Source organism: Carcharodon carcharias, chromosome 6 (assembly GCF_017639515.1).
Source record: "Carcharodon carcharias isolate sCarCar2 chromosome 6, sCarCar2.pri, whole genome shotgun sequence".
Classification (NCBI taxonomy): Eukaryota; Metazoa; Chordata; class Chondrichthyes; order Lamniformes; family Lamnidae; genus Carcharodon; species Carcharodon carcharias.
In genome coordinates this window covers 184,269,630-184,413,808 of record NC_054472.1, presented here as the reverse complement: position 1 = coordinate 184,413,808, position 144,179 = coordinate 184,269,630, and the positions used below count along the sequence as shown (strand labels likewise).

Below are 144,179 nucleotides of genomic sequence, written 5' to 3'. Positions count from 1 at the left end.
ATCAACTTTTGTTGCCTTACAGTCCATTTCCAAACCAATATAATTTAGTACAAAGCTGTGTTAAAATATACACACGCTGTTTCAAAGCCTTAAGTGTCTGTTTAGTACCATGAAATTCTGTTAACACTAAGTATTTTACTGCCTGTGGAGTCTTAAACAAAACCGTGGCTGAAGTCAAGAAGATTGTAACGATGGTTTCATGTTTGTCGCCATATTTGAGTTAACTATGTTTGTTGTTTTGGTCTAAAATATTTTAAGATCAAATATACTCTTACTGGGAAATGATGAGACCAAAAGAGAGTCAGTTAGATTTCTAACTAATTTAGGATATTAAGGCTTATGGAACCAAGGCACAGAGACAAAGGGCTGAATGGCCTGCTTCTGTATCTTTCTATAAGGTGGGTAGATGGAGTGAAGAGACAGATCAGCAATGACCTAATTGAAAGCCAGAACAGGCTAGAGGGGCTAAGTGACCTACTTCTGTTCCTATGTAATTCTTTGTACCTTCAATAAGCTTTGGTCCTTTGCAATTCACAAGAAAAGGAGGTGTCACAGATGTTTAAATGAGATTGCTGAGTGGTTTTGAATTATAATTGCATTGCAATGCAAAAGATATAATTGCATTGGAAGCAGTTCAGAGAAGGTTCACTCGACAGATTGTTGGGATGAAGGGATTATTTTATGAGAGAAGGTTGAGCAGGTAGGGGTTATACTCATTGAAGTTTAGAAGAATGAGAGATGATCATATTGAAATAAATAAGATACTCTGAGGGGGCTTGACATGGTGGATGCCAAGAGAATGTTTCCCCTTGTGGATGAGTCTAGAACTAAGGGACACAGTTTAAAAATTACAGGTCTCCCATTTAAGAAAGATGAAGGGAATTTTTTTCTCTCAGACATTCATTAGTCTGTGGAATTCTCTTCCGCAAAAAGCAGCGGTTGAAGAATCCTGCTTCAGACACCATGAAGTAGACTTCCAGCTTGGAGTATGTTAACAACAGGTCTTAGTTAACAACTCATAACTATGAACATATTTACAGGAGAAGTTACAGATATGAAGCTGACCCCATTCTAGGTCTTAACTCAACTGTGTCCATCTCCAGACTGACTCTAGCTCTGAGTCATGTGCCTTCTTTGTGGGTGGTACTGTACTCAGTCCCACGTTAACCCCTTAAGTACCAGACCCTTCTACTACACCAACCCCAAGTCTTTATCCCATGGATATAGAGTTATTTTAGGCTACTTCTAAGTCTTACATTGTTATATTTCTTGTGCATTAACCTTATTGTTACAATCTTAATGCTATTCTAAGATTATTGCTATTACAGTATTAATGTTAGCAACATTCTCACTGCCCCATCTCCAACCCTGCAAGTCCTTGAAATTAAAGTTCTGGTGGTCTGGAAGCTTTATAGCCCTTCCACATCTTGTTTGCTGTTCTGTCAGGAGAATGGTATGCTCTGGTGTTGCTTGTTCTTGTTGTTGGCTTGGAGGTTGGACTGGTGTTTAGCTACAGTTTCTTCCATTGCTTGAGGTTAAACCACACCTGGTTGGTCTGGCTGGTTTGGTGGTGTAAGGCTGTTGCTACTCTTGACCACTTCTTGTGGGGTCAATGAAAGTGGTATTTGTCTACTTGGCTGTGTATTTTCTTCTTCCTTCTCCATTTAGGCCATCTAGATGCTCCTTGAGGCTGAGGAAGCGCATTCCTGTAGCAAGAAGATTGAGTAGCATGCTCACCTCTGCTTTTTTTGTTGATGGTACGCAACTGCTTCCAGGTTCCTGCTTCCTTTGTGGTTTTGGCACACTAGCTAGAAGTTGCTGTGTGTGCACAGTGGATGGTGTGTCTACCGACTGTACCATCATCGTTATTGTGGGTAGAGGTTCCTCAGACTGTTGATGCATCTGTGGTAACACTGCCACCAGAGGTGCAATGGTAATCTCATGTGCGGCAGGTTGGTCTAACCACTGGGGACTTTCCAGAACCTGGAACGATGATGGGAAAACCTGGTCCGCAAAAAGAAAGATCACAGGTGCAATCAGAGTCTGAATACACTTTAACATTTGAGGATTCAGGGCTGTGCTGTTCTTGCCAACTAATGACTATGGTAGTCTTGACATTTTCTGCTGGCTAGATAAGATCGAAGGCTATGCAGGCATCTCTGCTCAGATAAAAGAAAGGCAGATTATGGGTGACATACGTCATCTCAAAGATTTCTTGTCACCATACTTCAGTGGTTCAAGAATCATGCCGAGGACCAGGAATCGGACTCCCCCAGCTCCATGCAGTGGGGTGTCTGTTGTTCGAATCCAATGACCTTGAAGCCATGGTTCCTCGTCTGACAGGACTGTCACACTGGCACCCGAATCTAATTTAAAATTGGTTAGATAACCATTTACTAAGATATCAGCATTCCAGAACAAACAGCCGCATTCTCTGATGTCCCCCAAGAAGAGTGGCTGTGTGTCTTCTGGGTCTTCGGTCTCAACCTCGTGGATTACCTTTGGGATGTTTGTGCGGGGGTTGGGGTTTCGACTTGCAGAGTTTACCAAAGTATCCCTGTCTGTTGCAGTGGAAGCCTTGGGCAGCACCCACAGGACGCATCTTTCTTGTGAGGATGCTTTGTACCGCAGCACTGGCATTGGGTGGTTCAGGGGTTGCTTTCCCTGAATTGGGTCGTTCTTGCATTTTTGTGACCTGATATGGTGGACTGAGGCAAAACAGAAAAGGCTGGAAAAACTCAACAGGTCTGACAGCTTGCTGCTTCCGTACCTGAACGACTGTGAAGTACCCGGAGAGGACAAAACGAATTAGTAATGGTTTTCTTTTTCTTGTCAGATTCAGGAGCCACGCTCCAAGACTTGGAGTCTGAAATTGTTTTTTTTTTATTCATTCATGCGATGTGGGCATCGCTGTCTGGGCCAGCATTTATTGACCATCCCTAATTACCCTTGTTCAGGGGGCACTTTAAGAGCCAACCACATTGCTGATGATCTGGAGCCACATATAGGCCAGACCAGGTAAGGACAGCAGATTTCCTTCCCTAAAGGACATTAGTGAACCAGGTGAGTTTTTATGACAATCGGGCAATGGTTTCGTGGTCACCATCAGACTTTCAATTCTAGATTTTTTAGTGAATTCAAATTTCACCATCTGCCGTGGTGGGATTCGAACCCGAGTCCCCAGAGCACTTTGGGTCTCTAGAATACCTGACCCTGGCTCTGGGTCATATGCCTTCTTACATTACTGTGTGGGCAGTACTCAGTCTCACATTAACCCTTTATGTACCAAACCGTTCTACTGCTGTGACTGAGATCTTTGATCAGCAATGGAGTCAAGGGTTATGGGGAGCAGGCAGGAAAGTGGAGTTGAGGCTACAGTCAGATCAGCCACAATCTTATCAAATGGCAGGGCAGACTTGAGGGGTTGAATGGTCTAAGCCAGCTCCTAATTCTTGTGTTCTTGTGAATTTGCACAAAAGCCAATTTTAGCTCTTGCAATTAAAGAATATAGATTTGGAGATAATTCATTGTTCATGTAACAAGATTTTCAGTTGGGACCATCGTTTTGTTTGTGGCTTATTTTTTGGCTAACCTGAGTTTTAGAAATGTTCCAAACACTGGTTTTAATGAGGAGTTTAGTTGTTAGCTCCTGCAATGGAGTGCATCTTTAAATGAATTATTAAATTTTCTTGCTCAATTTTGCTCGTCATTTTTTCCACCCTATCCTGCACTATACAACGTACTTTAATAGGCCTGGTAGATAAGCCATTCTGGGGTGTCTGCCAATGTTGCTTGTTACCAGCTACTAGATAGTACACAAGTGATAAAGGTCAAATCAGGTTAATTTTCCTTCTCATATAGCAAGGAAGTGCTTCATCTTTATTTGATACCTCTCTTTGACAGCCAGTTTCAAAGCAGGAACTGCCTCTGTGAGGAATCTACAGCACACAGCCGCATCCTATCATGCAGTAACGCATCTGAAATATTTATCATCTATGCTACCAGGCTGCTTCTTCTATCCACTCATTCCACCTCTTTTGGTCAAGATTCTTATTCAATCTAATAAACACTCTCTATGCAGCCTGGCTGCCAGTTGAATGGTATTGAACCATCTTAAAGACACTCCACATTTACAAGATATTTTGGTGATGAAGAGAATACATCATCTGTAAAATATTGATGACTGGGAACTGGAACAGTTATTTCTATTGCGCCTTTTAAATGTATAATTAATGTGGCAAGTTTTGCCTCAGTGACTTGCACACAGGAAACAAACGGTTTATTTTCCATTGGGTTTGAAGCTGGCTTACGTTTGGACTGGTAGAGAGCAGGACTGGATCAAAAAATGTGCTTTTAGTTCAGCTTGTGTCTTGTTTCCATCAAAACAACTGAAATGTGATGAGAAGCCTATTAAGGGCTGGACATGATTTTTTTTTTCTTTATTCATTCACAGGATATGAGCATCGTTGGCAAGGCCAACATTTGTTGCCTGTTCCTAATTGCCTTGAACTGAATGAGGGACATAGATGACGTAGATGGCATAGATGACATAGATGGCAAGGGAGGAGATTGCAGGGACTCTGACCCAAATTTTTAATTCCTCTCTGGCCACGGGGAAGGTGCCAGAGGGCTGGAGAACAGCTAATGTGGTTCCGCTATTTAAGAAGGGTTGTAGAGATAAGCCAGGGAACTACAGACCAGTGAGTCTCACGTCAGTGGTAGGGAAACTATTGGAGAAAATTCTGAAGGAGAAAATCTATCTCCACATGGAGAGGCAAGGTTTGATCAGGGATAGTCAGCATGGCTTTATCCGTGGGAGGTCATGCCTAACAAATTTGATTGAATTTTTTGAGGAGGTGACCAGGTGTGTAGATGAGAGTAGTGTAGTTGATGTAGTTTATATGGATTTCAGCAAAGCCTTTGACAAGGTCCCACATGGGAGACTTATAAAGAAGGCAAATGCACATGGGATACAGGGTAATTTGATAAGGTGGATTCAAAATTGGCTTAGTTGTAGGAGACAGAGGATGATGACAGAAGGAAGCTTTAGTGACTGGAAGCCAGTGTCCAGTGGCGTACCACAGGGATCTGTGCTGGGTCCCTTATTATTAGTCATTTATATAAACAACATAGATGACTATGTGGGGGGGTAGGATTGGTAAGTTTGCAGATGACACAAAGATTGGCCAGGTGGTTATCAGTGTGGTTGAGTGTCTTGGGCTACAGGAAGATATAGACGAGATGGTCAAATGGGCAGATAAGCGGCAGATGGAATTTAACCCTGAAAATTGTGAGTGATATACTTAGGAAGCAGTAATTTGACAAGGAAGTATTCAATGAACGGCATGGCTCTAGGAAGTTCTGAGGAGCAAAGGGACCTTGGCGTTTGTGTCCATAGATCTCTGAAGGCGGAGGGGCATGTTAGTGGAGTGGTGAAAAAGGCATATGGGACACTTGCCTTTATCAATCGAGGCATAGATTACAAAAGTAGGGAGGTCATGTTAGAGTTGTATAGAATTTTGGTGAGGCCACAGCTGGAATACTGTGTGCAGTTCTGGTCGCCACATTACAGGCAGGATGTGATTGCAATGGAGGAGGTGCAGAGGAGATTCACCAAGATGTTGCCTGGGATGAAACATTTAAGTTATGAGGAGAGATTGGATAGACTTGGGTTGTTTTCATTGAAGCAGAGAAGACTGAGGGGTGACCTGATCGAGGTGTACAAGATTATGAGGGGCATTGACAGGGTGGATTGGGAGTAGCTGCTCCCCTTAGTTGAAGTGTCAGTCATGAGGGGGCACAAGGTCAAGGTGAGGGGCAGGATGTTTAAGGGGAATGTGAGGAAAAACCTTTTTACCCAGAGAGTGGTGAAGGTCTGGAATGCGCTGCCTGGGAGGGTGGTGGAGGCGGGTTGCCTCACATCCTTTAAAAAGTACCTGGACGAGCACTTGGGACATCCTGACATTCAAGGCTATGGGCCAAGTGCTGGTAAATGGGATTAGGTGGGTAGATCAGGTGTTTCTCACATGTCGGTTCAGACACGATGGGCCGAAGGGCCTCTTCTGCACTGTATGGTTCTATGATTCTGTGAGTGGCTTGCTAGGCCATTTCAGAGGGCAGTTAAGAGTCAATCACATTGCTGTGGGTCTGAAATCAAATGTAGGCCAGACCAGGTAAGGACATAAGTGCAGCAACATGGCGAGAGGCATCCTTTGCAACACCGAGGACAGGTAGAACCTCAGCATGGAGTGACGTTTGGGCCAGAATTTTACATCTCACGGCTGGGCAAGCGCCCGACCTGGACGGAGGTAAAATAGTGAGAGATGACATCCCAACGTCATCGTGCACTCGTGCGATATTTCACTCAATAGGTGCGCGCAAAAGATGGAAGAGCACCCGCCGGCAATTAAGTGGGCAATTAAACTCATTAACAGCCCAATTGTAAGCGATTTTTCGTGGCCCGTCCAACCTTACATTTGGCAGGCGTGCCAATTGGCCAGGTGGGCTTTACATTTTTGATGAAACCGCATCCAAGGGCAGGAAGAAATCTCCGTTAGGATTTAAAATAAAAATAATTGGGAACTCTCTTTTTCATGAGGTACGTTTTCAGGAGCTTGATTGTGCTGCATGGACATTTTTTGCAGCATTTTTATGCTTTCTTTTATTATTTAGAGTGACTCCCTGAGGCATCTGTCTGCCTTCAGGGAGCTCAGTGGAAGCATTCACCAGCATCCACAGTGTTTTACCATAGCTACATGCTCTTTGGGGGCAAACCCTGGCCCCGCTGAACTATGTCCCTGGTAAGAAGGTTTGGTTGGCCCAGTTTTCAGAGAACACGACCTCACTCTTGTCATCATTTACTTCGGTTCCTGGCGCCAGTTTGAACTGGTCCATAAGACCATAAGACATAGGAGCAGAAAGTAGGCCATTCGGCCCATTGAGTCTGCTCCGCTATTCAATCATGGCTGATGAGTTTCTCAACCCCATTCTCCCGCCTTCTCCCCGTAACCTTTGATCCCCCTACCAATCAAGAACCTATCTATCTCGGTCTTAAATACACTCAATGACCTGGCCTCCACAGCCTTCTGTGGCAATGAATTCCATAGATTCACCACTCTCTGGCTAAAGAAGTTTCTCCTCATCTCTGTTCTAAAAGGTCTTCCCTTTATTCTGAGACAGTGCCCTAGGGTCCTAGTCTCTCCTACGAATGGAAACATCTTCCCCACATCCACTCTATCCAGGCCTTTCAGTATTCTGGAAGTTTCAATCAGATCCCCCCTCATTCTTCTAAACTCCATCGAGTATAGACCCAGAGTCCTCAAACGTTCCTCATATGTTAAGCCTTTCATTCCTGGGATCATTCTCCTGAACCTCCTCTGGACCCTCTCCAGGGCCAGCACATCCTTCCTGAGGTACAGGGCCCAAAATTACTCACAATATTCTAAATGTGGTCTGACCAGAGTCTTATAAAGCCTCAGGAGCACATCCCTGCTTTTATATTCTAGTCCTCTCGAAATAAATGCCAACATTGCATTTGCCTTCCTAACTACCGACTCAACCTGCAAGTTAGCCTTAAGAGAATCCTGGACTAGGACTCCCAAGTCCCTTTGCACTCCAGATTTCTGAATTCTCTCCCTATTTAGAAAATAGTCCATGCCTCTATTCTTCCTACCAAAGTGCATGACCTCACACTTCCTCACGTTGTATTCCATCTGCCACTTCTTTGCCCATTCTCCTAACCTGTCGAAATCCTTCTGCAGCCTCCCTGCCTCCTCAATACTCCCTGTCCCTCCACCTATCTTCCTGGTCACAGATGTTCATGAGTCTGCGAAGAGACAGTAGAAAAAGAACAGAAGATGTTCCATGTTCAGACATTGCTGACCTAACCCAAATCCTGCTAGTAAAATTCAACTGACACAATCCTCAACAGCACCTCACATATAGGGATGAATTTTATGGCCCTCCGTCGGTGTATTTGAAGGCGGAGGATGGTATAAAATAAAACGGGTTGCCAGCCCACCACCATCCCATTCACGCCGGCACCATCCTGCCCACCCCTCACCTGTCTCCCATATTACAGAAGGTGGGTCAGGGGTCAGGCAGCCCGCCTGTTTTGAGGCCCTTAAGTAGACAGTTAAGGGCCTCATATGCAGTCTCTGCTACTGACCACTACTGTCTTTGGAGCTGCTGGGACTTGGGCAGGATTTCCTGCCCCTGAGGGGTAGATTTCACATTGGCAAGGTGCCGACTGACTTTTAGGTTAGGGGAGGGGGCTAATTCATCCTCCTGTAAAATCCACCCATAAAGTACTTACAGGTGACAATGCCAGTCTTAATATCAATTTGATCAACATATATGGAACCTAAATTTTAGGTGTGTTTTTTTAAATAATGTAAGTGAAATAAAAAATACTCGTCAGAAATTATTTAATTTACAGCTCAAGTCTGCAGTTACATCAATATAAGTTTACTTGGCAACGAGCTCCTGTGCCTTTTACTATAGGCATGGAAATTTATAGCACAGAAGGGGGCCATTCGACTCATCGTGTCTGTGCAGGCTAAAATAGAGCTTTCCGGTCTAATCCCACCTTCCAGCTCTTGGTCCATAGTCCTTTAGGTTAGGACACTTCAAGTCCGAGTGTTTTTACATGCAATGAGGATTTTCCACCCTTAAATTTTCCTCAAATCTCCATAATCCTTCTGCCAATTACTGTACATTCATGCCCCCGGTTATTGACTCCTCTGCTAACGGAAATAGTTCCTTCTGATCTACCCTATCTCAGTCTCATATAGTTTTATATACCTCAATTAAATCTCCTACAGCCTCCTCGGTTCCAAAGTCTACCCAATCTTGTGCCTACAATTCTCATGTTCTAGCAAGCATCCTCATAAATTTCCTCTGTACTTTCTTGAGTGCAATCATATCTTTCCTATAATGCAGTAACCAGAACTGTTCACAGTATTCTGGCCTCGGCTAATAAAAAAAAGTATCCGTATGCCACCTTAACAACCTGATCGACCTGTCCAGCCACATTCAGGGACATACACTCCAAGGTCCCTCTCTTCCTCTACACTTCTCAGTATCTGACCATTTATTGTGTATTCCAAAGTCTTGTTTCCCTCCACAAACACATTACCTCAAACTTCTCCACATTAAATTACGTTTGCCACTTTTCTGTCCACTTGACCGGTCCATTGATATAATCCTGCAGTCTACAACTTTCTTCCTGAAATGCACACTGCTAATTAGTGTATCATCTGCAAATTTCTTTATCATACCCCATACAGTTAATTTTAAATCATTCATATATAGCACAAAAAGCAAATGCACCAGCAACCCAATGAAAACAACCTTCCAGTCACAAAAATATCCACTGATCATTAACCCTTTGCTTTCCTATCACTAAGCTGAGGATGTGGGCATCACTGGCTAGGCCAGCATTTATTGCCCATGCCATGTTCAAGAGGCAAGAACACCAGATTCCCTTCCCTAAAGGATATTAGTGAACCAGATGGGTTTTTACAACAATTGGCAACGGTTTCATGGTCCAGGTTAATATTGGATTCAACTTTCACCATCTACTGTGGTGGGATTTGAGCATTACCCTGGATCACTGGCATACCTGTCCAATGATGGCACCACTATGCTATTCCCTCCCCTGCTCTACTTGTGGATCCACTTGCCTCATGTGGGACCTTATCAAAAGTCTTGCTGGTGGATCAAATGCCGATCAAGTGGTTTGTTTTGTCTTGAATGGTATCAAACCTGTGTTGTTGCTGTTCTACCTCAATATGCCACACTTTACATTGTCCCGTACATGCTTCTGTTCACTGAGAAAGATCCCAACCCAAAGGACAGTTTTTTGATGAAGGCTAATGTTGAGTGTATTCAATTTACTATAAATTATATCGAAGCAAAAGCAAGCCACAAATAATCAGTTTAATATTTGACTTGCATAACATAAACTGCCAAGAAAACAAAAAGAGCAAAATATTAAAAATTTTTCTCTGATCCACCGGCCTTTTTTTTTAAATTCACGGGATGTGGGCTTCGCTGGTTGGATCGGCATTTATTGCCCATCCCTGTGCTGGTGAGCTGCCTTCTTGAACCGCTGTCGTCCACGTGATGTAGGTACACCCATGGTGCTGTTAGGGAGCAAGTTCCAGAACTTTGACCCAGCGACAGTGAAGGAACGTTGATGCATTTCCAAGTCAGGATGGTGAGGGGAACTTCCAGGTAGTGGTGTTCCCATCTATCTGCTGCCCTTGTCCTTCTAGGTGGTAGTGGTTGGGGGTTTGGAATGTGCTGTCTGAGGAGGCTTGGTGAATTCCTGCAGTGCATCTTGTACTGTGTGTCAGTGGTGGAGAGAGTGAATGTTTGTGGATGTAGAGCCAATCAAGCGGACTGCTTTGTCTGGACTGTGTCCAGCTTCTTCAATGTTCTGGGAACTGCATTCATCCAGGCAAGTGCAGAGTATTCCACCACACTCCTGACTTGTGCCTTGTAGGTGGTGGACAGGCTTTGAGGAGTCAGGAGGTGAGTTACCCGTCACATGATTCCTAGCCTCTGACCTGCTCCTGTAGCCACAGTATTTATATGGCTGGTCCAGTTCAGTTTCTGGTCAATGGTGAACCCTAGGATGTTGATAGTGGGGGATTCATGATGGTAATGCCATTGAACATCAAGGGGTGATGGTTGGATTCTCTCTTGTTGGAGATGGTCATTGCCATGCCACTTGTGAGCCCAAGCTTGTATATTGTCCAGGTCTTGTTGCATTTGGACATGGACCGCTTCAGTATCTGAGGAGTTGCGAATGGTGCTGAACATTGTGCAATCATCAGCAAATATCCCCACTTCTGACATTATGATGGAAGGAAGGTCATTGATGAAGCATCTGAAAGTGGTTGGGCCGAGGATACTATGCTGCGGAAATTCTGCAGTGATCTCCTTGAGCTGAGATGACTGACTTCCAACAACCACAACCATCGTCCTTTGAGCTAGTTATGCCTCCAACCAGTAGAAAGTTTTCCCCTTGATTCCCATTGACTCTAGTTTTGCTCGGGCTCTTTGATGTCATACTCGGTCAAATGCTGCCTTGATGCCAAGGGTAGTCAGTCTCACATCACCACGGGAGTTCAACTCTTTTGTCCATGTTTGAACCAAGGCTGTAATGAGGTCAGGAGCTGAGTGGCCCTGGCGGAATCCAAACTGGGCATCAGTGAGCTGGTTATTGCTAAGCAAGTGCCGCTTGATAGCACTGTTGATGACTCCTGCCATTACTTTACTGATGATCAAGAGTAGATTGATGGGGCGGTAATTGGCCGGGTTGGATTTGTCCTGCTTTTTTGTGTACAGAACATACCTGGGAAATTTTCCACATAGCTGAGTAGATGCCAGTGGTGTAGCTCACTGGAACAGCTTGACTAAGGGCGTGGCAAGTTCTGGAGCACAAGCCTTCAGTATTATTGCCGGAATATTGTCAGGGCCCATATCCTTTGCAGTATCTAGTGCCTTCAGCCGTTTTTTGATATCATGTGGAGTGAATCGAATTGGCTGAAGACTGGCAACTGTGATGCTGGGGACCTCCGGAGGAGGCCGAGATGGATCATCCACTTGGCACTTCTGGCTGAAGATTGTTGCGAATGCTTCAGCCTTATTTTTTGACTACTGTGCTGGGGTCCTCCATCATTGAGGATGGGGACAAAAACAAAAATTGCTGGAAAAACTCAGCAGGTCTGGCAGCATCTGTGGAGAGAAAGACAGAGTTAACGTTTCAAGTCCGTATGACTCTGCTTCAGAACTACCGAGCCACCCTTGCTGATGGACATTGAAGTCCCCCCATTCTGAAGAAGAGTCAAACGGACTGGAAACATTAACTCTGTTTTACTCTCCACAGATGCTGTCAGACCTACTGAGTTTTTCCAGCAATTTTTATTTTGTTTCAGATTTCCAGCATCCACAGTATTTTGCTTTTATATTATTGAGGATGGGGATATTTGTGGAGCCTCCTCCTCCAGTCAGTTGTTTAATTGTCCACCACCATTCATGACTGGATGTGGCAGGACTACAGATCTGACCCATTGGTTGTGGGATCGTTTAGTTCTATCACTTACTGCTTATGCTGTTTGGCATGCAAGTAGTCCTGTGTTATAGCTTCACCAGGTTGACACCTCATTTTTAAATATGCCAAGTGCTGCTCCTGGCATGACCTCATGCACTCTTCATTGAACCAGGGTTGATCCCCTGGCTTGATGGTAATGGTAGAGTGGGGGATATGCTGAGCCATGAGGTTACAGATTGTGTTCGAGTACAATTGTGCTGCTGCTGATGGCCCACAGTGTCTCATGGATGCCCAGTCTTTAATTGCTAGATCTGTTCAAAATCTATGCCAACTGGCACAGTGGTAGTGCCACACAACATGACAGAGGGTATCCTCAATGTGAAGGCAAGACTTTGTCTCCACAATGACTGTGTTGTGGTCGCTCCTTCCGATACTGTCCAGATGCATCTGAGGCAGGTAGGTTGGTGAGGATGAGGTCAAGTTTGTTTTTCCCTCTTGTTGGTTCCCTCACCACCTGCCATTGACCCAGTCTAGCAGCTATATCATTTAGGACTCGGCCAGCTCTGTCAGTATTGGCGCTACCAAGCCACTCTTGCTGATGTACATTGAAGTCCCCCACCCAGCATATATTCTACGCCCTTGTCACCCTCAGTACTTCCTCAAAGCGATGTTCAACATGGAGGGGCACTGATTCATCAGCTGAGGGAGGGTGGTACGTGGTAATCAGCAGGAGGTTTCCTTGCCCATGTTTGACCTGATGCCATGAGACTTCATGGGGTCCGGAGTCGATGTTTAGGACACCCAGGGCAACTCCCTCCCGTCTGAATAACACTGTGCCACCATGTAGGATATTTGACCATAGAAAGTCCTTCCAACAGTGGTGAAATAGACAGGTGAACCAGAACAGGAATTGGAGATACAGCGAAGATATATATTTCTTCTACAATTCTTCTGGAAGTGCAAAGGCAAATTTCAAGAGGAAAGATCAAAGAACAATTTCCCAGTGAACAGCCGTCTTACTGGAATTCTGTGGTCTTGTTTGAAGTTTATGTCAGACATTCAAATTTTTTTAAAAAAAAACCTTGCCCACTGTAGCCTATATTTTTGCTTCAAGAAGGGTCCATTTATGCCACAGGAAGTTGCAAGCTTATCTGAATTGACCAACTAATTACCTGGAAAAACTCAGCAGGTCTGGCAGCATCGGCGGAGAAGAAAAGAGTTGACGTTTCGAGTCCTCATGACCCTTCGACAGAACTTGAGTTCGAGTCCAAGAATGAGTTGAAATATAAGCTGGTTTGTGTGGGGGGCGGAGAGAGAGAGAGAGAGAGAGAGAGAGGTGGGGGGGGGTGTGGCTGTAGGGACAAACAAGCAGTGATAGAAGCAGATCATCAAAAGATGTCAACAACAATAATACAAAAGAACACATAGGTGTTAAAGTTAAAGTTGGTGATATTATCTAAATGAATGTGCTAATTAAGAATGGATGGTAGGACACTCAAGGTATAGCTCTAGTGGGGGTGGGGAGAGCATAAAAGAAGTAAAAAAATAAATAAATAAAATAAATAAATATTTTTTTTTCCTTTTTTCTCTTTTTATGATGGAAATAGGTGGGAAAAGGAAAATCTATATAATTTATTGGATAAAAAAGAAAAGGAAGGAGGAAACAGAAAGGGGGTGGGGTGGGGGAGGGAGCTCACGACCTAAAGTTGTTGAATTCAATATTCAGTCCGGATGGCTGTAAAGTGCCTAGTTGGAAGATGAGGTGTTGTTCCTCCAGTTTGCATTGGGCTTCACTGGAACAATGCAGCAAGCCAAGGACAGACATGTGGGCAAGAGGGCAGGGTGGAGTGTTAAAATGGCAAGCGACAGGGAGGTTTGGGTCATTCTTGCGGACAGACCGCAGGTGTTCTGCAAAGCGGTCGCCCAGTTTACGTTTGGTCTCTCCAATGTAGAGGAGACCACATTGGGAGCAACGAATGCAGTAGACTAAGTTGGGGGAAATGCAAGTGAAATGCTGCTTCACTTGAAAGGAGTGCCCCACAGCTTCCAACCTGATAGTCGCCCAACCTCGGACGGCCCGCTTCTATCTCCTACCCAAAATCCACAAACAGAACTGCCCCGGTAGATCGTCTCAGCTTGCTCCTGCCCCACAGAACTCATTTCTCGTTATCTTGACTCCCTTCTCTCTCCCCTTGTCCAGTCCCTTCCCACCTACATCCGTGATTCCGCTGACACCTTACGTCACATCAACAATTTCCAGTTCCCTGGCCCCAACCGCTTCCTCTTCACCATGGACGTCCAATCCCTCTACACCTCCATCCCCCACCAGGATGGTCTGAGGGCCCTTAGCTTCTTCCTCGAACAGAGGCCCGAACAATCCCCATCCACCACTACTTTCCTCCGTCTGGCTGAACTTGTTCTCACGCTGAACAATTTCTCCTTCAACTCCTCTCACTTCCTCCAAATAAAAGGTGTGGCTATGGGTACCCGCATGGGCCCCAGCTATGCCTGTCTCTTTATGGGGTATGTGGAACATTCCTTGTTCCAGTCCTACTCCGGCCCCCTTCCACAACTCTTTCTCCAGTACATCGATGATTACTTCGGTGCCGCTTCATGCTCTCGTCGGGACTTGGAAAAATTTATTAATTTTGCTTCCAATCTCCACCCCTCCATCATTTTCACATGGTCCATCTCTGACACTTCCCTTCCCTTCCTTGACCTCTCTGTCTCAATTTCTGGTGATAGACTGTCCACCAATATCCATTACAAACCCACCGATCCCACAGCTATCTCGACTACAGCTCCTCACACCCCACTTCCTGTAAGGACTCCATCCCATTCTCTCAGTTCCTTCGCCTCCGTCGCATCTGTTCCGATGATGCTACCTTCAAAAACAGTTCCTCTGACATGTCCTCCTTCTTCCTTAACTGAGGTTTTCCACCACGGTCGTCGACAGGGCCCTCAACCGTGTCCGGCCCATCTCCCGCGCATCCACCCTCACGCCTTCTCCTCCCTCCCAGAAACATGATAGGGCCCCCCTTGTCCTCACTTATCAACCCACCAGCCTCCGCATTCAAAGGATCATCCTCCGCCATTTCCGCCAACTCCAGCATGATGCCACCACCAAACACATCTTCCCTTCACCCCCCCTATCGGCATTCCATAGGGATCGCTCCCTCCGGGACACCCTGGTCCACTCCTCCATCACCCCCTACTCCTCAACCCCCTCCTATGGCACCACCACATGCCCACGCAAAAGATGCAATACCTGCCCCTTCACTTCCTCTCTCCTCACCGTCCAAGGACCCAAACACTCCTTTCAAGTGAAGCAGCATTTCACTTGCATTTCCCCCAACTTAGTCTACTGCATTCGTTGCTCCCAATGTGGTCTCCTCTACATTGGAGAGACCAAACGTAAACTAGGCGACCGCTTTGCAGAACACCTGCGGTCTGTCCGCAAGAATGACCCAAACCTCCCTGTCGCTTGCCATTTTAACACTCCACCCTGCCCTCTTGCCCACATGTCTGTCCTTGGCTTGCTGCATTGTTCCAGTGAAGCCCAACTCAAACTGGAGGAACAACACCTCATCTTCCGACTAGGCACTTTACAGCCATCCGGACTGAATATTGAATTCAACAACTTTAGGTCGTGAGCTCCCTCCCCCACCCCACCCCCTTTCTGTTTCCCCCTTCTTTTTCTTTTTTATCCAATAAATTATATAGATTTTCCTTTTCCCATCTATTTCCATTATAAAAAGAGAAAAAAGGAAAAAAAAAATATTTATTTATTTTATTTATATATTTTTACATCTTTTATGCTCTCCCCACCCCCACTAGAGCTATACCTTGAGTGCCCTACCATCCATTCTTAATTAGCACATTCGTTTAGATAATATCACCAACTTTAACCTTAACACCTATGTGTTCTTTTGTATTATTGTTGTTGACATCTTTTGATGATCTGCTTCTATCACTGCTTGTTTGTCCCTACAACCACACCCCCCCCACCTCTCCCTCTCTCTCTCTCTCTCCGCCCCCCACACACACACCTTAAACCAGCTTATATTTCAACTCTTTCTTGGACTCGAACTCAAGTTCTGTCGAAGGGTCATGAGGACTCGAAACGTCAACTCTTTTCTTCTCCGCCGATGCTGCCAGACCCGCTGAGTTTTTCCAGGTAATTCTGTTTTTGTTTTTGTTTTGGATTTCCAGCATCCGCAATTTTTTTGTTTTTATTTATGTTTTGACCAACTAATTGTTTTTCTGTGGTGACAATGCTGCCATGACAACAATAATCACTTGCAATAATGTGGTAAAATGTCCCAAGGTGTTTCACTGGCACATTATCAAACAGGGTTTGACACTGGGCCACATTGGCAAATATTAGGATATGACCACAAGCTTGGTTAAAAAGGTAATAGGTTTTAAGGAGCATCTTAAAGGGGAAGAAGTATTAGGGAGCAGGCAGTTGCTGACATGACTACCAAGCCAGAATTGGAGGAGCACAGAGATCTTGGAGGGTTGTGGGGTTGGAGGAGATTACTGAGATAAGGTGGGGGAGGCCATGGAGGGATTTGAAAACAGGGGTGAAAATTTTAAAATGGAGGCGTTTCCAGACCAGAAGCTAATGTAGGTCAGTGGGCACAAGGGCGATGAATGAATGGGATTTGGTGTAATTTAAAAATAAGGGAAGCAGAATTTTGGATGAGCTCAAGTTTATGGAGGGTGGAAGGTGTGAGGCCAGCTGGGAAAGTATTAGAATAGTCAAGAGGTAATAAAAGGTGTGCAGGAGGGTTTCTGCAGTGGATGAGCTGAGGCCAGGGCAGAGATGGCTGTGGTTAGATCAATCCAGTTAAATGGAGAGTATTCCATCATTTGCCTGACTTGTATTTTGTAGTTAGCTTTGGAGAATCAAGTGACCACATGCCTCAGAATGGCCAGCTTTTGACCTACCCCAATAGCCACAGATTTTTATGACTGGTCCAATTGAGTTCATAATCAATGATGATCCCCTCAAAATGTTGGGTAATGCTATTGAACAAGTGGAGTTGATTAGGCTCTCTCTTCTTGAAATTGGTCATTGCCTAGCACTTATGTGGCACAAATGTTACTTGTTGTCCAGGTTTTAGTACTTGTGGTATGGACGCTGGACTCCTTCAATACTTCCACCACTAGTGTATTGTGGCTGCAGTTTCCACATCTACAGATTGTATTTCAGCAGTTCCCCCGGCTCACTTGGACAACACCTTTGACCTCTACCACAGAAGAAGAAGAGTAGCAATGTCGTGGAAGCACCGTAACCTCCAATTTCCCCTCATTCACAAACCATCCTAATTTGGACATATACTGCCGTTCCCTCGATGCCATTGGATTAATATACTGGAATTAGCTTTCTTACACAGTCGTTGGAGCACAGGAACAGCAGTGGTTTAACAAGAATGCCCCACCACCACTACCACCACCACCTCAGAGCAACTGCGGACATTGGTAATTATTAAAATCACTGCTATTTTATTCTCTTTAACCAAAACTTCTAATGAGGTTTTAATGAAAACAAAGAAAAACAAAAAATAAATTCATGATAAGAGGATTACATTTGCTCATTTTATTCTTGCCTTTTGTATCTATCATTAATTCCATTAATGTTTCTACATCAAAGCCTCAGCCTGTCTAAAAAGACTTTGACTACATATTTACTATCCCACACTTTGGCAGAACTCACATCTGTGCATTCTGAACATATGCCATGTGCAGAATTTCTCAGCATGCAGTCTATGTAACAATAAAAGTTAACAAGTAAATTATGTAGCCCATTGACCTGTGAGGATCTGGGAGTCTCTTTGCTCAGCTTCTTTTTCCTGCAGCTTTCCTAATGCTGTTTGGCAGAGTCACTGCCTTAGGTTTGTGTTATGATCCCAACTGAGGTTACCACCAGACAAGCCTGATCCCAGGGTGGAGCCTGACTTGATAGATCCTAACTTTTATTTGTTTGTTTAGATATGTGGAGAGTTGCTACTGAACAGAGTCACAGGAGTCGGCTGATGAACTTTTAACAAAAGAATAAAACATTTATTCAACGAAAAGATTAACTATATTACAATACTCCTTCACCAACAACTATATCGTTTACAGATATATATATAGATTTGTAAGGATAACATAAGTTACAAAGTTATCTTATACTCTAATGTTCACAGTAAGTACATAGTCTTTGTAAACCAATAGGCACCCTATGGTCAAACACACCACACTCCGAAACCAAGTGACAGATGCTACCTCAACCAGATACTATGGATCACTCCTCAACTCCTTGCCAGACACTTGTCATACATGAGCCAACCAGTCTCACTGAACTCTGTCTTTCACCTGAGGGTTTCCAATCCACACTCTCCAAGAATTCACTTTGGAATCTTCTCCTAAACTGACGCTTTCTCTCAGATGCCTTCTGGAAGGGTTCACCTCCAGGGTTTCGAACTCTCCTTCTGATGTGACTCCTGGGTCACCACATGCATTCAAGCTGTCGTCCATGCTCTCTCTCACTGACTAACCCGTCAACAGTACCATTGCTTCATATGCCTATAGCAAAGAGTTACAGACCTCCAGCCATCTCTTTGAACTTTCTTGCCTTTTGCAGGCTGTTCTAGCTTTAAATCTGCTTTCTGCAGCTTTTGTCTCTTTAAATCTGAAGCTTGGAGCCTTTCTCTCTACCCCTCAATCTTAACTTCATTAACAGGACCTTTTCCAGGTTCCTGTCCTTCCTTTGACTAGAAGGTCTGCATGGGACTTTCCCCTGTTTCTACCTCACTCCTTTGCCCTTGGAGCCTTTTGGTTCTTTTGGGAAATCTGCAGCTCCCTGTCCTAGTGTCTAGTCTCTCTGGAGTCCTGGCTTCAAACTGCTTAAAACTACTGTTTCTTTAGTTTTTGTGTGTGTGTCTGTGGGAGGGACCTGCCTCTAACAGCACTTTTTTTCTACTCTTGTGTTTGCTTAACTTCTTAAGTCGTAGAACTCTCATTAGAAATGCAAGCACTTTTTAAAGTGAAACTAAAACTCAATTTAACCTTAACACATAGATACAGAAATACAAATCAAACTTAAACTTAAAAGCTATAACATTCTTAACACCCACAAGTACCCATAAAACTTAAATTATATCTATTTCCTAACAGTTTGTTACTGCCTTTTTAACTATTATTTGCTCCACTCTTTCCCAGTCAGAATAAAGAGGGTGTAAACAGATTACCAGGATATTAAATAAAGGGAACTATAATATCATAGAAACTTACTGCACAGTTCATTTGGTCTATCATGGAAGATGGTTGCATTCCTAAGGACCTTCTCTGTAGTGAGGTTGCCGGTGCCAGACGTCCAGCCCAAGGATCTGCTTCAAGGATGTTTGCGTGACATGAGGGCCCTAAATATTGACCATTGTAGCTGGGAGTCACCAGCTGGTGAAGGAATTGGTAACACCTCCTGTTGGCTGGCATGCACCACCACCATGACCAGTGGCTACAGCAGCTTAGCAATAGGTGCCAATGTTGAAAACAACAACCCACAATGTCACTTGGCAGCTTCATGTGCTTCACTTGTGGCAGAACCTGCCCCTCAAGGATTGGCCCTCACAGCCATCAGCAAATGTGCACCAAAATGAAGATTGTTTGCTGTGTGTTCATCATCTCTCGTAGATGGATAGTGCTGGGCTACTGATCTGGAGATACAAACTCAAATCCCATTATAGCAGCTTTGTAAGTTAAAGTTAAAATTCTGGAATTATAAAAAATGCTAGTATCGGTAATGATGACCATGAAACTACTGGATTCATGCAAAAAAAAATTGGCTTACTAATGCCCCTTAGGGAAGGAAATCAGCCGTCCTTACCTGGTCTGGCCTAAATGCAACTCCTTACTACAGCAATGTAGTTGACTCTTACCTGCTCTCTGAACAAGGGCATGGCAAGCCACTCAATTGTATTCAATATAGGTAGCTCATCACCACCTTCTCAAGGGTAATCAGGGATGGGCAATAAATGCTGGCCTCGTCAGTGACACTTAAATCCCATGAATGCATAAAACTGCCTTACTCCAGCTGAGGCCTAACCAGTGATTTATAAAGTTCTAGCATGCTTTTGCTTTCATACTCTGTGGACGGAATTTTTCATTCCAGGACTAAGTCCCATGCTGGGGGTGGGAACTGGGAGTGTTTCTCACCGGGAAGGCTGGTGGGAATTTGCCCCATTTTGCAAGACACTGGCTGAATTAATTATGCAGTTGAGGGCTTCCTGACGTTTCACGCAGTGGGGTGGGCTGGATGATGCACTCCCCACCGTCATATCAGGGCGCCAATTTTAAAAGGCACTCGGACATCAACTTACCTACCATTGAAGGAGGAGATGGCCTGCCGATCACAGGCGGTCCCCAGATTCATGATGCTTCCTTGGAAGTCCTGCTCAATGCAATGGAAGCCAGAAGTAGCATCCTCTGTCAGCGATGGAAGGAGGAGGCCGAGCCATCAGACAAACCCTGCATGGCAGGAAGTCTCCAGGGAAGTCAGCGCCCACGGCCTCCACCAGAGGACTGCCCAATAATGCCGCAAATGCATGAATGACCTCACCCACTCTGCCAGGGTAAGAGTCAACTACATTGCTGTGGTAAGGAGTTACATTTAGGCCAGACCAGGTAAGGATGGCTGATTTCCTTCCCTAAAGGGCATTAGTAAGCCAAATGTTTTTTTGCATGAATCCAGTAGTTTCATGGTCATCATTACCGATACTAGCATTTTTTATAATTCCAGAATTTTAAGTTTAACTTACAAAGCTGCTATAATGGGATTTGAGTTTGTATCTCCAGATCAGTAGCCCAGCACTATCCATCTACGAGAGATGATGGACACGCAGCAAACAATCTTCATTTTTTGCTCACACTCACCTAGCTGAATGGTGCAGGGGACATGGGCCCCTGTGGCAAAGGCACCGTCCATGCGGCCTATGCATAAAAGAGCTACTCAACATGATAAGGTTATGCCTCATAGCCCATCTAGTCTGAGGTGGAGAGGCCACTGTGGGTCCCTGACCTTTCCACACAGAGAGCTCAGGTGCTGCCTGGGAGGTGGGGATGGGGGTGGTGGTGTTAGGCATTGAGGGCACCAGCAAGCATCGCTAATGACAAGCCTCTGTCAACCTTATCCTTCAATCTGCATGCCCCCACTGCACTGGAGGGTGTTGCCCCAAAACCCTTCTGGACAACCTGCAGTGCATCAATCACATGGTACACAATCCAGTGGGTTATTTGTAAGACAGGTAGCAGGAGAAAGAAACATGATACCCAATTGCTCTCAACCCCATCTACTCTCTTCACGCAGGAAAAGTTGAGGCGCAACAGGAGAGGGAGAGAGAGAGAGAAGACAGGAGGGAGGTGGCCTGACCTCAAGAACCTCACTGACTTTGAGGAGCGGGCAGCCCAGCTGGCTGGGGAGGAACCAAACTGAGCCTGCGGAGATGGAGAAGTCGGTGGACGGCCTTCATTGTGTAAGGATCCATGCATTTCACATAAAAACCTAAGGGTTCTGCGTTCCTTCATGTTGGAGACAGCTCATGCAGTCACTCACTCTCTCCTCTGTCACTTACAGTTGCCAGCAGGAAGAGAGCAAAGGAACAAGACAAGACCCTGTCCAGCATTTCATTAGGCCCACAGAGGACCGAGAACATTGGGGAGGAGGAAGAAAATGCACCTGTAGAGGCGTCACAGCAGTCACCTGCACCCTCCACCACCGCAGAGACACATACCTCGGTGGGTACTAGGTGTAGTTCAGGCCGGGTCTCACATTCTGGTGGTCAACGCATGGACACATGTCCACAGCAGAAAGAGGCAGGGTCAGCCAAGCTCACTAGCACTCGGAGGACTGCTGAGGAAGAGGCATCTGCGATGTCCAAGTTGGATGACAAGCCTCTGGGATGGACCCTGCATGAGATGCTGGGGATACTGCGAGAGGCAGGGGAACATCAGGCAGAGGTGTTGGAGGCCCTCATTAAAGTGGCACGTGAGGCGGAGGAGTCTGTCAGCTTGCTGTCTGATGAAGTGGTGCCGACATGAATGCATCGAGGTGTCCACAGGAAGGGTGGCAGACGCAATGGAGAACTTTGTCCAGTAGAACGTCCAGTTTCTGCCAGAGATGCACTCAGACCTGCACTCCCCGTTGCTGTAGTCATGGGTGAGCTTTTGCAGTGGCTGCACAAGAGAGGGTCAGGGCACCTTGACCTCCCTCCAGCTGCCCTTTGTCCTTAAGGAGTCAGGCAGGGACCCTTGGGCACACAAAATGAGGAGCAGCTGTTGGAAACCCCTGGGACCCCCACTCAGGACTCTCTGGCCCTTCCAAATCCTCCTTGTCTATGACCCCTTTAGCTTCACCTCTGTGACCACAGAGGGAGCAGCTGCCCCATAGCAGGACAGTCAAAGTAAGCTGGGGCCCTCCAGCTTTCGGGTCTTCAGAGGATGGCTGCCAAGGTCATCCAAGACAACAGGGAAAACAGGGTCAGCAAGCCGCCTCCACCCCTGCTGCAGATGTCAGGGAGCACCTAGAAGAAGTGGTAGGTAAAGAAGTTTTGACTTCACGTGGGTTGCACGGGTGCACTATGATTGTTAATCTTAAGACACTCTGGTAAATATAGTACACTTGCACTTAAATAAGGTCTGATATGGTTTATTTGACATTTGTAGTCCTTAAGCCTGTGTGCACCCACCCCTGCCCACCCTCCCCACCCCCTCCCACCACCATCTTCAGAGGGATACCCCAGGCTGGGTCTATGTTCCCTGGAATTATGCATGTGCAGGGAGATAAAGGTATTTGCCAAGATCCTGGTGAGCCATGTCTCAGAGCCATGTGGGTCTGGAGTCACATGTAGGCCAGGCCAGGTTAAGATGGCAGATTTCCTTCCCTTAAGGACTTAGTGAACTTCATATGAGTTTTTATGACAATCCAGTACTTTCATGATCATTATTAATTAGACTATTATTTTATTCCAGATTTATTAACTAATTGAATTTAAATTCACCTAGTTGTTGTGGTGGGATTTAAACTCTTATCTCTCGAGCATTAGTCCAGGCCTATCGTTTACTAGCCCAGTAACATTATCACTATGCGACTGTCCCCATTGCCAAGGTTTCTTTGGCACTGCCTCCTAAGCCCGTGATCTCCACCACCCAGAAGGACAAATACAGCAGGTGTACAGTAACACCATCACCTCTAAGTCACACACCATCCTGACTTGGAATTATATCACTGTTCCTTCATTGTCACTGGGTCAAAGCCCTGGAACACCTTACCGAACAGCACTGTGGGAGTGTCTTCACCACATGGATCTCTAAGACACCCCAAAATGATCCTTAGATGTTAAGAAGTCCAATCCTTCTACACCTCTATATCTCACTAGGCCGGTGTGACAGTTCTCTGCTTCTTCCTTGATGGAGGCCGCCTGGTTGCACTGTTCTCACACTGAACAACTTCTCAAAGGTGTTGCTCTGGATACCCACATGGGTCGTAGCTACGCCTGCCTTTTTTGGGATTTGTGACTCTGACTCTCCCCTTCCTTGACTTCTTTGTCTCCATTTCTGGGGAGGGGTTTCAACCAATGTACACTATAGGCCCAATGACACACTTCAGTAAGGGAATCAAGGTAATGGGGAAAAGAGAGGAAGGTGGAGTTGAGGATTATTGGATCACGCATGATCTCATAGAATAGCGGAGCAGACTTGATAGGCTGAATGGCTTACTTCTGCACTTATGTCCTATGGTCTCCTTCAACTCCACTCACTTCCTCCAAATATAAGGTGTTGCTCTGGATACCTACATGAGTTCTAGCTACGTCTGCCTTTTTGCGGGATTTGTGACTCTGGCTCTCCCCTTCCTTGACTTCTTCATCTCCACTTCTGGGGAGAGATTTCAACCAATATACACTATTGGCCCAATGACACACTCAGCTACCATGACTACACTTCCTCACACTCGGCTTTATATTAAGACTTCATCCCATTTTCCCAGTTTCTCTATCTGCGTTGCACCTGTACTGACGATGCAACCTTCCATTCCAGCTCTTTCAAAATGTCTTCCTTTTTCTTCAACCAAGGACTTCCCCCCACTGTAGTTTACAGGGCCCTCGTCCATTCTATTTCCTAAAAATCCTGCTCTTATCCTTTCCCCTCCCGCCCAGAAGCATAATAAGTTTCCCCTTATCCTCATCTTCCACACCACCAGCCCCTGTATTCAACAGATCATCCTCCAACATTTCCGCAACCTCTGGCATGATGCCACCAACAAACACATTTTCCCTCTCCTTTCCTTTCAGCATTCCCCCTGCGATACCCTGGTCCGGTCCTCAATTAACCCTTCCCATTCCCACAGCACCTTTCAATGCAAGTACAGGACGTGTAACACTTGCCCTTTACCTCCTTGCTTCTCACCATCCAAGGCCCCAAACGTTAGTTCCTGTTGAAACAACAATTTACTTGCAACCCTTTTGTGGGGAGACCAAATATTGACTGGGTGACCATTTGTGGAACACCTCCATTCAGTCCACAAACGTGACCCTGAGCTTCCAGCCTCCATCTTGCTCCTCGGCCTCCTGCAATTTTCCAATGAAACCCAATACAAGCTTGAGGAACAACACATCATCTTTTGACTGGGCACTTTAAGCCTTCTGGGCTCCACACTGAGTTTAACAATCTTAGGTCATTTGTTAAAAATTCTTTCATTGGATGTGGGCTTTGGTGGCAAGGTCAGCATTTGTTGCTCATCGCTAATTGCCCTCAAACCGAGTGGCTTGCTAGGCTACTTCAGAAGGGCAGTTAAGAGTCAACCATGTTGTGCAGATCTGGAATCACATATAGGCCAGGCCAGGTAAGGACAGCAGATTTCCTTCCCTAAAGGACATCAGTGAACCAGGTGGGTTTTTGCAACAATCAATGATAATTTTATGGTCACCATTACTGAAACTAGTTTTATGATTCCAGATTTTATTAATTGACTTCAACTTCTAACAGCTGATATGGTCGGATTTGAGCCCATGTCCCCCATAACCTCTGCCCCATTTTGATTCCTTTCTCTTGGCCGATTTGTCTTTTTCTCTCTTGTGACCTTCTATTTTCTTTGCTTTCATGATAATGACCTTGCCATTCCCACCCACTCTAGATGCATTTTTTAATTGTCCTAGTCCTCCAGCCCTTTGGAACTTGCACCATCAATCTTTTTGTCATTTAATTTCAGCTGGCCTCCACTCGATCACAGAGCTTCCCTTTTGTTCTTTTTCCTTACTCTTCTACTGTTTCACTTGCTCAAGCGCTATTACATTTCTAATTTTTCCCAGCTCTCATGCATGGTCACAGACCTGAAACATGGGGCAGGATTTTCTGCTTGACATGCAGGGTGGGGGGGGGAGGGGGGGGGCCCTGCATGTCAGTGAATAAATTGACGCACAGTGACGTTGGGCAAGCGTCCCGACGTCACCACACGCCATCGCGATATTTCACTGGGTGGGCGCGCAATGAAGTTCGACGCATACCCACCATTAATTAATGGGCCAGTTTAGGCCCTTAATTCATCAACTGACGGCGATTTTCAGGCACCCGTGCAATCTTCGGGTCAGCGCACGGGCGCAACAGGCAGGCAGGTAAGAGACTTTTTAATGAAACTCATCCACAGGCAGGATAAGGGCTCAGTGGGGTTGTCAATCTGGTCTGTGAAGTATTCATTGCAGAAAGTTTTTTAAACTTGCCTGTGTGATCTGTAGCAGTTCAGAACGAATTCCAGCAGCTTTCTGTCTACTTTGAACCTTCAGGTCAACGCTCTGCAGTCAGTAATCTTTATCGGGCCTATAGCTTTCCGGAGGCCTCCCCTTAGCCTGGGTACGGGATCTGACATGTCCACTGGAGGCAGCTCCTCTGAGGAGGAAGGGAGGGATAGAATAAGGAGGAGGCCAGGAATGTACATTCAGCCTCCAGGGGAGCCACCTTTGGGAGTACAGGCGCAGGCACAAGGGGCGCAGGGCCAAGAGGTAGTCCAAGGTGGAAGGGGCCACAGAAGACTCCAACACAAGGGGACAGTCAACTACATCTGTCAGATGATTGGCCCTGAGATCTATCCTAACTGTGTGTACGGACACCCCATGCCAGTGGCTCTGAAGGTTACAGTTGCCCTCAACTTCTATGTCTCTGGTTCCTTCCAGGGACAGGAATACATGATAAAGGTGGCTCCCAATCAGCTGTCCACACTTGTGTCAAGCAGCTTACAGATGCTCTGTCCAGGCGTGCTTTGAGATTCATCCACTTCCGCTGGGACCAGGCAAGCCACACACAGCGAGCCAGAGGCTTCGCAGCAATTGCTGGCTTCCCCCATGTCCAGGATGCTATAGACTGTACACATGTGGCCATCAAGGTGCCAGCAGGTGAGCCCGGTGCCTTCGTCAACAGAAAGGCTTCCAATCCATGAACATGCAGATAGTGTGTGTTCATAGGATGCAGATTCTACAAGTTTGTGCAAGGTACCCAGTCAGCTCCCACAGCACCTACGTCCTCAGTCACTCCCAGGTGCCAGGGCTCTTCAGTGCTCCAGCCCGGCTGGATGGATGGCTGCTGGGTGACAAGGGCTATCCCCTCAGAAGGTGGTTCATGATGCCTCTCCGCCATCCAAGAACAAAAGCTGAGAAGTGGTACAATAGGAGATACGGCACCACAAGGGCTGTGGTGGAGAGAGCCATCGGTCTTCTCAAGATGCGCTTCCGGAGCCTGGACCACTCAGGGGTGCAGTCCAGTACCCCCCAGGTCGAGTGTTGGTGATAATGGTTATATGCTGCGCTCTCCACAATCTGGCGCTGGAAAAGGGGTCGCAGTGGATGATGACGACGTCGACGCAGTGGATGCGGCTGAACACGATGAGTCCAGCACTGGTTCTGAGGATGAGGAGGCACAGGGGAATGCTGAAGGGCTAAACGCTGACCCGGGACTACACCAAGGAGGTAGGGACACCCAGGAGACTTTAATCCAATGAACCTTCAGCTAGCTCAACACAAATGGATCAGCGGGACCAGCCTTGCCTGGTGCTTCCATACTCGGCACCTCAGTACTAAATCTGCCAGGTCATCAGCTGCAACTAAGGGCTTTGGACATAAACTTCAATATCGAAGCAAACACTCATGACATTTATCTGAAACATACAAATGCAGAACAAAGGAGCCACCCTTAGCCATGGTAACACATCTGGTTTTTATTTTAACCATCAGAAGTTCTCACAAATCCAAAACAAAACATTAATCAAGCAGAAAAAAATTATAAGTACCTAATCTCAGACCAACACAAAAGCACCAGTTAGAAACCCATGGTGTGCCTAAGGTGCTTTATACTTATGTTTACGGGTGCCACGTCTTGGTGCTGCCTCATCGCTGGGAGTGGCACATTAGACAGCCTGCTGACTGTGCTGTCCTGTTGGCTTCGATGACCTTGGTGGTCGTCCTCTGGCCCGTGCAGCCTGTGCTGGGCCCACCTGGGAGGGAGCTGCCAGTTCCACAGCTGGCATCTCCCCAGTCGTCGCAGCCTCACCCGGTGAAGTGGTCACTGGGAGAGGGCGGAGCAGCTGGTGCCCTCATCCGGAGCGCCGTGAGAGGACCCTGCAGATACGACAGGCAGCTGCTGCGCCGATGTGAGGTCGCCCTGGACTTCCCTGCTCACGGTCGATGGATGGGCAACAAGCTGGGAAGCTTGAAGCCCAAACCATCTCTCACAATGGCACTGACCAGCTGTGGCCACTGGCGCTGTGAGGGTTTGCAGGTCCGAGCGTAACCCCAAGAGAACCTGATTGTTTTCCTGAAGGTGCCTCTCCACGAGAGTTGCCACTCTCTCCATGACGCTCAGGCATGAGGCTCATTGCATCAGTGATGCTTCACGTGGACTCCTCCACCACAGACACCAAGTGAAGCATCGCCTCATGTATCACTCCCAGATGCTCCCACACACCCAGCCACATTTCCTGAAGGTGCTGCATCTTGGACGACTCCAGAGGCACATCATCAGGCATTGACTGAGCATGTGCCTGGTCCCCTGCAGTCCTCCAACTGCTGGCGCCATGGGCACTCTCTGTCTCTGCCAGCTCCTCCAGCGATTGTGAAGTGCCCTCTCCACTGTGCCCCGGCACACTAGCCGATGTTGCGATACTAGTGCTAGTATCTGCGCTGGTGCCTGCCTCGCAGAAATGGTGTGATGCAGGTGACATTTGAGGGCCCTCAGGTATGAGAGGAGGCATCTGCAATTCCTCCTGGCGGCCATGCTCTGATGATGCTGAAATTAACAAGGACAGTGGATCAGTTAGCGTCCACACAGTGACACACTTCATCTCTTTCCCTCTGGCTCATTATGCGCTCAACCTTCCAGAACCTATGGACACGAACATTAGTGGGGTGGTAAATAGTGAGGAGGATACCTTTACATTACAGACATATAGACGGGCTGGTCAGATGGTCTATGGAATGCCAAATGGAATGTTGTGTGGATAAGTGTGAGGTGATGCACTTGGGCAGGACAAACAAGGCACAGAAATACACGATGAATGGTAGGACTGTGGAAAGTAAGGAGAATCAGAGGGACCTTGCTGTGCATGTCAACAGGCCCCTTGTGGTAGTGGGACAGGTACATAAGGTGTTTAAGAAGGTAAATGCCATACTTGCCTTTATTAGCCGAGGAATAGAATATAGGAACTGGGAGGTAATGCTCCAAGTGCAGAAAATGCTGCCTAGGCCACAGTTATAGTTCTGTGTGCAGTTGTGATTTGCGCTTCATGGGAGGGATGTGATTGGAGTGGAGAGAGTGCAGAGGTCATTGACCAGGATGCTAGCTGGGCTGGAGAGTTTGACTTGTGAGGAGAGATCGCATAGACTGGGGTTATTTCCCCTGGAGCAGAGGAGGTTGAGGGGTGACATTACTGAGGTTTATAAAATTATGAGAGGCATACATAGGGTTGACAAAAAGGAACTTTTCCCCTTGGCGGAGGGATGAGTAACCAGGTGGCATAGATTTAAGGTAAGGGGCACGAGGTTGACAGGTGATGTGATGAGCAACTTTTGTACACAGAGTGTGTTGGAAATGTGGAACGCACTGCCTGAAAGGGTGGTGGATGCAGAAACCCTCCAAACATGTAATAAGTATTTGGATGTGCAGTTGCGATACCATAGCACACAAGGCCATGGGCATAGTGCTGGGAAATGGGATTAGGAGACTTAGGAAGGCGTTTGACATGCGCATCCTCAAAGGGCCGAAGGACCTTTTTCTATGATCCACACCTCTCACTCTATCACTCTGTGACCGAACAATGTTGCAACAATAACAAATTACACAATCATCACTGCTATGGACATTGGGAAGACAGAGCAAATGTCACCGTTGGCCTCAAATACCTGGCTGTTCCACCCCAGCCTCACCGACACCAGTTGACCTGGGCGCATGGCGCCTCTCAAGCTCCAGTTCAAAGCAGCTTCACATCATCAGGTGAGCCTGGCCACCTCCAGTCCTCACTTGCATTATGAGCATCCTTCTCCTGAAAAACAGAGAAGTCTATTCATTGCGGCTAATCACACATGGACTTTGCACCCGCACACCACACCCCAACCACAGTGGCCCATATCAGGCCTCCAGTGCCTCCTTTCCCCACTACTGCTGATCAGTCACACAAAGAAAGTACGCCTGCTCCCAACCCCCGCCAATGGCTACCTTGGACACATTCTGCGTACATCATTTTAGGAAACACACGGTCTTTGCTCCCATAGCAAGGAGGTGGAAATATGTGCAGCGTCGTGGGCAGCAGATGGTTCTTGGGCACGCCACCTTGAGGCTCCCATTCCACAATTGCATCACCATGAATAGGACATGTGTTGGAGTTCTGAGTATGTGCCTAGCTGTATCTCCTGCAGGTTGCCCCCAGACTAGTCATGTGTGACTAAGAGCAACACATGGTGTGGGGGAGAACTCATCTCCTCTTGAACCACTCAGGCTGATCTAAGCATGGGCACTATCTGCTTGCCCACCCAGCGTACGAGAAATGCCCAACATGATTCAATGCAGTCACGACAGTAAGACTTGGGGGAGGGGGCCACAAAGCCTAAGGCTACCTGCTGGGTTAAATGCCCAATGCCAACATGGTACTCACCCTTCCAGAGTGCAACAAATCGTTGAAACGCTTATGGCACCGGATCCAGGTGCGCCGCACCAATCGCGGGAGCTCACCACTGCCTCCCAGGCACGTTTGGTCATATGGAGGGGCTTCCTCCTCCCATCCTGGGAGACCAACACCTCCTGCCGTGCTGCCACCTCCTCGAGGAGGGCAACAAGGCAGTGATCAGAAAAGCGAGGGCCGCATTGGCCCCCTGCTGGCCTACCCTGCAGCTTGCTCTGTTCCTGTACGAGACCCTGCAGCCTGACCTGTTCCTGTACGAGACCCTGCAGCCTGCCCTGCTCCTGTACGAGACCCTGCAGCCTGCCCTGCTCCTGTATGAGACCCTGCAGCCTGGCTTGTTCCTGTGCGAGACCCTGCAGCCTGCCCTGTTCCTGTACGAGACCCTGCAACCTGGCCTGTTCCTGTGACAGACCCTGCAGCCTGCCCTGCTCCTGTACGAGACCCTGCAGCCTGACCTGTTCCTGTACGAGACCCTGCAGCCTGGCCTGTTCCTGTACGAGACCCTGCAGCCTGCCCTGTTCCTGTACGAGACCCTGCAGCCTGGCCTGTTACTGTGACAGACCCTGCAGACTGCTCTGCTCCTGTACAAGACCCTGCAGCATGGCATGCTTCTCTGCCCTTCCCTCCAGTCTGCCCTGCTCAGCTGACCCCCTGCGGTGTGACCTGGAAGTGGCCATTGTGAGCAGCATAGAGGAGGCTCCCGGGCCTTCCTTTAAACAGATTGCTGGGTCGCCATTGAACCCGGTGGTCTGTGCACGCCCGCCGCAGCCCGCACACTCCCACTATCCACGGGAGTCGGCAAATGTGCTAGGCAGGTCTTAATTGGCCTGCCCATGTAAAATGGCAGCGTGGACCCGATCATGGGTGCCGATTGGGTCCGTGCCCATCCACAGCTGCTCCACCCACCCTACAAGCAGAAAATTCTGCCCATGAACTCTATTTTTCTCTCTCCAGAAATGTAGCCAGAGCTGATCTTGTTTTAATTGCAGCTTTCCAACAGTGCAGTATTTTTCTTCTGTTGTAAAAATTAAGTCGTTCCTGGTGTAACTTCTCTGTTTATCACAGGAAGTTGAAACTTTACACCAGTATGTTAAATCCTTGTCCAGGAAATTCTTTTAAAGTTTCAGTGTCACTGCAGCTTAAGAGAGGTGTTGCACTTTTATTTATTTTTTACTTATTCCTGGGGTGTGAGCAGCCTTCTTGAACCGCAGCAATCCATGTGGTGTAGATACACCCATAGTGCTGTTAGTGGCGGGGGGGTTGTGGGGGGAGTTCCAGGATTTTGACCCAGCAACAGTGAAGGAACGGCGATATATTTCCAACTCAGTTTGGTAAGTGGCTTGGAGGGGAACTTGCAGGTGGTGGTGTTCCCATGCATCTACTGCCCCTGTCCCGGTAGAAGTTCCAAGTTTGGAAGGTGTTCTCAAAGGAGGTTGGTGAGTTGCTGCAATGCATTCTGTAGATGATACATACTGCTGCCACAGTGTCAGTGGTGGAGGAAGTGAATGTCTCAGGTGGCGGATGGGGTACTGATCAAGCAAGCTGCCGTGGTGGGATCTGGATAATGTTAAGCTGCTTGAGTGTTGTTGGAGCTACATTCATCTAGGCAAGTGGGGAATATTCTATCACACTCCTGACTTGTACCTTGTAGATGGTGGACAGGCTTTGGGAACTCAGGAGATGAGTTCCTTGCTGCAGAATTCCCAGCCTCTGTGTTATGACCGAGCAGTTGGTAAAGCGGAGTTATTTTTTAAAATCCCAGAGGGAAACTTTAAACAACTGTCATAACTTATAATTTTAAATGTTATGTTTGAGATGCAACTCTAAATCCAGGAATCATACCACCAGTTCTCGAGAATATATTAAGCTAAATGAAACATTTTATTAATTTACTAAAGTTAAATATATACACATGGCTACAAATTACTATGATCATAAATTAACAAATTCCCAAACTAATCTCCATTAAGGCAATTGCAACCCTTGGGGGAGAATTTTCTCCTCGTTGGGGGGGTTGTGTGGGGACAGGCACACAGCTGCTCCCTGTGTGGGGGGGGGGCGTTGCTTGAGTTGGGAGTGCGTTCTTTCATGCATGCATTTAAAGTTTTAAGTTTAAACAGTTTAATAAAGTGTTGAAAAACTTTTATGACATGTCCCCTCACGTGAAACTGTCACATGAGCTGGGACACGTGCATTAATTTTAATTAAAAATTTTCTGAAAATTTTAAATCATTCATGAAACCTCATCATGCTCATGGATGAGGTTCCATGAAAAATGCAAAGGCCGCCTGGGTTCTTTGCCTGCCCCCCACCACCAACCCCTCCCCCCGCCCAACCACCCGCCGCCGCTGACCTTAACGTTGAACAGGCAGCTCAACTGATTGCCTTAATTACTTATTAACAGGCCTTAATAGGCCTTTGACAGTTCTGCTGAACTGAAAATCTAAATGACGCGCGGTGACATCAGGACTCACACCCGATGTCACCCTGCATCATTTTACACCTCGGCAAATGGGGCAGGGCCCCCTCGCCGAGTCAAAGATTCTGCCCATAGACTTATCCAGACACCAGGCAAAGTATTTTCACCATATGAATTCAAAATGAGGTTCTTTTTACTTTGGTTCCTGTGGAGACAGTTGGGGGCTTACTGACTTCACATTGCCTCTGCTCTACACAAACAAACCTGTTGAAGTTATACCTAGCACAGGGCATTGGATGTAAATTCTCATTGTATCACCAACCTCTATGAACTCCATCTTTTAACAATTAAACCCCTTTCATAGTACCAATTTTATTAGTAATATAAACATATTGTTTGGTATCTGCTGGAAAGGCATCAGTTTTCACCCCACTTCTTGAATGCTCTATTCAAAAATGCAAATACACTCTATCTCGCTTACATATCAAAATGAGCACACATCAAACCAGCCAAGCTATCTGGCTTTAATCCAATTAAGATGCACCCACAGATTAAATCTCTATTTTAAAAGAGAAATATTTTCCAATAATATTACATACATTAATAGCTTCATGACACTCTGACATGCTCCTGTAGCCACAGTATTCATATGGCTGGTCTAGTTCAGATTCTGGTCAATGGTAACCCCCAGGATGTTAATAGTGGGGGGTTCAGCGATGATAATGCCATTGAATGTCATGGGGAGATGGTTAGATTCTCCCTTATTGGAGATAGCCATTGCGTGGTACTTGTGTGGCATGAATGTCACTTGCCATTTATCAGTCCAAGCCTGAATCTTGTCCAGGTCTTGCTGCATGTAGATTTGGACTGCTTCAATGTCTGAGGATTCGCGAATGGTGCTGAACATTGTGCAATCATCAGTGAACAATCCCACTTCTGACCTTATGATGGAATTAAGGTCACTGATGAAGCAGCTGAAGATGATTGGGCCTAGGACAATCCCATTGACTCCAAAGAAAATAAAATTGGTGGAAAAACTGAGCAAGTCTGACTGCATCTGCGGAGAGGAATACAGTTAACGTTTCGAGTCCGTATGACTCTTCAACAGAACTGAATCAGTTCTGATGAAGAGTCATACAGACTCAAAACATTAACTGTATTCCTCTCCACAGATGCTGTCAGACATGCTCAGTTTTTCCAGCTATTTTTATTTCTGTTTCAGATTTCCAGCATCCACAGTATTTTGCTTTTATCCCATTGACTCCAGTTTTGCTTGGGCCCCTTGATGCCACACTCAGTCAAATGCTGCATTGATGGCAAAGGCAGTCACTCTCACCTCACCTCTGGAGTTCAGCTCTTTTGTCCATGTTTGGGTCAAGGCTGTAATGAGGTCATGAGCTGAGTGTCCCTATCGGAACCCAAACTGAGCATCAGTGAACAGCTTATTGCTGAGTAAGTGCCGCGTGATAGCACTGTCAACGATACCCTCCATCATTTTGCTGATGATTGAGCGTAGGCTGATGGGCGGTAATTGGCCAGGTTAGATTTGTCCTGCTTTTTTTTAGACAGGACATATCTGGGCATTACTGGGTAGATGCCAGTGTTGTAACTGTACTGGAACAGCTTGGCTTTGGCATGGCTAGTTTTAGAACACAAGTCTTCAACACTGTCCCTGGAATGTTGTCAGGGCTCATAGCCTTTGCAGTATCCAGTGCTTTCAGCCATTTCTTGTTGTAACATGGAGTGAATTGAATTGGTTGAAGGCTGGCATCTGTGATGCTGGGGCCACAGGAGGAAGCTGAAATGGATCATCCACCTGGCACTTCTGGCTGAATATGGTTGCAAATTCTTCAGCCTTTCTTTTTCACAGATGTGCTGGGCTCCTCCATCAGTGAGCATGGAGATATTTATGGAACTGCTTCCTCTTGTTAGTTATTTAATTGTCCACCATCACTGGATATGGCAGGACTGCAGAACTTAGATGTGATCCATTGGTCGTGGGATTGCTTTGCTCTATCGAGTGTTGCTTCCACTGTTTGGCATGGAAGTAGTTCTGTATTGTAACTTCACCAGGTTGACATCTCATTTTTAGGTATGCCTAGTGCTGCTCCTGGCAAGTCCTCCTGCAAACTTAATTGAACCAGGTTTGATCTCCTGGCTTGATGGCAATGGTAGAGTAGGGCAGACTGTGGTTGAATACAGTTCTGCTGCTGCTCATGGGCCACAGCACCTCATGGATGCTCAGTTTTGAGTTATTTGAACTGTTCACAATCTATTCCATTTAGCACAGTGATAGTGCCACACAACATGATGAACAGTTTCCTCAATATAAAGGCAAGCTTCATGTCTACAAGGACTGTGTGGTGGTCACTCTACCAATACTGTCATGGACAGATGCATCTGCGACAGGTAGATTGGTGAGGACATGGTCAAATATGTTTTTCCCTCTTGTTGGGTCCCTCATCAGCTCAATCAGTAGTGGTGCTACTGAGCCACTCTTGGTGTTGGACATTGAAGCCTTCACCCAGAGTACATTTTGCGCCCTTTCCACCTTCAGTGCTTCTTTCAATTGGTGTTGAGTGGTGGCGGTAGTGGTAATGAGAAGGAGGTTTAATAGTAATATAGGAACAGGAGTAGGTCGTTTGTCCCTTTGAGCCTGCTCTACCATTCAATAAGATCATGGCTGATCTGGTTGTGGTCTCAGCCCCACTTCCCTGACTGCCCCCCATAACCCTTGACTCTCTTGTCTAACAAAAATCTGTCTAACTGCCTTCAGTACTTTCTGGGGTTGAGAATTGCACAAGCCAATGACCCTTTGGGAAGAAAAAGTTTCATCTTCATCTTAAAAGGGAGACCTCTTATTTCTAAACTATGTCTCCCACAAGAGGAAACATCCTCCGTGTATCCACCCTATCAAGTCTCCTCGTATGTTTGAATAAGGTCACCTCTCATTCTTCCAAATTCCAATGGGTATAGGCCCAACCTGTCCAACCTTTCTTCATACGATAATCCCCTTCATCTCAGGAATGATCCAGTGAACCTTCTCTGAATTGCTTCTAAAGCTATTATATCTTATTTTTAAATAAGATCAAAACTGTACACAGTGTTTCAGGTGTGTCTCACCAAGGCCATGTACAGTTGTAGTAAAACTTCCCTACTCTTATATTACATTCCTCTTGCAATAAACGACAACATTCCATTTGCCTTCCTAATCACTTGCTGTACCTGCTGACTAACTTTATGTGATTTGTGTAACTAGGAAACCTAGATTCTTCTGTACTGCCAAGTTCTGCAATCTTTCTCCATTTAAATAGTACACTGTTTTTCTATTCTTCCTGCCAAAGTGAACAAGTTCACATTTACTCACATTTTATTCCACCTGCCAAATGTTTTCTCACTCACTCAATCTGTCCATATCCCTTTACAGACTCTCTAGCTCCTCTTGACAACATACTTTCCTATCTAGCTTGGTGTCATCGGCAAAATTAGCTACATTTGCTCCCTTCATCTAAGTCACTGATATAGATTGAAAATAGTTAAGGGCCCAGCACTGATCCCCGTAGCATTCCACTAGTTACAGCTTGCCAATCTGAAAAAGACCCATTTATCCCTACTCTCTGCTTCCTGTGAGCCAACCAATCCTTTATCCATACTAATATGTTATCTTCTACACCATGTGCTCTTACCTTGTGCAGTAACCTTTGATGTGGTACCTTATCAAATGCCTTTTGGAAATCTAAGTACACCACATCTACCAGTCCCCTTTATTCATGTTGAATGTTAATTCATCAAAAAAAACGCTAACAGATCAGTTAAATACAATTTCCTTTACACAAAGCCATGTTGGCTCTGCCTGGTCAAATCTTGATTTTCTAAGTACCCTGCTATAAGCTTCTTAATAATGGATTCTTGCACTTTCCCCATGACAGGCGAGAAGCAAAATACTGCAGATGCTGGAATTCTGAAACAAAAACAGAAAATGCTGTAAAAACTCAACAGGTCTGGCAGCATCTGTGGAGAGAGAAACAAAGTTAACATTTCAAGTCCATATGGCTCTGAGGAAGACTAACTGGCCTATAGTTTCCTGCTTTCTGCCTCCTTCCTTTCTGAATAAGGGCATTAAATTAGCTACTTTCCAATCTGTTGGAGCCTTTCTAGAACCTAAGGGCAGAAGTTTATGTCCTGGGGCGGGCGCACATCTAACCCGATTGAGTGTAAAATAGCGTGCGATGATGTCGGGTGAGTGTCCCAATGTCATTGCGCAGTTGCACGCTATTTCAGTCAGTGGGCACATGCTAGAGTCGGCAGTGCGCCCGCCAACAATTAGGAGGCCTATTAAGGCCATTAAAGTTTCAATCAGCGGGGATTTTTCACTGCCGGTCCAACCTTACTGTTGGTGGGCAAGTGAATCAGCCAGGCGGTTTTTGCATTTTTGAGGAAAACCCATCCAAGGGCAGGATGAAGTTTATGATATTAATTTTTTTTAAATACAAATGTTTGGGCAGAATTTTTATAATCTGTATGTTTAGATGAGTGAGTCCGATGTGTGGGCATTTTTTTTTTTGCAATTTAAAGCTTTATTTCATGGTTTCAAATTCTTCAGCTCTCTGCCTTCAGGGAGCTTTCATTGCGCACTCCCCCACGCCAACTTCAGCACCTGCTTCTCCCACTCCCACCCCAGGAACGCTGAGCCCTTCAGCGCGCGGTCAGGGAGCGATTGCGGACGACAGGCTGTTTCCCAGCCGCTCCCGGACCCGCCCACTGCGCCCGTCCGACGACCTCAGAATTCAGCCCTAAAGAATTTTGGAAGATTTTAAACAATGGCTAGGATTTTCTGGTCATCGGGCAGGCTCGGCTAGGCAAATCGGACTGCTGCCCGCGAATGGGCCACGACCGCCATTTCACGCTGGCAGGCAAATTAATGCCTGCCCAGCATGAAGCAGGAAAAGTTCCCTGAGTTTTCCCAGCACCCTTTCCCTGGTGATAGTGGTTGTATTAAGTTCATCCCTCCCAGTCATCTCTTGATTTTCTATAGAGTGTATTTGGGACAATTTCTTAGGCCAGCACGGTCTAAAGCCCACCAGGGCGCAGGCTATCCTAGACCTGGTAATGTGCAATGAGACAGGATTAATCAAAAATCTCATGGTAATGGAACCTCGAGGTGACAGCAATCACAACATGATAGAATTTCATGGTCAGTTTGAAATGGAGAAGTGTAAGTCAATCCCCTTCACTATACTGTCCCGTACTACCACTACACTTGTTTCTGCTCCCCCCACTTGGATGGTTTCCTGTACCACGGTGCCATGGCCAGTTTGCTCATCCACCCTGTATTCCCCACTCTCATCCAAACAAACTAGGGAACCTCAAACCTTTTGGGCAATTACAGAGGCTCACACTCCTGCCCTCTGGGTCCCCTTACCTGCCTCACTCACAATCACAGCCTCCTGTCCCAAATCAGAAGGCCCTACCTTAAATAGTGAGACTGACTCCTGGTATAAAGCATCCAGATAACTTTCCCCCTCCCTGATGGGTTGCAGCATTTGCAGCTCAGTCTCGTGGGTGCTGCTGGTAAGACAGTATATACCCAGGAATGGTGATGGTGGTGTCTGGGACATTGTCTGTAAGATATGATTTTGCGCGTATCACTATGTCAGGCTGTTGCTTGATTAGTCTGGGACAGTTCTCCCGGTTTTGGCACAGATGTAAATAAGGAGGACTTTGAATAGTCGACATAGCTGGGTTTCCCTCTGTTGTTTACGGTGGCTAGGTCAAAGCTGGGTGATCCGTATAGATTAATTCCTTTTAGACTTCTTGCATTTTGATATAACTGAGTGGCTTGTTAGGCCATTTCAGAGGACATTTAAGAGTCTGAGGTCACATGTAGGCTAATCCAGGCAAAGATGGCAGATTTCCTTCCCTAAAGGACCTTAGTGAACCAGATGGGTTTTTAGAACATTCGATGATGGTTCCATGGTCACCATTACTGAGTCTAGCTTTTTATAATTTCAGAATTTATTAATTGAACTTAAATTCCACCAGCTGCTGTGGTGGATTTGAACTCATTATGCCAGAGCATTAACCTGGGCCTCTGGATTAATAGTGCAGTGACATTAACACTAAGCCATCGCCTCCCCACTCCAACTGCATCTACACTCAAACTTAGGTGCAGGACAATCTGAGACCACCTGATTTTTGCAGCTGAGAATTTTGGAGCTTAAATACTGTGATCTTTCTGATTTTTCTTCCTGAAATCTGTCAAACCCCTGACCACTTCTGCACCCACCCAAGTTCTCCCCATATGTTAAGTGGACTAAGCATCTGGAATTCCCATCTGCAAGATCAGTAGAATCCAGTGAAATTTTTGATGAGGTAATTCAGAAACGAGATGGGTTTAAAATTGAAAAGAGGGAGGTATTGGATAGGTTATCTGTACTTCAGGTTGATAAGGCCCCGTGGGCAGATGAGCGGCATCCAAAGATACCGAGGGAAATGTGAGTGGAAATTGCAGAGACACTGGTCATAACTTTTCAGTCTTCCTTAGACTCAAGGATGGTCCCAGAGGTCTGGAGAATTGCAAACATTACACCCTTGTTCAAAAAAGGGTGCAAACATGAACCCTGTAACTACAGGCCAGTCAGTTTAACTTCTGTGGTGGGAAAACTTCTAGAAACAATAATTTGGGACAAAATTAATAGACACATGGACAAATGTGGGTCAATTATGGAAAGCCAGCATTGATTTATTGAGGGTAAATCATGTTTAACTAACTTGCCGGAGTTTTTTGAGGACGTAACAGAGAGGGTTTATGAGGGTAATGCTGTTGGTGTGACGTGCATAAACTTCCAAAAGGCATTGGTGTCACGCAACTGACTTGTCAGCAAAGTAATAGCTCATGGAATAAAAGGTACAGTAGCAACATGGATACAGAATTGGCTGGTGACAGAAAACAGAGGGTAGTGATTAATGGATTCTTTTTTCTGCTGGGGGAAGGTTTGTTGTGGAGTTCCCCGGGGATTCGTGTTGGGACCCTTGTTTTTCCTTATATATTAATGACCTAGATTTTGGTGTACAGGGCACAATGTCAAAGATTGTGAATGATACAAAACTTGGAAGCATTATGAACTGTGAAGAGGATAGTGTAGAATTTCAAAAGGACACAGACAAATCGGTGGAATGAGCAGACAGGTGGCAGATGAAGTTCAATGCATATAAGTGTGAGGTGATTCATTTTGGTAGGAAGAATGTGGAGAGACAATGTAAAATAAAGGGTAAAGCCCTATAGAATATAAGAAATAGGAGCAGAAGCAGGCCATTCAGCCCCTCGAGCCCACTCCACCATTCGATGAGATCATGGCTGGTCTGCTACTTCAACACTATTTTCCTGCACTGTCCCTGTATTCCTTGATGTTTTTAATCTGTAGAAATCTATCAATCTCAGGCTTGAACATACTCAATGACTGAACCTCCACAGACCTAGTGGGTAGAGAATTCTAAAGATTCACCGCCCTCTGAGTGGAGAAATTCTTCCTCATCTCAGTCCTAAATGGCCTGACGCTTATTCTGGGACTGTGTCCCCTCATTCTAAACCACCCCCCCACCCCCAGCCAAGGGAAACATCCTTCCTGCATCTACCCTGTCGAGTCCTTTAAGAATTTTGTAGGTTTGAATGAGATCATCTCTTGTTCTTCTAAACTCCAGAGAATAAAGGCCCAGTCTATTTAATCTTTCCTCATAGGACAATCCCTCCTTCCCAGGAATTACTTTAGTGAACCTTCATTGCACTCCCTCTATGGCAAGAATATCTTTCCTTAGGTAAGGAGGCCAAAACTGCATACAATACTCCAGGTAGGGTTTCACCAAGGCTTTATATATTTGCAGTAAGACATCTTTACTCCAACTTCAAATCCTCTTGCAATAAAGGCCAACATATCACTTGCCTTCTTAATTGCTTGCTGCCATGCAGGTTAGCTTTCAGTGACTCATGAAAAGGACCCCCAAGTTCCTTTGAAGTTCAACACTTCTCAGCCTCTCTTCAGTTAAGAAATACTCTGTATTTCTGTTTTTCCTACCAAAGTAGGTACCTTCACATTTCTCCACATTGTATTCCATCTGTCAAATTCTTGCCCACTTGCTTAGCCTTTCCAAATCCCATTGTAGCATCTTTGCATCATCCTCACAACTCACACTTCCACGTAGTTTTGTGTCATTTGCAAGCTAGGAGATATTACCTTTAGTCCCGACATCCAAATCATTGATATAGAATGTGAATAGCTGGGGCCAAGGCACTGATCCCAGTGCTACCCCACCAGTCACAGCTTGCCAACCTGAAAATGACTCATTTATTTTTAGGCCAGAATTTTCCCGTCGGCGAGCTGAGGGCGGGGCCCACTCACCGATGAGGGATGACGTCAGGGAGGGAACCCCCAATGTCATCCCGCCCCATTTAAATATTCAACAAAATCAGCTGTCCGCCCACCAGCCTGTCAATGGCCAATTGAGGCCATTGACAGGATAATTAAGACAATTAAAGGCCCTGCCCGTCCAACCTTAAGGCTGGCGGGCAGGCCAGGAGCCCCAGCGGGCTTCTGAAAAACATGAAACCTCATCCACTGGCGGGATGAGGCTTCATGTCTGTTTTAAAAAACTTCAATAAACTTTATGTGATAGTTATTAACATGCCCCATCTCATGTGACATTGTCATATGAGGGGGACATGTTAATAATTTTTTTATTTTTCTATTTTTTTAAGTTTATAAAACTTTCAGCGCTCTCCCTGAGACAGCACTTAGTCTCAAGATGTGTGCTCTTTTGTGCGCATGCGTGAAAGAGCACACTTTTGACAGTTGGGGAATCCCTACCCCCCACCGCACAGGAAGCGCATATTGCTTCCCGTCGGGTGGCCCACTGACCAATTAAGGCCCACCCACTCAAAATGGCGGCGGGGCCCGTTTTGGTGGTGGCGATCGACTGCCCACCTGCCATCAAGGGCAAAATTCTGCCTCTAATCTCTGTTTTATGTCCATTATCCAGTTCTCAATCCATGGCAGTATATCATCCCAATCCCATATGCTCTAATTTTGTTTACTAACCTCTTGTGTGGGACTTTATCAAAAGTTTCTAAAAATCTAAATATCTCACATCCACCAGTTCCCCGTTATCTATTCTGCTAGATACATCCTCAAATAACTCCAACAAGTTTGTTAAAAATGAGGACAGCAGATAGATGGGACACCATTACCTGGAAGTTCACCTCCAAGTTGCTCACCTGACTTGGAAATATATCGCCGTTCCTTCACTGTCGCTGGGTCAAAATCCTGGAACTTCCTCCAGGAGTACAAGAGCAAGGAGGTTATGTTGAATTTGTGTAAGTCACTAGTTCGGCCTCAGCTGGAGTATTGCATGCAGTTTTGGGTAGTGCACTTTCACAAGGCTGCAGAAAGATTTCTGAGAATGGTTCCAGAAATGAGGTAGAACAGTTATAAAGATAAATTGGAGAAGTTAGAACTGTTTTCCTTTGAGAAAAGACACCTGTCAAGAAAATATAATAATGTGCCTACACCACATGGACTGCAGCACTTCAAGAAGGCAGCTCACCACCACCTTCTCATGGGAAACTAAGGGTGGGTAATAAATGCTGGCCCAGCCAACGAAGCCGACATTCCGTGAATTAATTTTTTAAAAATTCCCTTTCATAAATCTATGTTGACTCTGCCCAAGATGACCACCCACTAATGCATTTTTCTCTGCAGCCACCTCTTTCAACACTCCAGGATGTAGATCATCAGTCCAGGGGATTTATCAACTTTAAGAGCCATTAATATCTCTAGCACTTTTTAAAACTAATATTAATACCTTGCTGTTCCTCATTTACTCTAGTCCCTTGATTCTCCATTGTTTCTGGGAGGTGTTTAGTATTTTCCTCTATGAAGACGGACACAAGTATTTGTTTCTCTGCCATTTCCTTATTCCTCATTGTAAATTCTCCTGACTCCACATTTCTTTTTTAATAATCTTTTCCTTTTTACATACATATAGAAGCTTTTACATTCCATTTCTATGTTTCTGACTATTTTACTCTCAAATTCTATTTTCCCTTTTTAATCTTTTTCTTGGTCCTCCTTTGCATCCCCCCCACCCCCTCCACCTAAAAGGGGTGGAGGAGCAGAGGGCCTGGGTATATATATGCATAAATCATGAAGATGGCAGGTCAGGTTGAGAGAGGAATTATCAGTATACAGGCTTTATTAATAGGGCATTGAGTACAAGAGCAAGAAGGTTATGTTGAATTTGTGTAAGTCACTAGTTCGGCCTCAGCTGGAGTATTGCATGTAGTTCTGGGTACAGCACTTTCACGAGGTTACAGAAAGATTTCTGAGAATGGTTCCAGAAATTAGGTAGTAGTTATGAAGATAGATTGGAGAAGTTAGAACTGTTTTCCTTTGAGAAAATATGTCTATAATGTTATTGGAAATTATTTTTAAACAGAGTTCAATGGTGTCTGTGTCTATGTATGTGTGTGTGTCTTAATTGGATTAAAGCCAGCTGGTCTAGAGGCTTTGATGTATAGAAGAGAAATAGGTTTGAGATGTTAATTAGGTATCGTGGGGGAAATTTGCATTTTTTCTTTAAACAAACTAGTGTAGCTTGGATTCAAAGAGAGGGAGTGAAATATTACACCTAACCAGGTGAAGCTCAGAAACAGTATTTAACTTTCCCAAGGGTTACTAATAAAATTGGTGTTATGAAAGGGTTTTATTAATAGAAGAGGTAAAGTTCAAAAAACCTAGTGATACAATGAAAATTTGCATTCAAAGAGGAAAATATGTATAAAGGAAGAGAAGGTTGTTGGTAAAAGAAGAGGGATTCTAAGATCTAAAGTCTCCAGCTGGTAAGCCTCAAGCCACTGTCTGCAATGACCCAGAGCTGAAAGAAACTCATTTTGAGTGTGACTGTCCAGAGTGTGCTTTGCCAGGGGTCTGTTTAAATCTATGAGTTTTACTGCTGCAGTAACGGGGGTGTAACTGGGAGTCAGATTAATTCGGGGATTATTAGAAGTTATCATAGTGGTAATTTGTAGACATATGTATGTGCTTACAACCTTTTAATTAATGTTTAATTTAGTTTTATAAAAACCTCTTGTGTCTCAATGGTCTTATTACTGAATTCAAAGCCTGCATCTTGAAACATAAAAATTGTAAAAATTGATTATGACAGTTGTTTCAATTTTCCCTCTGGGATTTGAACAGCTCAGCCTTTACCATCAGCCGTGTCATAATAAGCCTGAGAGGAGATTTGATAAAGGTATTCAAATTCATGAGGGGTCTGGACAGACTAGACGGGGAAAAAACTGTTCCCACTCGTGAAAAGATCGAGAATGAGAGGGCATGGATTTAAACTAATTAATAAAAGAAGCAAAACTGAGGGGAAACTTTTTAAATGCAGCAGGCGGCTGGGGTTTGGAATGCACTGCCTGTGGTGGAGGCAGGCTCAACTGAAGCATTCAGAAGGGAATTAGACTGTTATCTGAAAAGGAAGAACGTGCAGGGCTATGCTGAGAAGGTGGGGAAATGAAACTAGATGAGATCTGTTCTGAAGAAGGGTCATACGTACTTGAAACGTTAACTCGGTTTCTTTCTCCACAGATACTGCTGAGCTGTTGAGTTTTTCCAGCATTTTCTGTTTTTGTTTCAGATTTCCAGCATCCACAGTATTTTGCTTTTATGCTAGGTGAGTTGTTTGTTTGGAGAGCTGATGCAGACAAGATGGGCCAAATGGCTTCCTTCTGCATTGTAACAATTCTGTGAGCTCTGTGATTTTTGACACATCTGTGTTGTGTGCTCCAGAATATGACTCCCCATATTCAACACCATGGAAAACTAACTATTAGTACCTATATTATTGGAAAACATTAACCTTTCACGTTAGTAAAGCCACATCAGAAATAAAAGATCTTGCAGTTACGTAGCATGACACATCACACATCCCACTTAAGTCATGGTTGTAATGTAGGAAACATGGCAGACCATTTGCACACAGCAAGGTTCCACAAACAAAGAAATACACTTGCTCTGCTGTTTTTAAGTGATGTTGACTGTTGGATAGATATTGGCCAGGACTTTACTGAACAATGCTGGGTTCCTTTATGTTCTTAAGAGGCCAGATGGAGCTACGGTTTAGTAACTTTATATTCTTGGTGGTTGAAGAGCCTTCAGAGTTTAGTGAAAGACGACGCCAGTGACAATGCAGCACTCTCTCGATACTGGGAACGCCTGTCTCCCATTTTGCGCTCAAGTCTCTGGAGTGGGCTCTGAACCCGCAACCTTCTGCCCCTTTAGACAACACTCTTACAGTAAGTTAATTCACAATAACGCTATTAATTTTGTCGATTTTTGAGCCCACAACTGGAGGCCACAAATGTAAGGATGTGACAAGGAATGCAGGCGAGCCTTCTTTATCTGGGGGTGGTGATAATGTGGAACTCACTACAAGGAGGAGTAATCGCAAGGCAGAATAGGGTAGCCGCATGTCATGGCACCGTTGCTCTTGATGCCAATGGGGATGATTGTGTGAGGCCCCCAAGTTAACTGCGTCTGCAGACCAACCACCCTGCTGTCGGTGACCAGAATTGATTATAAGTACCAGAATTTCCGCTTATCCTCCACTCACTTCTTTCCTGCTGCTGGTGAAATCATCCTGCTTTAATCGGGAGATGTTGCTGGAGTTTTGGTTATGAGCTCTTTTTTTGCTGTAGTTCGTTGAAGACTCTTAAATAGACACTGTAGACTGTTTTTTTCTAATAAAAAGACCGTTTGCCATGAGTCCTTATCTGCCTCCAATGGACTCGCTGGAAATAAATAGCAGTGAGCATACACAGCATTAGAAGCTGATGGGCTGATGCAACAAAAATATTATCTCAAAAACTGCACACGTAGGAAAAAAATGATCACTGATCTCAATGAAAAATAGTAAGGGTTTTCATTTCCAAGCAAATGACAACTATTATCGAAATGACTAAGTAACCCCCACCACTGGACGACGACAACGACGACGACTATCGCCAACCGCCAATGGACCAATTTACGACGTGAGCACGCGAGGCCACCTGGGGGGGCTGACGTCACCACGTTCAGTTGGCAGGCCCTTTGGACAAAAAAAATTTAAAAAAAAAACTGCGGGTGCTGGAAATCCAAAGCAAAAACAAAAATAAAAATACCTGGGGGAAAAACTCAGCAGGTCTGACAGCATTTGCGGAGAGGAATACGGTTAACTTTTCCGAGTCCGCGTGACTCTTCAACGAGGTGGGGGCCAGGGTGGGACGGGGGGGGGGACCTTTGGACGTCATCGCGTTCGGGGCGCAGCAGCTCACGTCACGCGTCCAGTAGGCGGGACCTACCGGACGTCACCGCGTTCAGCGCGTAGACCAACCCCGCTTCCACCACCCTCCTCCTCGCGCTGTTCCATTCAAAACAAACCGAAACAAACGGATTCGACGTCAGCGCGCGGCGGGGGGAAAAAAGGGAAAGGCTTGCGTGCGTGCGTGCGTGCGTGCGTGGGTGGGTGGGTGGGTGGGGAGGGGGAGGGGGGAGGACTCGAGCCTGCTCTGTGAGATCATTGGCTCATCAGATCTCCATGGCGACCGGCTTCCGACTCCCCCCACCCACCCCCCCAAACTTCCCTCTGTCTCTCTTTCTCTCTCTCTCTCATCACCACCTCCCCCTTCCCATCCCCCACCAGCTAAACACACCCACCGAACATCCCCCTTTAACCATTTCCTCGCCTTCCCCTCCCTCCCTCCCTCCCTCTCTCTCTCTCTCTCCTTCCTTCCTTCCTTCCCCCATCCCCTCCCCTCCGAAACCTCACAGGCGGACAGAGAGGGAGCAAAAAGGAGGAGGAGGAAGAAGAGGAAGCTTTCCCGGGACTTTATCCTTTGAGGGGTCGTTCATTTTATATATATATATATATATATTTATTTATTTATATATATATATAAAAAAAAAGAAAACGGTTTTGAATTTGGGAGATCTCCAAGATTCCGCCTTCGCCTCTCCTCCTTCCCCAGCCAGGACCGACCGACCGACCTCCATTTGCCTGACTGGCTTGAAGCAGCGAGGGAGGGAGGGAGACCGAGAGAGGAGAGGAGAGGAGGGGAGGGCAAAGCAAAGCAAAGCAGGATGAAGATGCTGCTATTGCTGCTGCCTCTTGCAGAGCCACATTTTCTGCATTTTTAACTCTTCCCTCATTCGACCCACCACTTTTATTGAATGGTGCATGTCGCTCTCTTGGATTTGAAAAGAGCCCAATTCTCTTGAGGGGTGGTGGGGTGGGGTGGGGTGGGGGGGGGGGTAGGTGGGGGGAAGGTTGGTGGGTGGCAATTTCCTTTTTATATTGTTTTCTTCCTCTCTTCCCTCCTTCCCCATCTCCCCATCCCCCCCCCCCCCCACCTCCACCTCCACCTCCACCTTCCCCCATTAAAATTAATCATCAGGATGTTGAAGAAAGTCCTGCGTGTTTCCAACCGTTCCTTCTTCGCCTTCATCTTCTTCTTCTCCCTGTCCACATCATGCCTGTACTTCATCTATGCGGCACCTGGAATAGGTAAGAAATGGAGCCCAGGCGTTTAAACCGTCAGTGCGAAGCGGTCCTGTTTGTAGTTCTGGAAAAGAGAGAGAGAGAGAGAAAAAAAAATACATATGGTCAGAGCTGAGTGAGGCAGAAGGCAATCGCGCCAGTGGTGGTTGACCCTGAGCTCTTGGCTGCATGCTTGTTAGGGTCTTTTGCTAACCGATTCCCCATTTTCACTGAGGGCCCTCGCAGTTGTGGGTTCTGTTGTCCGATTCGTATCACTGGGCATAAAACACATGACACAGGTATTGTAAAACAAAAACAGAATTACCTGGAAAAACTCAGCAGGTATTTGTAATGTTGCTAAGTGTTGTACTGTACTACATTTGATTTCATTTGTACCCGTCCAGCAGCCGTGAAGTGAAATGAGTCTGGTGCTCCGCTGAAAATGTGGTGATCCTTGATGGTTCTGGATCTGGAGCTGAGATCCCATGTAAATAGCTATTTATGAATTGGCCCAGCAGTGTTTGGCTCCGGCTTTTGCTGCTGTTTAGTTCTTATTAGTCTGTTGGGAGAAATGTCAAGTGGTGTTGTGCAATGAAGGACATGGTAAAGCATATTGAATTTATTGAAAGGTCATGCAAGACCAGTTTCTGTGTGGTGGCTGTTGTGTTTTCCTATAATTCCTAGCTGCACGCTATCTGCAGGGTTTGTGCTGCACTGAATGATTAGCATTCTCCAAGATGCTTCACAACAGCCAACAGTGCTTTCAGCTGGCATTGCAAACGGGGCTGATTCATTACAAAATGACATTTCTGAAATGTGCACAAATACTGCAGTATATAAACCTTTTGTGATCTAGAATTGTAGAATGGTTATAGCACAGAAGGAGGCCTTTTGACCCATGATAGTCATGTCAGTTCTCTGCAAGGGCAACTCGGCTAATTCCACTCCCCCGTAGCTCTGCAATTCTTTTCTCTTCACATAATTGGCCACTGCCCTTTTGAAAGCCACAATTGAAACTGCCTCCATCACACTCTTGGGCAGTGCTTTCCATGTGCTTTTTTAAAAAAAAAGTTTGTCCTCATATTGGCTGAAGAACCAAAGACCTGAAGAACCTTAAGTCAGTGTCCTGCATTTCTCGACTGCCTCCCTCCCTGTCCTTGCTGCTAATGGAAACAGTTTCTTCCTATCCTGTTCAGACCCTTCATGATTTTGAACACCTCTGTCAAACCTTCTCTCAAGAGAACAGCCCAAGCTCTCCAGTCTTCCCACATAACTGAAGTCCCACATCTGTGGAACCATCCTCGTAATTCTTTTTTGCACCCTATCCAAAATCTTCACAACCGTCCTAACGTGGTGCTCAGAATTAGATACAATACTCTAGCCGAGGCTGAACCAGTGGTTCACCATAGTTTCCTTGCTTTTGTACTCTGTGCCTCTATTGATGAAGCCCTGGATCCCATATGTCTCAACCACTTTCTCAACCTGTCCCGCCACTTTTAAGTGCACAAGTCATTGTATACCCTGGTCCTTCTGCTCCTGCACCCTGTTTAGAATTGTACCCTTTTTTTATAATGTCTCTCCTCATTCTTCCTATCAAAATAAATCACTTAGCACTTCTCTGCATTAAATTTCAAATGCCACATGTCTCCCCATTCCAACAGCCTATGTTCTCTTGAAGTATATCATGAAAAGAAATGGGTGCAGAAGTAGGCCATTTGGCATCTCGAACCTGCTCCCCTTCACAGTACACGATACTTCCAGGTTTCGTGTCATCTGCAAATTTTGAAATTGTGCCCTGCACACCAAAGTCTAAATCACTAATATATATCAGGAAGGGCATGGGTCCTAACACCGACCCCTGGCTGTCACGCCACTGTAAAGCTTCCTCCAACCCGAAAAGCAAACTTTCACCTCTACTTTCTTGTCATTCAGCCAATTTCTTATCCATTTTGCTATATTGTCCCTTCTATTCCATGAACCTGTTATATGGCATTTTATCAAATGTCTTTTGGAAGTCCATGTGCCCCACATCAACAGCATTGCCTTCATCAACCCTCTGTTACCTCATCAAAAAATTCAGGCAAGTTAGTTAAACACAATTTGTCCTTAACAAATCCATGCTAGCTTCCATTAATTAATATGCTTTTGTCTAAAGGATTATTAATTTAGTCCCATATTATAGTTTCTAATAGCTTTCCCATGACCGAGATTAAACTGACTGATCCCTAGTTGCTGGGCTTATCCTTACTGCCTTTTTATTTTGAACAAGGATATAACATTTGCAATTCTAGGCAGACACTTCAGTGCAATACTGAGGAAGTACTCGGATATTACATCTTTTGGATGAGGCATTACACTGTCTGCCCTCTTATGTTGATGTGGCATTACTAAGAAGAACAAGTGGACTTCTCCTCCCCAGTGTCCAGGCCAACATTTATCCCTCAACAATCATTAAAAACAGATTGGTCATTGCTGTTTGTGGAATCTTGCTGTGCATTAATTGGCTGTTGTGTTTTTCTACAACAATGACTACACTTCAAATGTACATCATTGGTTGTAAGATGCTTTGGGACATCCTGAACTTATGGAAGGTGCTGCATAAAAAGGATATAGAGGCAATGGGGAGGGTGCGGAGAAATTTTACAAGGTTGATACCAGGAATATGAGGATTTTATATCAGGAAGGGATTGACAAGTTGAGTCTGTTCTGTCTTGGGGGAGAAAAAGAAGGCTGAGTGGTGACCTAATAGAGGTCTTTAAAATGATGAAAGGTTTTGATATAGTGAATACAGCAAAACTAGAGACCATCAATATAAGATAATCATCAAGAAATCCATTTGGGAATTCAGAAGGAACTTCTTTACCCAGAAGGTGGTGAGAAAGTGGAACTCACTGTGACGGGAGCAGTTGAAGTAAATGAAATAGATATATTTTAAAGGAAATTTGGATGAGCATATGGGAGATGGGAAGAGAGGGTTACAATAGTTGATTTAGATGAGAAAAGATGGGAGGAAGCTTGAGTGGAGATGAACAAGTTGCACCAAATGGCCTGTTTTTGTGCAGTATATCCTACACAATCCTGTACAATAAGTGCAAGTTCTTTTCTTTGGTTTCTAGTTGTTGTAACAAACAAATATGTGGAAAATGGAGGAAAAAGTTGATTGTGCCAGTTTCCAACAGTTTCATTGTTTTAGATTATAATCAATAATTTAATTTCTTTGAAAGAGGCTATTAACCAAATTTCCAAAAAAGATAACTCCCTGACCCATCAAGTTAAACAAAACTGCTGATGTAGCAGTACATCTTACAGCTCAGTCGAGACTGGTTAGTTATATGCTTGTAGTTTCTAACAGTGTGTTCGCAGTTTAACTTAAATAACCTATGTATTCTGATCAGTGTTATTCATGTATCTTGTTAAACTAAGCCACTGCCATTTGAATTACTCATCCAGTTGAAATAAGTTCACCTCTGTGAAATTTTAATATTTTCAATGACTCATTTAGATATTTTGAAAGGTCTCGTCATGATTTCTATTTCAAGTGCTGACTGACTCATTGTGTTGGTCCAGCATTTTCTACTTTAATTTTAGGTTACGAGACTTCATTTTGCTTAAATTCTGGTGTGGCTGTCTTGAAATACAGCTCAGGAACTTGAATTTATGGCTGTTCTTCAAACTGCCACATTGTACATCAATGTTCTTTTGAAATTAAAGTATTCAAGATCACAGTGTTTCAAATATACCACACTAACAACTTGTACAAGCATACAAAATAATTTGTTTCTATTTAGATACTGCTGACTGTATCCCAGTACCTCCCTGATTCCTTTTGCTGGATACATTTGTTTCATTGCCAATAATCCCACTTTTTATGTTGCTTCTTCTCCACATTTACCAGGGGAGGCCCATGGAGCCTATACATGTTTTGCTGTTTTGAAGCTAGTTCTTTATTTTAAACTGCTGAAAGCTTATTATTTCTGGAATACGTTTTCAATAATTTGAGAGCTGTTAAAATCATATATATCCTTTGAAAATGTGGTTTCTGCATGTTCAGCCCAGAATGGGATGCATCCACAGATACTAAGAAGGGAAGTGAGAGTGGAAATTGTGGAGACACTGGCCATAATTTTTCAGTCTTCCTTAGGCTCAGGTATGGACCAAAAGGATTGCAGAATTGCAAACTTTACACCCTTGTTCAAAAAAGGGCGTAAAGATAAGCCCAATAATTAAAAGCCAGTCACTTTAACTTCAATGGTGGGGAAACTTCCGGAGACAATAACTCGGGATAAAAATAATAGACACATGGACAAATGTGGGTTAATTGAGGAAAGTCAGCATGGATTTCTTAAGGGTAAATCATGTTTAACTAACTTGCTGAGTTTTTTGAGGAGGTAGCAGAGAGGGTTGATGCGAATAGTATTGTTGCTGTGGTGTACAAAGGTGTTTGATATAGTGCCACAAATCAGACTTGTGAGCAAAGTTATAGCTCATGGAATAAAAGGAACGGTAGCAAGATGGATACAGAATTGGCTGAGACAAGAAACGAAAAAGTAGTGGCTAATGGATGTTTTTCCTGCTGGAGGAAGGTTTGTTGTGGGAGTTCTGCAGGGGTCAGTGTTGGGATCCTTGCTTTTGCTGACATATATTAATGACCTAGGCCTTGGCGTATGGGCTTCCATTTCAAAGTTTGCAGATGATAAACTTGTGAATTGTGAGAAGGATAGTGCAGAACTTCAAAAGGACATAGACAAGTTGGTGGAATGGGCAGACAGGTAGCAGATGAAGTTCAGTACAGAGAAGTGTGGGGTGAATCATTTTGTTAGGAAGAACATGGAGAGACAATGTAAAATAAAGGGTACAACTCTAAATGGGAAGGAGGAGCAGAGGGATCTGGGTACATATGTGCATAAATCATTGAAGGTGGCAGGACAGGTTGAGAGAGCAGTTAATAAAGCATACAGTATCCTAGGCTTTATTAACAGGGGTAAAGGGTACAAGAGCAAGGAGGTTATGTTGAATATGTATAAGTCAATATTTCGGCCACAGTTAGAGCATTATATCTAGTTCTGGATGCTGCACTTCAGGAAGGACATGAAGGCCTTACAGTGGGTGCAGAAAAGATTCATAAAAATGGTTCCAGCAAGGAGGAGCTTCAGTTATGAAGCTAGATTAGAGAAGTTAGGACTGTTTTCCAATGAGAAAAGAGGGTTGAGAGGAGATTTGAAAGAGGTATTCAAAATCATGAGGGGTCCGGACAGAATAGACAGAAAGAAACTGTTCTCACTCATGAATGATTCAATTGAAGCATTCAAAAGGGAATTAGACTATTATCTGAAAAGGAAGAATGTGCAGTGTTATTGGGACAAAGGCAGGGGAATGGTACTAGGTGAGTTGCTCATTCCGAGAGCTGGTACAGACACGATGGGCCGAATAGCTTCCTGCGCTGCAACCATTGTGTGAATTAACCCGTATTTTAATTATGAAAATTGGCAAACTCCCCTATTAACCCAGCTTGCCTCTGAATTTTATGGGTAAAGGAGACTTGTGATTTTAATTTTCCTTTCTGCAATATGTCCATCCAGCTGTGTTTTCAGTACTGATGTAATGTTTCTCGTCTACTGAAACCAGCTCCTATTCCAGTGTTATCTCGGAAAGTAAGAAAACCATCCTCTTCACGTTCTCCCCATTCCAACATAAACAGCTTCCTTCAGCATCCCACTTCCAAAATTCTGCCATCGTTACATTTTATATTAAGTATAAAGAGCACATGGATTTCTTCATTTCCAAAACTAATACAAGCAGCCACATGTTTCCCTTGCTCTACTGTCTGCTATCCCAGCTTTCTCCTCCAGATATTTTCTTGCGGCCCTCTCCACCCCCACACCCCACTCCGGCACTCACCACACTCCTTAAGATCCATTACCTTAACCTGAGGGGGGAGAAAGTGGCGGTGTGCTAATGTCATTGAACTAGTAATCCTGAGGCCCGGGTTGATGCCCTGGGGACTTGGGTTCAAATCCCACAGGAGCTGGTGGAATTGAAACCTGGTTTTGGTAATAGTGACCATGAAACTATCATCAATGAGAGTTCGTGAAAACCCATCTGATTCACTAATGTACTTTAGGGAAATCTGCCAGCTGCCTACATGTGATTCCAGACCAGCAGCACTGCAGACAAATATAGGTAATGTGGTTGACTCTTAACTGCCCTCTGAAATGGCCTAGCACACCACTCAGTTCAAGGGCAATTAGGGGTAGGCAATACATTCTGGCCTGACCAATGATGCCCACATCCCATAAAAGGATAAAGGAATCTCCACTCCCACCACCCACCCACACCCCACCCAGCCACTTCCAGAATCGGTTCCTATTTCTACCACTCCTTGGCCCAGTGTTTATCAATATCATTAAGAATTCACTGCCCTCTGACATTGTACCAAAAATGCTGGACATTTTGCAAGTCCATCCTTTACCTTTCCTCCAGCTTTTAACTCTCACTTCACCTCCAATGTGCGGTTCCAAGTTTCTGAAGTGTGTTATTTGCACTCAACTTCTTTCACTTCTTATGTTGGCAGTTGTCAATACCCTCAATCTGGCTTCTGTGCTATCACAACAGTTTCAATACTGCTGTAATTATTGGTGGCAATGATATATACTATGTGATTAGGATGGAATTGATCTTCTTTACCGCACCCCCCCCCCCCCCCCCCCCCCAGCCACCCCAGCTCTGCACATGGCCGGTCAATCCGTACGGTAGCAAATTTACTCACTGGAAACTCGCAGATACAACAGATATAATTTAATATAATCATCTACTTTAATCTCACTCTTTTGCTTGCTTCCTAGACATCCTTTTAATTTTCCTATTTTTCAAACAACTATATAATTCCTTTATCTTTACCAGATAATTTGGAAGTTTAATCATTCCCTCTGCAAAAACATTTCTAACATTCCCCTTTAATTTGTACCCTCTCATTTCTGTCATTGCTCAGCAGAAAAGATCTATCATAGTCCTTCATAACTTTGAAAATCTCTACGAGGTCACACCTGACTTCTCCGCTTTTTATTTTCTAGCTCACAAGGCTGACCTTCCTCTAAGACTCTCCCTTCACCTAGGCCTGAACATGCATCATCCTAATTTCTCTCCTATCTCCCCTTGTTCCCTCTCTGCACTCACCTTGTCAATGAAACCTATCTGCTGCTGCTTTGACTCTCTTCCCACTGAACAACTGACCACCCAACATCCCTTCCTGGCCCTTAATGGTTGTCTCTCTTCAGTTGTGTGTCTTTCTTTCAAATTTCCTGTCATCATCCATTCCTTAAAGAAACCAAACCTTGCCCCTTTGTCCTTGCAAACTACCACTCCTTCTCCAACCTCTTTTTTCTCCAAATTCCTTCAATGTCCGGCTGCCTTTCAAAACTATTCCTCCTCATCCTCCCTGACTTGTCACACCATCCTCTTTCGGAGTCTCCACCATTATCCAGCAGAGTAGGACTGCACTAGCCTGATTCCATTTCTATCTAATCATAGTCAGAAACCTGTTCTGGCTTCTCTTCTTGCTCCCTGGTTGTTAAATCTGGTGCCACCCAACAATCTATTCTTATTTCTCATCTACGTGGTGCTCCATGGCAAGATCATCCAAAAACACACTGGGTCCGGGGCAGAGGCAGATGGGGAATTTTGCGCTGCCAGCCTGCGTTCCAGTTTCCCAACTCCATCGCGTACCAGGTCATTTTTCCAGGAGTGGGATGTGGGTGATGTGACACGATTACGCTCCTTTAAACAGGAGGTAACCGGTTTTCCCAATTAATGGCCTGTTAATGGAACTGACCTCCAAGTTCCCGGAGGTAATAGGGGATGTTTTAGCTTCCTGGATGTAGCCTCCTGGTGAGTTGGGGTGGGCAGGGGGACACGGGGGCAGAACTCCAGGCAGGTTTAGAGGCCCTCTCTGCTTGCCTGGATGTAGCAGCAGCCCTCTGCAGAGGCACTTTGCCCCCACATCCATGGCTGCAAAAGCCATTTTTTAAATTTGAAATTGGAGAAATGGTACATCCATTTTGAAGCACCCTTTCCCTAACTTAACTGCCACTACAGTCTGCTTTCAAGCTGGAAGGCCTCTGGCCATCACTTAGCCACTCTGGAGAAAATAACATTCAGTGACTGTTACCCAAACAGTATGACACCCCCCTCACCCCCTCCTCTGAAGTCTGATGGCAGCTTTCAAAAGCCAACAGAGAAACCTTGACCACAGTGACTGTTCCCACATGTACATTGACAACATACAGCTTTATCTTATGTTGATGAGTTGGAGTCCGGACTCTGCACCAGAAGGAAGATGGTTACTATGCAGCCACACTCCTTAGTTTAAGTACTTCAGATTTGACCTGGGATTTGGGACAGGAGAGTATGATTACGAGCGAGGCCGGTATGTGGACCCAGAAGGTATCAGTGGAGGGGCCATGGCCATTGCAGTTGTCTAACTGATACAAGATTCTTGCAACTTGTATGGATAAGAGCAGGATGATAAGTGGAGGATGAGCAAACTGACCTCAGAACCATGGAACAGAGGGGCACAGAGGGAATAAAAAAGAATATAATAATAGGGACAGTATAGTTAAGGGGATGCATGTTGTTTTCTGCAGCTAGGAGCTTGAGTCCCGAAGGCAGTGTTGCTTGCCTGGTACCATGGTTGAGGACATCTCCTTGGGGCTGGAGTGGAAGGGGAGGAATCTAGTTGCCTTGGCCTACATAGGTAGGACTAAAAATTAGGTTTTGTTAAGGGAGTGTGAGCAGCTAGGGGATAAATTAAAAAGCAGTAGTCTCTGGATTGCCAACTAAGCCATGATCAGATTGAGGGCTCTGAAAAGAACAATGTGAACAAGTATCAGATCGCCCTTGTGAAGTTGGCGGGGGGGGCGTGGGGAGATAAAGGGATTGAAAATGGAATAGAAATGGGATAAAACAATGAATAAAAATATGTGGATAAAGAAGTAAAAATGAATTTTGAAAAAGGGGGTGAAGATAGAGGAGAGAGTTCATGGCCTGAAGTTGTTGAACTCAATATTAAGTCTGGAAGGCTGTAAAGTGCCTAATCGGAAGATGAGGCACTGTTCCTCCAGTTTGCATTGGGCTTCACTGGAACATTGCGGCAGGCCAAGGATGGAAATATGGGCATGAGAGAGGGATGGTGTCTTGAAACAGCAAGCATCAGGAAGGTCTGGGTCATGCTTGTGGACAGACCGAAGGTGTTCCGCAAAATGGTCACCCAGTCTGCGTTTAGCCCCTCCAATGGAGAGGGGACTGCATTGGGAGCAGCAAATGCAGTAGACTAAATTGAAGGAGGTGCAACTGAGGTGCTGCTTCACCTGAAAGGAGTGTTTGGGCCCTTGGACAGGGAGGAGGTAAAGGAGCAGGTGTTGCATCTTCTGTGATTGCATGGCAAGTTGCCATGGGAAGGGGATGAGATGTTGGGGGTGATGAGGAGTGAACCAGGGTGTCCCAGAGGGAACGGTCCCTCTGAAATGCTGACGAGGTGGTGGGGTCAGGAGGTGCTTGGCGGTGCTATCATACTGGAGTTGGCGAAAATAGCGGAGGATGACCATTTGAATGCAGAGGCTGGTGGGGTTAAAAAAAAAGTGAGGACAGGGGAGACCCTATCATGGTTCTGGGAGGGAGAGGAAGGTGTGAGGGTGGAGACATGGCTGAGGGCCCTTTCAACTACACTGGGTGGGAAACCTCAGTTAAGGAAGAAGGAAGACATGTCAGAAGCGTCGTTTTGGAAAGTGGCATCATTGGAACAGATGCGACAGGCAAAGGAACTGAGAGAATGTGATGGAGTCCTTACAGGAAGCAGGGTGTGAGGAGCTGTAGTCAAGGTAGCTGGGAGTCGATGGGTTTGTAATGCATATCGGTGGACAGTCTGTCACCAGAAATGGAGACACAGAGGTCAAGGAAGGGGAGGGAAGTGTCGGAGATGGTCCATGTGAAGGTGATAGAAGGGTGGAAATTGGAAATTTCATTACTTTTCTACTTCTCTGTAGCTTTGAAGAAGGGTCATACGACCTTGAAACATCAACTCTGTTTCTCTCTCCACAGATGCTGTCAGACCTGCTGAATTTGTCCAGCATTTTCTGTTTTTTCACTGGGGAAGAGGTGATGGTTGAGTTGGACTTTGACAGGATAATTTGGGCAAATTGTAGTTTATGGAGGATCAAAGGACAGCAAATTGTGCATTAGAGTAACCAAGATAGAAGGTAATACAGCAGTAACAACAACTTGCGTTTCTTTAAGTAACATTTTAACTTATAGTCAGAAAGCATCCAAAGGTGCTTTAGAGGCATAATTGGACAAATATGGTCACTGAGTCAAGGAAACAGATGTTGGGTGTCCATAATTTGAAGTTGATTGGTTTTAAGGCAGATTTTAAGAGGTGAAGCAGACTGACGAGCTGGTGGGGTTTAGAGTGGCAATTTCAGAATTTCAGAGCATGGGGCCTAGATGGCAGAAAGTGCAGACACCAATGGTGAAGACAAGGGAGGGTCATGCACAAGAGGCCAGATTCAGAGAATTGGAGAGTTCTTGTGATGGGCAGGGGGTAAAGGGGTGGTGAGGGGTTGGGACCGCTAATCTGTTGTGCTGGAGGAGGGTGAAGGGATAAGGGAAAGGGACAGGATTTTAATATGATCTTAGACTTTTTTTGGGGGGACTGGGAGCCAATGTAGATAAGCAAGAATAGGAATAATGAATGAGTAAGATTTAGCGCCAGGATAGAATAACCTGAAGTTTACCAGAGTAGGACAATGTGAAGCTGACCAGACTAGCAATTGGGAATCAAAATGGCAAAAACATGAATCTTCTGTGTATGAGATTCAGAATCAAGAAGCGAAACTAGGCATCACTTTGGAGGTGGGTGTAAGTGGTCTTGTGATGGATGCGATATGGATTTTAAAACCCAGCTCAGGGTCCATGAGTATTTATTATTTTTGCTAATTCATTCATGGAATTTGGGCATTGCTGGCTAGGCCAGTATTTATTGCCCATCCTTAATTGCCCTTGAGAAGGTGGTGATGAGCTGTCTTGAACCGTTGCGTCCCTGTGGTGCATGAACAACCACAATGCTGTCGGGGAGGGAGTTCCAGAATTTTGACCCAGCGACAGTGAAGTAACTGTCATATATTTCCAAGTCAGGATGGTGAGTGGCTTGGAGGGAAATTTCCATGTGGCTTTGTTACCATGGGTCTGCTGTCCTTTCCCTTCTAGATGGTTGTGGTTGTGGGTTTGGAAGGTGCTGTCTAAGGAGGCTTGGTGAGTTGTTGCAGTGCATCTTGTAGATGATGCACACTACTGCTACTGTGCATATGGAGGGAATGAATGTTTGTGGATGGGGTGCCAATCAGGTAGACTGCTTTGTCCTGTCACTCTTGAGTGTTGTTGGAGCTGCACTCATCCAGGCATTCCATCACACTCCTAACCTGTGCCTTGTAGATAGTGGACAGGCTTTGAGGTGTCAAGAGGTGAGTTATTCGCTGCATGATTCCTAGCCTGTGACCTGCTCTTGTAGCCACAGTATTTATATGGCTAGTCCAATTCAGTTTCTGGTAAATGGTAACCCCCAGGATGTTGACAGTGGGGGATTCAGTGATGGTGATATAATTGAATATCAAGGAGCGATGGTTAAATTCTCTCTTGTTGGCGATGGTCATTGCCTGGCACTTGTGTGGCATGATTGTTACTTGCCACTTGTCAGCCAAAGCCTGGTCTTGCTGCATTTCAACATGGACTGAGGAGAGCTGGGAGCTTTACTGTTTGAAGCAACGAGAGGAGAGATGGGAGCTTATGCTTTTGCCAAAACTTTTTCAGTCTCCAGGAACTGATTCTTGCTTTGTTACAGGAGAAGAAACTGGTTGATTGGTGAGTATCTGGTAAGTGATAAAGGCTTATTCTATTCCTGAGGCTCAAAATAGTATATTTTGAGCGGGAGGTGAGCTGGAGAGGATAAAAGGCGCAGATTGAGAGGCCTACCTGCAGTGAGACTGGCGGCGGAGTGATGTCACGAACCACAACGTGATGTCACCGCTGAGAATGCAGTTGGTGAGTATTTCTAATCTTTAAAAGTAAGGTCTTTAGTTTGTGTTTAGGTCTCTAGTCTTTTTTTCTGTTTCTTAGAAATAACTTGTTAAGTATGAGATCGATACTGATTTAAAAAGAATATTAATTATAATAAAGGTAAAGAGTGGGGGACCCTTCAAGTGTAAACAGCAGGGATACTAGAGTAATTAATTAATTAAGCAAAATACAATAGTGGTGGCAGGATGGGTGATGTGTTGCTGCTGCAGCATGTGGGAGCTGCTGGACACCAAGGTGATCCAGAGCAAACACATCTGTAGTAAGTGTTTGCAGCTCAAGAAACTTCGGATCCAAGTTAAGGAGCTGGAGTCTGAGCTGCAGACATTGCGCCACATCAGGGAGGGGGTAGTTACCTGGACACTTTGCTCCAGGAGGTGGTCACACCCCACAGATTCACATTTGGTCTGTGATCAGGGATAGAAAGGTGGGACTGTAGATGAGGCAGGTATGGGAACTTGGGGGTAGTGTTCGAGGAGCCTAGGCCCCTAATTGTCCAACAGTTACGAGATTCTTGCAAGCTGTGTGTACAAGAGCGGGGACTGCAGGGAGGATGAGGGAACTGCAGGGAGAGTGAGCCATTCAAATGGGGGGTGGAAATAGGAATGTAGTAGTGGTAGGGGACAGTATAATTAGGGGGAATAGTTACTGTTCACTGCAGCGAGTCCCAAAGGCTATGTTGCCTGCCCAGTGCCTGGGTTAAGGACACCTTCTCAGGGCTGGAGCGGAACTTGGACTGGGAGGGGAGGCACCCAGTTGTCGTCACCCATGTTGGTACCAACAATGCTGAAAGGAGGTTCTGCTAAAAGAATTTGAACAGTTAGGATCTAAGTTAAAAAGTAGAACCTCCCAAGGTAATTACCTCAGGCTTACTACCTGAGCCACAGGAAAACAGGCATAGGATGACAGGAAGATATAATTCCCATTATGTGATTGGAATTTATTGTAAAATAGGGGTGTGTGTGTGTATATGCGCATGTCTTAATTGGATTAAAGACAGCTTGTCTGAAGGCTTTGATATAAACATTGGGGAAGTTTAGAGTGTAAGATGTAAAAGAGTATTTGCATCTTTAAATAAACCAGACTAGATTGTTTTCGAAGGAGGGGTGAAATGCGTCACCTAGCCAGGTGAAGTTTAGAAGTTTATTTTTCTCAAAGATTACTCGTAAAGCTTAGTACTATGAAAGATTTTTATTTTCAGAAATATAAAGTCCAAAGACATAGTGAAACAATGGGAATTTGCATTCATAGGGGAAAATATGTATAAAGGAGTGAAGGCTGTGTGTAAGGGTAGGCATTTTTAAGATATAACATATGTGAAAAGCCTTCAGCATCGATGCCTCAAGCTGCTGTTTTCAAAGAATTGAAATTAATTTGACTAGTTAAGGGTATTGTGTCTCACTTTGCCTACGTCTTAAAATCTGTGTCTTACTGTTGCCTTAATGAAAGTGTAACTGGGAGTTAACTTCTAAATCCTCTAATGAATCTATCATAGTAATTTGTAGATCTCTATATGTGTTTAAAATTTCTCTTATTAATAAATGCTTAATCTAACTTTGTAAAAACCTGTAAGACTTGGTGGTCCTGTTGACACTGAATTCAAGACACATCTTGAAATTTATACAAAATGCACAAGAAGCTGTGGCAGTTGTTTCAAGTTTCCCTTTGGGATTTGAACAGCTCCGCATTTACCATCAGCAGTGCCATAGCATAGGGTATATAAAGTGAAGGAGTTAAATGCGTATTTCAAAGATTGTGGGAGGAATGGGTTCCAGTTCATGGGGCACTGGCATCAGTGTAGGGGTAGAAGGGAACTGTTCTGGTGGGACATGCTTCACTTGAACCGTGCTGGGACCAGCATCCTGGTGAATCAAATAACTAGGGCTGTAGAGGGAGCTTTTTACTAAATAGAGGTTTTGGGGGGATGGGGTGTTGGGGGAGGTTTCTGGAGTGAAGATACATAGGCTTACAAAGCAAAACGATATGGCAGCATTGCAGGGCAGCGATTTGGGTAATTACACCCAGAGTGTGACAGGCAGGAACAGAGTGTACAAACATTAAAAAAAAGCAGCAAATAGGGTCAAGGGGGGAAAAAATGATAAAAAGGGAAAATTAATGGCACTTTACTTAAATGCAAATAGTACTCAGCACAAAATAAATGAATTAATGGCACAAACAGTGGTTATTGGGTGTGATCTTATAGCCATTATGGAGACATGGTTACAAAGAGATCAAAGCTGGGAACTAAATATTCAGGGGTATGTGAATTTTTGAAAGGACAGGCAGGCAGGAAGGAAAGGGTGGTGGGGTATCTTTGTTAGTACAAGATGGAATAAGTACGATAGCAGAAATGACCTTGGATCGGAAGATGTAGAATCCATGTGAGTGGAGGTAAGAAATAACAAGGGGAGGAAGACGCTGGTGAGGGTAGTCTATAGGCCCCCTAACGGTAACTATACTGTAGGACAGAGAATAAATCAGGAGATGATGAGGGCATGTAAAAAAGGCAGTACATTAATCATGGGTGACTTAATCATCTTATAGTTTGGGGAAATCAAAATGGCAGAGGTAGCCACGAGCAGGAATTCATAGTGTATCCTGGACAGTTTCCTAGAACAATATGTTGTGCATCCAACCAGGGATCCGGCTATTTTGGTTCTGGTAATGTGTAATGATGCAGTTTTAATGATCTCAGAGGGAAAGATCCCCTAGGAAACAGTTGACCATAACATGGTAGAATTTAGCATTCGGTTTGAGAGTGAGAAACTCAGGCAGAAACAACTGTGCTAAACTTTAAATGAGGGTAATTACAAAGGAATGAGGGCAGAGTTGGCTGGATTGGACTGGGAAAGGAGTTTAGCAGATAAGATGGTTGATGAACAATGGCAGACGTTTAAGAAAATAGTTCATGACTCAGGACAAAGATATATCCCAGTGAGGAAGGAGGATTCAAGGAAGGGCGTAAACCAACCATGGTTAACCGAGGAAGTTATGGATAGTATCACATTGAAAGAAAAAACATGCAATGTGACAAAGATTAGTGGTAAGCCAGAGTTTTGGGAAGGTTTTAAAAACCAACAAAAGATGAGCAAAAAATAATAGAGGGAGAAAATAAAATTTGAGGATAAACTGGCAAGTAATATAAAATTGGACAGTATGAGCTTCTTTAAATATATAAAAAGAAAGAGAGAGGTCAAGGTGAACATAGGTTCCTTAGAGACTGAGGCTGGGGGAAATAATAATGGGGAAGCAAGAAATGGCAGAGGAGTTGAATAAATAGTTTGCATCAGTCTTCATGGCAGAAGGCACTAATAGCATTCCAAAAGTACTAAATAATCAAGGGGCAAAAGGTAAGGAGGAAATAAATACAATAACTATCACTAGAGAAAAAGTACTAGAGAAACAAATGGGCTCTAAAGACCGATAAGTCCCGTGGATCTGATGGGTTGCATCCTCTGATATAGAAGGAAGTAGCTACAGAGATAGTGGATGCATTGGTAGTAATCTTCCAAGAATCCTTAGATTCTGAAAAAGTCCAAGAGGATTGGAAAACTGTTAACGTTAAACCCTTATTCAAACATGAAGCGAGAGGTAAAACAGTAACTTTATGCCAGTTAGCTTAACATCTGTCATTGGGAAAATGTTAGAGACTATTATAAAGGATGTAATAGCAGAGCATTTAGAAATTCATAATATAATCAAGCTGAGTCAGCATGGCTTCATGAAGGGGAAATCATGCCTGACAAATTTATTAGAATTCTTTGAGGAGGTAACAAACAGAATAGATAAAGAGGAACCAGTAGATGTAATATATTTGTATTTCCAAAAGGTGTTTGATAAGGTACTGCACATAAGGCTACTTAATAAGATGAGCCCATGGTGTTGGGGGTAATATATTAGTATGGATAGAGGATTGGTTAACTAATAGAAGACAGAGAGTTGGGACAAGGGGGGCATTTTCAGGATGGCAAACTGTAACTAGTGGAATGCCACAGGGATCAGTCCTGGGGCTACAATTATGTACAATGTATATTAGTGACTTGGATGAGGGAAGTAATGTACTCTTGCCAAGTTTGCGGTTGACACAAATAGGTGGGAAGGCAAGTGGTGAGGATGATAAAGAGTCCATAGTGGGGGAAAGACAGGTTAAGTGAGTGAGCAAAAACTTGGTAATTGGAATATAATGTGAGGTTATGCACTTTGGCAGGAAGAATAGAAGAGCTGAATATTATTTAAATGGAGAAAGACTGCAGAAAGCTGCGGCACAATTGGTGGTCTTCGTGCATGAATCACAAAGCTAGCATACAAGTTGAACAGGTAATAAGGAAGACAAGTGGAATGTTGGCCTTTATTTCAATGGGAATGGAGTATAAATATAGGCAAATCTTGCTAAAACTATACAAGGCACTTGTTAGACCGCATCTAGAATACTGCAAACAGTTTTGCTCCCCCTATCCGAGGAAAGATACACTGGCGTTGGAGGCAGTTCAGAGAATGTTCACTAGGTTGAACCCGGGTATGGAGGGATTTTATGAGGACAGGTTGAGTGGGTTGGGCCTGTACTCTTTAGAGTTTAGAAGAATGAGAGATGACTTTATTGAAACATATAAGTTTCTTAGGGGTCTTGACAGGGTAGATGCTGAGAGGTTGTTTTCCTGTGTGGGAGAGTCTTGGACCTGAGGGCATAATCTCAGAGTAAAGGAGATGAGGAGGAATTTCTTCTCGGAGGTTAGCCAATCAGTGGAATTCTTTACCGCAGAGGACTGTAGAGGCTGGGTCATTAAGTATATTCAAGGCTGAGATAGAGAAATTTTTAATCAGGGAATCAAGGGTTATGGGGAAAAGGCAGGAAAGTGGAGCTGAGGGTTGTCAGATCAGCCTTGTCCTCATTGAATGGCGGAGTAGACTTGATGGGCCAAATGGCCTACTTCGGGTCCCACATCTCATGGTCTTATGGACTGCTTCAGTCATTGCGAACAGTGCTAAACATTGTACAATCATCAGTGAACCTCCCCACTTCTGACCTTATGGAAGGAAGGTCATTGATGAAGAGGCTGAAGATTGTTGGGCCCAGGACACTTTTCTGAGAACCACTGCAGTGATGTCCTGGAACTGAGATAATTGACCTCCAACAGCCACAACAATCTTCCTTTGTGCTACGTATGACTCCAACCAGTGGAGAGCTTTCCCCCTGATTCCCATTGACTCCTGTTTTGATAGGGCTGCTTGATGCCACGCTCTGTCAAATGCTGCTTTGATGTCAAGAGCAGTCACTCTCAACCCACCTGTTAAGATTGCAATCTGTTTCTTCCAGCTTCAGTAAGACAGCAGTATGCAGCCAGTGCCAAGGGACCTATGTTTTGTGGTAGGGGACTAGGATGATAACGAGGATAATACTGAACTGGGAGAAGATGTGACTCATCTAAGACGCAATGTCAGATGAGTGTTTTGATAATACAGAAGCAATGGAGGGGTTAAGACAAATGCTGGATGATGTCCTCTAGGGAAGGAAATCTACCATCCTTCCATGGTCTGGCGTACATGTGACTCCAGACCCATAGCAATGTGGTTGAGTCTTGAATGCCTTCTGAAATGTCCGACCAAGCCACTCGGGTGTATCAAACTGCTACAAAGTCTCAAAAGAGGAATGAAACCAGAAGGATCATCCGGCACCGACCTAGGCACCGGAAACAACAGCAAACTCAGCCCTGTCAACTCTTCAAAGCCCTCCTTACTAACATCTGGGGGTTAGTGCCAAAATTGCGAGAGCTGTCTCACAGACTAGTCAACCAACAGCCTGGCATAGTCGTCCTCACAGAATCATATCTTACAGATAATGTCACAGGCACTGCCATCACCACCCTGCATATGTCCTGTCCCACCGGCAGGATAGACCCAGCAAAGGTGGCGGCACAGTGGTATACACTCGGGAGGGAGCTGCCCTGGGAGCCCTCAACATTGACTCCTGATCTCATCAGGTCACACATGGGCAAGGAAATCTCCTACTGATTACCATGTACCTCTCTCCCTCAGCTGATGAATCAGTGCTACTCCATGTCAAACACCACTTGGAGGAAGCACGGAAGGTATCAAAGGCACAGACTATACTCTGGGTGGGGGACTTCAATGTCCATCACCAAGAGTGAGTTGGTAGCACAACTACTGAATGAGCTGGCTGAGTCCTAAAGGATCTGCGGCAAGTGGTGAGGGTATCAACGAGAGGGAAAAACATGCTTGACCCCATCCTCAGCAACCTGCCTGCCACAGATGCATCTGTCATGACCATATCGGTAGGAGTGACTACCGCACAGTCATTGTGGAGATGAAGTCCCGCCTTCACATCGAGGATACCCTCCATCATGTTGTGTGGCACTAGATTTCGAACAGATCGAGCAACTCAAGACTGGCACCCATGAGACGCTGTGGGCTATCAGCAGCAGCGGAATTGTACTCGAACACAATCTGCAACTTGTAATCATGGCCTGGCATATTCCCCACTCTGCCATTAGCACCAGGCCAGGGAATCAACCCTGGTGCATAAGCAGCAAGTGATGGGCAGAGCTAAATGATCCCACAACCAATTGATCAGATCTAAGCTCTGCAGTCCTGCCACATCCAGTCGTGAATCGAGGGGGCGGCTCCACAAATATCCCCATCCTCATTGATGGGGAGCCCAGCACATCAATGCAAAAGGTAAGGCTGAAGCATTTGCTACAATCTTCAGCCAGAGTGGATGATTCATCTCAGCCTCCTCCAGAGGCCCCCAGCATCACAAATACCAATTCAATTTACTCCACATGATATCAAGAAACTGCTGAAGGCACAGAGTAGTGCAAAGGCTATGGGCCCTGACAATATTCCGGTATTGGTACTGAAGACTTATGCTCCAGAACTTGCTCCGTCCCTATCCAAGCTGTTCCAGTACAGCTACAACACTGGCATCTGCCTGGCTGGAGGCAATAGAATCAGGGGGAAAGCTCTCCCCTGGTTAGTCACACATAGCGCAAAGGAAGATGGTTTTGTTTCTTGGAGGTCTGTCATCTCAGCCCCAGGACATCACTGCAGGAGTGTCCTCGGCCTAGCCATCTTCAGCTGCTTCATCAATGACTCTCCTTCCATCATAAGGTCAGAAGTGGGGATACTGGCTGTTGATTGCACAACGTTCACCATTTGTGACTCCTCAGATACAGTAGAAATGCAGCGAGACCTGGACAATGTCCAGGTTTGGGCCACAAAGTGGCAGGTAACATTCGTGCCACATAAGTGCCAAGCAATGACCATCTCCAAGAAGAGAGAGTTTAACCATCACCCCTTGTCATTCAATGGCATTACCATCACTCAACCCCCAGGATGTTGATAGTGGGGGATTACCATTGACCAGAAACTGAACGGGACTAGCCATATAAATACTGTGGCTACAAGAGCATGTCGGAGGCTAGGAATACTGTGACGGGTAACGCGCCTCCTAACTTCCCAAAGTCTGTCCAACATCAACAAGGCACAATTCAGGAGTGTGATGGAATACTCCCCACTTGCCTGGATGAGTGCAGCTGGCACAACACTCAAGAAGTTTGACACCATCCAGGACAAAGCAGCTCACTTGATTGGCTATACATCCACGAACATCCGCTCCCTCCACCACCGACGCACAATAGCTGCAGTGTGTACCATCTTCAAGATGTACTGCAGGAATTCACCAAGGCTCCTTAGACAGCACCTTCCCAACCCATGACCATTGCCATCTAGAAGGAAAAGGGCCAGCAGATAGATGAGAAAGCCAGGACCTGGAAGTTCCCCTCCAAGTCACTCATCATCATGACTTGGAAATATATCGCCGTTCCTTCACTGTCATTGGGTCAAAATACTGCAACTCCTCCCCTAGCAGCACCTTTTTTTTCTTATGTATTCATGGGATGTGGGCAGCACTGATTGCCCATGCCCAATTGCCCTTGTTCAGAGGGCATTTAAGAGTCAACCACATTGCGGTGGGTCTGGAGTCACATGTCGGCTAGACCAGTAAGGTCGGCAGATTTCCTCCCCTAATGGACATTAGTGAACCAGATGGGTTTTTGTGACAATTAGCAATGGTTTCAGGGCCATCATTAGACTTTTAATTCTAGATTTTTATTGGATTTAAATTCCACCATCTGCCATGGTGGGATTTGAACCCAAGTCCCCAGAGCATTACCCCTGGGTTTCTGGATTACCAGTCCAGTGACAATACCACTACGGCACTGCTTCCCCGCACGCGGAATCTCACATTCTGCCTCTTGCCAATGTGTGGTATGTAAATACGAATTAGGAGAGATCTAAAGATAGATTCTTTAGGGACCCTAGAGGAGGTGATATATTGGCGATGTGAGATATAAGCATTTCTGGAAATGCTTTGCCTATATATAAATTTGTTAAATGGAAACATGCAATCACCTGGAACTAACAAAGGAGAGAAATATTAGAGATGGATGTGGTCCCCATCTGTGTTTAATATTGGGGAGGTGACGAGGAGTGATAAAATGTATCTGAAGGTGTTGGAGTTATAAGATTTTCTTGAGCTTTTTTTCATGGTGTTTATTTTAAACATTAAAAATTATGTATTTGATTAATTTCAAGCACTTTTATACTTAGGATTTTTACAAATGAAGATGACATTTGTTATTTCAACAGATTTGTTAATCTCATACAATTTTATAGCTAATAGACCAATATAGATCATTGTATTTGTGACTCCCATTCTTGTCTATTTTAATTTTTTCAGAATTTATCTATTTCCCTTTAAAAACTTACAGGAACTGCATAATTGCTCTGGACAGAGTGCAGAGGAGAATTACAAGAATGTTGCCAGGGCTTGAAAATTGCAGTTATGAGGAGGGATTGGATAGACTAGGGTTGTTTTTCTTAGAACCGAGGAGGCTAAAGGGTGACCTAATTGAGGTGTATAAAATTGAGGGGCCTAGATAGGGAGACAGGAAAGATTTGTTTCCCCTAGCGGAGGGGTCGATTACCAGGGAGCATTAATTTAAGGTGATTGGTAGAACGATTAGAGGGGACGTGAGAAAAAACTTTTTCACCCAGAGGGTGATGGGCATCTGGGATTCACTGCCTAAGTTGGTGGTTGAGGTTGGAATGCTCCACTCATTTAAAAGGTACCTGGATCTGTATCTGAAGTGCTGTAACTTGCAAGACTATGGACCAAGTGCTAGAAAGTGGGATTAAAATTAGTTTGTTTTTTCTCTTTTTGGCCGTCGCAGACATGATGGCCTGAATGGCCTCTTTCGGCACTGTAACCTTTCTATGGCTCTACATGGATTCCTTAGTCACCACCATACTTGTAGGATATTCCATGTCCTGGTAGCCCTCTAAAATAAATAATTCCAGCCTCACCCTTGTTTTTTTGTTCATAAATTTATGCTCTCATTACTGATTCAATAGCTTCTTATCATTTTGAGCTCTGTATAAAAGTTCTCTCCAAACCTTGTTCCTGCTTCTCTAGATCTCTGCTAATAACAAAATCATCTTATCTCTACTAATATCTTAGTACCACTTCTAGTTTTAGATTCACTATGTCAAGTGTGGCCTAAACAGTGATTTCTGTAGGTTAACTATTAAGCCTTTCAATTTTGTACTTAATACCCCTATTTGTAAAACTCGTGTTTTTTTTTAAACAGCTTTATCAACTTATCCGTCCAATTTTAGAAAAACTTGTTTATCCAAACCCCTAAGTCACCATTCTGTAATCCAAAGATTAACAACCCTGAGTAAAAATTCTTCCTCGTCTCCATCTTATATGGGAGACCCTTTATCTTGAAATTGTGCCCCTAGTTCTAGATTTCCCCTGAGGGGAAACATCATCTCAACACCTACCTCGTCAAGCCCCCTCAGAATCTACTGTTTCAATAAGGTTACCCCTCATTCTTCTAAACTCCAATGAGTACAGAGCCAACCTGCTCAACCTTTCCTCAGAAGACGACCCAGGAATCAGCCTAGTGAACCTTCCCTGAACTGCCTCCAACGCAAGTATGTTCCCCCTTAAGTAAGGTGACCAATACTGTACACAGAATTTTAGGTGTGGTCTCATCAATGCCCTGTACAGTTCTAACATGACTTCCTTAATTTTATGCTCCATTCTCCTTGCAATGATTTCATTTGCCGCCTTAATTACTTGCTGTACCTACATGCTAACTTTGTGATTCATGTACAAGAGCACCCAGATCCCTCTACCATGGCATTTTGCTGCGTGTCTCTGTTTAAATAATATCCTGCTTTTCTATGCTTCCCACCAAAGTGGACGACCTTACATTTTCCCACAGTATACTCCATCTGCCAAATTTTTGCCCAATCACTTATCTATATTCCTTTGCAGACTGTGTCCTCCTCCTCAACTTGCTTCCTTACCTATCTTTGTATCGTCTGAATTTTGATATTGTGCCTTCTATATCCAAGCTCACAAGATGATTAATGACATGGGAAGACATTCATCCCCTATTTTGCATGAATACAATCCTAATAGTTAACCAGGTGTGATTTATTTTTCTGTTTGATCAGAGAACCTGAATCTTGGCAAATAAAAGCAAAAAATACAGATGCTGAAAGTCTGAAATAAAAACCACAAGTGCTGGAAAAACTCAGCAGGCCTGGCAACATCTGTGGAGAGAGTGATAATATTTCCAGTCCAATATGACTCTTCTTTGGAACCCACTTTGGGGGGAAAAAATGGTCAATGGAGTCAAGAATGATAAAATGTAAAAGTTACTAGAGTTCTGTTGAGATTAGCACCAGTGATCACTGGACTATTTGTTCCTGATGATACAAACTAATTATGTTTCTGTTTAATGAACCAGGTCACATTCAATGTAACAGAGCTGTCATCTTGACCATTAGGAGGCACATTGTTGCAATGTAATATATCCTGTGGGAGCTCGCTCTTTCCTCATATGCATTGACATAGAAATCTACCTGCAGCTTCATTTTTTTCATTATTGCTGACTTCTACTTGAAGTTGAGAAGGGACACAAGAAATTAATATTTCAGTGTAAGTTCAGTGAAGAATAACTTATTCCTCTGGGTCATTCAGTATGGGCACAGTATGCAATTAGACTGTTTGGAGATGGTGTGGGTGGTAGAAAGGGCCTTGGGTGAATAATCTATGGACTAGCCTTTTAAAGCTAGCCGAAAACTGTCTGTCTTACTGTTGGCTAGGCTTAAAAGGCGGCACTCATGAGTCCATATTCCTGTGGGAGTTAATGCCTTCAGGAATGGTGGAGAGAAACTAAAAGAGCCAGTGTTTAACTTTGATCAAGGCCAGATTACCATTATAGTGTTTAATGCTTTCCACCTGAGTCTACAAAAACAAATTTTATAAATTGTCAACTATCAAACATCTGACAGAATCCATTTAAGGGGTAATTAATGTGAGAACATTTGCTTTGGAGGAGGGCATTCCGTGCAGTTGATCCTGTCTGTAAACTGAGCTTGGTGGAAACATTCAGTTTACAAATTGTATTGTAAATAATAAATGAGTGTAAAACTTAACATGATAAACACTGACCCAAACCTTGCACTAAACACACTTATAACATCCCTTACTGCAGCAGAGTTAAGGCTGATGTCTTTTGACCTAATTGTGCAATTTTTCTACTTAATATGCACTTAATGTTGACATGACTGGCTATGAATTTCTGGCCTTCCAGTGAATCTGAATAAAGCTACTTGAAATGCGATTAATGGAAATTTTTTTGATGAAGAAGTTAGAAGTCTGATAACTTATGAGAGAATCTCAAAGTTATGGGCCAACTTAAGGATGACCATTCTTTGGGCTTATTTTGAGGGCTGTAGGCAATTGAGTTGGGTCCCAGTCATACTTCAGAAGTTGTACAGCACAGTTAGGTGAAGTAAACCTCCTCGATGTGATGCTATACATTCAGACCTAACAAAGACCCAATTACAATATTCTGCATCAAATGCTTGGGAAGTTTGCTTCATTGCAACCTCCTTTCCACAAGATGGGAGATTGGTAGTGTAAATGCTGGTGTGTATTCTGAGTTGGATGATGTAAGGCAGTTTAGCGAGCCAGTTTTGGGCATCATTCACTCTTGGACATAAACTGAGTGATAAATCTAAATGATTTCTACAGGAGTAGTCAGTGGAGTATTAAGAATTCTTCTGCTGCCTGAAGTAGAAATATTATTTTTAGTTTATAGATCGCAATGTTCTTGAATTTATTTGGGGCTTGTGGGGAGGATTTGAATCTCCCAAGATTTCAGGGGGCACTATTAAGATTACATTAAATGTCTTAAAGATGTAATTTAATTTTGTGTCATAAGTCATTCACAAACCAAAGAAACACAGCTAAGTGAATTAAATTTTTGCTGGAAATCAAGGATTGAAATACCCTCAATTCTGTTGCATTTTTTGCTGTTATAGTGATATGTTTAGTAAGCCAGAAGTTGTCTATAGAAATAAAGGGTCAGTTATTACTAATACCCTTCAGTGTTGTCTGTGAAAGTGGAAGTGGTGACAAGAAACAGTTTAGATACCAAAAGCCCTATCCTGAAGTTTGAGGAGGCATAGAATCATGTGCTAAAACCTCACATGTGAATTTGCTCCAAGGAATACTTTAGGAGAGTGAATAATAGAAAAGAAGATGGCAGCCAGGGTGGATGAAGAAAATTTAATTGCACATCATGACCTGTTAAACTGATTTGAATATAAAACTCACAACTGCAACACTGCTGTATTCTGTGAATCAATAACTAGGCTAAAGAAGGAGCTTTGAGCAGTAGCTTGTCGAGCAGGAGCTAGCAATTAACTGGAAACCACTGACATTCACATAACAGTTGAGCCAAAAAGGACTAGCCACACAGGAAGTTAAATGAGTCAGCTTCCAAAAAAATAAGAAAGTTGCATTCCAGGGAAAATTTCTAACAGGTGTCAAATGAAGAATAGCTGAATAATAAGTGTAGAGAGTCAGAAGCATTAATTGGAACTCAAACTAAGTTCCAGTGCTGTAAGGAAGGAAAAGTTTTCAGATAGAAAAAGGTGTGTGATGTCACACACAAGTAGGGAAAACAAGAGAACCTAGTTAGAACACAAAGCAAGTTGAAACCAAGAAGTGGAAAAGCAGCGTCTTCAAGTAAGCGCGGTTAATCAACAATATAAGAGCATAATCAGGAACTGATGGCTTGGGTCTCAGAAGATAGCTGCCTTAAGGAAATTTTAAGTGATATAGAAGAAAGAAGCAAGAAAGCCCAAGCAAAGGTTAAGGAGTTAAAAAGCTCTAACGCATACAAGGGAGTCAGCAACATGGCAAAGTAGCAACTTCAGTAAGAAACCTCTGGGACAGCAAGCAAGGTACATCAAAAGGACCCAGTTGAGAAACTGAAGCAGGCTGAAATTATCTCCAAGAAGAAAAGAATGATCACTTCCCAATTGCAGCAACTGGAACAAGCAATTTGAATTCTTGCTGACAGGCTGCCCCCCACCACCACACTTTCCTGGAGTCATATCTCTAATATATAATAGTCAAAAATCAAAGATGGAGATCATGAAGGATTTTACTGAGGGTCGGAGGATATATCTACAATTTAGTCTGGGTCTAGCCATTTTGCTAGCTCTCTATATTTTGCTATACCACTCAAAATTTCCTATTTTCTGAGACCCAAGCACTCAGTTTGTGATTATGCTCTCATTGTTGATTTTACCTTGCTTACCTCCTGTATTTGAAGACGTTATTTTTCCACTCCTTGGTTTCAACTAGCTTTTCTTGTTCAAAATCAGAATTACCTGGAAAAACTCAGCAGGTCTGGCAGCATTTTCTTCTCCGCCGATGCTGCCAGACCTGCTGAGTTTTTCCAGGTAATTCTGTTTTTGTTTTAGATTTCCAGCATCCACAGTTTTTTGTTTTTATTTTAGCTTTTCTTGTTTCCCTACTTCTCTGTGTGACATCGCACACCTTTTTCTATCTCAAAACTTTTCCTTCCTTACAGCACTGGAACTTAATTTAAGTTCCAATTAATGCCTCTGACTCTCTACACTTATTATTCAGCTATTCTTCATTTGACGCCTGCCAGAAATTTTCCCTGGAATGCAACTTTCTTTTTTTTTGAAGCTGACTCATTTAACTTCCTGTGTGGCTAGTCCTTTTTGGTTCAATTGTCACGTGAATGTCAGTGGTTTTCAGTTAACTGTTAGCTTCTGCTCGACAAGCTACTGTTCAGAGTTCCTTCTTTAGCCTGAATTGAAGATAGAACAGTAAAGGGTCCAAGTTAACCTCCAAGTTTGCATTATTTTGATAATCTTCCGAGTTGGGGAAATAAGGACACAGCGACAGCATCTTTGTTAATTGCTAAAGCTTTTGTAGAGAATTAGAGGGCACTGTTTTAAAATTAGAGGTCACTCTTTTATGACAGAGATGAGAATTTTTTTTGAGGGTTGTGCGCCTTTGGATCTCTCTGCCTCAGAAGGCAGTGGAGGTAGGGTCATTGAATATTTTTAAGGTGGGGGTACATAGATTCCTATTAGACAAGGGAATCAAAGGTTATTCGGGGAAGATGGGAGTGTGGAATTGGAAATACAAACAGAACAGCTATTGAATAGCTGAGCAGGCTAGAGGGACCAAATGATCTACTTCTCTTATTTCATATGTTCATATGAAAGTAGACCTGTAGGGGAGAAAGCAACAGGAAATTCAGCGACTGAAGTCTGCATGAGAGCAGTCCCAATTTGGTAAAGTGGCCCAAGAGGCGCACCATGTATCCCTGCAAATAGCTGAATTTGCCAAGAAAGGGAGGAGACCCTCTATGCTTGCTACTACATCTTAATGCCACCTGTGACGGCTATACCACACAACTAGGTTAACAAATTTTGTGAAGAACCTGCAATGACTGCAAGGGAAAGGCGGGGCTACACCTCATGGACCTTCTGCAACCTCCACACTTGGTGGGATTGCATCCTCGCATCCTGGTGGCTGTTGATATTATCAACAACAACAATAAAGACCTATGAGTAAGCAATGGATATATTACTGAACTCCTGATAAATGACAGGACCTCATGTTCAAACACATCACTACCAGGAATAGGTTTAACCAACACATTTGAAGTTTAATTTTTGGAATGTTTTGCAGCTGTCAGCTCTTACTCGGAACAGGTGCCTCAGGGCTTGCAACTGTGAGCAATAAAGGGCCACACCACCTGTTTAGCATCATATTTTTGCATGTATGCTCAGCACATTGGATGAGACATTAATCATGACTCTGCACTCACAGGTGGGTGTAAATGATCCTATTTCAAAAAAGAATAGAGGAGTTCTCCCTGATATATCCCTCCACTAATGTTTAGAAAAATCATCTGGTCATTTTCTCATGGGTGGTTTTGGGACCATGCTATATGCAACTTGGCTGCCTCTTTCCTAAATTACAATAGTGACTGCATTTCAAAAGTATTTAACTGACCATGAAGTGCTTTTGGACATTCTGCAGTCGTGATGGGGTGCCATATAAATCCAAGCTTGTTACCTCTGTCACAGAAGGCAGACAGAGGTAATGTTTTCATCCCTGTTAGTCTGTTCGTAAACAATATATCTCAAAAACTAATGGATGGATTTTTAAAACAAAGTTAGTAGAATATGGCCCAAGGAAGACCTGATTAAGTTTTGACAAAGATACGAATCTAGATCCAGATGCTGAAATTTTTTTAAAGGATCTGTTAAAAGAGGGAGATGGGATGAATTGACTTTTTTTTTTAGAATGTTGAAGGTTGTTTGATTTAGAAAGTTATGGATTGTCTCAGCTGCTGTGATGGAATTTGTCACAGCTATCAAAATGTGAGCAGAATTTTCAGAGCAGGTTGCTGGGTGCGGATTGACCTCGGTGAGATGGCAACTCTTAATAAAAAAGAAAAAAAATATTTTTTCAGCTTTGTAGTTACAGAGCATCAACCAAGCAGGGAAAAGCCTCAAGGAAGAGCTGTGTAATTGTATTAATATTGAGTTAACACAGCATGGCTAAGATATGTGCTATACTGAGAGCACTTTTCACTTGTTTATGGTTTTCCAGAATCTTTCAAACTAGTGTGCGTTCCTGTAGTGTGAGGATAGTGCATAAAATTTGAAACATGAATTAGAACTGCAAAGTAGCTAATTGTATGTTTATAACTGGATATGTTAATTATGTCTTCACTGTTGGTTTTAACTGCATAAAATATTGCAATCTTCATTAATGATGCAAACGTTTGTATTATGAATAATTAATTATTTTGCATCTTGGTGGAATACTGTTTTAGAATGAAAATTTCAGCTAATGTTCTTTTTTGCAAGTTTTGCAAGCCTTTTACACAAATTTTAACAGAAAATGCTGGACAAACTCAGCAGGTTTGACTGCTGTATGACTTCAGAGCTCTGAAGCAGTCTGCCAAACAAGTTTGTTGTTTACTTACCAAGTACAATGCCATTTGGCCAATAAATCTCTGTGCTAACAAAAAGCTGGCGGATAGAAGTCTGACTCTGGGCAGTTCAATAATTTTATTCAGCACTACCTAGCCATCCTACAAGTCGACCTTATTTAGAACTAAAGGCTTCAAACTCAAAAATACAAGCTCTGTAAAATAGAGTCATACGGACTCAAAACGTTAACTCTGTCTTTCTCTCCACAGATGCTGTCAGACCTGCTGAGTTTTTCCAGCAATTTTTGTTTTTGTTTCAGATTTGCAGCATCTGCAGTATTTTGCTTTTATGCACAAATTGTAAAGTGACAATAGCTCCCCTTGTGCCCAGTATACCTTCTTAATAGTAAAACAATCCAAATTATATAAAGCAATGAAAAAATGTGAAACAGCTTACCAATTTTAAGCAGAAGAAATTTTGGAAAGTGAAGGGAGTTTGGCTTATCAAGCCTTTTGTGCACCCATTAAAAGGCAGGTTAGCAATGTTAAACAAGCAAAAACATATGGCTGTGAACTTGTTCCATATTGTTCTTTCATGGAGTGCTTACCCCTGTTCTGCCATTAACACATTCTGCTTCCTTACTTTTATTCCACCATCACCACTACCATTTTGTCCACAACATCTTTATCAATCACTCCTTAAACGCCACCTCTCGCTGGCCTTCCACCCAGCTTCACCTACTCCACCCCACCCCTCCCTTAAACAGTATAAATTTCATCACATTCCTACCTCTCTTTAGCTCTGAAGAAGGGTCATACAGACTCGAAACGTTAACTCTGTTTCTCTCTCAGTATTGCTAATTGATTTGAAGTTTGCATTCTAATTTGGGGATTTGAAGTTTTAGTATCTCGTTTGAATTGCTGATGAAAACCAGTGCATTGAAGCATGCTTTACAAAAGCAAAATATTGTGGATACTGGAAATCTGAAATAAAAACAGAACATGCTGGAAATAGCCAGCAGATCTGGCAGCCTCTGTGGAGAGAGAAACAGTTAATGTTTCATGCCGATGATCTTTTTACCAGAACTGGAAAAACTTAAGAGATGTAATAGTGTAATAGGTTTTGTGCAAGTACGGAAGTGTTGATGGGCTGGCGGCGGCGGCGGGGGTTGGGGGGCGATGGCAAGGAGAACAAAAATAAATGTCTGTTATAGGGTGGAAGGCATGAGAGATTGAATGGCAGAAGGGATGATTGGGCAAGGAAAAAGGGGAAGGTGTTGGGACAACTAAAGAAACCGAAGCTGTGACTAGAGGATTTGTAAATGAGAAAAGCAGAACCATCACCACCACCAACTGCCATCTAGGGGGAAGAGATGGGGATGGAAGTTACGACATAAAATTGTTGAACTCGGTGTTGAATCCGGAAGGCTGTTAGCCGTCTAATAGAAAGCTGAGGGACTGTTCTTCAAGCTTATGTTGAGACTGCAGCATGAACTAATACAGAATACTAAATTGAAAATGGTACATGTAAATCACTGCTTCGCTGGAAAGGAGCATTTGGAAGCCTGGATAGTGAGAAGTCATGGGAAAGAAAGGGAGGTTTTACAGCTCCTATATGCTTGCATGGGAAGGTGCTTAGGGAAGGAATGTTGGAGGTGATCGAGGAGTGGACAGGGGTGTCAGAGTGGGAATGGAGCCTTGTTTTTTTTTTTATTCATGGGATGTGGGCTTCGCTGGCTGGGACAGCATTTATTGCCCATCCATAGTTGCCCTTGAGAAGATGGTGATGGGCTGCCTTCTTCAACCGCTGTAGTCCATGTGGTGTGGGTACACCCACAGTGCTGTTAGGGAGGGAGTTCCAGGATTTTGACCCAGCAACAATGAAGGAATGGCGATATATTTCCAAGTCAGGATGGTGAGTCACTTGGAGGGGAACTTCTAGGTGGTGGTGTTCCCATCTACTGCCCTTGTCCTTCTAGATGGTAGTGGTCATGGGTTTGGAAGGTGCTGCCGAAGGAGCCTTGGTGAGTTCCTGCAGTGTATCTTGTAGATGATGCACACTGCTGCTACTGTGTGTCGGTGGTAGAGTGAGTGAAGGGGTGCCAATCAAGTGGGTGCTTTGCCATGGATGGCTTCAAGCTTCTTGAGTGTTGTGGGAGCTGTACTCATCCAGGAAAGTTGTGAGTATTCCATCACGCTCCTGAATTGTGTCTTGTAGATGTTGGACAGGCTTTGGGAAGTCAGAAGATGGCTACTCATCGCACTATTCCTAGCCTCTGACCTGCTCTTGTTGCCACAATATTTATATGGCTGGTCCAGTACAGTTTCTGGTCAGTGGTAGCCCCAGGATGTTGATAATGGGAGATTCAATTATGGTAATGCCATTGAATGTCAAGGGGTGATGTTTGGATTCTCTCTTGTCGGAGATGGTCATTGGCTGACACTTGTGTGGTGTGAATGTTTCTTGCCACTTGTCAGCCCAAGCCTGGATATTGTCCAGGTCTTCCTGCATTTTGACATAGACTGCTTCAGTATCTGAGGAGTCGTAAATGGTGCTGAACATTGTGCAATCATCAGCGAACATCCCCACTTCTGACCTTATGTTGGAAGGAAGGTCATTGATGAAGCAGCTGAAGATGGTTGGGCCAAGAACACTACCCTGTGGAGCTCCTGTGGTGATGTCCTGGAGCTAAGATGACTGACCTCCAAAGCCGCAACCATCTTCCCATTGACCCCAGTTTTGCTAGTGCTTCTTGATGCAACACTCTGACATCCAAGACAGCATTTGACAAGGGCAAACACTCTCACTTCACCCCTGGAGTTCAGCTCTTTTGTCCATGTTTGAACCAAGGCTGTAATGAGGTCAGGAGCTGAGTGGCCCTGATGGAACCTAAAATGGCATCAGTGAGTAGGTTATTGCTAAGCAAGTACCGTTTGATAGCACTGTTGATGACCTCTTTCATTGCTTTACTGATGGTTGAAAATGGACTGAATGGGAGGTAATAGGCCAGGTTGGATTTGCCCTGCTTTTTGTGTACAGGACATATCTGGGCAATTTTCCACATAGCCAGGTAGAGGACAGCATTGTAGCTGTACTGGAACAGCTTGGCTACGGACACGGCAAGCTCTATAGCACAAGTCTTCAGTACTTGTGCTCCAGACATGCTTGTGGAATGCTGGGTGGGCTGAGGACGATTTGTTTGGTGGTGGCATCACACTGGTGGAGGATGGAGGCTGGTGAGAACTAGAGAAACTTTACTGTGGTGAGGGCTAAGGTAAGAACAGAATGGATGCAGTTGAGGGCCCTGTCACAATGGCCAAGGGTGGTGGGGGGAGCAGGAATCCACAGATAAGGAAAATGTGAGAACACTGAAACATGTTGTCTTGTACATTTCAGCAAGGATTCCCACTTATAAAGACATTGTTATTGTTAATGCACAATAACAACAGTTGAGTACTTAAATTACAAAAATTGAATGTTAAGTTGGAAAGTTTTCCAGATTTGTCATAGCAGCATGTGTTTAAGATATCTTTATGTTCGCATTTCATAACAAACTGCTGCTGTTTGAATAAAGTGTTACAAAGCCTTCCATCCCATCAAGTGGTTTCAGTGGATGAAAATGTTCTTTAACCATTTTAATGCTGGAATAATGGGAAAGGATAATTCTGGGCTTCTAGCAACCATGTTGGATGTGCTGGAGCCAAAACTATGGCTGTGTCTTGCAGCACAGTCTACTCAAGCCATCAATTGTCTGATGAAATTTATGAATACACAAATGGCCTTTAGCCCTACTCATTTCAATTGCAAGCTGGCTGATAGTAGTGACATTGCTACTATGTGCCATTTCTGAATGACAATACATCTTTACTGTAACTAAACACTGCTAGCACAACTGTCCACTGTTAGTTAATGCTTTTTATTCTTATAAAAAAAATAGAATGGTATGTACATATGAATACTTTCATTCTGTTTGAAATTTATGTAGGTTACGGTTTTGTTTCTTTTTATTTTTACATTCCAATTAAGACTGCCTGCAAAACATGGCAGCTCTCGCCACCCCTGGCCCCAATTCAAAGGTTAAATTTGAGGTTAGGAGGATACATTGTGCCTCATATTACTGTACAGTAAGAAATTTAGCATTTTTTTAAAATAACTCACTGCATTTTTTTTTAAATGCCCAGAATTAATGGATATAGAGAACATACTGAGTTATGGTGGTGGAATAACATGCATATTTACATATTTTACAAAGATGTTTGAAACTTTTTTTTTGTTTCCAAACTCCTTATCCCATCTTTGGGCAGGCAATAATTCTTAATGATTGTTAGCCTTGTTCAGCTGATGGCCTCAGCCCACTTGTTAGGAAACAAACATATTTAATAAGAAATATAATTATCCCCATTCTGAAAAAAAACAATCACCAGCTCAGATCCTCGGAATTGAGTACATAGTACATCATTGCAGATTCAGATGAACGGCTGCCTGCTTTTCCCACAAGTCTGTTGCGCCTACTGACGTTTTTTAAAATTCATTCATGGGATATGGATGTCGCTGGCTAGGCCAGCATTTATTGGCCATACCTAACTGCCCTTGAGAAGGTGGTGGTGAGCTGCTGCAGTCCACGTGGTGTAGGTACACTCGCAGTGCTGATAGGAAGGGAGTTCCAGGATTTTAACAGTGACAGTGAATGAACAGTGATATATTTTGACATAGACTGCTTCAGTATCTGAAGAGTTGTGAATGGTGCTGAACATTGTGCAATCATCAGCGAGCATCCTCACTTCTGGCCTTATGATGTAGGAAGGTCGTTGATGAAGCAGCTGAAGGTGGTTGGGCAGAGGACACTACCCTGAGGAACTCCTGCAGTGATGTCCTGGAATTGAGATGATTGACCTCCAACAGCCACAATCATCATCTTTTGTGTTAGGTATGACTCCAACCAGTGGAGAGCTTTCGTGCAGGGAGAAGTAAATGTTGTGTACAATTTTCAGCAGGAAGTTATGGCTAGGATGGATGAATGGATTGAATATGACCTCACATCTTGAGGGGAGAGTAGGTTTTGGACCGCTCTCTCAATCTGACTTTTGTCCAGAACTTGTCTTTTCAAGTATACTTTTGAGTAACAATGAAATTGCAGGACTAACAATACTACAAGGAAGCCCAATGATTTTTCAGAATATTTTCAGGACTTAGAAAAAGTAATTAAACCACCCGAAAAGCTTTTATTTCCCACCCCCACTCCTCCCCACCACCACTCTTCAGCGAATCAACCCCACCTATCTACTTTCAGATCCTATTCTCATTGTTTCTTTGTCTATTTAATTGCTTCTGGAACCCCATTTCTGCTGTTGACTTCAATGGCTCTTCCTGGGAACTATTATCAACTGTATTGAGCTTCAGGTGAAAAGATTCTATTGGCTTCCCCTTTTTCCTTTCAACTACCTAACTTTTATTTTGAGTCCTTTTGTTACTTGAATTCTCAGATCAAATTTTTTCCAGTTCCCTTCAAAGCCTTAAACCTCAACTAAATCACTTTGGTGTTTCTTTTTCTAGGAAAACAGATCTAACTAATTTAGAGATCGCTCCCTCCGGGACACCCTGGTCCACTCCTCCATCACCCCCTACTCCTTAACCCCCTCCTATGGCACCACCCCATGCCCACGCAAAAGATGCAACACCTGCCCCTTCACTTCCTCTCTCCTCACCGTCCAAGGGCCCAAACACTCCTTTCACTTGCATTTCCCCCAACTTAGTCTACTGCATTCGTTGCTCCCAATGTGGTCTCCTCTACATTGGAGAGACCAAACGCAAACTGGGCGACCGCTTTGCAGAACACCTGCGGTCTGTCCGCAAAAATGACCCAAACCTCCCTGTCGCTTGCCATTTTAACACTTCACCCTGCTCTCTTGCCCACATGTCTGTCCTTGGCTTGCTGCATTGTTCCAGTGAAGCCCAACGCAAACTGGAGGAACAACACCTCATCTTCAGCCTTCCGGACTGAATATTGAGTTCAACAACTTTAGGTCTTGAGCTCCCTCCCCCATCCCCACCCCCTTTCTGCTTCCCCCTTCCCTTTGTTTTTTTCCAATAAATTATATAGATTTTTCTTTTCCCACCTATTTCCATTATTTTTAAATATTTTTAAATCTTTTATGCTCTCCCCACCCCCACTAGAGCTATACCTTGAGTGCCCTACCATCCATTCTTAATTAGCACATTCGTTTAGATAATATCACCAACTTTAACACCTGTGTGTTCTTTTGTTCTATTGTTGGTGACATCTTTTGATGATCTGCTTCTATCACTGCTTGTTTGTCCCTACAACCACACCAACCCCCTCCACTTCTCTCTCTCTCTCTCTCTCCGCCGCGCCCCCCCCCCCACCCCCCCACACACACACACCTTAAACCAGCTTATATTTCAACTCTTTCTTGGACTCGAACTCAAGTTCTGTCGAAGGGTCATGAGGACTTGAAACGTCAACTCTTTTCTTCTCCGCCGATGCTGCCAGACCTGCTGAGTTTTTCCAGGTAAGTCTGTTTTTGTTTCTAACTAATTTACACTTCTCTTTGCTTATATTCTAACAACCAGATCAAGGCTAAGCAAAATGATTAAAATAATCCAGGGAATAGTCTGTTAGGTCAATGCATTGCATCATGTGGTTCTACATTATATAGAATAGAGATCCCAGATTTAATGCTCATTTGTACTAAGTAAGTTGGTTAATTTCAGTAAGAGTGCAAAAGAAGGAAAGATTTGCATTCATATAGCATCATTCCTGACCACCAGACATCACAAAGCACTTCACTGTCAATGAAGTACTTTTGAAGAGGAGTCACCATTGAAATGTAGGAAACGTGGCCGTCAATTTGCATACAGCAAGCTCCCACAAACAATTTGTTGACTGACCAAATAAACTCTTGTGTCCCTCCAGGACACCCTGGTCCACTCCTCCTTCACCCCCTACACCTCAACCCCCTCCCACGGCACCTTCCCATGCAACTGCAGAAGGTGCAACGCCTGCCCCTTTACTTCCCCTCTCTGCACCGTCCAAGGGCCCAAACACTCCTTTCAAGTGAAGCAACATTTCACTTGCACTTCCCTCAATTTAGTCTACTGCATTCCCTGTCACTTGCCATTTCAACACCACCCTGCTCTCATGCCCACATGTCCATCCTTGGCCTGCTGCAGTGTTCCTGTGAAGCTCAACGCAAACTGGAGGAACAGCACCTCATCTTCCGACTAGGCACTTTACAGCCTTCCGGACTGAATATTGAGTTCAACAACTTCAGATTATGAACCCTCTTCTCCATCCCCATCCCCTTCCCGATCCCCCACTTTTTTTCCAATAATTTATATAGATTTTTCTTTTCCCACCTATTTCCATTATTTTTAAATGTATTTCCATCCATTGTTTTATCTCTACCTTTCAGCCTATTTCAATCCCTTCCCTTCACGCTACCCCACCTCCACTAGGGCTCTCTGTACCTTGCGCATCATGCTTTCTACCCTTAATGTGACCTATTAGCACATTTCTTAGCTAATATCACCACCATCAACACCTCTTTGTCCTTTTGTCTATGACATCTTTTGGCAATCTCCACCTATCACTGGCCCTCTATCTAGCTCTACTTGTTCCACTCCCATTTAAACCAGCTTATATTTCACCTCTCTTCTATTATTCCTTAGTTCGGTTGAAGAGTCATACAGACTCGAAACGTTAACTGTGTTCCTCTCTGCTGATGCTGTCAGACCTGCTGAATCTTTCCAGGTATTTTTATTTTTGTTTTTGTTTTGGATTTCCAGCATCCGCAGTTTTTTGCTTTTAACTCTTTTGTGATGTTGGTTGAGGGATAAATATTGGTCAGGACACTGGGATAACTCCTCATATTGGTAAATGAAATATATTTTAAAATTTATTTTAAAAGTTAAAAGAAATATGATAACTTTCTATTTGGAGTACCTCCTGCTCACTGCTGATCCTACTTCCTGAACCTCCCACTCATCACGCATCCCATTCTCTGACCCTGACCACTCTCATCTGAGTTGCTGCCTCTCCCACTTCCTGGCCCACCCTCTCGTCAATCCTTGCTCTCGTTCAACCTTCCGCTCGCTTCTTCCCTTTCCTGAACCTGTGTTCCTGTACATGATCCAAATCCAAACTGAATTGGGAGCTCCAGGGTTATGAAAGTGCAGGTCCCCATGGTGCAGAAGTGCCCAGCTGGGACTGTTATATTTCATGTTTCTTTTTAAATGACTGTTGAAGCTGTTTGTCTTCCCACTTGCCACTCATTTCTGGAACCTTCCCTTAAAGAAAAGGTTCAGGAGAGGAACGCTGCGAGCGGGAGAGGATGGCCTCATTGTTAGTTTGACTGAGCCATTAAAGCAAGACTCTATGAGCTAGAAATTCGTCTCCTACGGTGGCACAAAACACTGGTATTGGATTGGCAGCCTGTTACACAGGCAATGATAAATATAAGGCACTCCGTAGAACAGGTGCTGAGCCGATACCATCCATTTTGTGCCACTCCTGCAATGAAAATGGCCTCCGAGCCATTTTCATTGCAGAAGGATTGGAGGGTGATGGGGATTGATGGCTACCTGCCCATAAATGGAAGATAGGGCCATTAAAATGTCTATTAGGGGCAGTGTCCATATGCTGATTGGAATTTTGTGCATGGCATGTGTAACCACCCCCCAGTTGAGACCAAAGCACAGCTGAGAGATGGAGGCAACATTCCAGTGGCTGCCTGGAATGGTGGGGGGTGGTTGATAGTTTTGAGGAGAGCAGCACTTCATTCCACTGGAAGCACTACCCCTTCTCCCTCACTCTAAAGCTGCCATAGCCATAGGGTCATAGTTGTGGCCACTAGCCACCCAGTGTGCCATAGCCATAGGGTCACGGCTGCAGCTGCTAGCCGTCCAGTGGAGCTGTTGCCCCTCTGCAATGATAGCCTTGTACCTGTGACATTTTTGAATTTAAGAAGTTACGGAAGCTCTCCAGAGGAATCTCGCTCTCACTCTTCTATCTAGATTAGCCACACCTATCTCTGATGGCGAGGCTACTGATCTCTGTGCTAGGGGTCCTCCAATTGGCCCTCCCGGCTTGAGAGCCTGCTTAGGATGGCGGGTACATACCCTAACCACCAATTGGCCTACATGTTAAAAAACTATGTTCGGTGTAGAACACCAGTATGGTGCAGGGTTGGAATTTAGGAATGCATTCGGCGTCAGAATCCTGATCCCGGAACCCTTCAACCCCTAGTGGCTTTGTACTGAACAAAGCTAAGTAAACAATGGACTTTGGAAAAATACAAGTGAGATACATTATTTTAAATTTGTTGAACAGAATTTAACTACAAGCGCTTGTATAGTAATTTAAAATATAAATTACAGAAATTGGCTGTGTTTTCCAGATACTTCTCTGTGTAACGCTTGAAGCAGCACAAGGTGCAGTCTTTGTAGTTGCTCAAGGCCAAAGATTATTGCGTTGTGCAAACTCACAATACTGCAGATGCTGGAAACATGAAATAAAAACAGAAAATGCTACGAGTACTCAGCAGGCCAGGGATCCTCAGAAATGTTGTTATGACATGGCAAACGATGTGTGCCAGGTGGACCAAATCCATAAGGGTATCTTCGTCGCTCTATCACAGCAGTTTTACAGTTTGTATTTATCATTATAAGATGTGTGCACTGAATTCAGAAGTAATGAGTGCACCAAGACCTTTAGAGATTTTTTAAAAATTAAAATAAAATATTTAACAAAATAAAGGATTTCAAGCACATACATAAGACTAAATTACTTACTACTATAACAAATCCTAACATTCCTAATTCACCTGACACCCAGTTCCACACCCCCTTTAAGACAACAGTCTAAAACAGATTTTAGGTTTAATACAAACTTAGCAAGTTAACACAATACTCACTTAAGACCATAAGACATAGGAGCAGAAATTAGGCCATTCGGCCCATCGAGTCTGCTCCGCCATTCAATCGTGACTGATAAATTTCTCAACCCCATTCTCCCGCCTTCGCCCCGTAACCTTTGATCCCCTTACCAATCAAGAACCTATCTATCTCAGTCTTAAATACACTCAATGACCTGGCCTCCACAGCCTTCTGTGGCAATGAATTTCATAGATTCACCACTCTCTGGCTAAAGAAGTTTCTCCTCATCTCTTTTTTAAAAGATCTTCCCTTTGCTCTGAGGCTGTGCCCTCGGGTCCTAGTCTCTCCTACTAATGGAAACATCTTGCCCACGTCCACTCTATCCAGGCCTTTCAGTATTCTGTAAGTTTCAATCAAATCCCCCCTCATCCTTCTAAACTCCATCAAGTATAGACCCAGAGTCCTCAAACGTTCCTCCAAATGTTAAGCCTTTCATTCCTGGGATCGTTCTCCTGAACCTCCTCTGGATCCTCTTCAGGGCCAGAACATCCTTCCTGAGGTACGGGGCCCAAAGTTGCTCACAATATTCTAAATGTGGTCTGACCAGAGCCTTAAAAAGCCTCAGAAGCACATCCCCGTTTTTATATTCTAGTCCTCTCGAAATAAATGCCAACATTGCATTTGCTTTCCTAACTACCGACTCAACCTGCAAGTTAACCTTAAGAGAATCCTGGACTAGGACTCCCAAGTCCCTTTGCACTCCAGATTTCTGAATTCTCTCCCCATTTAGAAAATAGTCTATGCCTCTATTCTTCCAGCAAAGTGCATGACCTCACACCTCCCCACGTTGTATTCCATCTGCCACTTCTTTGCCCATTCTCCTAACCTGTCCAAATCCTTCTGCAGCCTCCCCGCCTCCTCAATACTACCTGTCCCTCCACCTATCTTTGTATCATCTGCAAACTTAGCCAGAATGCCCTCAGTCCCTTCATCTACCTCATTAATGTATAAAGTGAAAAGTTGTGGTCCCAACACTGAGCCCTGCGGAACTCTACTACTCACTGGCTGCCACCCTGAAAAGGACCCCCTTTTCCCCACTCTCTGCCTCCTGCCAGACAGCCAATCTTCTATCTGTGCTAGTACCTTGCCTCTAACACCATGGGCTCTTATCTTACTGAGCAGCCTCCAGTGCAGCACCTTGTCAAAGGCCTTCTGGAAGTCCAAGTAGATAACATCCATTGGCTCTCCTTTGTCTAACCTACTCGTTACCTCCTCAAAGAATTCTAACAGATTTATCAGGCATGACCTCCCCTTGATGAAACCATGCTGACTTTGCCCGATTTTACCATGCACTTCCAAGTATTCTGAAATCTCATCCTTAATAATGGACTCTAAAATCTTACCAATGACCAAGGTCAGGCTAATCGGCCTGTAATTTCCCGTCTTTTGACTCACTCACTTCTTAAACAGGGGGGTTACATTAGCGATTTTCCAGTCCTCTGGGAGCCTCCCTGACTCGAGTGATTGCTGAAAGATCACCACTAACGCCTCCACTATCTCTTCAGCTATCTCCTTCAGAACTCTGGGGTGTAATCCATCTAGTCCAGGTGATTTATCCACCTTCCGACCTTTCAGTTTTCCTAGCACCTTCTCCTTGGTAATGGACACCATACTCACCTCTGCTCCCGACTCTCTTGAACTTTGAGGATGTTACTCGTGTCTTCCACTGTGAAGACTGACACCAAGTACCTATTCAGTTCCTCCGCCATTTTTTTGTTCCCCACTACTACTTCTCCAGCATCATTTTCCAGCAGCCCAATGTCCACTTTTGTCTTTCTCTTACCCTTTATATATCTAAAAAAAACTCTTGCAATCTTCTTTCATATTACTGGCTAGTTTACCCTCATATTTAATCTTCTCCCTCCTTATTTCTTTTTTAGTTATTCTGTGTTGGTCTTTGTAGTCTTCCCAATCCACTGCTCTTTGCCGCATTGTATGCTTTCTCTTTAGCTTTTATGCTGTCCCTGACTTCCCTTGTCAGCCATGGTTGCCTCGTCCTCCCTTTAGTATGCTTCTTTTTCCTCGGGATGAATTTTTGCTGTGTCTCCCAAATTACTCCCAGATACTCCTGCCATTGCTGTTCCACTGTCTTTCCTGCTAGGCTCATCTCCCACTCAATTCTGGCCAGCTCCTCCCTCATGCCTCCGTAGTTGCCTTTATTCAACTGTAATACCGTTACATCTGATTCCAGCTTTTTCCTCTCAAATTGCAGGGTAAATTCTATCATATTATGATCATTTCCTCCTAAGGGTTCCTTCACCTTAAGCTCCCTTATCAAATCTGCCTCATTACACATCACTAAATCTAGAATTGCCTGTTCCCTAGTGGGCTCCACCACAAGCTGCTCCAAAAGCCATCTCGTAGACATTCCATAAATTCCTTTTCTTGGGAGCCACTACCAACCTGATTTTCCCAGTCTACCTGCATATTGAAATCCTCCATGATCATTGTAACCTTGCCTTTTCCATCTCCTGGTATATCTTGTGCCCCACATCTTGACTACTGTTTGGAGGCCTGTACATAACTCCCATTATGGTTTTTTTTACCTTTGTGGTTCCTCAACTCTACCCACACAGATTCTACATCATCTGACCCTATGTCATTTCTTGCTATTGATTTAATTTCATTTCTTACTAACAAAGCAACCCCACTCCCCTCTGCCAACCTACCTATCTTTTCGATAGGATGTATATCCTTGGATATTTAGCTCCCGGTCCTGATCCCCTTGCAGCCATTGCTCCGTGATGCCCACCACATCATACCTGCCAATTTCAATCTGTGCCACAAGCTCATTTACCTTATTTCGTATACTGCGTGCATTCAGATACAACACCTTCAGCCCTGTATTTCCCATCCCCTTTCTCATTGTCGTCCCTTTATCTGATGTGCTTGAAGTTATATTCCTAGCCCTTTCCAAACACTCTGTCCTGTTTTGTGTTCTGGGGACTTTAATAGCATCTCCTGGGCTCTTCTTTCTTTTCAGTTCTTTCATAATTTTCCATGAAGTTGAATCCAACACCCCCCCGCCACCGCCTCCCCCACAGACACACGCTAACCTGCTGCTTTGTTTCCCATTAGTCATACTTCTTGGAGTTTTACCCTTCCCTCCCTCTCCCCCCCCCCCCCCCCCCCCCCCCCCCCTCACTTCCTAGTTTAAAGTCCTGTTGACCACCCTATTTACCCTTTTTGCTAGAATGTTGGTCCCAGATCGGTTCAGGTGGAGACTGTCCCAACGGTACAGATCCCTTCTGTTCCAGTACTGATGCCAGTGCCCCATGAAATGGGACCCCTCTTTCCCCCACCACTCCTTTAGCCATGTGTTTACTTCCCTTATTCTCGCATCCCTATGCCAATTTACACATGGCTCGGGTAGTAATCTGGAGATTATAACCCTTGAGGACCTGTTCTTTAATTTAGTTCCTAGTTCCTGATAATCCCCAAACAGGTCCTCTTTCCTAGTCTTACCTATGTTATTTGTCCCAACGTGGACCACAACAACTAGATCCTCCCCCTCCTTCTCCAATATCCTTTCAAGCCGGTCAGAGATGTCCCTCACCCTGGCACCGGGCAGGCAACATACCATGCGGGACTCTCGATCCTGCTTACAAAGGATGCTATCAATTCCCCTAATTATAGAATTCCCTACAATTACCACTTGTCTTTTTGCTCCCCCCTCTTGAATGGCATCCTGTTCCACGGTGCCGTGGTCAGCTGGCTCATCCTCTCTACAGTCCTGTTCCTCATCCACACAGGGAGCAAGTACGTCATATCTGTTGGACAAGATCAAGAGCTGAGGCTCCTCTGTTCCTGAACACAGGATCCCTCTACCAGCCTCACTTGCAGTCACACCCTGCTGACCCTGACCACTGACCGAACTTGAGGTACTTAATCTACCAGGTATGACTGCCTCCTGAAGCAAAGCGTCCAGGTAACTCTTCCCCCTCCTGGATGTGCTGCAGCGTCCGGAGCTCAGACTCCAGCTCATCAATTCTGAGCCGGAGTTCCTTCAGCAACCAACACTTGCTACAGATGTGGTCACTGCAGCTCACAATGGGATCTGCCAGCTCCCACATCATACAGCTACAGCACATCACCTGCCCAGCCATCTCAACTTAGATAATTAATTTATTAATTAGCTTGCAGTGTTTTTGTTTTCAAATTTGGTGCAGATTTCCTACCAACCAATCAGGTCACAGCTTTCCTGTGATGTCACTTTTTCAGTATAGGCTTCAGTTACTCTATGCCCCAAGGTCACCGATCCAGTGCTCCTCCATCCGAGTCTGCTCCCTAGAGACAAGGCTGCAAATCCCCAAGGAAAACTAGATTTATACTCAACGCTCCGGTGCTCCTCCCTCCGAGTCTGCTCCCAGGATTTACTCACTAATCAGCTGCTTTTTCTTTAAAATCCACTTTCAGTAGAGTGTCCCTCACAGGTCTGGTGCACTCCTGAAGGCACTGCCTCTTCCTCTATCTCGTTTTTTTAGGTTTGAGGAGGAGGGAGGGATGGAAACACTACAGCAATGTAATGTTTGGGGCTATTCTGTTCTTTGAATGTGGGCCTGTGACAGTGGAATTCCAAATGGCTTCCCAAACTTCAGTTACTTTACATAGCAGACTTATGCACAAATGGCTGGAAGCTTCTTGAAGGCTATTTCTTACACTCTTGTTAGATCTTACTTGGCCTTCTCTCACATTGCCTTTCATTCTCCTTTATATGTGTTTCTCTTTCCTTTAATACATAAGTTCTACTGTTCCATAAGTCTTTGAAACTGTACTTTCCTCATAATATAAAAACTTTCAATATTGTCAGTAACCTGTGGGAAAAATAAACACACTCCTTTGTTGTCTGTCTAGTTATAAACAAATAACAGCCCTTTGAAATTCAACAATCCCTTCATTTATCTAAAAATGCAAATTCCCTTTACACGTTACATGCTAAGCCAACATCCATGTTTACTCAGCATGTCAAGCACATTCCCACACCTAGCTTCTTTTGATGATTTCAAACTTGCAGTCTACTTGACTCTCCACATCTGTTTTCCTACGGGTTTGGATGTTTTTTGCATGTCGCAGTGTTGTTGGAGCCTGTATGTATAACTTAATTCTTTGCACATTTACTTGAAAATGGGTGCCAGCTGGGCTGGTCCAGTTAAAACAAGGGTCTGGAACAGTTCCAAACTCTGGGTTTTAAAAAAGAAACCTGTCATTTCGTCGCTCTTTGTTGTTAACCCTCAGGAGCATATATAGCTTTGACAACGTAAAACATTTGAAGCCAAACACATTGCGTTCCTAGCAGTTTTGCATCGATCCATTATTGAATTCACCCAGCGGATCAATTAGATTGCAGAAAAGCAATAGACAGACCATTTCTTTCCATAATATAGATTATGGGCTCCTGTTGCAAAGTTGTTTTCAGTGATTTATTGGAATGTTGGTGCCACATATCAAGCAATTTGGTTTAACCATGCCATTTTTTTTTTTTCAGCAAATACCTACCTGTTCATGATGCAGGCACAAGGCAAAATGTTGAGGGACAACGTGCGAACAATAGGCATTCTGATTCGAGACCGCTACACCAAAAGGAATAGCACTCTTAATGGAACAGGCGAGCCATCTTTATCATCATAGCCCAGTTTTTTTTTTAATTGTTCATGCAGTTTCCCATGCAACTTCCAAAATTTTGTAACCTCTGCCAAAGTGATCGTCATTTTCTGGTAGTGACATAATATCAGTTGTCACCCAAAATTTATGACTTGTGGCTTGTATGTAGAAACTTGCATAAACTCCCCCATTCCCCTTTGTTATGATGTGTGCCAGGTGGACCAAGTCCACAAGGGAAACTTGGCGACGCTATCACAATGGTTTTGAAATTTGTATTTATTACGAGAAGTTTTGGACACTGATTCAAAAATAATGAGTCCACTAACGCCTTTAGAGATTTTAAAAACTAAATTAAAACATTTGTTAACAAAAGAAAAGATTTCAAGCACACATAAGATTACAGTTACTTAATACTATAACAGATCCCAAAATTCCTCATTAACCTGACTCCCAGCTACACACCCATTTAAGGCCAAAATAGATTTTAAATTTAAATCGCAAGCCAGTGAGTTTACCATAGCACTCATTCGACAGTGGAATTCCAAAGTTACTGGACACAGCAGACTTTTGCAAGAATGGCTGGATGCTTCCCCAAGGCTGTTTCACACACTCCTGTTGAATCTTACATGCCCCCCCCCCTCCCCCCAACATCACCTTTCTTCCTCCTTTTAGATATGTTTTTCTCTCTCTCTTTAATCTAAATTCCATTGTTCTATATCTGTTTGGAAATGTACTTTTCCTATAATATAAAAATATTCCTGTTGCCAATATGGTCAGTACCTTTTGGGAAAAATAAACAACATAACTTTTCCCTATTTATCTTGTTAGTTGTAAACATCCTACCATTCCTTTGAAACTCAAACAACTCCACTTACCTAAAAATGCAAATTTCCTTCACACACTACATGCTAAGACCTCACCCATGTTTATTCATTAGCATTTCAAATGCCTTTTTCCCTAACTTCTTTTGATTTCAAGATTGCACTCCATCTGACTCTAATTTAATGAAACCACACAGAACCATCTATACTCACACCCATAAACCTACTTTACAACAAACCACAATAATATTATGAAAGTTACTATAATTTTGTGACACCCTCCATAAACAGATACCAGCAAAATAAACATGGACACTTTTTGAGAGACCCAAATAACTTGCATGGTGAAATATATACAAGAGGCACTTTGAAACCTAGACCATTTGCCAATTATGAGCTCTGGATAGCTTTCAGTGCATAAACCCTTTTACAACTATAAGAAACCGGACACAGGCTGTTGCAAAGCAGCTGCCGCTGGGACCTTTTACTGAGTTGTGATCATCTTGTGAGGTCAGTGTTTGCAGGTGAGCGCACAGCAGCAGTGGACTTTTGTGGAATGGCGAGCTTTTTATTCACAGTGGCAGAGAAACCACTGTCTCTCGGTTTGATTGCTAGAATAGTTCTATCCCAGGGCAGAGCAGTTTCTCTACAGCAATGGATGCTGGTAACCAGCTCCCCATTCTACTGGATAGATTTACAATACAGACAGTAACTATTTTGAAAATAAGGATGCCTGCAAAAAAAAAGGCAGCTGATGCCATTGCCAAAGATGTCTGTAACTTGCAGATTTTATTGTCCCTGCAGTAATCTACACTTGCTGTTCTCAAGGCAGCTTTACTTAACAATTTTAAAAAAGACTTTCAGACTAGTAGATGAGATCTAAAGTGGATCAGCTGAAAGGCTACACTTGAAACATTAACTGTCATTTTTTCCTTATGGTTGCCAAGTGGTTGCCTGTGCAGTTTCCAGCATTTTCTGTTATTGCTTCTGAACATTCAGCTGGCCAGCACTCCATCTAGTGGGTGTGCAACACCTTACACCTCATTTTTCAGTCAGCCAGATAGATGTCTGACCTGCATTACTGTGGTGGTGAAGATTCCAAACCAAGCCATTGAGAATTTCACACTCGAGTGAAGTTACCCTATGCCTGGTGTGGAGTGCACACTTATGGGAACTATAGCATAGTGGCAATATTACTGGACTAGTAATCCAGAGGCCTGGACGAATGATCTGAAGACACTATTTCAAATCCCACCATGGCAGCTGGGAGAATTGAGGTTCAATTAATCAATAGATCTGGAATAAAATCATTGCTAATGATGATCAAACTACCAGTAAAAACTGTCTGATTCACTATTGTTTTTCAGGAAAAGGAAGTCTGTCATTCTTACTAATTCTGGCCTATTTGTGACTCCAGACCAATAGCAATGTGGTTGATTCTTAACTATCCCCTGAAATGGCCTGGCAAACCACTCATTTGCAGGTGGCTCACTACCACCTGCTTGAGGGCAATTAAGGATGGGCAATAAATGCTGGCCTTGCCAGTGATGCTTAGGTCCCAAGAACAACCTATTTTACCAAGTCCAGAGACCTTAGGAGCTCAATGGCAAACGTTGAGGCTTCAGGGTCACAATATGTGCAGAAGGCTGTCGCAGGATTTTAACCAGCTGAAACTATGCAGCTTAGCAGCAGACATCAGTATTAAAAACCCCACTGCTTACCCAGCCAGAACCACACTATCTGTTATGGCATTAGCTTGCAAATTTATAGAACCATGGGAGTTTAGAATACAGGAGGCCATTTGTCCCATTGTATCTTCACTCACTTTTTCTGGAGCAATCCATAATGAATCTTGCAGCCCTGCTCTGTCACTAACTCTGAATGTATTTCTCTTTCAACCATTTATCTATTTTTTTTCCCCTTAAAAGATTCAATGGCCTATGCCTCAAATACTTCAACATTCAACATCTCTGCATGAAGGATTTTTTAAAGTAAACCTTGCCAATTGCACTGACACTTAAAATCCTTGTTTGTCATTCTCCTTTGCCCCATCAAAAATCTTAATTTTATTTTTAAATCTGCTGAAAATAGTCCTGGGTTATTTGAAGCTTAAGTGGGGAAGAACTTCACTTAGAGGCTGATCTCCCCTCTCAGTGCCGTTCATGAGCCAGGTTAATCATCAACATTGCTTTGAAAAAGTGTGGACCTACCTAGCTGTGACATTGGATTACTATAGAAACATGACTTGGTTCAAATCTTCCACCATTAATTGCAAACCAAACACACCCCTCAAAAAACTCTACTTGCCTGCATGGAGGGATGGTCTTTTTTCTTTATTGAAAAATGTTGTTCCAGATCCACAGCAGAATTTTATGAAACATTGTACTTTCATGTTAATTATTCATGTTTTTTTTTGCAAGAACAAATAGTTCAATCCTTTTCCATAGCTTCTTGTTTTGCTTTTTAAAATGGTTTTTGTCCTGTTCATTACTTAAAGTAGGAATGTTGTATGCTGTATAAAGTAGCCTAACAGATATTCCAGATTCATTATGCAACTTAGGATAAATAGTCAGGCTAGGCAAAATATAAATTTTGACCATTTCTTTCACTTTCCTCATTCACTTCACAATATTTTCTGCCTTTCTGTTAGACTGTGGGCCTCTTGAATCCATACTGTCTGCTGAAGCGCATATTGTGGGCTGTGGGCAGTTCACAATTTCCTGAGGAATACTCCAGGAAATTCCTGCCAGCAATTTATAAATTGTGGAGCTATGCATAGCAGGCAGTTTCCTGAGCATCGGCTACACACAGTTCTTTTCCACTTCTGTACCTCAATGTCATGTTTTGAGAGTGTGTCTTCACCTAGGAAAGAGAATTTGCAGAAGGGTCATCCTGGTATATTGTTAGAAAAAAGTAACCAGCACTGAGAGACAATAGTTTATTTAAATCCCTGCTGACTTATGAAGTTTTAGGATGTCCCTAAGATTAAATGAAGGGCTCACAGTTACGTGAAACCTAAATGGTAAGGTCAGGAGACTCATCATGAAAGTAACAAAAGTACTTCACAGGCTATAAACGGAACAATCATGTACAGCTACCCATTCTTCCTTGAATAGCGTCATGGGATCTTTTACATCCACCTGAACAGCAGAAAGAGCTTCAGCTTAATATCTCAACAACAGGACACACCAGCAATGCAGCATGGACTGAAGTATCAGCCTAAGTTATGTGCTTGGTGCTTAATCCTGCAACTTTCTGATTCAAGTGGAAATGCTACCAGTAAGCCACTTAATGAGGGGGTTAGACAAGATATCCCTGGAATGGATCAGATGAAAGAGTACTTCAAAAGGCAGTTTACTTTTCCAGTATACATGTTTTCATCTTTCTATGCTCTCAGCAGCAATCAAGACTAAATTTATGAAATATCTATCATTGCTAGTTTCCTTTGACAATGCCCTGGCATGCTACCTAAAACAATCATTCATACAAGGGAGAATTGTCACTTTTCAGCTATAAAGATGTTAAAATGTATAGTCCTAAGCAAAGAACAGTGCCTCAACAGCAAATTAAATGTGGGACAGAAGAGCTTTCTAGTAAGGGAATAAAACATTTAGTGTGCTGATCAGCAAGTACCTGTTTTTATACTCTATTTTTAAAAATAAATTTAAATTTGTTAGCTATCCTTAGCACCTATAATAGCAAACAAAATGCTGAATAGATGTGACATGCTTTGATCAGTTGTGTTAAGGTTGGGTTGCATTAATTGACCATGGCACATTATCAATTTCCAATTCTAGATTACCTTGAAGGGTATAATTCAAGTGAATACCTTGGTCAGAGTGGAACATACCTTCCAGAAGATTTCACATATTCTCCTGGCCTGCCTTGTCCAGAAAAACTACCTTCTATGAGTAAGTAAATGTGCCATTCCATCTCTGTTTGTGATTAAAGGGAGAATGCATATAATTTTTTATTGCTGTTCTCCAGCCACTTCCTTTACACACAGTAATTTCTACTCTCTGACAAGTTCTCTTTTAGTGAATGTGTGAGCTGCCCATTGGTCCTTAGGGGTACCACAGATGTATCTGTACACATTTTCTTTTTTGAACTGTTGAAATAATCATACATGGAATATATTGAGCAGGCTGAACCAATAAAATACACTGTTACAATTCAGACTCTCCCAACACTTCAAATTACTACAACAGCTTTATAATCATATGGTGCCTTTAATGTATTAAAACATCTCCAGATGCTTCACAGGAACACAACAAAAAAAAATGACACTGAGCCATATAAGGAGATAACGGGGCATGTGACCCAAAGTTTGGTCAAAGAGAGAGGTTTTTAAGGAGCGTCTTAGAGAGAGAGATGTAAAGGTTTGGAGGGGCAATTCCAGAGCTTGGGGCCTTGGCAGCTGAAGGCATGACCACCAATAGTGGAATGATTAAAATCCAGGCTCAGGAGGCCACAATCAGGGAAACATAGTGATCTTGAAACCTCCAAACCTTTACATCTCTCTTTCTAAGACGCTCCTTAAAAACCTCTCGCTTTGACCAAACTTTGGGTCACATGCCACATTATCTCCTTATATGGCTGGAGGAGATGGGGCAATAGAGAGAGGATGTGGTGAGGCCATAGAGGGATTTGAAAACAAGGACGAGAACTTAAAATTCTGACCAGAATCAGAAGAGCTGAGGGTACAAGAAGGAAGGAAGGACAGGTGATAGTTGTAAAGTTTGGGCTTGCAAATGAGGATATTGCAATCAATGCACTGGGGACAGGGGAATAAAACTTGATATAAGGTGGGGAACTGGTAACATATTTTTGGATAAACTCCATCTTGGAGTGAAACTCTTAAGAGTCTGCTTGTCTTATCTCAAATGCCTGATCTGGATAATTTTAGGCACTGATTTCTTTGCTCTGATGCGCACGACCCTCCTGTATTAAGAAAAAAATTCTCATTCCCTGTTTTGATTTCTTTTTTACCCAGAGGGGTTTATTGATGTTAACATGAGTGAAATTGGCATGGAAGAAATCCAACGTTTATTTTCACAAGATTTAGAAATCCAGTATGGAGGCCACTGGAAACCAAAGGACTGTAAACCCCGCTGGAAGGTGAGGGTATCAAATTGTGAATTAAAGCTATGGATTTTTATTTTATTTTATATTTTTTGTAATCCTTTGCAAGGAAACTACTTGTCTTATTGCTCCCCATCAATTAGTTGCTACAAAAGCTAGTGAGAGCACCTTTCACCCCTGCCCTCGTATAGCAATGCAACTGTGATTACAAATCCAAACAGAGTGGGAGGAATTTCTTGGCATCATGGATTGAACATTGACTTTTTTTGATCTATATTTAGCTTCTCACTGCTGCATCATCGAGAGGTTGCTTTAAATAATTGAATGAAAATTATGCAGTATAACACCATAAGAAATTGCAGCACACAGATTTTTCTAATAGGATGCTATAATGATGGTCAATCTGTTGTCTTCACCTTTTGATTTACAAGTTTTAAAAAAAAAATTAGGTCAGAAAAGAGACATTCTTGACAAACCAGATTCCTATGAAATTGTGTAGTCCCGAGCATAAGCTGCCACTAATAGCATTTTATATATAGTGTGATGCAGTTTAAAGAAAAAAAGATGTGTATTACTGAAAAAAGACGTTTTGTCGAAGCTTTTCACCTTGCACTCATCAGGACAATTGCAAGAATATCAATGCCAGGGGAAACAACAACTTTATACGGTATGAGAAGAGTGTGCTGATTGGTAGAGACATTGCCATGGCGAATGCACCAGTTGTATAAAGTTGTTGCTTCCCCTGACATTGGTATTCTTGCGATTGTCCTGATGAGTACAAGACAAAAAACTTCAACAAAATAAAAACAGAAAACGCTGGAAAGTCTCATGTCTGGCAGTACCTGCGGAGAGAGAAACAGAATTAACATTTTGAGTCTGTATGACTCTTCTCCAGAAGAAGAGTCATATGGACTTAACGTTAACTCTTTCTCTCTCCACAGATGTTGCCAAACCTGCTGAGGTTTTCCAGCATTTTCTGTTTTTATTTCCGATTTCTAGCATCCGTAATATTTTGCTTTTATTCTTTAGCTTCAACAGAATGTCTTTTTTCAGCAATAGTCAAATTCTGTACTACCAAACGACTATTAAAAAGATGTCTTTAGCGGAAGTGATTGATTTTTGGGGCAACAGGGGCATAAGTTTTTAAAACACAAGATGAGCCCAAAAATTTGATATATTCCATTGCTAATTGTCTTAAATAGGGTTACAAAACACCTCCAATTAGTCCTGTGACCATAGCGTTTCTGGAAAACATTCATTTGAACACAAAATAAGGTTGATAAGATTGTTGTACTTTACAGGTGGCAATTCTTATTCCTTTCCGCAACCGGCATGAACACCTCCCGATTTTATTTCGGCACTTAATTCCAATGCTTCAGCGACAACATGTGCAGTTTGGATTCTATGTTATTGAGCAGGTAAAAACTTTTACAATGATGGTAATGGAAATGAACTGGACCCTAGGTAGTGTTTTATTAGATAAGGTTAAAATTAGACCCAGCTTAAATTTTTCTCTTTGGGTGGCATATTGGGCTGGATTTAACAGGGTACTGTGGTTTTCACCACCACCACTGTGTTCCAGATCACCAACTGGCTGTTAATTGACCTGAAGAGGAACTTGTGCCCCTCAGCAACAGGAAGTCCTGCCTCAGAGAGCTGCTGGCCAAGTAGAGTCCGGCAGCTCTTCTGGGAGCGATGACCAGCTAATACTACAGTGAGGCTTGCAGGAAGGCGTGCTGCTCTAGAGTGGGGACTGGAGGTAAGCCTGGGGATCTTGCAGAGGCCAGGCTGGCAGTCCCCGGCGAGGGCTAATTTGAAGGGACGGCCAGGCTAGATAGGTCAGGGTGCGCAGGTCACTTATGGGCATCAATTGGCCCACGGATGGGTGGATCATCTGGTGCACTCCTAGCCCCCACCCACCACTGATAAAATTGCGGCGAGGGCGAGGGCAGGGGCAGGGGTGGGTGGGTAGGCAGAGAGCACGGCTTCCACTAGATTTTAAGCGATCCCACCTTCAAACATGAAATCCAATTCAATTAGTGTGAAGTTGTAACATTTATAACAAAATGGGAGTAGGGTAGCATAGTGGTTATGTAATGGATTTGCAATTCAGAGGCCTGAACTGATAATCAGGAGATGGGCTTTGAGTTCCTACCACAGTAGCTAGGCAATTTAAATTCAATTAATTAGATAAATCTAGATTAAAAAGCTAGTATCAAATTGGTATAACAAGTCACTTGATTGCATCAAAAGCTGCTACTGCAGTGGTTTAGGAAAGCGGCTCACTATCATCTCCTCAAGGGCAACTGGAATGGGTGTTAAATACTGACCTTGCCAATGATGTCCACATCCTGTGAATGAATAAGTTCCTGAATGAATAGATCATAGATGTGGTAGTGTTATATTAGGCCCTAGATCATTAAGAAAAAATGAGCTACCTAGATTGTTTTGAGAGTATTGTTGGAGACCTGGGAGCGCAACAGCTAATTGCTGTCCCATCATGGAATTGTTCATAAGCCTGGACAGGGAGAGCATATAGAAAGTAAAACAAAAACAGAATTACCTGGAAAAACTCAGCAGGTCTGGCAGCGTCGGCGGAGAAGAAAAGAGTTGGCGTTTCGAGTCCTCATGACCCTTCGACAGAACTTGAGTTTGAGACCAGGAAAGAGTTGAAATATAAGCTGGTTTAAGGTGTGTGGGGGGGGCGGAGAGAGAGAGAGAGAGAGAGAAGTGGAGGTGTGGTTGTAGGGACAAACAAGCAGTGATAGAAGCAGATCATCAAAAGATATCAACAGCAATAGAACAAAAGAACACATAGGTGTTAAAGTTGGTGATATTATCTAAACGAATGTGCTAATTAAGAATGGATGGTAGGGCACTCAAGGTATAGCTCTTGTGGGGGTGGAGGGAGCATAAAAGATTTTAAAATATTTAAAAATAATGGAAATAGGTGGGAAAAGAAAAATCTATATAATTTATTGGAAAAAAAAAAGGAAGGGGGAAACAGAAAGGGGTTGGGGATGGAGGAGGGAGCTCAAGACCTAAAGTTGTTGAATTCAATATTCAGTCCAGAAGGTTGTAAAGTGCCTAGTCGGAAGATGAGGTGTTGTTCCTCCAGTTTGCGTTGGGCTTCACTGGAACAATGCAGCAAGCCAAGGACAGACATGTGGGCAAGAGAGCAGGGTGGAGTGTTAAAATGGCAAGCGACAGGGAGGTTTGGGTCATTCTTGCGGACAGACCGCAGGTGTTCTGCAAAGCGGTCGCCCAGTTTACGTTCGGTCTCTCCAATGTAGAGGAGACCACATTGGGAGCAACGAATGCAGTAGACTAAGGTGGGGGAAATGCAAGTGAAATGCTGCTTCACTTGAAAGGAGTATTTGGGCCCTTGGACGGTGAGGAGAGAGGAAGTGAAGGGGCAGGTGTTGCATCTTTTGCGTGGGCATGGGGTGGTGCCACAGGAGGGGGTTGAGGAGTAGGGGGTGATGGAGGAGTGGACCAGGGTGTCCCGGAGGGAGCGATCCCTACGGAATGCCGATAGGGGGTTGAAGGGAAGATGTGTTTGGTGGTGGCATCATGCTGGAGTTGGCGGAAATGGCGGAGGATGGTGGGGTGATAAGTGAGGATAAGGGGCACCCTATCATGTTTCTGGGAGGGAGGAGAAGGCGTGAGGGCGGATGCGCGGGAGATGGGCCGGACACGGTTGAGGGCCCTGTCAATGACCGTGGGTGGAAAACCTCGGTTAAGGAAGAAGGAGGACATGTCAGAGGAACTGTTTTTGAAGGTAGCATCATCGGAACAGATGCGACGGAGGCAAAGGAACTGAGAGAATGGGATGGAGTCCTTACAGGAAGCGGGGTGTGAGGAGCTGTAGTCGAGGTAGCTGTGGGAGTCGGTGGGTTTGTAATGGATATTGGTGGACAGTCTATCACCAGAGATTGAGACAGAGAGGTCAAGGAAGGGAAGGGAAGTGTCAGAGATGGACCACGTGAAAATGATGGAGGGGTGGAGATTGGAAGCAAAATTAATAAATTTTTCTAAGTCCCGACGAGAGCATGAAGCAGCACCGAAGTAATCATCAATGTACCGGAGAAAGAGTTGTGGAAGGGGGCCGGAGTAGGACTGGAACAAGAAATGTTCCACATACCCCATAAAGAGACAGGCAAAGCTGGGGCCCATGCGGGTACCCCTAGCCACACCTTTTATTTGGAGGAAGTGAGAGGAGTTGAAGGAGAAATTGTTCAGCGTGAGAACAAGTTCAGCCAGACGGAGGAGAGCAGTGGTGGATGGGGATTGTTCGGATCTCTGTTCAAGGAAGAAGCTAAGGGCCCTCAGACCATCCTGGTGGGGGATGGAGGTGTAGAGGGATTGGACGTCCATGGCGAAGAGGAAGAGGTTGGGGCCAGGGAACTGGAAATTGTTGATGTGACGTAAGGTGTCAGAGGAATCACGGATGTAGGTGGGAAGGGACTGGACAAGGGGAGAGAGAAGGGAGTCAAGATAACGAGAAATGAGTTCTGTGGGGCAGGAGCAAGCTGAGACGATCGGTCTACCGGGGCAGTTCTGTTTGTGGATTTTGGGTAGGAGATAGAAGCGGGCCATCTGAGGTTGGGCGACTATCAGGTTGGAAACTGTGGGAGGAAGATCCCCAGAGGAGATGAGGTCAGTGACAGTCCTGGAAACAATGGCTTGATGTTCAGTGGTGGGGTCATGGTCCAGGGAGAGGTAGGAGGAAGTGTCTGCGAGTTGACGCTCAGCCTCTGCGAGGTAGAGGTCAGTGCGCCAGACAACAACAGCATCACCCTTGTCAGCGGGTTTGATGACAATGTCAGGATTGGACCTGAGAGAATGGAGTGCAGTAAGTTCAGAGAGAGACAGGTTAGAATGGGTGAGAGGAGCAGAAAAATTGAGATGACCAATGTCGCGCCGACAGTTCTCAATGAAAAGATCAAGAGAAGGTAAGAATCCAGAGGGAGGGGTCCAGGTGGAGGGAGAATATTGGAGATGGGTAAAAGGATCCATTGAACAGGGAGAGGACTCCTGCCCAAAGAAGTGAGCCCGGAGACGAAGACGGCGGAAGAAGAGTTCAGCATCATGCCGAGCCCGAAATTCATTGAGGTGAGGGCGTAAGGGTATGAAACTAAGTCCTTTGCTGAGCACTGACTTAGCAAAGGACTTAGTTTCATACCCTTACGCCCTCACCTCAATGAATTTCGGGCTCGGCATGATGCTAAACTCTTCTTCCGCCGTCTTCGTCTCCGGGCTCACTTCTTTGGGCAGGAGTCCTCTCCCAGTTCAACGGATCCTTTTACCCATCTCCAATATTCTCCCTCCACCTGGACCCCTCCCTCTGGATTCTTACCTTCTCTTGATCTTTTCATTGAGAACTGTCGGCGCGACATTAGTCGTCTCAATTTCTCTGCTCCTCTCACCCATTCTAACCTGTCTCTCTCTGAACTTACTGCACTCCATTCTCTCAGGTCCAATCCTGACATTGTCATCAAACCCACTGACAAGGGTGGTGCTGTTGTTGTCTGGCGCACTGACCTCTAACTCGCAGAGGCTGAGCGTCAACTCGCAGACCCTTCCTCCTACCTCTCCCTGGACCATGACCCCACCACTGAACATCAAGCCATTGTTTCCAGGACTGTCACTGACCTCATCTCCTCTGGGGACCTTCCTCCCACAGCTTCCAACCTGATAGTCGCCCAACCTCGGACGGCCCGCTTCTATCTCCTACCCAAAATCCACAAACAGAACTGCCCCGGTAGACCGATCGTCTCAGCTTGCTCCTGCCCCACAGAACTCATTTCTCGTTATCTTGACTCCCTTCTCTCTCCCCTTGTCCAGTCCCTTCCCACCTACATCCGTGATTCCTCTGACACCTTACGTCACATCAACAATTTCCAGTTCCCTGGCCCCAACCGCCTCCTCTTCGCCATGGACGTCCAATCCCTCTACACCTCCACCCCCCACCAGGATGGTCTGATGGCTCTCTGCTTCTTCCTCAAACAGAGGCCCGAACAATCCCCATCCACCACTACTCTCCTCCGTCTGGCTGAACTTGTTCTCACGCTGAACAATTTCTCCTTCAACTCCTCTCACTTCCTCCAAATAAAAGGTGTGGCTATGGGTACCCGCATGGGCCCCAGCTATGCCTGTCTCTTTAAGGGGTATGTGGAACATTCCTTGTTCCAGTCCTACTCCGGCCCCCTTCCACAACTCTTTCTCGGTACATCGATGATTACTTCGGTGCTGCTTCATGCTCTCGTCGGGACTTAGAAAAATTTATTAATTTTGCTTCCAATCTCCACCCCTCCATCATTTTCACGTGGTCCATCTCTGACACTTCCCTTCCCTTCCTTGACCTCTCTGTCTCAATCTCTGGTGATAGACTGTCCACCAACATCCATTACAAACCCACCGACTCCCACAGCTACCTCGACTACAGCTCCTCACACCCCGCTTCCTGTAAGGACTCCATCCCATTCTCTCAGTTCCTTCGCCTCCGTCGCATCTGTTCCGATGATGCTACATTCAAAAACAGTTCCTCTGACATGTCCTCCTTCTTCCTTAACCGAGGTTTTCCACCCACGGTCATTGACAGGGCCCTCAACCGTGTCCGGCCCATCTCCCGCACATCCACCCTCACGCCTTCTCCTCCCTCCCAGAAACATGATAGGGTCCCCCTTGTCCTCACTTATCAACCCACCAGCCTCCGCATTCAAAGGATCATCCTCCGCCATTTCCGCCAACTCCAGCATGATGCCACCACCAAACACATCTTCCCTTCACCCCCCCTATCGGCATTCCGTAGGGATCGCTCCCTCCGGGACACCCTGGTCCACTCCTCCATCACCCCCTACTCCTCAGCCCCCTCCTGTGGCACCACCCCATGCCCACGCAAAAGATGCAACACCTGCCCCTTCACTTCCTCTCTCCTCACCGTCCAAGGGCCCAAACACTCCTTTCAAGTGAAGCAGCATTTCACTTGCATTTCCCCCACCTTCGTCTACTGCATTCGTTGCTCCCAATGTGGTCTCCTCTACATTGGAGAGACCAAACATAAACTGGGCGACCGCTTTGCAGAACACCTGCGGTCTGTCCGCAAGAATGACCCAAACCTCCCTGTCGCTTGCCATTTTAACATTCCACCCTGCTCTCTTGCCCACATGTCTGTCCTTGGCTTGCTGCATTGTTCCAGTGAACCCCAACGCAAACTGGAGGAACAACACCTCATCTTCCGACTAGGCACTTTACAACCTTCCGGACTGAATAGTGAATTCAACAACTTTAGGTCTTGAGCTCCCTCCTCCGTCCCCACCCCCTTTCTGTTTCCCCCTTCCTTTTTTTTCCAATAAATTATATAGATTTTTCTTTTCCCACCTATTTCCATTATTTTTAAATATTTTAAAATCTTTCATGCACCCTCCACCCCCACTAGAGCTATACCTTGAGTGCCCTACCATCCATTCGTAATTAGCACATTCGTTTAGATAATATCACCAACTTTAACACCTATGTGTTCTTTTGTTCTATTGCTGTTGACCTCTTTTGATGATCTGCTTCTATCACTGCTTGTTTGTCCCTACAACCACACCCCGCCCCCCCTTCACTTCTCTCTCTCTCTCTCCGCGCCCCCCCATCCCCCCCCACCCCCCCCCCAACACACACACCTTAAACCAGCTTATATTTCAACTCTTTCTTGGACTCGAACTCAAGCTCTGTCGAAGGGTCATGAGGACTCGAAACGTCAACTCTTTTCTTCTCCGCCGATGCTGCCAGACCTGCTGAGTTTTTCCAGGTATTTCTGTTTTTGTTTTGGATTTCCAGCATCTGCAGTTTTTTTGTTTTTATATAGAAAGTAAAGATTTTTAATGACAACAGCGTTTTCTGATCTTAAGTCTGGATTACTTGAATCGTACAGATATCATCACTAGATGGTGCTAAATTATACATAAATAAATAATGGACTCACATGGACAGTTTTCCTTGTTGTTTGGTAGATGCCAGTCTTCTAGCTGTACTGGAACAGCTTGGCCAATAACATGGCTAGTTCTGGAGCACAAGTCTTCAGTGCTACTGATGAATATTATCAGAGGCCACAGCCTTTATGCTCCCTGTTAAGTGTTCCCACTTTTGCGCCCTGCTGCTTGAGGTCCTCTGGAGTCTTGTGTACACTCACTCAGCTTATGCGTGATATTGTAGAAGAGGCAGTGAAGTGATGGTGGGCCTGAGACCCAGACAAATGTTATGGGGACATGAGTTCAAATCCCACCACAGCAGCTAGTGGAATTTAAATTCAATTAATAAATCTGGAAGCTAGTCAGACCATGAAGCTATCATTGTCATAAAAACCCATCTGGTTCACTAATATTCCTTAAGGAAAGAAATCTGCCATCCACGCCTGGTCTGGCCTACATCTTCAGCCAGAAGTGTCGAGTGGATGATCCATCTTGGCTTCCTCCTGAAGTCCCCAACATCACAGATGCTAGTCTTCAGCCAATTCAATTCACTCCCCATGATATAAGAAACAGCTGAAGGCACTGGATACTGCAAAGGCTATGGGCCCTGACAACATTGCAACAATAGTACTGAAGACGTGTGCTCCATAACTAGCTGTGCCCTTAGACAAGCTGTTCCAGTACAGCTACAACACTGGCATCTACCTGGCTCTGCGGAAAATTGCCCGGGTATATCCTGTCCACAATAAGGAGGACAAATCCAATCCAGCCAATTACCACCCCATCAGTCTACCCACAATCGTCAACAAATTGCTGGAAAGGGTCATTGATATTGCTATTGGGCGGCATTTGCTCAGGAACAACCTGTTCACTGATGCTCAATTTGGGTTACGCCAAGGCCACTCAGCTCCTGAACTCATTACAGCCTTAGTTCAAAGATAGACGAAAAAGTTGAACTCGAGAGGTGAGAGTGACTGCCCTTGACATCAAGGCAGCATTTGACCGAGTGGTATCAAGGAGCCCTTGCCAAACTGGAGTCAGTGGGAATCAAGGGGGAAACTGTCTACTGATCGGAGTCATACGAAGTACAGAGAAAGATGGTTGTGGTTGTTGGAGGTCAATCATCTCGGTTCCAGGACATCACTGCAGGACTTCCTCAGGGTGCTGTCCGAGGCCCAACCATCTTCAGCTGCTTCACCAATGACCGAACTTCTATCATAAGGTCAGAAATGGGAAGTTTGCTGATGACTGCAGAATGTTAAGCACCATTCGCGATGCTTCAGATACTGAAACAGTCCATGTCCAAATGCAGCAAGAGCTGGACAATATCCAGGCTTGGGCTGACAAGTGGCAAGTAACATTCACATCACACACATGTCAGGCATTGGCTACCTCCATCAAGAGAGAATCTAACCATCAGCCCTTGAGGGTTATCATTGGCCAGAAACTGAACTGGATCAGCCATATAAATAATGTGGCTACAAGAGGCTAGGAATGCTGAGATGAGTAACACACCTCTTGACTCCCCATGTCCACCATCTACAAGACAAGTCAGGAGTGTGATGCCTGGATGAGTGCAGTTCCGTCAACACTCGAAGCTTGACACCCTCCAGAACAAAACAGCCTGCTCGATTGGCACTCCATCCACAAACATTAACTCCCTCCACCTCTGACGCACAGTGGCAGCAGTGTGTACCATCTACAAGATGCACTGCGGGAATTCACCAAGGCTCCTTGGACAACACCTTCAAAACCCACGACCATTACTATCTGGAAGGACAAGGGCAGCAGATGCATGGGAACACTACCACTTGGAAGTTCTCCTCCAAGTCACGCACCAACCTGACTTGGAAAGATATCGCCGTTCTTTCACTAACTCGAGCTCCTTCTCCAGCAGAAGTGTGGGTGTACCTACACCACATAGACTGCAATGGTTCAAGAAGGCAGCTCATCACCAACTTCAAGGGCAATTCGGGATAGGCAATAAATGCTGGCCTAGCCAGCGATACCCAAATCCCATGAGTGAATAAAGCCAATAGATTCCACAGGTTTGGAACAAACTAAAATAAACTTTACTGTACAAGTTCAGAAAGATAAAACAATTTATCATATCTGTCCTGTACCTCATACTTACTCAGGTTGGAAAGACATAACTAGTGGAGTACCACAAGGATCAGCCCTAGGGCCTCAATTATTTACTATCTATATTAATGACTTGGAGGAGGGGGCAGAGTGTAATGTATCCAGATTTGCTGATGATACAAAAAGGTGAGAGGGCATTTTGTGATGAGGACATAAGGAATCTGCAAGGGGATGTAGACAGGTTGAGTGAGTGAGCAAAAACTTGGCAGATAGTTTAATATAGGAAAGTGTGAGGTCATGCACTTTGATAGGAAGAATCAAAAAACAGGCTATTATTTAAATTTGGAGAGACTCCAAAAAAAGTGCAGTTCAGGGGAATCTGGGTGTTCTTGTGCATGAAACACGAAAAGTTAGCATGCAGATGCAGCAAGTAATTAAGAAGGCAATTTTGGACTGTATTGCTAGGGGGTTGGAGTTTAAAAATAGGGAAGTCTTGTTCCAACTGGACAGGGTGTTGGTGAGGCTGCACCTGGAATACTGTGCACGGTTTTGGTCCCTGTATTTAAGAAAGGATATACTGGCATTGGAGGCAGTTCAAAAGAGATTCACTCGGCTGATTCCTGGGATGAAGGGGTTGATTTATCAAGAACAGCTGAACAGGTTAGGCCTTTATTCATTAGAGTTTAACTGAATGAGGAGTGATCTTATTGAAACATACAAGATTCTGAGGGGGCTTGAAAGGGTAGATGTTGAGAAGATGTTTCCACTGGTGGGGCAATCTTGAACTAGGGGACGTAGTTAAAGAATAAGGGGATGCTCATTTAAAACTGAGATGCGAAGGAATTTCTTCTCTGAGGGTAGTGAATGTCTGGAATTCTCTACCCCTGAGAGCTGTGGAGGTGAGATCACTGGAAGTATTTAAAGAGGAGGTAGGTAGATTTTTGAAATATTGGGAAGTTGAGGGTTTTGAGGAGCTGGCACGAAAGAGGAGTTGAGGCCTGAGGCAAATCAGCCATGACCTTATTGAATGGTGGGGCAGGCCTGAGGAGCTGAATGTCCTTAAATAAAAGTAATGTGTTTTACATATTGAGACTCGCCATACAACTGTCATTGTTCCCACTTTTTCCATCCCTGCTATTGAAGCTCATTTTCTCAGGACACCACCACCTCTCGTGATTTCCCCTCTTCCCACCCACCCCCACCAACACCCCCACCTTTTGCTACCTAATTCGTAATTCCTATTTTTCATTGTTTGACCCATGGCAGTATCAGTCAATGTGGACCAGTTTCTTGTTCACTCACTGTATCTCTTGTTCTCATCTCCTTTTGTGTTATCTCTTGCTTCATCACCATTTTTGACCAAGCTTTCTGTCACATCTCTTAATTAGTTTTAGTGCTTAGCCATTGCTTTTCTTCCCTATGGAGCATTTTGGAAGGTCTTACTACATTAATCACACTGTATAACTTGAGATGGTTGCATGGGATCCAGTTTCTCTTTTTGGTTGGTTTTTTTTTCTAGCAATTTTCCTTATCTATTTACTCATTTCCATGAAACACTTCAGATAGAAAAACGATATATAATGTTGCAGCTGCATAATTCTCATTGTTTGAGTGAAATTATATTGTATGTTATAAAATTTGTTCCTTTTCATTTGCACAAAAATCTCCGCTGATACTCCAGTGCAGTATTGAGGGTGTGCTGCAGTATCAGAGCCACCGTCTTTCGGATGAGACATTAAACAAGGCCCTATCTACCCTTAGGTGAACATAGGAAATATGAGCAGGAGTAGGCTATACGTCCCATCGAGTCTGCTCTGTCATTTGTGTCACAGTTACCATGTTTGCTTTCCCATTTTTCCCCACTGTCCCCATGCCCTTTAATGTCATTAGTGTCCAGAAATCTATTGACTTCTGTCTTGAACATGCTCAATGCTTCCACAGTCCTCTGGGGTAGAGGATCCCAAAGATTCACCACCCTCTGAGTGAAGAAATTCCTCCCCATCTCATCTTAAATAGCCTGATACTTACTTATTCTGAGACTGAGTGGATGTAAAATGTCCTATGACACTATTTTGAAGAAGAGTAGGGGAGTTATCCCCAGTATCCTGAGCCAATATTTATCTCTCAACCAACATTACTGACATACAGATCATTTGGTATTAGCATATCACTGTTTGTGGGAACTTGCTGTGTGTAAATTGACTGCCACATTTCCTACATTACAGCAGTAAAGCACTTTGGGACATCCTATGGTTCATGAAAGATGCTATATAAATGCAAGTCTTTTAAGCCCTTTTTTTCCTTTTTCTCACCCCAGGCTGGTAACTATCCCTTTAATCGTGCTATGCTATTTAATGTTGGTTTTATGGAGGCTATGAAAGACCTGGATTGGGACTGTCTTGTTTTCCATGATGTTGATCACATCCCAGAAAGTGATCGCAACTACTATGGATGTGGGCAGATGCCACGGCATTTTGCATCAAAGCTGGATAAGTACATGTACCTGTAAGTATCTGCACCACCCATTTTGTACCTCCACAGTTTGGACACATTCCTCTAAAGTGCAAAATTTTAAATTGTTCTTTTGGTGGAGGGGAACAAGAGAGTCACCCATACAGTGCAAGTTCTGAAATTGCAAGGTAAACTTTGTTGCAATTGTTGTTATATTTTTGCATTGTTCTCAAAAAAAAATGAAGTAAATTTGAGCTTTTGCTGACCCTCATTTCCATAACCTATTGTGTGCAACTTAGCCTAGTCAGGCCATAAATATTTCTCTGTTACCTGAGATTATTTGCAATGTTACATATCAATAATAGCTTGCTGCTGTTCAGAGTAGATGCATAGAATTACATAGAAATAACAGTACAAGAACAGACCGTTTGACCCAACTGGTCAATGCCAGTGTTTGTTCTCCACTTGAGCTGCCTCCTTCAACTAACCCTGGCAACTTATCCTTCTATTCCTTTCTCCCTTGCTTTCCCTTAAATGAATTAAGTACAATGATTCATTAGTAACTTGGTAAATACTTTCATCTTCAGGGAACATAAATGATTATCTAGAATCCATTTTTGTTGCTGCATGTTAAGTGAATGGAATAATTTTCTTAATATTTTGTGTTTAAGCTGAACACCGCTACTATGTTTGCTTTCTGTTTAACAAGTTGCTGCTTTTTCTTGTATATTTTATGTTCTGGTTAACATATTAAATACCTTTCTTAATGCACTGACAAACTAATTGGGTGAGTTTTCTATTTCTATTTTCTTTTGGAGTCTTTTTGTTTTAAAATTTCACAACATGCAGTCCTTGGATGATGGCGTCATTTCTTTCCTCTCTTATTTTCTAGTCTACCATACAATGAGTTCTTTGGTGGAGTCAGTGGTCTAACAGTGGAGCAGTTCAGGAAAATCAATGGATTTCCCAATGCTTTCTGGGGATGGGGCGGAGAAGATGATGACCTGTGGCGTAGGTAAGAACCCTTCAGGTATATAAATTTAAGGCTGGAGGGGATGACTTAAAGATGAGTTAGGGCTGAGCTGTTTTTCTGTTAAATAGTTTGCATTATAGTGCCTTTTTAAACCAAAGATGAAGGCTATTTGAACTGGAGATGGAATATTTTAAATGGTGTTCACACGCAATGTTCATAACTTAACTGAAGCAAAATAGCTGCAATTATTTACCTCTGCTCTGTCATAAATAATGTGGGTCACACTTTTCTACCTTAGCAATTTTATGAAGCAAGTCTGGAGATTCTGGAAGATTTCTTTTGTAACAGAAATGACTGAGAGGGGACTTGGTAGAGTTCTTAAGTTGTGAAAAGTTCTTCTGGTTCTTGACCCTTCTACTAATGGGAACACTTACTGTCTACTCTGTGGACACCAGCCCCCGCCCCTGGAACACCTATATCAAAGCTCCTCTGAACTTTCTCTGCTCTAAGGAGAGAAACCCCAGCTTCTCTGATCTACCCATGTAGCTGAAGTCCCTCCATCTCTGGAACCATTCCAGTAAATCTCCTCTGCACCCTGTCTAATGCCTTCACACATGCCAGAGGATTAGGAGGCAAGTGCAAAGATAGGGCTTAGCGATAAGAGCCATGGCACCACCATAGTGGTTTGGGCAGAACAACTGATTTAATTTGCAGCCATGCGGAGGAGCTTTGACTTTGAGAGGGTGGAAAGGAGACGAAATCGATGCATGTAGGCTGGGGTTCCATTAGGGGCATGTTGTAATTAGGTTTATCCACTACAGGACTTGGAATGGTGTATTCTCTGCTGTCAAAGGAGCAAGTGTTGTAGTGGGTGATATAGAATGTAGTGTCAATGTGGCAATCACCTTGTTAAAGATAATTGCTAGTTAAACAGGTGATGGGCATTGGTTATCCCATCTAAATAGAATAAAAAGATACAGCTGGAACACTTTGGGTGGAAGCTACTTGGAAGTCAGTAGCACTGAGGAGCTATCTTGAAAATAACCAGCTTGAACCAAAAAGATCAGCCTAGATTAATTCTTCCATCATAACCTCTTATTGTGAATAACATGTAGGAGTGGAAGACATATGTACATTGCGGCGTATAAGTGGACCTGGTGTATAAGATGGCCCCATTTTTTTAGCCCCAAAAATCATGTTTTTGCACACACTCGGTGTATAAATTTTCAGCCATGAAGTGCTATATTCTCATCAGTAGTCAGCCTCAATTTTTCATCCCACAGTAGGATGCTTTACTTACTGTGGTACCTTATGTAAGGGTGTAAGGGACCAAGAAGGCGATATGGGCAGAGTTGTGAAGATACACAGAAGCTTTAGACATGGGCCCACAGGGCATACCCTGCATGGCAACAGATGAAAATGGCACCACCCACATCAGCAATTCATTTGCAATTCAATTCAGTTTCTTTTTATACTCTGCTGTAGAAGTCGACCTCCATTTTTGAATGGATTTTCTGAGGCTTCCAAGGCCTACTTATATGTTGACATCTATAGTAGTACAAGTTTCAAGGGAGTAAGGCAAGGCTGGATGGCCTCTACTTTAATACCTGGAATATTACAGGTAAAATGGATGAGTTAAAGGTGAGGATTGACACATGGAATTGTGAAATAGTAGCCATCACTGAGATGTGGTTGAGGGAGGAGCAGGATTGGCAGCTCAACTTTCTGGGATATAGAATCTTCAGGCGAGACAGGGGAGGGGGGTAAAAGAGGAGGAGGCATTGCATTATTAATTAAGGAGTCAGTTACTGCAGTAAGGAGAGATGATATCTTGGAGGGGGCATCGAATGAAGCTTTGTGGGTAGAACTTAGGAATAAAAAAGAGGCAGCCACATTGTTAGGTGTTTATTATAGACCCCCCGGATAGTCAGTGGGAAATTGAGGAGCAAATATGTGCACAATTTGCGGAGGTGTATAAAAACAATAATCATGGGGTAATTATATTTGGTGATTTCAACTTTCCCAATATTAATTGGGATAGACATAGTGTTAAGGGATTGGATGGAGTGGATTTCTTGAAATGTGTACAGGAGAAATTTTTAGGTCAATATGTAGAGGGCCCAACAAGGGACAGTGCATTGCTGGACCTAATTCTGGGGAATGAAGCCAGACAGGTGGCTGAAGTGGTGGTGGGTGAGCATTTTAGCGATAGCAACCACAACATGGTACAACTTAAGCTTGTTATGGACAAAGAAATCGACAAGTTGCAAAAACATGTTTTTGGATTGGGGGAGAGTGAATTTTACTAAAATAAGGCAGGATCTGGTCAAGGTAGACTGGAAACAGCTACTTGTGGGGAAATCTACAGAGGAGCAGTGGGGAGGGTTCCAAAAGAAAATGGGGAGGGTACAGGCTCAACGTTTTCCCTCTAGGGTGATAGGAAGAAGTAACAAGCCCAGAGAACCATGGATGACCAGAGATATTCAGGATATGATGAGAAGGAAAAGAGAGGCTTTTAGCAAGTACAAGTGAAGCAAATCAGAGGAGGCATTAGTGGAGTACAGAGAGTGCAGGGTGAAGCTTAAGAAAGCAATTAGGAGAGCCAAAAGGGGATATGAGAAAGCTCTGGCTGGTAAAAGTAGGGAAAATCCCAAGATATTCTATAAGTATATCAATGGGAAAAGGATAACCAGGGAAAGAGTAGGGCCCATAAGGGACCAATCTATGGGTGGAGCCAGAGGACATCGCTAGAATGTTGAATGAATACTTCACATCCATCTTCAACCAAGAGAATGATGGTGAAGGTATCGAACTTGAGGAGAGAGACTGCGAGGTTCTAAAGCAAATTGATATAGGGAATGACAAGGTATTGGAGGTGTTGGCAGGTTTAAAAGGCTTAAAATCTCCAGATCCAGATGATTTGTGTCCCAGACTGTTGAGGGAGGCAAAGCAGGAGATCGTAGGGGCTCTGATCCAAATTTTTAATTCTTCTCTGGCCACACGGAAGGTGCCAGAGGACTGGAGAACGGCTAATGTGGTTCCCAATAAAGAAGGGTTGTAGAGATAAGCCAGGGAACTATAGACCAGTGAGTCTCACATCAGTGGTAGGGAAACTATTGAAGAAAATTCTGAAGGAGAGAATCTATCTCCACTCAGAGAGGCACGGTTTGATCAGGGATAGTTAGCATGGCTTTGTCAGAGGGAGGTCATGCCTAACAAACTTAATTGAATTTGTTGAGGAGGTGACCAGGTGTGTAGATGAGGGTAGTGCAGTTGATGTAGTTTATATGGATTTTCAGCAAAGCCTTTGACAAGGTCCCACATGGGAGACTTATAAAGAAGGCAAATGCACATGGGATACAGGGTAATCTGATAAGGTGGATTGAAAATTGGCTTAGTTGTAGGAGACGGTGAGGGATGACAGAAGGCTGCTTTAGTGATTGGAAGCCAATGTCCAATGGCGTACCACAGGGATCTACAGGAAGATATAGACGGGATCGTCAAATGGGCAGATAAATGGCAGATGGAATTTAACCCTGAAAAGTGTGAGGTGATACACTTTGAAAGGAGTAATTTGACAAGGAAGTATTCAATGAACGGCATGACACTAGGAAGTTCTGAGGAACAAAGGGACCTTGGCGTGTGTGTCCATAGATCTCTGAAGGCAGAGGGGCATGTTAGTGGAGTGATGAAAATGGTATATGGGACACTTGCCTTTATCAATCGAGGCATAGATTACAAAAGTAGGGAGGTCATGTCGGAGTTGCATAGAACCTTGGTGAGGCCACAGCTGGAGTACTGTGTGCAGTTCTGGTCACTACATTATAGGAAGGATGTGATTGCAGTGGAGGGGGTGCAGAGGAGATTTACCAGGATGTTGCCTGGGATGAAACATTTAAGTTATGAAGAGAGATTGGGTAAACTTGGGTTGTTTTCGTTGGAGCAGAGAAGACTGAGGGGTGACCTGATCGAGGTGTACAAGATTATGAGGGGCATGGACAGGGTGGATAAGGAGCAGCTGTTCCCCTTAGTTGAAGGGTCAGTCACGAGGGGCATATGTTCAAGGTGGGGGGCAGAAGGTTTAGGGGGATGTGAGGAAAAACATTTTTACCCAGAGGGTGGTGACGGTCTGGAATGCACTGCCTGGGAGGGTGGTGGAGGTAAGTTACCTCATACCCCTTAAAAAGTGCCTGGATGAGCACTTGGCACATCATAACATTCAAGGCTATGGGCCAAGTGCTGGTAAATGGGATTAGGTAGGTAGGTCAGGTGTTTCTCACGTGTCGGACTCGATGGGCCAAAAGATGGGAGGAAGTAAGAAAGGTTAATGTCCAAGGATTGAGCTGGGTGAGATAGTTGCCAGAAATGGGAGATGATGGATGAACAGCACTTGGTGTGAGTTAGGTTACAGGCAGAATTTTGGATGAGCTCAAGTTTACTTAGGGTGGTAAGTTGGCCAGGAATGCATTTCAATAGTTGGGTTGAGAGATAACAAAGGCACGGATAAGGCTTTCAGCAACAGATGAGCCAAATTCATACATAGCACAAAGGAAGATGGTTGTGGTTGTTGGAGGTCAATCATCTCAGTCCCAGGATATTGCTGGAGGAGTTCCTCAGGGTAGTGTCCTCAATCCAGCCAAGTTCAGCTGGTTCATCAATGCCCTCCTTTCATCATAAGGTCAGAAGTGGGGCTGATATTTGGACAATGACCGGTACCATTCACAACTCGTCAGGTACTGAAGCAGTCCGAGTTCATATAGAGCAAGGCCTGGACAACGTTCAGGCTTGGGCTGATAGGTGGCATGAATGTTACTAGCCACTTAAGTGCCAGGCAATGACCATCTCCAACAAGTGAGAATCTAACCATCTCCTCTTAACATTCACTGGCATTACCATCGCTAAATCTTCCACTGTCAACATCCTGGGGGTTACCATTGATCAGAAACTGAACTGAGTCAGCAGTATAAATACTGTGGCTACAAGAGCAGGTCAGAGGCTGGAAGTTCTGCATTGAGTAACTTGCCTCCTGACTCTCCAAAGCCTGTCCACCATCTACAAGGCACAAGTTGAGAGTGTGATGGAATATTTTCCACTTCCCTGGATGAGTACAGCTCCAACACAAGAAGCTCAACACCACCTAGGACAAAGCAGCCAACTTGATTGACACCCATCCACCACCTTAAACATTTCACTCCACCATCACCAATGCATAGTGGCAGCAGTGTGTACCATCTGCAAGATGCACTGCAGAAACTCACCAAGGCTTCTTGGACAATGCCTTCCAAACCTCTGCCACCTAGAAGGACAAGGGCAGCAGATGGATGGGAACATCACTACCTGCAAACCCCCTTCAAGCCACACACCATCCTGACTTGGAACTATATCATCACTGATGACTAAAAATCCTGGCACTCCCTTCCTAACAGCACTGTGGGTGTATCTACACTACATGGACTGCAGCGGTTCAAGAAGGTGGTTCACCACCACCTTCTCAAGGGCAATTGGGAATGGCCAATAAATGCCATACTTGCTAGAAGTGACATACATTCATGCACAGGCACCTGTTCTCTGCAAACAAAAGGAACATGTTCAAGCCTTGCACCTTCTTTGAATTATTTGGGTGCTTGGGAGCCGATAGTTCCCTGTTGCTTTCTCCATGACAATACCTTGGCCAATCAGTCAGCGCCCATTCATCCTGTTGTATGAAATGTGACCATTTGAAATTTGGTATTCTTGCATTTGTCCTGATGAGTGCAAGATGAAAAGCTTTGGCAACATTTTTCTCTTTTCAACAATATTCAAGTCTATACTATCAACTGACTACTTGAATTTAAATTCTCCAGTTGCCATTTTAGGATTTGAACTTCTTTCTTATTATTTTTAATAGTCGTTTGGTGGTATAAAACTTGAGTATTTTTGGAAAAAAAAAGACATGTTAAAGCTTTTTGGCTTGCACTCATCAGGACACTTCGCAAGAATAGCAATACAAGGGGGAAACAATTTATACTGTATGTGAAGAGTGTGCTGATTGGTTGGCAAATGGACTCTGATAGAGGCATTGCCATGGAGAATGCACCAATGATGGTATCTGACAGTTAACTGCCAAGCATTGTTGGAAATTTAAGCCAGGCAGCTTGACACTGGTACTAGGGATGGGCAATAAATGCTGGCCCGGGCAATAAATGCTGGCCCAGCCAGTGAAGCCCAAATCCTGTGAATGAATAAAGAAAAATTGAAGCTTGAGACAAATTGACTTACTAATTCTCTTTCTCCTTCACCTCGCAGAGTTTCTTTTGCAGGATACAATGTGACAAGACCAGAAGGAGATCTGGGAAAATACAAATCTATTCCCCATCATCATCGCGGGGAAGTACAATTCCTAGGCAGGTAAGTAGTCAACATTTTCAGTGCGTTGGAGATTTATTGGGAAAATCTGCAACTTTTTTTCTCAATTCGCCAAGTAATTGATATGAAAGCACGAGAATTTGAGTGCATTTCAAGTCCCTTTGAAAATGCATTGCTCACACAGGCATTTCCATTTGAAATTGAAACATAAGAATTTGATTGGAGACTTAAAAAGTTTAGTAGATTAGCATATTGTCTCCTCTCTTCCGGAATCCATTCTAGGCTCATCGGATCAAAATCGTTGATGAAAAAATTTCACAAGGCTAGGAATTGGAAATAAAACACAAAATGCTGGAAATACTCAGCAGGCCTGGCAACATCTGTGGAGAGAGAAAAACAGAGTTAACATTTCAGTTCTGATGTATTTCCAGCATTTTCTGTTTTATTTCCAATTCCCAGCATAAGCAGTATTTTGCTTGAGTCTCAACCAGGTTCCTAGTGATCATGAGGACAAAACACAAAACTGCCAATATTTGCCAATAATGAATTGGTTATTTGAAAGTCACAAAATAAGCTGCTGTGGAAATTAGAGCAAGAAGAAAGGGAAATTACCAATGTAGCAGTAGCTAGCCTTGAGGTTACAGTTCATTGAGGCCGTACAGAGTGTATGGACAATGCTTCTGAATCTTTAATAAGTTTTTAAGCCAATTGGCTAGCACAGAGAAGAATTACTAGAATGGTACAGCGATGAAGGAATTCAGTTTTATATAGATACTATACTGTACTACAACAATCATAGGGAACTTTAATCTTCATATGGACTGGGCAAATAAAATTTGCAGCAATAGTGTGGAGGTTGAGTTCAGGAATGCAGCTAGTTTCCTAGGGCAGTTGTATGTCATGGAACCAACAAAGGAACAGGTTATTTTAGATCTAATTTTGTGCAATGAGAAGGAGTAAATTAATAACCTTTGTAGTGAAAAAGTGATTATAAATGTGGTAGAATTTTATAATAAGTTTGAAAGTTATTTTGTTAAGTCCGTTAGTAGGGTCCTAAATTTGAACAAAGCAATCTACATAGGTTTGAGGGGCGAGTTGGCTTGGGTAGATTGGGAAACTACATTAAAAGATGAGATGAAAGGTAGCAACAGCAAATATTTATAAAGAATTAATTCATAATTTGAAACAAATATACATTCTCTTGGACAGTGAAAACACCAGTGGAATAGTGGTCCAACTGTGGCTAGCAAGAGAAACTAAAGATAGCATTAGATTTAAAGAAACAGGCTTATAATGTTGTCAAGAAGAGTAGCAATCCTGAAGATAGGGAGGATTTTAGAATTCAGCAAAGAATGACCAGGAAACTGATAAAGAGGATATGAGAGTAAACTACTTAAAAACAGATGTTAAACATTTCTATAGGTGCGTAAAAAAGAGATTAGTGAAAGTAAACATGGGCCCTTTAGAGGTAGGGAGAGGTGAAATTATAATGGAGAATGAGGAAAAGGTAGAGACATTTAAATGAATACTTTGTATCTGTTTTCACAGCAGACACAAAAATTCAGGAAGAAGCAAGGCTCTAGTGAGAATGAGGGACTTAAAAGAAATTAGTATCGGTAAAGAAATAGTACTGGAGAAATTAATGGGACTTAAAATCAACAAGTTTCCTGGACCTGATGACCAGCTCCCTAGGATTTTAAAGGAGTAACTACAGAGACAATGTATGCATTGGTTTTTACCTTCCAGAAGGTAGCAACCATAAGACAGCTGTTTGAGAAAGGAGGGAGTCGGAAAATGGGGAACCAGAGGCCAGTTAGCCTGACTTCAGTAGTAGGGAAAATGCTAGAATCTATTATATGGATGTGGTAACAGGTGACTCGGAAAACCATAATATGATTAGGCAGAATCAACATGGATGTATGAAAGAGAAATCAAGATTGACAAATCTGTTAGTGTTTTGAGGTTGTAGCAAGCTTGATAAGGGAGAACTAGTGAATGTAGTATTTTTGGATTTCCAAAAAGCATTGGATAAGGTGCCGCCCAAGATTATGACACAATTGGGGTTTATGGGATTGGAGGTAATGTATTAGCATGGATTAAGGATTGGTAATGGACAAAAAACAAAGTAGGATTAATGGGTCAATTTCAGTTGGCAGGCTGTAACAGGGAAATGCAACAATCACTGTCTGGGTGGGGCTCAGCTATTCAAAATCTATTACAATAATTTAGATGAGGAACTAAGTGTAATGTATCCAAGTTTTGCTGCTGGTACAAAGTCAGCTGGGAAAGTAAGCTGTTCAGAGGGCTCAGGCTACAAAAGGAAATAGACAGGTTGAATGAGTGGGCAGAGGGATGTGGGAAAGTGTGACATTATCCACTTTGGTTGGAAAATAGAAAAGCAGAATGTTTTAAATGGTGAGAGACTGGAAATAGTTCATATTCAGAGAGATCTGTGTGTCCTTATATGTGAATCGCGAAAAGTTAACATGAAGGAACAACAAGCATTTAGGAAGGAAAATAGTGCATTAATCTTTATTGCAAAGGGATTGGAATGCATAGAAAATAGGATATTTAGCCCTTTATGCCTGTTCTGCCATTCAATAAGATCAAGGCTGATCAACCTCAACTCCACCTTTCTGCATTACCCCATATCAAGAGTAAAGAAGTCTTACTACAGTTATAAAGGCTGGTGGACTGGAGTTCTATGCACATCTTTGGTTTCCTTACCCAACGAATTACATACTTGGCTTAGAGGAAGTGCTGCAAATTTCTTTAGACTGTTTCCTGGGATGAGGGGATTGTACTACAAGGAGAGGTTGTGTATCCTAGGTCTACATTCCCTATAATTCAGAATATAAGTTGATCTTGATGAAACCTGTGAAGTGCAATGCTAAGAGGATGTCTTCCTTGCATGGGGAGACTAGAACTAGTGTTTACAGTCTCAGAAAAATGGGTCAGCCATTGAAGATTGAGATGAGAAGTTCCTTCAATCAGAAGGTTATGCATTTTTGGCATTCTATAACCCAAATTGCTGTGGATACTCCATCATTGAATATATTCCAGACAGAAACTGTTGGATTTTGGTTACTAAGGGAATTGAGGGATTATGGAAATGATACAGGACAGTGGTGTTGAGATAGAAGGTCACACATGGCTTTATTGAATGCGGACCAGGTTCGAGGGTTAAATGGCCTACTCCTGATCATGTTTCTTATGTATTAGAGAAGCTAGTAGAACAAAAGAGGGTAAGGGAATATTTTAAATACAGGTGTTCAAAATTATGAGGAGGGCTTAGATCGGGATGCTAGGGAGAAACGATTTCAACTGATAAGCGAGCCAGTAATTAAACTGAAGAAAAATGGCACAAAAGCCAGGGGAAAGATGAGTGAATCGTTATAATCTGGAAGCCACTAATTAAAGGAACAGTGGAAACAGAATCAATAAATTCAATGAATTGGAGATATACTTAAAAAGGAGAAATTTGCAAAGCTATTGGGAAAGAGTAAGGAATTAATTTGATAGCTCTTTGAAAGAGCTGGCACAAGCACGATGGACCAAATAGCTCCTTTCTACATTCTGTGATTCTATGAACATGATTCTGATGCTTGTTGGACCATGTTGGTTGGCTTCACAGCTCATTTAATTATTCCCTTTTTTCCCCCACAGATATAAATTGTTGAGGTATTCTAAAGAACGTCAGCCCCTGGATGGGTTGAACAACTTGAAATATACTCCAAATATAACTCTGCACTTTTTGTACAAAAATATAACAGTGAACCTCACACCTGAGTTGGCTCCTGTGATTGAAGATTAAAGAGGAAGGGACCATCTTAAATTTTAACAGCTTCCCTGGAACATTACAGATTGCAGAATATTTTGTTCTTATGGCAGTTCAGTGAAGGGCTTTAAGGGTCTTGAGGAACAGCCAAACCACCTCAGCTGTGGATGATCTAATGACGGCTTGAGTCCTGAATTTTGAACAGCTGATTGTATCTGCATGTGCACACTAGCTTTTGCTAATGAATTTACCTTGCACTTTGAAAGACAACATGCCATCATTCTGAAACCAAGATTTATGGCAGGGCTAGTCTCACTATTAAATCCTCGCATTATTGTCTTAGCTTTCTTGTCATGATCAGCTGTTCCTGTACAAAGGTGTTAAAGCCAATAGAGTTTCCATTTGTAGGTATTGCATAACATATTGTATTTTTAGCTAAAATGAAGGCTTGAAATAATGCTATGGATTTGTAAATATATTGTAAAATTGTGCACTTTGCCACTCTCTCTTTTTATATACTATTGAACTGATGCATTTGTGTGATGTTCCTTTTAAAAAGGAGATAATATATATATGTGTATGTAACTTGGCATGTAAGAACAAAATGTAAATATTCTTTTAAGACAAATCATTTACTTTCCATACGGAATAATGGGAAGAATATGTTGTCTGGTTGCTGTTAGCTAAAACTATACCTTGTTACAGTAGGATTATACACTGCCAAGTCACTTCACCTTCTAGTCATGATTTGGAAAGGACTTTTGGTTATTATAGTAAAATGCGTTTAGCTTGGGATTATCTTCTAATATAGTGCTATCAGATTCATTTGTGGAAGCGGGGAAGAGAGGCTTTAAGGCAAGCTAGGGGAGATATTTATTTTTAAAAGAATTGAAGGTAAACTACAAGCTAAACCAAAATTTCTTCTTGTCAGGTTTAGGGTGTGCTGACTCTGAACAGCTGATGCAAACATATTGACTGTTCTCGTTGAAACCAAATTTCCCATCACACTCTTATGATTAGCTGACCATCATTTCCCCACAGATTTCCTGCGTGTATAGAAATTTGGCATTGATAAAGTTGCCACATTTGGAAAGTAAAGCCTTGTTTTCTATACTTTCATATAGAAAAGAAAAGCAAGCATTCTAAAATTAACATGCATATGCCAACGATTATAAAAAAGCATGTGGTGAGTAACTGGATACAAGTTTAAAAACAAAATTCCGTTGGAGAGCTGTATATATGTCAATTCAATTGAAATAATGGAATGATTCCGTGCAAATAGCTTCCTATCAGAAAATGTCCCATTCTTTTGATTTTTTTAGACCATAAGATGTAGGAGCAGATGTAGGCCATTTGACCCATTGAGTCTGCTCTGCCATTCAATGAGATCATGGCTGACCTGATAATCCTCAACTCCACTTTTCTGCCTTTTCCCCATAACCCTTGATTCCCTTACTGATTAAAAATCTGCCCTTCTCAGCCTTGAATATACTCAATGACCCAGCCTCCACAGCCCTCTGCGGTCGAGAATTCCACAGATTCACTACCCTCAGAAGAAATTCTTCCTCATCTCTGTCTTGAATAGGTGATCCCTTACTCTGAGACTATGCCCTCTGGTCCTAGACTCTCCCACAAAGGGAAACAACCTTTCAGCATCTATCCTGTCAAGCCCCGTAAGAATCTTATATGTTTCAAAAAGGTTGCCTCTCATTCTTCTAAACTCCAGTGAGTACAGGCCCAACCTACTCAACCTCTCCTCAAGAAAATCCCTCCATACCTGGGATCAACCTAGTGAACCTTCTCTGGACTGCCTCCAATGCCGGTATGTCTTTCCTTAGATAGGGGGACCAAAACTGTTCACAGTATTCTAGCTGTGGTCTAACTAGTGCCTTGTATAGTTTCAGCAAGACTTCCCTATTTTTATATTCCATTCCCTTTGAAATAAACAACAACATTCTATTTGCCTTACCTATTACCTGCTGAACTTGTATGCTAGCTTTTTGGGATTCATGCACGAGGACCCCCAAATCCCTCTGTGCTGCAGCTTTCTTCAGTCTTTCTCCATTTAAACAATATTCAGCTCCTTTATTCTTCCTGCCAAAGTGCATAGCCTCACATTTTCACATGTTATATTCCATCTGCCAAGTTTTTGCCCACTCACTTAACCTGTCTATATCCCTCTGTGGACTCTGACATCCTCACCACTTGCCCTCCACCTATTTTTGTGCCATCTGCAAACTTGGCAATAGTACATTCATTTCCCTCATCCAAGTCATTAATGTATGTTGTAAATAATTGTGTCCCAGCACTGAGCCATGTGGCACTCCACTAGTTACAGGTTGCCATCCTGAAAATGCCCCCCTTATCCCAACTTCTCTGTCTCCTATTAGTTAGCCAATCCTCTATCTATGCTAATATACTACCCCCAACACCATGGGCTCATCTTATTAAGTAGCCTTATGTGCGGTACCTTATCAAATGCCTTTTGAAAATCCAAATATATTACATCCTCTGGCTCCCCTTTATCTATCCTACTTGTTACCTCGTCAAAGAATTCTAATAAATTTGTCAGGCATGATTTCCTTTTAATGAAGCTATGTTGATTCTGTTTGATTAGATTATGTATTTCTAAATGCTCTGCTATTACATCCCTTATAATAAACTCTAATGTTTTCCCAGAGACAAATGTTAAGCTAACTGGCCCATTTTTTTTTATCTCCATCCCATTTTGAATAAGGGTGTTAAATTGGCAGTTTTCCAATCCTCTGGGACTTTTCTAGAATCTAAGGATTCTTGGAAAATTACTACCAGTGTATCCACTATCTCTGTAGCTACTTTCTTTAATATCCTAGGATGCAACCCATTGGGTCCAGGGGACTTATTGGCCTTTAGCCCCATTAGTTTCTCTAGTACTTTTTCTCCAGTGATAGTTATTGTAGTTATTTCCTCCCCCTCTTTTGCCCCTTGATTATTTAGTATTTTTGGAATGCTATTAGTGTCTTCTACTGTGAAGACTGATGCAAAGTATTTATTCAACTCCTCTGCCATTTCCTGGCTTCCCATAATTATTTCCCCAGCCTCATTCTCCAAGAGCCCTATGTTCACTTTGGCCTCTCTTTTTTTCCTTTTTGTATATTTAAAGAAGCTCTTGCTGTCCATTCTTATGTTACTTGCTAGTTTACCCTCAAAGTTTATTTTCCCCCTCATTTTTTTGGTCATCTTTTTCCTCCTTCCTCACTGGGATATATCTTTGTTGTGAGTCATGATTTTTTATTTAACGTCTGCCATTATTCATCAACAGTCTTTTCTGAAAAACTCCTTTCCCAGTCCACTCCAGCCAACTCTGCCATCACTCCTTTGTAATAACCCTTAATTAAGTTTAGCATAGTTGTTTCCAATCCAAATTTCTCACTCTCAAACGGAATGCTAAATTCTACTGTGTTTTGGTCATTGGTCATTGATTTCTAGGGGATCTTTTACTCACAGCATTAAACCTGCTTCATTACACATTACCAGATCCAAAATAGCCTGGTCCCTGGTTGGATTCACAACATATTGTTCTAGGAAACTGTCCCGAATACAGTCTATGAATTCTTCCTTGTGGCCACCTCTGCTAATTTGATTTTTCCAATCTACATGAAGATTAAAGTCACCCATAATTAATGTACTGTCTTTTTTTATTCCCTCATTATCTCCTGATTGATTTTCTGTCCTACAGCATAGCTACTGTTCAGAGGCCTTTGGAGGACTCCCACCGGTGTCATCTTCCCCCTTGTTATTTCTTACCTCCACCCTTATGGATTCTAATCCAAGATCATTTCTCGCTATCGTACTTATTCCATCTCGTACTAACAAGGCTACCCCACCACCCTTTCCTTCCTGCCTGCCCTTTTGAAAGGTCACATATCCCTGAATATTTAGTTCCCAGCTTTGATCTCCTTGTAACCATGTCTCCATAATGACTATAAGATCATACCCATTAACCTCAGAGTGCCGTTGACTCATTTATTCAGAATGCTACATGCATTTAAGGAAAGAGCCATTAATTTTGCCTTTTTACCATTTTCCCCCTTTGATCCTATTTGCTGCTGTGTTTTTGAATGTTTGTCTACTCTGCCCCTTTCTGTCACACTCTGGGTAACATTACCTAAAAAGCTGCCCTGCAATGCTGCTATATCATTTTGCCTTATAAGCCTACATATCTCCTCTCCAGAACTCTTTCTCTCCAACCCCCCCCCCCCCCCCCCACTTCCCTATTTAATTTAAAGCCCTCCTTTCAAAGCTCTAGTTATTCAATTCGCCAGGGCACTGGTCTCAACATAGTTCAAGTGAAGCCTGTTCCACTGGAACAGCTCCCTTCTACCCCAGTAATGGGGTAGAATGCCAATGCCCCATGAACTGAAACCCATTCCTTTCACACCAATCTTTTGAGCCATGCATTTAACTCCTTGACTTTATTTACCCTATGCCAGTTTGCCCGTGGCTCAGTTAGTAATCTTGATATTCTGCAGATTGGAGGTTCTGCTTTTTAATTTAGCTCCTAACTGTTCAAATTCTTTCAGCAGAGCCTCCTTTCTAGTCCTATCAATGTTTTTGGTACAAAGTGGATGACAACAACTGGATCCCTCCCCTCCCACTCCAAGTCCTTCTCCAGCCCTGAGGAGATGTCCTTAACCCTGGCACCACAGACTTTGGGACTGATGCTCATGCCTGCAGAGAACAGTATCTACCTCCCAAATTATATTGTTCTCCACCACTACTACGTTCCTAGTTCCTCCTCTCACTTGAATGGCTCCTTGAATGGTGCTGTGGTCAGTTTGCTCATCCTCCCTGCAGTCCCCACTCTCTTCCACACAGCTTGCAAGAACTTCATACCTGTTGGACAATTGCAGGGGCCGAGGCTCCTCAAACGCTACACCCTAGGTCCCCATACCTGCCTCACCTGCAGTTGCATCCTCCTGTCCCTGATCACAGACCAAATTTGAATTACCTAATGTGTGGCTGCCTCCTGGAGCAATGTGTCCAGGTAACTCTCCCCCTCCCTGATGTGGTGCAATGTCTGCAGCTCAGACTCCAGCTCCTCAACTCGGATCCGAAGTTCCTCGAGCTGCAAGCACTTACTACAAATGCGTTCACTTTGGCTCACCCTGATGTCCAGCAGCTCCCACCTACAGCAGCAACATGTCACTGTCCTGCCATCACTATCATATTTTATTTAATTAATTACTGTAGTATCCCTGCTCTTTACACTTAAGGATCCCCTGTTCCTTACACTTTATTGTAATTAATCTTTTTACACCAGTATTAATCTTATACTTAAGCCATTTTTAAGAAAAGATTGAAAAAAGGACGAGACCTAAACACAAACTAAAGACCTTCTACTTTTAATTTAAAGACTAGAAACACTCACCAATCCTACTCACTACTTTCCCTGCATTCACATCACATTGTGGTTCGGGACGTTTCTCCGCCATTGGTCTCACTGTAGGTAGGCCTCTTGATCGGTGCCTTTTATCCTCTCTCCCTCACCTCTCGAATAGAATAAACCTTAAATCATTTACCAGATACTCACCAATTGATCAGCTTCTTCTCCCAACAATGGGATTTGTTGACTGTGGCTTTGAGAACCTGCCTTTACTTTGATTTAACCTGATAGAAATTGATACAACTGCTAGCCTCTACCAGCTGGGGAAGGACAACCGTACATTCCCTTTCAAAGTCTTACGGATAGTCTGTTTTCTCATTTTGTCTGTTCAAAATCTGCTCTTTCATTGAAGAGCCTGAGAAGTGTTTTTTTTTGACTCATTTGTGAATGACTGCAGCAGTTCTTCAGTTGTGGATGAGCCTGGTATTGTTTGTTTTCATTGTCGTATATTTGCAAATCTTTTCTATATAACTTGTCGTAATTATCATTAACTACACTTAACCTTTTGCTATTTTTGATTTAGGGTTTATACTTTGTCAGCTGTACTTGGATACGCTTGAAGAATGGAGACCATGCAAACTAGTTCAAAAGGTTTAATAATAAGTAGTAAAAGGGAGTCAATTTATATTAAATCGCAAGTGAACATGTGTTGGTGAAAAGATGCTGGCACTTCACAAGTACTTGAAGCATGCCCACAGATGCTTCAAGAAAAATGAGAGCAAATTTCCTTTACAGTAAGGCTGGAAGAGTTACCTTATTTACCTTAGAAAGCATTTATGGTAAGGGCATAGAACATGAAAAGCTGCTGTTACTAGTGACTGTACAGTTCTGGCTTTGGTTTGTCTGCAATTGCAGACTTTTCAATTCTGGTTGTTCCAAATTGTCTAACTGAATACTGGATAGAAAAGAAGCTTAAATTATCCATCAACCTGGCACTTATGCAAGCATTAAAGAATAAACTCCAGCGAATTAGGAACTAAAGTAGTTTGACAAAAACATGCTAATAAATCTTGTACTCATTATCATGAAGGTTCACTTCTTATAACAAAAATTTGCCAATATTGCTGCAGGGGTTTGGGGTTCATACAGCTGTTTTGAATCAATTTGGCTTGATAATAGTCTCCACCCCTTTTTTTGAATCATTGCAACCTTTGTCCCCCATCATTAGCCTTCATTTCAGTTGTTGCTGCACCCTCTCAAATTGGCTTTACTTTGGACCTTTTCGACTAAAGGCTGACGTTTAGAACTTGGAGCGTAGGATATGGAGAGCAGCTGAATTTAGTACAAACAGGATGTTCCAGAATATAATGCATGTTCGTCCTAACAATATGAGGCTATCGCTTTCTCGGTTCTCTGGAATAAGTTTCACAGGATATAATGGCTTTAGTATCTTCTTAACTTGCATTGAGGCTCTTTGAATACTGTCAGCTTCTGGGTTTCCACACACTTTGCAGAGACTTCTGCCACTGTTATTAAATACTGAATTCCAAAAATTTGCACATCAATAAAATTAATTTTCCCCAAAATAGATCTCCCGCTTACCAGTGAAAACTTCACGTTGCAAATGTACACCAAAGAGTTGCTGTTCAATGTGTTACAAGTTCCGAGTCTCAATCGGGTCTTGGGGGAAATAGCGTTGTAAGTTGTGAACTTCTCCATAGAGAAGGGAAAAAGTAACGAGGAGGGTGTCATTCCAGCCTATGGTGTCTCATTGTAGAGCAGTTTGGACACAGGTTGAGGCAAACATTCCATGCTTATCCTCAACTGGTGAGTGGTATGAAGATACTTGAAGAGATATTTGGTGGGGGTTGGGTAGGTGTTGTGGGGTAGTTGGCGGGGGGTGGGGTGGTGGAGAGTGAAATGTGTATAACTGATTGACTGCCGTGAATAAAAACATGAAATTATCTGAAGAAATATGAAACCTGTTAAATCGAGGCTGGAAATCAAATGTTCAGGAACCTCTTGCTAACTTTAATCCACAATACAATTCTACAAAAGTTATAATTCTGAAACCACTGATCATTTAATAATCATTAAACAATAGATATGTCAAATCCAGGCCCCCCCCTGCCCATTTGAACTGCTCCTTCTAAATTACATTAATCACCTAGTCATGCATTTTGTTAAAATTCTCTGTAGGGCGGACTGTTTTCTTAAAAGAACACATTCTAAAATCTAGTTGAGCTTATTTAAAATTTTGAATTAAAAGGAAATGTGTCATTTTGTTTGTTTTTTTTTAATCTTGACGTGAATTCTTGAGATTTGCTAACAATATTTTACTATAACCCCCATCAAACAATACGGTTGTGTACTTATATAGATTTTTGGGCGGGATTTTCCGGCTCCAGCACTGGCGGACGTCATCGCGGGTGGGACTGGAAAACTTGGAGAGCCGTAGACTTTTAATGGCTCTCCCAAATTTCCCCGTCCTGCCTGCTGCTATCGGGGCCGGAAAGTCCCTTCCCTTGCCTTTTTTGTGAACCTTAGATGCTTTTATTTTTCAGTATTAACTGAAAAGATTGTGCACTTTAACATTTATCTATCATACACATGTTTTTATACATTTAATATATATTATAAATATATATATATACAGATACGTGTGTGTGTATTGGATCTTAAACTGGAAGGGAAGGAACTGCATTTGCAGTTGGTGAAAACAGGCGATTGTAGCAACAGTAATGACGTTGATAGCTCAAATTCCAATGATAATTTGTTGAGTTGCCCCACACACACGTGTAAGGCACTGTACATTTACATGATTTGTACACCTTCGAAATACGGTATGAAGTTAGTTCAGAAGCACAAGTAATTTATTGTAGCATGCTGCAGAAGGAATTACAAGGCATGCTAAACTGTACCATGCACAGTTAACCGTGATGAATTATTTCTAAGGAACTCTGTCTTGTGGTGTGTGATAGTATTTGTATATTTTGTATCATTCTTTTATGAAAATAAACAATACCAGCACTCAAAGGCTTTGTGATAAATTTTCCTGCATATCTCCATGCAATTTATCTCTATGCAATTTATGGAGTAACTGTTAATTAATCCTGAGGCCTGGACTAACGATCCAGACACAGGAGTTCAAATGCCAACACAGCAGCTGGGGAATGTGCATTTAGCTAATTAAGTAACATCTGGAATAAAGTAAATAACTGGTAAAATAATGGTGACCACTAGTCTCCAGGATTGACGTAAAACTCCATCTGGTTCACCGATGTCCTTTTAGGGAAGGAAATTTGTCGTCCTTACCCAGTCTGGCCTACACATGACTCCAGACCTACAGCAATGGGGTTGATTCCTGAAGGCGCTCTGAAATGGCCAAGCAAGCTACTGAGTTATACCCGAGAAGGTAGCTCACCACGAGCTTCTCGAGCAATTGGGGTTGGAAGTAAATGCTGGCCTTGCCAACAGTGCCCACATCCTATGAACAAACGAAAATAAGCTTCTGTATTTTAAAGGCAGACTGTCCTCGTGAATGGTTTGGTTTTACCTTCTGTACCTTGCGTAGCTAAAGATGAAAAACTGCTTTAACGTACGTTGTGGCCACACTAAATGACAGCAACTTGAATTTATGTGGTGTCTTTAAAGTGGGAAAACATCCCAAGGTGCCTCGGGTGTATTATAAAACAAAATTTGACACCAAGTCAGGTTGGTCACCTGTCTGAATATCTCCTGAAGGCTTGGTGAAAGAGAGGTTTTAAGGAGGAGGGAGAGTGTTTTATAGAGGGAATTCCAGAACTTGGAGCCAAGGTACAGGCACAGGTGGTGTAATGTCAATTCTGCCTATTCTGTGGTATTGCCAGCATTGATGTAGATGAATAAAGAGCTTATAATTATCTACTGCTCATCTTCAACCCCCCTTTCCTCTCAAATCCTTGAACATGTTGCCGCTGCTTCCCAAATCTGTGCCCACCTTTTCCAGAATGTGTTTGAATCCTTCCAATCGGGTTTCAGTCTTGCATAGTGCCAAAATAGCTCTTAAGCCACAAATTATATCCTATATGACTGTGGCAAAGGTAAATTATCCCTCATCTTCTGCAGCCTTAGACACGGTTGATTACGCCATCCTCCTCCAATAGCTCTCCACTGTTTTCCAGTTGGCTGGGGCTGAATTCACCTGGTTCCACCCTTACCCAATCATAGACGGAATAGCTCCCACAATGGTTTCTCTTCCCACTCTCTCACTGTTACCTCTGGTGCCCTTACTTCTTCTCTTTCCCACCCCCTCCCTTCCTTGAGACCTGCAAGGAAGCAACCTGGAGTGAGGCTTGAGGCCTACACCACTTACCTGGGAGTCAGAGTGGCACAGCAGTCAGGTGCTTGGAACCAGCTGGTGCTGAGTTTGAGCGGGGATTGAGGGAAAAAAGACAAATAGTGACATCACAGGAAAACCATAAGCTCCGGGTTACGGAGCTTGACCGGCGGCTGGAGTCACTGTGGCACAGCTGCGAGGCCGAGAGCTACGTGGACAACACTTTCAGAGAGGTGGTCACGTAGCAGCTTAGGAGCCTGGAGGTGGAATGGGAATGGGTGACCGCCAGGTAATCCAAGAAACCTGGGCAGGTGGTGCAGGAGTACCCTGGGGTCCCACTCACAAATCAGTTTTCTATTTTGGAAGCTGGTGAGGGCACTGGCTCCTCAGGAGTGCAATCAATGCCAAGTTTGTGGCACCACGAGCGGCTTTGCTCCACAGGAGCAGAGGAGGAGGAAGAAAGGAAGAGCAATAGTAATAGGGGATTCATTAGTTAAGGGAACAGACAGGTGTTTCTGTGGCTGTAGATGTGACTCCAGGATGGTATGTTGCCTCCCTGGTGCCAGGGTCAAGGATGTCACTGAGCGGCTGCAGGACATCCTTCTGGGGGAGGGTGAACAACGAGAGGCCGTGGTCCACATTGGTACCAATGACTGAGGTAGGAAGGGGGATGTGGTCCTGCAGTCAAAATTTGGGGAGCTAGGTCAAAAATTGGCAAGCAGGACCTCAAATGTAGTCATCTCTGGGTTACTCCTAGTGCCATGTGCCAGTGAGTACAGAAATAGGAGGATAAAACAGGTGAATGCATGGCTGGAAAGATGGTGCAGGTGGGAGGGCTTTAGATTCCTGGGATACTGGGACTGGCTTTGGAGAAGGTGGCCACTGTATAAGCCGGACGGGTTGCACATGAACTGAGCCGGGACTGAGGTCATTGCGGGGCATTTTGCTAGTGCTGTTGGGAGGGCTTTAACCTAACTCGGCAAGGGTGTAGGAACCAGGAGAGAATATTAGAGAGGAATAACAGGGTGCACAAAATACTGGGAGGGACAGATAGCACTAGTATAGTTAATAGTTGGAATTGGAGTAACCAAGAAAATCATGAAGCCTGAATCTGGGTTACTGTGCACCTATGTGAATGCATGGAGTATAGTGAATAAAATTGGGGAGTTACAAGCGCAGATTGCCATGTGGAAATACTGTGTTGTGGCGATAACAGAGACCTGGCTTAAGGTAGGGCAGGACTGGGCGTTCAATATTCCCAAGTACAAGGTGTTCAGGAAAGATAGGAAAGGAACTAAAGGAGGAGGGGCAGTGGTATTGGTTAAGGAGAACATTGCAGTGCTGGAGAAAGAGGATGTCCCAGAGGGTTCAAAGACAGAATTAATTTGGCTAGAGCTAAGGAACAAAAAGGGTGCAGTTTCATTGCTCGGTGTTGTCTATAGACCGCCAAATAGTGAGAAGGATGTAGAGGAACAAATTTGCAGGAAAATTACAGAGAGATGCAAACATTATAGAGCTATAATGGGGGACTTTAATTACCTGAATGTAGACTGGGACAGTGGTAGTGTAAAGGGCGGAGAGGGGCAAGAGTTCCTAGATTGTATTCAGGAGAATTTTCTACAGCAGTATGTGTCAGTCCAACAAGAAAGGGATTCCTCTCTGCAAATGCTGTCAGACTTGCTGAATTTTTCCAGCTATTTTTAATTGTTGGAGTGGGCAGATAAGTGGCAGATGAAGTTCAATGCAGAGAAATGTGAGGTGATGCATTTGGTAGGAGGAACATGGAGAGGCAATATAAAGTAAGGGTTACAATTCTTAAGGGCATGCAGGAGCAGAGGGACCTGGATGTATACGTGCATGTGAAGGTGGGAGGACAGACGGAGAGAGCAGTTAATAAAGCAAACAGTATCCTGGGCTTTATTAATAGGGGCATAGAGTACAAGAACAGGGAGGTTATGATGAGCTTATATAAGACACTAATTAGATCTCAGCTGGAGCATTGTGTACAGTTCTGGGTGCCATACTATAGGAAGGATGTGAACGCATTAGAGAGAGTGCAGAAGATGTTTACAAGAATTGTAATTCTTGTATTGGAAACTTGAGTTACAAAGATAGATTGGAGAAGTTGGAACTGTTCTCCTTGGAGAGAGTATAAGAGAGGGCTGGATAGGGTAGAGAGGGAGAAACTGTTCCCAGTCGTAAAAGGATCGAGAATGAGAGGGCACAAATTTAAAGTGGTTTCCAAAAGAAGCAAATGCGATGTGAGAAAGAACTTTTCACACAGCGAGTGGTTCAGGTCGGGAATGAACTGCCTGTTGGAGGCAGGTTGAATTGAGGCATTCAAGAGGGAATTAGGTGATTATTTAAATAGAAACAATGAGGAGGGTTGCAGGGAAAAGGCAGGAGATTGGCACTAAGCCATAATGCTTATTTGGAGAGTAGGTGCAGACATGATGGGCTGAATTGCCTCCTCCTGCATCATAACAATTCTTTGATTCTATGAATTTATCTTGGCCCTACATTCTCTACAATACCTCCCTACATTCTGTCCTTTGGTAACATCGTCTGAAAACACAGCATCAGTTTTCACATACACTGACAACACCCAACTCTACGACACCACCACCTCTCTCAACACTTCCACTGTCTCAATTATCAAGCTGCTTGCATATCTAATGCTGGGTGAGCATAAATTTTCTCTAGTTAAATACGGGAAGAACAATGTTATTGTTTTCCAAACCTGCTGTTCCCTCGCTACTGACTCCATCCATCTCTCCAGCAACTGTCTGAGCCAGAGCAGACTGTTTGCAATCTTGGTGCCATATTTGACCTCTGGGAGTGTTTCTGACCAGTCATCGACACCAATACCAAGACTGTCTATTTCCACCTCTGTAACATCACCAGACTCACAGTTATCTCAGCTCAGGTGCTACTGAAACTCTTAGGTTTGCCTCTGGACTTAACGATTGCAATCCACCCCTGGCTGGCTCCCTGCATTCTATGCTCCTTAAACTTGAGGACAACCTAACCACTGCTGTCCACATCCTAACTTCCTAAGTTCCATTCCCCAATCTTCACTCTGTGCTCACTGACTTACATTGGCTCCTGGTCAAGCAGCACCTTGAATTTAAAATTCTGATCCATGTTTTCGAATCTCTCATGGTCTTGCCCATCTCAATCACTTCCAACCCCTCAACACTCCAAGAGAAGAGTCAGACAGTAAGGGGCGCACAAGAGGACACAAGATTTCACTTGAGTGAGACCTAGACTGAGTGTGGAGCTGGGAATTTGGTTCATGTGGTATGTTCTGGTAAGTTTTTCAAAAGTTTAAGTATAGATTAGGTGACCCTGACATTGAACTAACAAACTTCAAGTGAGATTTTTTTTCAATTGCTTCTCCACTGATGGCTGTGCATCTTGGGCTCTAAGTTCCAAAATGCCTCTAAACTCACCTCCTCCTTTACGGTGCCCCATAAAACCTACCTCTTCAACCATGTTTTTGGGCATCCATCCTAACATCGCCTTATGTGACTTGCTGACATATTCTGCTTTATAACGCTTATGTGAAACACCTTGGGGCATTTTATTATGTTAAAGATGTTTTCCAAATACAAGTTGTTGGAGGTTGTGGGTTTGGAAAATACCATTTCTCTGATCCATTATCAAACCTCTCATTTCTAGCGATGCATATCTCAGCTCTTACAGCTTACCGTAAGAAACCATAAGAATTAATAAATGGGTAATGCACATGACTTCTGTTAACAACAGATAAAACTTTAGCTAGGAACAAATGCTTTTATTACACACAGCTTTTTGATCAATTACAAAGATAACGAAAATCCAACCCAATACTTATTGCCAAATATTTATTTGAATTTTGATTCATAGGCAGGATTTTGACTACTAGTTAAATAGGTTTGTAATTTCTTTCCATGTGGCTTGCTTGTTCTGTCTGAAGTGGACGGTGAGCAAAAATTGCTTCCGTTTGCTCAGTCTAATGTGCATGTTTGACCACTCCTGTGGTGGAATAGGAGAAAGGACTCAAAAGAAGAGCGAGAGCGTAGTGTTGATGACTGGAACCGTCAACACGGAAAACCACCTGAAACAAAATAGAATTTTTTAAAATCTCTGAACTAAGCTGATGTTGATCTGAACCATTAACTCTATTTCTCTCTCTCTCTCTCTCCACAGATGCTGCCTGATCCTATTTCCAAGCATTTTGGGTGTATTTCAGATTTCCTGCATCTGCGGTATTTTTGCTTACGTTATGGATCGGTTGTGGCAGGTTGTACAGTACAGTAAGTCCTCCCGGAATGTTGTGGTTGCGTTCCTGAAAATCACAACTCTAAGTGAAACGGCTTTAAGTGATTCTCATAGGAGTCAATGTTAAAGCCAGGACTAGGTTCCTTTGGGCATTTCCTGTCCAGAAAAAACAATGTACATGTTGAAATACTGTACCATACATCTGCAGCACTGTGCATTCCTAGATGAAATCACTTGTAAGATAAAATACATAAGTATAAAAGAGATACAATATACAAATCAAATTATTTTTAAAAAATTACAGTGCCTGTTCTCACCTCAGTACATGGCTTTTAGATTGACCAGGCTCCGTATAGTGCCTCCTCACGCCTCCTGGTAATTCAAATTTGGTCTGTGATCAGGGACAGGAGGGTGTGACTGCAGGTGAGACAGGTATGGGGACCCAGGGGGTAGCACTCGAGGAGCCTTGGCCCCTGCACCTGTCCAACAGTTACTTGCAAGCTGTGTGGACCAGAGCGGGTACTGCAGGGAGGTTGAGAGAACTGACCACGGTACTGTGTTATGGGGAGCTGTTCAAGTCGGGGGAGGAAATAGGAATGTAATTATGGAAGGGCATAGTATAAATAGGGGGATAGATACTGTTCTGTGCAGCCGTGTGCGTGAGTCCCAAAGGCTGTGTTGCATGCCCGGTGCCAGGGTTAAGGACACCTCCTCAGGGATGGAGAGGAACTTGGAGTGGGAAGGAAGGGATCCAGTTGTCATCATCCACGTTGGTACCAACGACATTGATAGGACTAGAAAGGAGGTTATGCTGAAAGAACTTGAACAGTTAGGAGCTAAATTAAAAAGCAGAACCTCCAAGGTAATAATCTCAGGATTAGTATCTGAGCCACAGGCAAACTGGCATAGGGTAAATAAAGTCAAGGAGCTAAACACGTGGCTCAGAGATTGGTGTGGGAGGAATGGGTTTCAGTCCATGGGGCACTGGCACCAGTACTGGGGTAGAAGGGAGCTGTTCCAGTGGGATGGGCTTCACTTGAACTATGTTGGGACCAGTGTCCCTGAATCAAATAACTAGAGCTGTAGAGAGGGCTTTAAACTAAATAGATGGGTTGGGGGGGGGGGGGGGGGGGGTGGTGGGGGGGGCGAGGAGGGTTCTGGAAAGGGGATACATAGGCTTACAAAGCAAAAGGATATGGCAGCATTGCAGGGCAGCTATATAGGTAATGATATCCAGAGTGTGACAGGAAGGGACAGAGTGTACAAACATAAAAAAACAGCAGCAAATAGGGTCAAAGGGTGAAAAAAATGGTAAAAAGGCAAAATTAATGGCTCTTTTCTTAAATCCACGTAGTATTCGGATCAAAATAAATGAATTAACAGCACTCATTGAGATTAATGGGAATGAACTTATAGCCAATATGGAGATGTGGTTACAAGAAGATCAAAGCTGGGAACTAATTACTCAGGGGTATGTCACTTTTCGAAGGAGCAGGCAGGAAGGAGAGGTTGGTGGTGGGGTAGCTTTGTTAGTACGAGATGGAACAAGTGCGATAGCAAGAAAGGATCTTGGATTGGAAGATGTAGAATCCATATGGGTGGAGGTAAGAAACAACAAAGGGAAGATGACACTGCTGGGAGTGGTCTAAAGGCCCCCGAACAGTAGCTATACTGTCAGACAGAGAATAAATCAGGAGATAATGAGGGCATGTAAAAAAGGCAGTACATTAATCATGGGTGACTTTAATCTTCATGTAGATTGGGAAAATCAAATTGGCAGAGGTAGACATGAGCAAGAATTCATAGAATGTTTTCTGGACAGTTTCCTAGAACAATATGCTGTGGATCCAATCAGGGATCAGGCTATTTTGGATCTGGTAATGGGTAATGAGGCAGGTTTGATAAATGATCTCAGAGTAAAAGGTACCCAAGGCAACAGTGAATGTAATACGTGTAGAATTTAGCATTCAGTTTGAGGGTGAGAAACATGTGTCGGAAACAACTGTGCTAAACTTAAATAAGGGTAAGTACAAAGAAATAAGGGCAGATTTGGCTGCAGTGGACTGGGATAGGATTTTAGCAGAAAAGACGATTGATGAACAATGGCAGACGTTTAAGAAAATAGTTCATGACTCACAAAAGATATATCCCAGTGAGGAAGAAGGGGATAAACCAACCATGGTTAACCAAGAAAGTTCAGGATGGTATCAAAGTGAAAGAAAAAACATACAATGTGGCAAAGATTAGTGGTAAGCCAGAGGATTGGGAAAGTTTTAAAAACCAAAAGATGACCAAAAAAGAGGGAGAAAATAAACTTTGAGGGTAAACTAACAAGTAATATAAAAAGGACAGTAACAGCTGCTTTAAATATATAAAAAGGAAGCGAGAGGCCAAAGTAAACACAGGCCCCTTACAAAATGAAGCTGGGGAAATAATAATGGGGAATCAGGAAATGGCAGAGGAGTTGAATAAATACTTTACATCAGTCTTCACAGTAGAATACATTAATAGCTTTTCAAAAATACTAAATCATCATGGAGCAAAAGAGGGGGAGGAAATAAATACAATAACTATCACTAGAGAAAAAGTACAGGGAAACTAATGGGGCTAAAGGCTGATAAGTCCCTTGGACCTGATGAATTGCATCCTAGGATATTAAAGGAAGTAGCTGCAGAGATAGTAGATGCACTGGTAGTAATCTTCCATGAATCCTTAGATTCTGGAAAAGTCACAGAGGATTGGAAAACTGCCAATCTAACACCCTTATTCAAAAAGGGAGAGAGACAAGAAACAGGTAACTATAGGCCAGTTAGCTTGACATCGATCATTGGGAAAATGTTACAGAGTATTATAAGGGATGTACTAGCAGAGCATTTAGAATTACATAATCTAATCAAGCAGGGTCAGCATGGCTTCATGAAGGGGAAATCATGCCTGACAAAGGGGTACCAGTAGATGTAATATATTTGGATTTCCAAAAGGCATTCGATAAGGTACCATACCTAAGGCTACTTATTGGGAGTAGTATATTAACATGGATAGAGGATTATCTAACTAATAGAAGACAGAGAGTTGGGATAAGGGGAGCATTTTCAGGATGGCAACCTGTAACTAGTGAAGTGCCACAGGGATCAGTGCTGGGGCCTCAATTATTCACAATATATATTAATGACTTGGATGAGGGAAATGAATGTACTATCAACAAAATTGCAGATGATACAAAAATAGGTGGTAAGGATGATACAAAGAGTCGACAGAAGGATATAGACAGATTAAGTGAGTTGGGAAAAAAGTGGCAGATGGAATATAATGTGCAAAAATGCGAGGTTATACACTTTGGCAGGAAGAACAGAGGAGCTGAATATTATTTAAATGGAGAAAGACTGCAGAAAGGCTGCAGCACAGCAGGATGTGCATGAACCCCAGAAAGCTAACATACAAGTTCAACAGGTAATAGGGGAGGTAAATGGAAAATTGGCCTTTATTTCAAAGGGAATGGAGCCTAAAAATAGGGAAGTCTTGCTGAAACTATACAAGGCACGAGTTACACCACACCTAGAATACTATGAACAATTTTGGTCTCCTTATCTAAGGAAAGATATACTGGCTTTGGAGGCAGTCCAGAGAAGCCTCATTAGGTTGATCCCGGGTATGGAGAGATTTTCTTATGAGGACAGGTTGAGTAGGTAGGGCCTGTGCTCATTGGAGTTTAGAAGAATGAAAGGTGACCTTATTGAAACATATAAGATTCTAAGGGGGTTTGACAGGGTAGATGCTGAGAGGTGGTTTCCCCTTGTGGGAGAGGCTAGGACCAAGAGGTCATAATCTCAGAGTAAGGGGTTGCTGATTTAAAACAGAGATGAGGAGAAATTTCTTCTCTCAGAGGGTAGTTAATCTGTGGAATTATTTACTGCAGAGGGCTGTAGAGGCTGGACCATTAAGTATATTCAAGGTGGATATCGACAGATTTTTAATCAGTAAGGGAATCAAGGGTTATGGGGGAAAAGGCAGGAAAGTGAAGTTCAGGATTATCAGATCAGCCATGATCTCAATGAATGGAGGAGCAGACTCGATTCGCCAAATGTCCTGCTTCTGCTCCTACGTCTTATGGTTTAATTATGGTCAGCAGCTTGTCTGTGCCCTTGGCTACCTGCATTGACCAACTTCTGCCACTAGATAGAGCCCAGGACTTGGTGAGAGCTCAAGAGTTGAGCCGAAAGGACCGAACCCGAGGATTTGGGTAAGAACAGAGGCCACGAGTCAAGGTGGGTCCTGGGGTGGTGGCGGGTGGTGGTGGTGGCATGGAGGAGAGAGGCATTTAAGGCTGGGAGTCAGCAGGCCAGGAGAGGGTGAAGTCACCAAGGTGAGGAGTGGCAGAGACAGGACCAGGAGCGGGAGGAAGAGGGACTGTGGGTGAGGGTGGAAGTACTACGGGAAACGTCATGTGAGCAGGCAGTCCACAGAAGATTAAGTCTGTAACAAATGGCGTTAGGGTGAAACTTGCAACATTAAACGGATGTACCAAAGCTACTTTAGAGCTGACAGTAAAATAAAACAACATTAAGTGACTCGACTTTATGCGAGGTCTTACTGTAAGCGGCAAGAATATGGGGAAAGAGCTGATTGATTTGGAAGTTTCACCTGACGGAAATCACCTTCCTCAGAAACTTTGGATTTGATTAGTCGGAGGCCCTGCTAGATTGGAAGAAACAAGCTTTTCTGTTTCTTTCCATTTAAGAATCAACCACATTGCTGTGGGGTCTGGAGTTCACATGTAGGCCAGACCAGGTAAGGACAGCAGATTTCTTTCCCTGAAGGACATTAGTGAACCAGATGGGTTTTTACAACTGTCGACAATGGTTTCATGGTCCTCATTAGACTTTTAACTCTAGAATTTTGTTGAATTCAAATTCTACCATCTGCTGTGGTGGGATTTGAACCCAAGCCCCCAGAGTTTTACCCTGGCTCTCTGGATTACTAGTCCAGCAACAATACCACCTGTAACACATTTTGTATCATTTGTCTGAGGTTAATATTTGGCACAAGCTCCTGCCCACACCTGAATCAGGTATACCTGAAAGTGTTATTCACAGGGGACGCGATAAGCCAGCAATATCTGCAGCCTTGACATGGCCCCTTTTGTTTCCCAGAGATCAAAATCAATTGTCAATCTTTAAATGCACATAAACTTCGACGTATGCATGGCTACCACAAACGCTGAAATAAATGAGGCACTCAACCCTTGAATAATGATAGAAGTAACTATCAGGCAAGGATGAACAGGTCTTGGGAAGAGAAGGCTGAGGGGTGACCTAGCAGAGGTTTTGATAGGGTAGCCACAGAGAAGGTATTTCCACTTTTGGAGAAAAGCATAACTAGAGTCCACCAATATAAGATAATCAGCAAGAAATCCAACAGGGAATTCAGAAGGAACTTCTTTACGTAGAGAGTGTGAGAGTGTGGAACTCGCTACCACAGGGAGCGTTTGAAGCAGATTATATAGATGCATTTAAGGGGAAGCTAGATAAGCACATGAAGGAGAATGGAGTAGAAGGGTTTGCTGATATGAATTAGTTGATGAAGGATGGGAAGATGTTCAGGTGGCGTATAAATACTAGCACAGAGTGGTTGGGCCAAATGGCCTGTTTCTTTGCTGTATATCCAATGTAATTCTCTGTAAGCAGGTCATTGAAGATAGGTTAGACATAGAGATGCTGTTTTCACTTGTGGGGGAAATGAAAATTAGAGGCCATGAATTATATTACCGATAAATCCAAGAACAATTTCAGGGGAAACCTCTTTACTCCGACAATAGTTAGAATGTAGATCTCACTATCACAGGGAGTAGTTGAGATGAAAAGCAGAGACACATCAGATGAACACATGAGGGGGAAAGGAAGGTATACGGATAGAGTTAGACGAAGAAGCCTTGGAGGAGGCTTATCTGAAGCATAAACACCCGCCAGGGCCATTTGGGTCAAATCTCCTGTTCCTGTTCTGTAAATTCTACAAAAGAGATTAAAGGGTGATTCTGCCAGCCAGAACCCCTGCTGGGATTGGTAAATCCCAGGAAATTTGGCCTCTTGCAGCCTTGAAACATTGTAAACTGATGTTTATTCTAAGAACTGTTGTGACTGCATGGAAAACTATCATGGTTTGTAACTTTTAACTTTTTACTGTGCATTATTTTGCATTGATTGTTCAAAGGATGGATACAAGACTTACGTTGACACATTCATGAAAGGGGATGTATCCAAGATTCCTCCAGTAATCAGCTGTATTGAAATGGACCTTGTACAATCCTGGAACAAAGTCTGCCTCAGTTGTAAGGTTGTGGACTTCGCCATTCACTCCCGTAACCCTACAAAAAACACAGTGAGGTGAAGATTTAATCTCAGTGATTCAACAATTACATGAACAAGTGAAGTACAAACTGAGTGAAATCCAGCTATTTGTATTCAATGCTGAAGGCAAGCTAAAGCAAAAGTTTGTCTTCCTAATCTGACGTTTAAATTAACTTGGCAAGTAGCTGGAGTTGAGATACAGAATAGCCATCTTCTAACTGAATGGTGGAAACCTTAAAGATCCTGAGGAGTCTTGACAGGTTGGATGTGGAGAGGATGTTTCCTCTTGTGGGAGAATCTAGAACTAGGGGGTCACTGTTTTAAAATAAGGGGTCGCTCATTTAAGACAGAGAAAAGGTGAAATTTTTTCTCCCTGAGGGTTGTGAATCTTTGGAACTCTCTTCCTCAAAAGACCACGGGGACAGAGTCTTTGAATATTTTAAAGGCAGAGCGAGACAGATTCTTGATTAACAAGATGGTGAACGGTTATCGGGAATAGGCAGGAATGTGAGATTGAAGTTACATTCAGATCAGTCATAACCTTATTGAATGGCAGAGCAGGCTCGAGGGGCCGAGTGGCCTACTCCTGCTCCTAATTCGTATGTTCATATGTACGTATGCTTGTATGTATAGAACAGACTTGAGGGGCTGAATGGCCTCCTCCTCGTTCCTATAACAGTCCAGTTGAATCCTGTCCAGGGATTCTGTAACATGGTTACAAAAGATGTGTAAATTGGCAAGTAGAGTCACAATAAATTACTTGACCTGACTTTTAATCTGCCAATTGTGTTTTTTTTTTTGACCACACTTGAGTACATTCTACACAGTGAATGTAATGGAGTCAATATTCCTGGTGCTGGTCAGGAGCAGCACAGCTAAATGGTGCTGTGGAATATTGTAACATCTACCTGAGAAAGCAGATAGAACTTCAGTTTAATATTGCATCTGAAAGTTGGCACCTCCTTTATTACTGCACTGGTGGTGCCAGCCAATCTGTGGTACTCAAGTTTCTGGAGTGGGACTTGAACCCACAACCTGACTCTGAAGGTGAGAGTGCTACCTACCAAGACACAGTCAATGCCATATGCATTGGCACTGCTTTGATATTTTACACTGCTGAAAGTTGCTAAGGGAGTGGAGTGCCCAAAATGGCATGGAGGTGGGAAGATGAATGGCTTATTCCTGCTCCTAAGTCCTATATTCCCATGATCCTTTCTCATGCTATTTTGCCAGCCCCCCCTGCCTCCCAGCCCATCCCCAAAGGGCGCTCGAGATTCAGGTCCATCAATCAATAGGCTCCAGGGATCTAATGAGGATCTATTTTTTCATCATCTTGGCTTCACGAAGGAAGTCCTGAATGAATCATGCTGACTTCTGCACACTGGCTTACAGGCCCGGGACAAGTGTCTGAACAGCTCAGCTCTGTCACGGCTGTCAAAGGCAGCACAGTTCTCAACATTTATGCCACTAGCTTCCCCTAAACTGCAATGAGAACTGCTGTAACATGTGTGTTTTCCAGCTAATACTATCTTCAAAAGAACGGACTAATTCATTCATTTTGGGAAGACTTCTCGGCAGCAACAAGACAGGGCACTGAAATTCTACCATGTTGCTTGTCATGGAGAAGACTACAAATTGTTCTGAAAGTGGTGCTTCGACTGCCTAGTTTGACTTAGTTGAACTATACACAACACTCTTTTCCATAATGATGTTTGATGTTCTCGATAAAACTTCATCATTCAAAAAAAAACTGGGAATTGCCTGGATGAGTGCAGCTCCAACAACATCAAACTTGACATCATCCAGGGCCAAGCAGCCTACCTGATCTGCATCCTATCCACCATCATAAACATTCATACCCTCCACCACCGGCACACAGTGGCAACAGTGTGTACTATTTCGGCAACTCGCCAAGACTCCTTCACCAGCACCTTCCAAACTCACGACCTCTACCACTGAGAAGGACAAGAGTAGCAGTTGGATGGGAGCACCACCACCTACAAGTTCCCCTCCAAGCCTCTCACCATCCTGACTTGGCATTATATCTTTGTTCCTTCACTGTCACTGGGTCAAAATCGTGGAACTCCCTTCTGAAAGAGCACTGCGGGTGTACCTACACCACATGGATTGCTGTGATTCAAGAAGGAAGCTCACCTCCACCTTCTCAAGGGCAACAAGCGCTGGCAATGCCCACATCCCATAAGTGAATGAGTAAAAAAATTGGAAACTCCGATGTGAAGGAGCCTGAGGGACCTTCACCCTGCTTTTTCACTCACCCAGTGTTGAGCTGCTGCCAACTGAGGTCCTCATTTCGTCGGTATATTTGCATGTGGAGGTTTGCAGCTGCTGTTCCGTTGACAGCATTAAGGACTTTGATGATAACAGGGCATTTAGTATCACTGCCGCCATGATCCTGAAGTGGACAGATACAAACCAGAGATTTATGTAGATTAGTTGAGGAAAAGATGCAAGAGAGAAAAAGAAGATTTCATTAAAACCAAAGGTTTTTCAAGATCTCTCAGTTAACATTTTATAAAATATCAGTTAGATGATTATAATGAGTCACTAAAAGATGCTTGCCTTTACCCTGAATGGAGTGAAGTGTGGCACATGGAATAATGCTTTATACTTGGTAAGATATTGGGGATATTTCACTTTATAATCGCTTTACAGTGAGAGCAACTGCTTTTTATATATATAGAAAACTGGACGTTATGGGAAACAAAAAGAGGCTGTTCTGCCCACTGCACCTTTCAATTAGATCAAGGCTAATCAGTACCTTATCTCCATCTACTGCCATCGCTCCGATAATCCCTTAACCTCCTTATCCAGCAACGTTTTTTATTCATTCACGGGATGTGGCTGTCACCAACAAGGCCAAAGCTTAGGGCCCAGGCAGCTGAAGGCATGGCCACCAATGGTGCAATAATTAAAATCAGAGCTAATCATGAGGCTGGAATTGGAGGAGTGCATTTATTGCCCACTCCGGATTGCCCTTGAGAAGGTGGTGGTGATCTGCCTCATTAAATACAACTGAATGGCCTGCTAGGCCATTTCAGAGGTCAGTTAGGCTTCAACCACATTGCTATGG

The 144,179-nt window shown here is 43.7% G+C and overlaps 2 protein-coding genes across 4 annotated transcripts; one reads left to right on the top strand and one right to left on the bottom strand.

Annotated features, from left to right (window-relative positions):
- Positions 1-47,123: 47,123 nt before the first annotated feature.
- On the top strand, positions 47,124-121,604 carry b4galt6 (UDP-Gal:betaGlcNAc beta 1,4- galactosyltransferase, polypeptide 6). 3 transcript variants are annotated; one of them, XM_041190561.1, is made up of 9 exons: positions 47,124-47,280; positions 91,190-91,309; positions 95,924-96,037; positions 97,120-97,244; positions 98,510-98,626; positions 109,569-109,756; positions 110,595-110,717; positions 116,961-117,062; positions 120,687-121,604. In XM_041190561.1, the coding sequence occupies exons 1-9, from the start codon at positions 47,172-47,174 to the stop codon at positions 120,832-120,834; spliced, it is 1,146 nt and encodes a 381-aa protein (XP_041046495.1). In that variant the 5' UTR covers positions 47,124-47,171; the 3' UTR covers positions 120,835-121,604. The 3 variants fall into 3 exon arrangements, with proteins under 3 accessions (XP_041046495.1, XP_041046497.1, XP_041046496.1); XM_041190563.1 differs by lacking the exon at positions 47,124-47,280 and adding an exon at positions 47,490-47,552; XM_041190562.1 differs by lacking the exon at positions 47,124-47,280 and adding an exon at positions 80,657-80,677.
- Positions 121,605-134,475: 12,871 nt separating this feature from the next.
- ttr (transthyretin (prealbumin, amyloidosis type I)) lies at positions 134,476-143,888 on the bottom strand. The gene is made up of 4 exons (XM_041189318.1): positions 143,868-143,888; positions 143,365-143,501; positions 140,970-141,105; positions 134,476-134,580 (listed from the first exon to the last, which is right to left on the bottom strand). The coding sequence occupies exons 1-4, from the start codon at positions 143,886-143,888 to the stop codon at positions 134,476-134,478; spliced, it is 399 nt and encodes a 132-aa protein (XP_041045252.1).
- Positions 143,889-144,179: the final 291 nt, after the last annotated feature.

Coding starts and splice junctions, on each gene's coding strand:
- b4galt6 (XM_041190561.1), top strand. CDS start 47,172: ATGTTGAAGAAAGTCCTGCGTGTTTCCAACCGTTCCTTCTTCGCCTTC. Junction 91,310..95,923: donor TAGCACTCTTAATGGAACAG/GCGAGCCATCTT, acceptor TTCCAATTCTAG/ATTACCTTGAAGGGTATAAT. Junction 117,063..120,686: donor GAAGTACAATTCCTAGGCAG/GTAAGTAGTCAA, acceptor TTTCCCCCACAG/ATATAAATTGTTGAGGTATT.
- ttr (XM_041189318.1), bottom strand. CDS start 143,888: ATGGCAGTAGATGGAGATAAG. Junction 143,502..143,867: donor TGGCAGTAGATGGAGATAAG/GTACTGATTAGC, acceptor TGTCCACTTCAG/GATCATGGCGGCAGTGATAC. Junction 141,106..143,364: donor TGGCAGCAGCTCAACACTGG/GTGAGTGAAAAA, acceptor TGTTTTTTGTAG/GGTTACGGGAGTGAATGGCG.